The sequence below is a fragment of the Cavia porcellus genome, unplaced genomic scaffold (assembly GCF_034190915.1).
Source record: "Cavia porcellus strain 051 isolate PalLab524CR breed Dunkin Hartley unplaced genomic scaffold, mCavPor4.1 scaffold_21, whole genome shotgun sequence".
NCBI classification, from domain to species: domain Eukaryota; kingdom Metazoa; phylum Chordata; class Mammalia; order Rodentia; family Caviidae; genus Cavia; species Cavia porcellus.
This window is the reverse complement of record NW_026947504.1, coordinates 17869260-18013438: the sequence shown is the minus strand read 5'-3', so window position 1 is coordinate 18013438 and position 144179 is coordinate 17869260. Positions and strand designations below refer to the sequence as shown.

General features: G+C 37.8%; 1 protein-coding gene across 2 annotated transcripts; it reads right to left on the bottom strand.

Annotated features, from left to right (window-relative positions):
- Nucleotides 1–63003: 63003 nt before the first annotated feature.
- On the bottom strand, nt 63004–123866 carry LOC100712679 (interferon-inducible GTPase 1). Of its 2 annotated transcripts, XM_063232404.1 has the most exons (3): nt 123742–123866; nt 123400–123510; nt 63004–65009 (listed from the first exon to the last, which is right to left on the bottom strand). In XM_063232404.1, exon 3 carries the CDS (start codon nt 64986–64988, stop codon nt 63723–63725), a length of 1266 nt encoding a protein of 421 aa, XP_063088474.1. In that variant the 5' UTR covers nt 64989–65009; nt 123400–123510; nt 123742–123866; the 3' UTR covers nt 63004–63722. The 2 variants fall into 2 exon arrangements, with proteins under 2 accessions (XP_063088474.1, XP_003477262.1); XM_003477214.4 differs by lacking the exons at nt 123400–123510; nt 123742–123866 and adding an exon at nt 82637–82771.
- Nucleotides 123867–144179: the final 20313 nt, after the last annotated feature.

The window sequence follows — 144179 nt, the reverse complement described above, 5'->3', positions numbered from 1 at the left end:
CAAATGTCCCTAGAAATTGACGGAAAAACAAGATGCTTTCAGGATAAAGAGGAACTAGGGAAATTTGCAACCACCGATTCAACTCTACAGACAATACCACAGGACATTCTAAAACAAGAAAAATACCAAGATTCCAGAAACAGTGGCAGAGAGGCCACAATGAATGGAGCAGAAAGCAAAATGAAGAAGACAAACTGACAACTAATGACAGAAAAAGAGCTCAACAGAAATGAGGCAGAGAAGGTTGAATGGTAGGAACAGCTATTTTGGAGAAAACAAGACATCATAATAGCTAGTGCTGATTTAATATTATCTTGTTTTGAAGTCCCATCAAGCTTTTGTTCTTCTGTCTCCATTGGTCTTAACATGTTGTATCTTATTGGATTTTATTATATGTAATAATATAAACAAAAACTTTTATAGACAAGGAGATTATACAGAAACCACTGTTCATTTTCTGTTAGTTGATTCTAAATACCCTGTAATACTATCATTCTCTTGAATGATTTTACATTATCTTGATATGTTTGATGCTACAGTATATGAAGCTATACTCAAAGATTTCAAGGAAAGAGACACTATGGTAACTACTTTTATGTCAAGATATCTTGTGGTGAAATACTGTTTTGCTTAAATGGTTATGTTTTGACCTGTGCTGTTTTGTTGTTATGTGCTCTTTTATCTCAATCTCCTTTTTTTATTACTAATTTTTTATTTTTATCTTTTCAATTAAGAGAAAATAAATAAAAATAGCAGGATATATTATAGTAATCCACTTTGATTTCCTATTAACTTGATTTGAAACCCTGTATTGCTCTCACCATCTTGTTTGGACTGATTTTCCTCTATTCTGTTTTGCTTGATAGTACCAAGTTTGAGAGTATAGGCAACAACTGTGAAGACAATAAGATTCATTATGATGCCCATTCTGGTTTGACTATTATCTTCTTTTGAAGTCTTGTAATGTCTCCAAGGTTTTGGTTTTATTGGTTTTGTTCTTTACTGTTTTGTTCAATTTTATTATAACTGATGATATAGGCAATTCTTTTTAAGATAATAAGAGGCATTATAGTAACCATGGTTGATCACCTTGTATTTTGTTTTTACATTATGTATTATGTCCATCCTTTTGATTTGACTGACTCTGTTTTGTTATCTCACCTTTGGTTTTATTCTCTTCAAAAAAAGTAATAAGAACTGTGGGAGTAATAAAACCCAAAATGTGTAATTGTCATTGTACAAAATAAAGTGCTCTAAAGGTTATAACTGCATGTATATTTAAGTGTATAAGATAAATAACCACATTACTGAGTTTTGTTGGATCATTGAACAGAACTGTTTGCAATCTTACTGTTTGAATGTCCACTTTATATACTTTAATTTTTTAACTTGAACAACTATTTCTAAGATGACGATACGTAATCTATTAACTAGTGATTTCCTACTGTTTATTTTTTCTGAAATTCTGTATAACTTATACCCTTTTTCTGCTTTTTTTTCTTTTTCTCCTTAAATAAATTTTTTTAAAATAAAAAAAGAAAATTTGATAATGAAAGAGGAATTAGCTGTATGTTATAAGGCGGTCAACATGTATCTCTTTAAATTTTTCCTTCTGAGCCACTCTTCAGCAGTAATCTTGATTCCACAAATAGCAAGTTGGATTGATATAGATCTTTATGACAAGGGACTGAAGCTAACCCAAGCAGCAGCGAGAATAACAAAGCAGGTGACCCTATCCCATGACAAGATCACTCCCTAAGCAGTAATAAATTACTCCACAATAAGAATCAAAGTTGTCCTCATAAACAGGAGCTCCCATCTTATTTTGGGAACTGAATATCCCCTTCAAGTGATGTTGGCTAAGAATATCACAGAAACAATTTTGTGATAACAACCAGACCACAGCTTCATCTGGGTTACCTATCCTGACATATTTAAAATCTCAACCTTTGCCTTTGTTTCTCTCTTCTATAAAATGCTAAAGTTTCCATTAGTGCCTTGAAAATAGATCTTGAACCATTTTTTCCATGCTTCTCAGGATGGCCATACTGAATAGAGCTTCTTTCCTACCCCTCACCACCAGATCCTTGATTTGATCGTCTAGGATGGATAGCCAACTTGGTGTTTTAGGACCTCTTAAAACCAAGACTTCTACTCTATATTACTTCTAGTAAGTAACAGGTTTTTTTAAAACTTTAAGCAGACAAGAATTTTGAGTTGAAAATCATGGTACAGTATTAGTTTGGGCACTCTACACAAGCATTTATTATATATTTCATTTCATTACTGCTTGAAGCTGAACACAGCTACATTTCCTAAGTGAGAGGTTACAATTAAAAGGCATAAGCAGAAGAAATTTGTACCTCTTTGACTCTGTTGAGTGTGTGTGTTTACACCTGTAAGTAAGTTTTCTGGCTTAGGGTGTGGTTAATAGTGTCACAGGCAGTTGAGTTAATTAGAAATAGTGTAGGCAGTCAGACAGGGGTAGGCCTTTGAAGGAGCCAGGACAGAAGACCAAATATCTTACAACCTTGGAGAGGATAGACATCTCTGCTTTGGGCCAGATCTCAAGACAAAAGACAAAGCAAATGCAACCACACCCTAAATATAAACATCAGGAATATTCTAAATAGGTATCCATCACCTTAAGGAAGCCAGAAGGAGCCACTAACCCACCCCCATACCAGCAAAGACCTCCCTTCTTTCTGCCTCTATGTATTTCATTGAAGGAGACAGCCCAATCACCAGGGGTTGTTTGCTCCTTTCTATATCCTCAATAAACCTTTTCATTCTGTACTTTTTGCTTCTCTCTTGCACCAGAATACTCTAACACAAACTATAATAAGGCCTGCTTTATAAACTCCTTTAAAATATCTCACCACAAACAAAAATTCTAATATTCTAACTTATTTAACAACACAGTATCTGTCCTGTGTCCTCATTGAGCTCAAAGGGCTAGAGCCAAATTATTGGCTGTTCTCTTAGCCAATCTATCTCTCTGATCTCTAAACCTCAGTTTTTGAACATCGAGAAGAAAATATTGATAACAGTACAATGCAATAGAGGCTGTAAGCTTAACATTATTATCTAAGTATCAAGCATCTTAGAACATAAAATAGAACCATTATTTTTAACAACTATGGACATTTTAACATTTGAATACCTGTAGAATGTTAACAGACAGTTTTATATTTCAAAGAGAAAATGAGAAATCAAAACCATATACAACATTATGAAATGACAGTCATGATGACATTTTGTAAAATACTTGAATTTCCATTTTGACATAAAATTTCTCCTTTTAGTCATCATTCCTACCTAGTACATAAAACTTTTACCTAACTTGTTGACTTTAGTGGGATGTATATCTCATAAACATTTGTGGAAGGCAGAGGTCTGACTCTGAAGCAAATTGCTGTCACTATATACAATCCCTGTTTTGCATTTTGGAAAACCAGTACATCTGGAAGCATGAATACATTAATATGCCACAAGGTTAATATCAATCATTTGTCATAGCCATATGAAAACCTTTGTATGGGCATCTTTAAATCAAAAACTTTACTGCGTTATTTCTTTTGATGATGACCGATGTGAACACATTATAGTAATATATTTTTATAATTTTATTTGGGTTAAGACTATGGCAATCACTAGAGTCTCCGATCAATGAACAAGAATTGATTAAATGTTACCAGGCAGCTGCTTTCTTATTCATCAGTTGGAGTCCTGTCCAATAATCTTCTCCTACCCTCAAGGATTTTTATTTAATCATCTTAATAATTTTTATGATTAATGAAAAGCCCAATCTAACATTTGACACTTTATTTTTGAACAATGAAAGACTGTCAATAATAATCTCATTTACATAATCAATTTTAGCATTCTTTTGACCAACTAGCAACTGAAGTGGAAGCATGTTTTTTAAGTTTATGATCCAGATTAAACTTTGATTAAGTGATCCAAAAATACACAAGAAAAAAAAGAGAAAAACTTGTTAACCTCAAATAAAAAGAACAGCTGTTCACCAAATGGACAAATGGACAAACAAGGACAGATGATCTGTACAGATTTAAACAAACATAGAAACAAGTACACAGCTTGTCAGTATCCATGAGAAATCTCAGAGTTCCCAGGGAGTATTTACATACTTGTAACTTGCCCCTTTGCTGAACTACACTTCTTAAACCTCAGGTTCTCAGGGCTGAAACATTTTTTGCCTCCAGCACTCCATGCCCTCAGGGCATTTCTCAGGCACTCTGTGCCACTTCTGCACTCCTGTGTGGGCACATGTGCTTTTGGCTTTGCAGTTGTGAATGATACTTGCTCAGTGACTCCCAACAGAATTTTAACAGACTGGACAAACAGACAGATACACAGGGAGACTGACAAACATCTTTAAAAAGTAGAGTGCCCTCAAACATATTTCTTTAACTAAATTGAATTACAACAATTTTTTTAAAATTATAGAATTTGTAACTATAAATAGACTAGTTAAAATTGTTGTAGGTCAATTAGCAGAGCTCTCACGTGAAAAGAATTTGGAAAAGACAAAATTTTATCATTAACATGTATTTCTGTATTTTATCTTAAAAATACTACCAACTTTTGTGTCCCTCTCTTTCATTAAACTTTAAGTTTGGTTACCTCTATATACTCTTATCAACTATTTAGACCTTTGGCCCTGGGCATCCTGGGCCAATTAAGGTTGGTTCTAGCAACATCCTTTTCTATCAGTTGTGGCATAATCTCCAAAGCATCACTGTCATAGGACTGAGCATCAGCTTCTTGAGAGTTGGAACCAACTCCTTCTCTGGGTCTGGATCCCTAATACAGTCAGACAGACATTTTGGCACCCAGATAGTCTGTGTTATAGATTAAAAACTGGTGGTCAACTTAACACCAGTGGCATTAAATAACGATGGTGCTAAGTGCAGATGTTCCAACTGAAGAAAGTTGCCAGTATAGAGATGTGGATAAGGATAAGAGAGGCATTGAAGTGTTGTGGGTTTCACTAAGTGTTGCTGTTTGAGCCTTTGGTTTTCCTGGAGGAGCTCTGGTCCTTACATTACGCATCACTTTCTGGCTCTGGAGTGGAAGACATGTGCCACTTAATCTCCAGGATGAACTCATCATGCTGGCTTCCTGGCATACAATTGACTGTGCTTATTGTCAGAGGAGTTTGGGACCTCTGTGTTGCTGAGAATGGCTGTGGTGCTTTTCAGGACAGCCCTGAATCTTTGTTTTGTACATGACTTCTCAGCTCCAGTCTCCAGTGTAGAACCCTCAACCTATCAGCACAGTTCCTTCACCCCACTGGCGTAGACTTTCTAGCTTTCACCACTGACCTTTGGACCTTTCCATCACAGATCCATAAAAGAGGCTGGTGTGAGTCCTTCTTGTGGGCTCTAGACCTTCAGTTGGACTTGTGGGAGGCATTGTAATGAGCTCTGGGTCTTCATCTGGACTCACGCAAGACATTGCTGTGGGATTCAGGCCCTTGGCTGAGTATTCTATGTCTTTGGTGTTGTGGATAGATTTCCTGCAGTTTCTTGTGTTAACTCTGGGTGACCATCATAAAATAATACTATAAATTCCATGTCTTGATTTTAATTGTTCTCCTCACAACCCCTAACTACAACAGGCCATTTAATGTTTCCTGGAAAAACATAAGCATAACCTTGATCCCAAATTAGCAGTGGACTGGATGCTTTTATTGTCTAGTATGATCTCTCCAAAGGACCTTTTTTACCCTTTACTTGATTGCATTCTTTCTGCTGAGGTAGTTCCATCTTTATAAGAATTGAAAAAATTTTATTGATATATTTTGCCAAGTGAAATAAGGTGAACTCACCCTTTTGTTTCTGAAATTTAAATTGTGAGCAGGTTGAGTTTGGGATCCTCACTCAGACCTGGACAGGGAATTTCGCAGCTTCCTGTTGCACTGGACCAGCTCAGCTGGTCTTGAACCGGCCTGTACAGGTCTTGCCCCTCCCTGTCGGGCTTGGTGGACTCTGGAGTTCTGGGCCTTCCAGTGCCATCGGTTCCAGAGGTTGGGCAGGCTGAGGTGAGTGTCCCCGCACCATCCCCCAAGCCAAGCTAGTTTGGGTCCTCACTTGACCATGGGCTTCACAGCTTCCTGTTGCACTGCACCAACTCCATGTGACTTGAGCTGGCCTGCCCCACCACCAGTGACCCTCTCTCAATCTGGGGAACTGGGTGGCCAGACTCCCAGGAGCTGAGGGCTACAAGAGGATTTAAGATTGTTATCTTTTCCTCATAAGTTTTCCTCTAACCAGTACGTAAGGACCTTCTTTATCTCTTCTGATCATTGTTGGTTTGAAGTTCACATTATTTGCAAACAGAATAGCTATCTACACTTTTTTTTTTTGTTTCCTGTTTCATGAAATACTGTTCTCCATCCTTTGACTTTCAGTCCGTGAGTATCCTTTTGGGTTAAATGGGTTTCTTGTAGACAGCAGAAAATGACGTCTTAATAGGTAATACTGATTTAGTATCATCTTGTTTTGAAGTCTCATCAAACTTTTGTTCTTCTGTCTCTGTTGGTCTAAACAGGTTGTATCTTATTGGATTTTATTATGTACAATAGTATAAGCAAAAACTTTTAAAGACAAGGAGATTATACAGAAACCATTGTTCATTTTCTGTTAGTTGATTCTAAATACCCTGTAATACTATCATTCTCTTAAATGGTTTTACATTGTTTTGATATATTTAATGCTACAATATACGAAGATGTACTCAAGGATTTCAAGGAAAGAGACAATATGGTAACTACTTTTATGTCTGGATTATCTTGTGGTGAAACACTATTCTGCTTAAATGGTTATGTTTTGATCTGCGCTGATTTGCTGTTATGCCCTCTTTTATCTCAATCTCCACTCCATTATTTACTTTTTTATTTTTATCCTTTTAATTAAGGGAAAAATAAATAAAAATAGCAGGATATATTATAGCAACCCACTTTGACTTTCCATTATCTTGATTTAAAGCCCTGTATTACTCTCACCATCTTGTTTTTGACTGATGTCCCCTATTCTGTTTTGCTTGATAGTACCAGGTTCGAAAGTTTAGGCAACAGCTGTGAAGATAGTGAGATTCATTCTGACGCCCATTCTCGATGACTTTTATCTACTTTTGAAGACCTACAATGTCTCCAAAGTTTTGGTTTTGTTGGTTTTGTTCTTTACTGTTTTGTTCAATTTTATTATAACTGATGATATAGGCAATTCTATTAGAGATAGCAGGAGGCATTATGATAACCATTATTGATCACCTTGTATTATGCTTTTACATTATCTATTATGTCCACCCTTTTGATTTGATTGACTCTGTTCTGTTATGTCACATTTGGTTCTACTCCCTTCCAAAAAAGTAATAAGAACTGTGGGAGTAACAAAACCCAAAATGTGTAATTATCATTGTACAAAAGACAGGAAAAGAAAATGCTCTAAATGATATAACTGCATGTATGTTTAAGTGTATAAGATAGAAAATGATATCACTGAGTTTTGTTGGATCATTGAACAGAACTGTTTGCAGTCTCACTGTTGGAATGTCCACTTTACAGGCTTTAACTTTGTGACTTGAACAATTATTTCTAAGATGACAATATGTAATCCATTAACTAGTGATTTCCTACTGGTTTTTTTTCTGTAAATCTGTATAACTTGTACCCTTTCTCTGCTTTTTTTTTCTCCTTAAATAAAATTTAAAAAAAAAGAACACACATTCTTCTCAGCGGTATACAGGTCATTTACTAAAATAGACCATATATTTGCTCACAGAATATATTTAAATAAATGCAAAAGAGTTGAAATTATCCCTTGCATGTTATCGGATCATAACACCATGAAATTAGAAATTAATGATAAAAGATACTTCAAAAATCCCACAAACACATGGAAACTGAATAACACACTCTTGAGTAATCAGTGGGTCACAGAGGAAATTAAAGAAGAAATTAAACAATATCTACAAGCAAACAAAGATGCAAGTACAACTTACCAGAATCTACGGGATGTAATGAAAGCTGTCCTCAGAGGAAAATTTATTGCACTGAGTTCCCACATCATGAAAATGGAATGAATACAAATAAATAACCTGATGTTACCCCCTCAAACATCTAGAAAAAGAAGAGCAAGTCAAGCCCAAAGCCAAAAGAAGAGAGGAAATTATAAAAATCAGAGCAGAAACTAATGCAACAGAAACTAAGAAAACAATCCAAAGAATCAAAGAGTTGGTTCTTTGAAAGAACAGATAAAATTGATAAGCGCCTAGCCAAACTTATTTGAAAAAAGGGGAAAAAAGCTCAAATGCATGCAGTAAGAAATGAAAAAGGCAAAATCACTACAGACTCTAGAAATATAAAAGATCATAAACACCTATTTTGAAAACCTTTATTCTCATACGTTTGATAACACAGAAGAAATAGACTGACTCCTAGAAACATATGAAGCACCAAAGATAGATCAAGAGGATGTAAAACTGCTGAATAACCCAATTTCTATTAATGAAATTGAAAATGTAATTAAGTCCTTATCTACAAAGAAGAGCCCAGCCCCAGACGGATTCACTGCAGAATTCTACAAGAAATAAAAAGAAGATCTAATGCCGACACTCCTCAAACTCTTCAACGAAACTGAAGGGGAAGCAACTCTCCCTAAGTTATTCCTGGAAGCAAATATTACTCTAGTACCAAAACCTGAGAAAGACCCAACTAAAAAAAGAGAACTACAGACCAATCTTCCTAATAAACACAGATACAAAAATCCTCAAAAAATATTGGCAAACAGGATGCAGCAAATCATCAAGAAGATTATACATCATTACCAAGTGGGATTTATCCCAGGCATGCAGGGATGGTTCAACATACATAAATCAATAAATGTAATCCACCATATCAATAAAACCTAAAGTAAATATCACATGATCCTTTCTATAGATGCAGGAAAAGCTTTTGATAAGGTCCAACATTCATTCATGATAAGAACCTTACAGAAAATTGGAATAGATGGTCTTTACCTCAATATAATAATGGCCATCTATGACAAACCAACAGCCAGTGTCATACTAAATGGCCAAAAATTGAAGGCCTTTACTTTAAAATAAGGCACAACACAAGGATGTCCCTTATCACTGCTACTATTTAATATAGTACTGGAAATACTAGCCAGAGCAATTAGACAAGAGAGAGAAAAGGGGTAAGATAGGAAAAGAAGTTAAATTATTTTTATTTTCAGATGACATGACACTCTACATAGAAGACCACTAAAACTTCATTCAAAGACCCTTGGATATAATAAATAAATTCAAAAATGTAGCTGGATACAAAATCAATACTCAAAAATCCATAGCATTCTTATACACTAAGAACAAAATCACTGACAGAGAAATAAGAGAAACCACACTCTTCACACTAGCAATCAAAAAATGAAGTATTTAGGAATTACTCTAATGAAAGAAGTGAAAGACCTATACAAGGAAAATTATAATACACTGAAAAAGAAATTGAAGAGGATCTCAGAAAGTGGAAAGACACCCCTTGCTCATAGGTAGGAAGAATAAATATTGTGAAAATGGCCATTCTCACAAAACTCTTACACAGATTCAATGAAATCCCAATAAAAATACCATCAACATACCTCATAGATCTAGAGAAATCACTCCTAAAATTCATCTGGAGCAAGAAGAAATCTAGAATAGCAAAGACAGTTCTAAGCAGCAAAGGCAAGGCAGGAGGCATCACAATCCCTGACTTGAAGTTATACTACAAAGCAATCATAGTAAAATCAACATGGTACTGGTGGGGTTGGGGATTTAGCTCAGCGGCATAAGTGCCTACCTTGCAAGCAGGCAGTCGTGAGTTCGATCCCTGGTACCGATAAAAAAGAAAAATACAAAAAAACTTTAAAAAAATAAAAAAAACATGGTACTGGAATCAGAACAGACCTGTGAAGATCAATGGAACAGATTAAAAGATACAACCACAACTACAAACACACTCAACCACCTTGTCTTTAATAAAGGGGCCAATCATGTTCACTGGAAGAACAACAGTCTCTTTAATAAATGGTGTTGCAAAACTGACTCTCCATATGCGGAAAACTAAAACTAGACCCATGTCTATCACCATGTACAAAATGAAAATCTAAATGGATCAAAGATCTGAATATTAAAACAGAAACACTAAATCTATTGGAATACAAATTGGGTAAAAACCTTGAAGACATAGGGGTAGGTAGAAAATTCATGAACAGGAATCAGACCACACAGGAATTACTTCCCAGAATCAATAACTGAGATCACCTCTTATTAAAAAGTTTCTGCACGTCAAAAGAAATCTCCAGCATAGTGAAAACAAAACCCACAAACTGGGAAAAAATCTCAGTGAACTGTCCCTCAGACAAAGAACTGTCTAAAACATGTAAAGAATTAAAAAAATCAGACCTCCAAAATTCCAAGACCCAATCCAAAAATGGGCATCTGTGATGAATACACAATTCTCAGATGAAGAAATACAAGTGGCAAATAAATACATGAAAAAATGTTCATCATCATTACTCATTAGAGAAATGCAAATGAAAACCACACTGAGATTCCATCTCACTCCTGAAAGAATGGCCAGGATCAAGAAAACCACCAACAGCTAGTGCTGGAGAGGCTGTGGGGAAAAGGAACTCTCCTGCACTGTTGGTGGGAGTGTAGACTGGTGCAACCATTGTGGAGGTCAGTCTGGAGATTTCTCAAAAAGCTGGGATTGGAAGTCCCACTTGTTACAACTATTCCAGTTCTAGGCATATTCCAGAAGAACTGAAAACATCATACCACAGTGATATATGTGCACCCATGTTTATAGCAGCACAATTTGTAATAGCCAGATCTTGGAAACAACCTAAGTGTCTATCAGCTGAGGAATGGATAAAAAAGTTGTGGTATTTTTATACTCAACTATAAAGAATGATCACATTGAGATATTTATAAATAGATGGGCACAGCTTGAGACCTTATTCATAAGTGAAATAAATCAAACTCGCATGTATAAATACTGAATAGTTTCCCTAGTGCAAGAAATTATAAGAATATATAAAAGTATGTGGTAATCATGATTCCTCGTTATATTGCTTTGAAGTCTTATAATGTTTTCATTCACTAATTGGAATGGTTTTATTTTGGGTTGTTTGATTCTATTGTCTGTGATGATATGAACAGCTATTTTGAAGAAAACATCATAATAGCTAGTGCTGATTTAGTATCACTTTATTTTGAAGGCCCATCAAGGTTTTGTTTTTCTGCCTCCTTTGGTCTTATCATGTTGTATCTTATTGGATTTTATTATATGTGATAGTACAAACAAAAATTTTTATAGACAAGGAGATAATATAGAAACTATTGTTTATTTTCTGTTAGTTGGTTCTAAATACCCTGTAATACTTTCATTCTCTTGAATGGTTTTACACTGTCTTGATATGTTTGGTGCTATAGTATATGAAGTTATACTCAAATATTTCAAGGACAGAGACACTATGGTTATATCAGGTTATCTTGTGGTGAAACACTATGTTGCTTAAATTGTTCTGTTCTGACCTGTGCTCTTGTGTTGTTATGTCATGTTTTATCTCAATCTCCTTTTTTTAATTAAGGGAAAAAATAAATTAAAAAATAGCAGGATATTATAGTGACCATTTTGATTTCCTATTAACTTGATTTGAAGCTCTGTATTTCTCTTACCATCTTGTTTTGACTGAGTTTAGTCTATTCTGTTTTGTTTGATAGTATCAAGTTTGAGGGTATAGGCAAGTACTTTGAAGACAATAAGATTCACTATGATGCCCATTCTGGTTTGACTATTATCTTCTTTTGAAGTCTCTAATGTCTCCAATGTTTTGGTTTTATTGGTTTTGTTCAATTTTATTATGACTGATGATATAGGCAATTCTTTTTAAAGAAGCAAGAGGCATTATGGTAACCTTTGTTGACCACCTTGTATTCTGTTTTTACATCATGTACTATTTTCATCCTTTTGATTTGACTGGCTCTGTTTTGTTTTGTCACATCTGGTTTTATTCTCTTCAAAAAAAGTAATAAGAACTGTGGGAGTAATAAAACCCAAAATGTGTAATTGTTATTGTAAAAAAGAGAGGAAAAGAAAGTGCTCTAAAGGATATAACTGCATGTATATTTAAGTGTGTAAGATAGATAATCATATTACTAAGTTTTTGTTGGATCATTAAACAGAACTGTTTGCAGTCTCACTGTTTGAATGTCCACTTTATATGCTTTAATTTTGTAACTTGAACAACTATTTCTAAGATGACAGTATGTAATCTATTAACTAGTGATTTCTTACTGTTTATTTTTTTAAATTCTGTATTACTTGTACCCTTTTTCTGTTTTGTGTTTTTTTTCTCTTTAAATATTTTTTAAAAATTGTGAGCATGTTAAACATTTTTTGATCTGAGAATTGTAAGAAATATCTATGGTTAAGGTCTTGTATGTGGAGAAAAAAAATGCTGTATTTTGTATTTAGGCACATCATGCTCTCTCTTACCATTACAGCACACAGGTTGTGCTCCTACTTTGGCCTGGAGGCCACACCATTGTTGGGCATCCAAGCACTGGGTGTAGGGGTGGGAAAAATTGATGGCTGGGGAGCACCAGAGCCCCATCACATCTTCCCAGGGCCAAGTATTGTGTGCCATCACTGGTGGACCAGCCATTAAAAGTCTTGATAGGCCCTGGTGATTCATTCCACAACACACAGAAGGAAGGACCATTTGGCTCCCTCTGTATACCCACCACAGCCTGTAGTGGTAAGCAAACTCTGTGGCATGTGTGCTACCTCACCAAGCTAGGCTGAGCTAGACCATTGCAGGGAAATTTTCCGTGTCTTACACTATATATAATTTTTAAAGGAAAAATCCAGAAATAGTTTTAGACCTTAATGGCTAGAAATCAAATCCATCTCTCTCATCCACTGAAGGAAGTCTCCTCCTTATCCTTGTGGTTGCTATTCTAATTTGACTATAAATTTGTAACTCAAATGCAAGTTGATTACATGTGGCAGCAAAGGTCCTCTTTGTATCCCTCCAGATTAACTATTTAGCACTTTTACAAGGGTGAGAACATTGCTCACACCCCATAGATCTGTAGTTTCCACATCCAGAGGCAATGCCACAGGGCCAATGTCATTGGGCAATAACTGAAACATTTGTTCCTATGTCTAAAAGCCATTTAAATTTTTTCCTCTATCAATTTTTTTCTTGGGGAAATCTTGATTAATCTGTTGAACCCAATAAGTATCAAAAGACCCAAAGCCCTTAGATCCTCTTTCTTTATTTATAGATTTTCTAATTTTTGTCAAGGGAAGAGAATGAGAATCTGGGGTGATTTGAACAGTGTTTTGAGTGAATTGAACAATAACCTTGATTTCCCCTTGCAGCTGAAACAAGCAACATTGTTTCTGTCATCTGCCTTGTCTGGGCCAAGCTCCAGGCTCAAGGGAGCTCTCTGGTTCCCTCCTCTGCATGGGACCATATGAGAAGTAGTGAAAGGAGCAGGAAGCAGCAGTTTTTTCCTGTTAAGTGACATTTTTAAAGTCTGTAGAGGTCCAGATAGATTTGTGTTGGTTTACTTCCTAGTGTTGCTCTATGCTATTTTCTCATTTCCTCCAAATATGTAAATTTACATTTCTTTCTTCTGGAAACAAACAAACTCCAGAAATTTAGCAGGCTGTGTATTGTCAGTGTATTAAAAACTGAAATTTGATATAATAAAGCAAAAAAAAAAAAAACCTGAATGAACATAGGGTTACACTGATCATGAATTTGAAGCAAGTACCCCTGAAGCAAACAATTTTTTTAAAAAATGGAGCTCGAGAATTTACACTACTGGATATCAAAACTTACCACAAAGCAAGAGTAAGACAGTGATGTGCTGGAGCCAGCCTATTATCAGCTCTTGAAAACCAAATGTTGAATTTTTGAAAGTTTTACAGGTCAGTCATTCTCATATTATTTAAAATTGTCTTTTGCAAGAGTATCTTGCAAACAAAAATCAGCAAACCACAAATTAAGACAATATTACCCCCCAACCACTAAGAGCCTGCCATGCCAACAGGACCTTGCCATCCCAGGGAAGCTGAGTCATGGCACCACTACTCCTTGGTAGGGTTGTTGCAGGCCCCATTAGAAGTTTTTTTTTTAAAGGCCTTCCAGATCAGTTCTGAGTTTACATTTAGTGGCCCAATGATATCAATATCTACACTTTGGACAGACAGTAAAGGTTTTATTGAAGGGACAGATAATGGCTGTGTTGTTCTCCCAAGTGTAACAGCACAACTTTTGACAAAATGTCCCCTCTCCCTGCAATGAAAACAAGTAGTTTTGTTTTTCCTCTTTCCTTTAGGATGTAAACTGATGTCCTGGATGATTATAATTTGTCTTTGATTATTGGGATTCAAAGTTTAGAAAGAAGGTAGATATGCTGAAAACCCTCCATGTACTCCCCCACCTATCTTTTCTTTTTGCATCAGTTGCAAGGGAGACAAAGAAGACAGCTCTACTGCCTTACAGGCATAAGTTTTAACTTGTCTCACGCAAAATTTCTCTAAGCTAAAAAGGTGGAGATTGCCAACTGAGCCACTTGTGGCTCAGTTAAGGTTATCAGGGTGGCTGTCATTCTGCCTTCATTTTTCTGCTCAGGAAATAGTGTTTGGAACCAATTCCATTGTGGTTGTCTCAAGAAGTTTATTATTATTAAGACACTATCTAATCCCAATCCACAGAAGGAATGTAAATACTAGAATCAAGCATAAAACAGACAGTTCCATACACATTTGTGATCATTTAGAATTTTTTTGGTTCCCTAATTATACCACTAATGAAATCAGTACACCTCCTTCCCCCTGACTTGGGAAGGAGTTCCTCACAAGCTCATTTATAACTGGCCCTAGAGAATAAGGGCTTGCCCCAATCTTTACATCTGGTGAAGTCAATATTAATACATTCCAGTAATGAATATTGACCAACAGTAATGTACTGTTCTCACATCTCTCAGTAATGTAGTTGCACACAAATAAGAAGTGTCCCCTTGCCCTCAGTCTTTTATGCCATCCATGTTTAGGTATCATATGCCTCAACCTATGCAGCTCTTAAGGTTCCTGGAGTGAAGAACCATGAATAATAATAAAATACAGAAGAGACAAAGCTGGGGTCAGGTGGAGCCCTCACTCTCCTAATGGGAGGAAAGTAACTACTCAACCACTGCACTACATTTATTTATATACTCAGAAAGATGATATCAGTTTCAACCCTGCTGCCTACAACCTATTGTTTAGATTGTCTAGAGGCTTGGTACTTTTCTGGGCTGAACTTCTTCACATGGCTTGCCCTGGCACTCTTTGCGTTGGGGACCTCTGTGCCCCAGCTATGCCACAGCCCTCCACATGTTCAATTTCCAGCTTCAATATCTCCCAATTATCTTTTCATTGAATCTTTGTTTTGATGAGAAACAAATCATCTCTCTTATATCTCTTCTTTGGACACTAACCCCATTCATGGAGACTCTATACTCATGAGCTTATTTACTTCTAAAGACCTCCAATTCCTAATGCCATTGTATTGGAGGTAGGAGTTTCAACATTTGAATGTAGGAAGGACACTCAGTTTGTTGGGAGTTGTTGAAGCTGAAAATTGAGCACACATGCAGGGCTGTGGCATGGCCAGGGCACAGCTGACCCTGAGAACAGAGACACTTCAAAGGGCAAGGTAAGGTCACAGCTCAGGACACCTGGCCCCAATTCCAATTAACTAATAAAGCTGCAGGCATTTCACCCCTGTAGTGAAGTGCAACATGGAGATCTTCTCCTAAGATAGTTCTCCTAAATCAAACACAATCTGTCACTTGGAAAAGTCCTTGAATTACTCCCAAGGTCTGTTTAGTTTCTTGCATTTTCCACTGTAACCCCTTTCTTGTTCGAAAACTAAATAAATATGGACCACCTGGAGAAATTCCTTCTCTTAACCCTCAGAGCTGCAAACTCTGCAGAAGGTTTTGATCTTCTTAGAGCCCTAAAATCATAACACTTTTCTCATTTATTTAAACCTTTTGCATTCTCATTTGGGGATCTGAGGCAGGTCTCAATATCAGCTCATATACAACTCTTAGGATTTTGTTGGCTGTCTTCATATTGGATACATTTCTCAATTTTGCTCTTGTCATTTTTCCTTTCTTATCATTTTGGAACTACTCTGTTTGCAGTTAAATTTTTGTCTCCGTGATTGTTGTCTTAGGATAAATTTCTGAAAATAAAACTTTCATTGAATACAATTATTGGTTCAAAAAGGAACAGGAAGATTTTCATAGATCTACTTGCCTGCATTTATCCAAGTTAAAATCTAAGTTATCCACATCCTATGCAATCATATTATATTCACAGGAGTAAAGGTTTATTTCTCCTTTATATCATGCTTGATTATGCTTCTGAAAGGCTCACACATTTACCAACGGAATTACCTGTTACCCACCTAAAGTCTGGGGACAGTTATGTCTAGACTGGCAAATGTCTACTCCTGCCCGTGGACCATAGAGATATACAGATTGGATCTATCCAGATGAAACTCTGACAGAATGGAAACAAAGGTAGTTAAAATGTTATTGCTTTGTTTTTATTTTTGACTGGTGGTTGGGGTTTAGGTCACCAAGATTAATTCTCTTATTTTTCTTGTTCGTGTTCTGTCTTGCCCATGTGATGACCATGCAGTAGCCATTCAACAACTAATTAATAGTGAACCATATGCAGAAAATGTAAGTCTTATTGATCCATTCAGTAATATATCTTTCTGAAAGAAAGTTTCAGTAACATAGGTTGTACTTAAAGGAAAAGTCATGAAGATTCATAGCTATATAAAATTACATGTCAAATATAACTATGCTATAAATTTTGGGTGAAAATTATAGTCTACACTGAAGAATTGAAGAAAGCATTTTTATGATTATGTAGCAGCTGCTCTCAAGTTGTTTTGTTTTGTTTTGCTTTGCTTTGCTTTGCTTTGTTCTTCTAAAAATTGAACTCTGTTGGGGACCAAAGATTTACAATGGCTAACTTTGCATACTTTCCTAAAGGATAAGGGGAGGCTGGAGATTATTGGTATTATCCATTTGCGATTTCTCATTAACTCTTGAGGTATGGGCCATCCTGTCCCACCAAGACTAAAACTAAAGCCACTAAATTCAAAAAACGCTTCAGGACAATATCCTTCTTAGCATAAGACCATCTCTGACCTCTTGAGCCATCCCAAGACTATACTTGTCCATTGACTCATAAACCTCTGAGTCCTCTGCTAACTTTGAATCTTCCCCTAGCACCACCCATCACTGTGTACACTGAATACTTAGTGACGCTCTTGACTTGTTGCTTTCTTGGTCCATCTGGAGGCAATGCCTTCCCAGTCTCATGATGTATTACTACTGTTTTTTCTGTTATCCTCTTACTGTACCCTTGATAAAGGCAATTGGGGATCTTGTGCAGGTCCCTGAAGGAACCCAGGGTTTCGGGCATGTCAGGCAAGTGCTCTTTTCTCTAAACTACATCCCCAGCCTAAACCATTTCTTAAGTATGGAGTAGGCATAAGGAAAGGGAAAACAAACTGGAAGGAGAAGAATATATGCAAAATTCTTAGAAAATAGTACCTGTATGGACAAACACGATGGTGCATGACTGTATTCCCAGCACTTGCTAGGCTGAAGCAGGAAAACCATAGCAAGTCCATGGTCAGTCTCCAAAAAATTAAAAAGAAAAAAGTATGGTTTTTGTGGCAGAAATTTTCTAGGCTTTCTTGGCTACAATAAGAAATACTTAGTTTGGGATAGTGGACTATAGGGTTGGATACACTGTGTGGATTTAGATAGTCACTATTTCATTAAAGTATGCTGCAAATTTCTGTTATTTTTTTTAAATCTTTAAAGTATAATTCAATGCCATATAACTGAACTGTTAAAATAAGAGATGTAATGGTTTTTATTATATTTGGATATATGTAGTAAAATTTGGTACATTTTCATCATAACAAAAGAAACCCTGTATCCTTTAGCTATAACCTCTTCTATTTGCTTTCCCCCCAGCCTTAAATCACCATTATTATAAATTTTGGCTCTACTATTTCCTTATTCTGGACATTTCATATAAATAAAATCATAAAATATATAGGCTTTTTGTGACACAGCTTCTTTCATGTAACATAATATTTGCTAGATTCGTGTATAATATATAGCATGTACCAGTACAGCAGTCTTTTTTAACCCAAATTTTCACTGTATGGCTATACTCCGTTTTGTATATCTTTTCATCAATTAATGGATACTTGAGGTATTTCCACTTTTTTACTGTTGTGAATAAAACTATTACAACATGTATATATAAATTTTTGTATGGATCTATATTTTTCAACTTAGGAATGGAATCAAGATTGTATAGTAATTCAATATTTAACTATTTGAGGAATTGCCAGATGTTTTCCAAAGTGGATGTTCCACTTTATGTTCCTCTACAGCAGTATATGTAGATACTGATTTTCCTACCTCCTTGTCAACAGTTGATATGATTTGACTTTTTGGTCCCAGTAGTAGGTGTGAAGCAATATCTTATTGTGGTTTTAATTTACATTTCATTGATGACCAACAAAGTTGAACACTATTTAATATGCTTAATACCCTTTTATTTACCTTCTCTGGAGAAATGTCTGTTCAATTGCTTTGTACATTTTTCAATTGGGTCAATTGTCTTTTTATTATTAAATTGTAATATATATAATCTAGATGTACTTTATGTAATTACTTTCTTTCTGTGAGTCATCTTTTCAGGTTAATACTGTACTTCAAAGCAGAAGAGCTTATAATTTTTATAAAATCCAGGAAGATTTCTTGGGTACATTTGGTATCTTATCTAAGAAACTTTCCAATTTTGAGTCATGAAAATTTACTCTTATTTTTTCTAAGAGTTTTTCAGCTTCATTTCTCACATTTAGGTAATTGATCTCTTCTGAGTTAATTTTTGTGTGTGGAGCAAGATAAAGGCCTACATAATTTTTTTGCATGTGGTTATCTAGTTATTCCTTTATCATTTAGTGAAAGACTCTATTTTCACTCAATAGTTTTTGGCACTTACCAAAATCAATGGACCATAAGTTTAAAGTTCATTTCTGGACTCTCAATACTACATATCTATCCCTATGACAATACCATATTCTCTTGATTATGCTTCTATAGTAAGCTCTGAAGTTGAAAAGTGTCAGCCTTTTTTTCAAGACTCTTTTGGCTACTCAGGATCCCTTTCAATTCCATATGAATTTTGGAATCACCATATCAATATCTATAAATAAACTTCTTCAGACTCTGATAGGGATTGCTTTGCATGTGAAATAGTCTATATCATCTGTTTATTCTACCACTTCTATTACTACTTTTATACTTTTTCTCTTTACTATTTCAGACACAGAAGGTAAACTTGGTATCACTCAACTGGACATATTTAGAGATGTTTCTTTTAATAAGGAGATATGGAACATATCACGGGGGATCATGTACCATATTTCTGAAGTCTGGGAAGATGATGACAGGATAAAGAAAGAACAGGAAAATTAAGACAAACTTTTCAGGGAAGTTATAGTCATTAGTAGCAAAACAATTACTGAAGACTAAAGCTATCCATGTAATACCATTAGAAAAAATATTACATGACCATAGAAATTTAAGACAAAAATTATATAAATGTGATTTATTTGAAAAAATTGAGACCTAAAATGAATCTACCACCTTATAATAGGACTTATGAAAAAATAATTGGTGAGATTTTTGGGTGTGGGAAGACATCTAGCTACATTTCGTTCTATATGGAGTATGGGAAAATTCACAATAGAGTGAAAAACTTTGAAGGTTTTCATGTGAAGAAATTCTCAGCAATAAATAATGTTATTCATCATATAAATTCTTTGTATGTATGAATGGGACAATCTTTTCTCAAGAGGCTACAGCTCATAATACATTAAAGAATTTATACTAAAGAAAAATCATATAAATAGGATGCATGTGAAAAGCTCTTCAGTGAAAGTCACAAATCATTATACACCAGAGAAAAACACTAAAGAGAAATGTTATGGATGCTCTGAATGTGGAAAAACCTTGTCTCAGAAATCATCACTGATTATACATCAGGGAATTCATTTTGGAGAAAAACCACGTGAATATAGTAAATGTGGGAAGGCCTTCCTTCTTTCAGAAATCAACATTTATTACACATCAGCAAACACATACTGGAGGGAAACCTTAAGAATGTAATCAATGTGGGAAGGCCACATCATAGAGCTCATACTGGGAAAAAGCCGTATCACTGTACTGAAGGTGGGAAGGTCTTCTGAGAAAAGTCTCTCCTCATTATACATAAAAGAATTCACATTGAGCCATCAGTGTGCAGAGGAGGAGCTGGGTAGACCTGGGGTGCCTGCATCGGCCTCTCCAAGTGTCTGGAGGACTGTGGATATCTCTGCAAGCAGGGAGGGATCACACGTTCCTGAGGCACCGTGGCCTGTGGTGAGTACCCTAACCCGGCTGCGATTGAAGAACTGTGGAGCTTCCAAGGGGCAGGTGGGCACACAGTGTCCTTGAGGCCCAGCTTGTCTGGAACTGTGGAGTTCTGAGCAGGCAGAGGAGGGCCATTGGTTCTGCAGGCCCAATGGCTTGGGGTAGCGTGGTGCCAGAGTCTCAGTAGCTGCAAACATAGAAGGGGATTTTCAACAGATCCTGAGGAAGATTTCAAATAACACTTGAAACACAGAAATATAGGAAAATGACAAAACAAAAGACCAAATTACAACCTCAAACCTCCAGCCCATCTCAAGAAACCCTAGGAGAAATATATATAGAAGAAAATATATAACATCCACCTCAAATATTGGACAAAATAGCTACTGAAATTGACAAGCAACTCCAGGAAGCTTTAAAGAAATTCAAATTCAAAATAATCTCCCAGATATAAGAAGAAATGATAAAAGAAATGAAAGAGATTCTGAATATATCTAAAGAAAACACAGATAAAAAATTGGAGGAACTAAACAAAAAGATAGAATCAAACAGAATACATAATGCATATGCAGAGAGATATACAGGAAATAAAAAACTCCACTGAAAGTTGTAAAAACCACCTTAATGAAAGTGAAGATAGAATTTCAGACCTTGAAGAAGGATTGCAGCTAGTGAACAGGAAAGGAAAGATCTTTTAAAAATAACAAGGAATCAGGAAACAACAATTCAAGAACTAAAAGACGATGCAAAGAAGAATAACATAAGAATGATAGGGATTAATGAAAAAGAAGGAGACAACATAAAGGATGTCAAGAGGATATTTAGAGAAGTAATAGCTGAAAATCTTCCAAGCGTGAGATCAGAAACCGACATCAGGATCAGTGAAGCATATAGAACTCCAAATACTCATAACCAAAATAAAACTACACTCAGACATATAATAATCACCATCCCAGAAATCCAACACAAGAATAGATTATTAAAAGCTGTCAGAGAGAAAAGACAGATCATTTATAAAGGAAAACTTATCAGAATCACAGCAGAATTCTCAGCACAAACAATAAAGTCAAAGAGAGCATGGAGTGAAGTATTCCAGATCCTAAAGCAAAATGATTTCCAACCTAGACTGATGTATCCTGCAAAACTATCATTCAAAATTGATGGTGAAATCCAATACTTCCATGACAAAGAACAGCTGAAGAACTTCATGAACACCAAACCAACCCTGCAAAAAATATTGAAAGACAGTTTAGATACACAAAGGAAAAAACCACTAAGCAAAGCAAATAATTCAACAGAACAGAAAGATAAAGATGCAACAGCAGAGAGATAACATTCCAACAATAAACCAGCATTTAACAGTAATAACCATTAATGTAAATAGTCTCAAGGCACCAATCAAAAGAAACAGACTAGCAGAATGGATCAAGAAACAAAATCCAACCATATGCTGTTTACAGTAAACCCATCTAACCCAGAAGGATACTCACAGACTGAAAGTCAAAGGATGGAAAACAATTCTTCATGCAGCAGGAATCCAAAGAAAGGCAGGAGTAGCCATTCTGTTTGCAGACAACATGAACGTTAAACCAGCAATGACCATAAAGGACAAAGAAGGTCACTACATACTCGTAAGGGGAAAACTCCAAGAGGAAGAGATAACTATCTTAAATATATATGCACCAAAATCCAGAGCACCCAGTTATATAAAACAATTATTAACAGAAATGAAAACTCAAATTATCAGTAACACAATTGTAACAGGAGACTTTAATATGAAATTGACACCAAGGGACAGATCAACCAGACAGAAAATGAGCAAAGAAATAACAGAACTGAATCACACCTGTGAACAAATGGGTTTGATAGACATATACAGAATGTTCCACCCAACAACATCAGAATACACATTCTTCTCAGCAGTACATGGATCATTCTCTAAAATAGACCATATATTAGCTCACAGAACATATTTAAACAAATGCAAAAGAGTTGAAATCATCCCTTGCATGTTATCGGATCATAGTGCTCTGAAATTAGAAATTAATGATAAAAGAGACTGCAAAAATCTCGCAAACACATGGAAACTGAATAACACACTCTTGAGTAATCAGTGGGTCACAGAAGAAATTAAAGAAGAAATTAAACAATTCCTAAAGAAAATGAAAATGCAGATACAGCTTACCGGAATCTGTGGGATGCAATGAAAGCCATCCTCAGAAGAAAATTTATTGCACTGAGTTCCCACATCAGGAAAACAGAATGAATACAAATAAATAACTTGATGCTACACCTCAAACAGCTAGAAAAAGAAGAGCAAGTCAAGCCCAAAGCCAAAAGAAGAGAGGAAATTATAAAAATCAGAGCAGAAATCAATGCAATAGAGACTAAGAATACAATCCAAAGAATCAACGAATCAAAGAGTTGGTTCTTTGAAAGAATAAATAAAATTGATAAGCCCCTAGCCAACCTTATTTTAAAAAGGGAAGAAAAAGCTCAAATTCATGCAATAAGAAATGAAAAAGGAGAAATCACTACAGACCCAATAGAAATACAGAGGATCATCAACACCTATTTTGAAAACCTCTACTCTCAAAAGTTTGATAACACAGAAGAAATAGACAGATTCTTAGAAGCATATGAAGTACCAAAGCTAGATCAAGAGGATGTAAAACTGTTGAATAACCCAATCTCTGTTAATGAAATTGAAAATGTAATTAAGTCCTTACCCACCAAGAAGAGCCCAGGCCCAGATGGATTCACTGCACAATTCTACAAGAAATACAAAGAAGACCTAATGCCGACACTCCTCAAACTATTCAATGAAATTGAAAGGGAAGCAATCCTTTCTAAGTCATTCCTGGAAGCAAATATTACTCTAGTACCAAAACCTCAGAAAGACCCAACTAAAAAAGAAAACTATAGACCAATCTCCCTAATGAACACAGATGCAAAAATCCTCAATAAAATATTGGCAAATAGGATCCAGCAAATCATCAAGAAGATTATACACCATAACCAAGTGGAATTCATCCCAGGAATGCAAGGATGGTTCAACATACGCAAATCAATAAATGTAATCCACCATATCAATAAAGCCAAAAATAAGAATCACATGATCATTTCTATAGATGCAGAAAAAGCCTTCGATAAGGTCCAACATTTATTCATGATAAGAACTTTACAGAAAATTGGAATAGATGGTCTTTACCTCAATATAATAAAGGCCATTTATGACAAATAGCCGGCATCATACTAAATGGCCAAAAATTGAAAGCGTTTACTTTACAATCAGGCACAAGACAAGGATGTCCTTTATCACCACTCCTATTTAATATAGTACTGGAAGTACTAGCCAGAGCAATTAGGCAAGAAAGAGAAATAAAAGGGGTAAAGATAGGAAAAGAAGAAGTTAAATTATCATTGTTTGCAGATGACATGATACTCTACATAGAAGACCCCCTAAACTCCATTGAAAGACTCTTAGATACAATAAATAAATTCAGTAATGTGGCTGGATACAAAATCAATACTCAGAAATCAATACCATTCCTATACACAAATAACAAAATCACAGAGAGGGAAATAAGAGAAACTGGACTATTCACATTAGCAAGCAAAAAAATGAAATATTTAGGAATTACTCTTATGAAAGAAGTGAAAGACTTATACAGTGAAAATTATAATACACTGAAAAAGGAAATTGAGGATGATCTCAGAAAATGGAAAGACATCCCTTGCTCATGGAAAGGAAGAACAAACATTGTGAAGATGTCCATTCTCCCAAAACTCTTATACAGATTCAATGCAATCCCAATAGAAATACCATCAACATACCTTATAGATCTAGAGAAATCACTCCTAAATTTCATCTGGAACCAGAAGAGACCTAGAATAGCAAAGGCAATTCTAAGCAGCAAAGACAAAGCAGGAGGCATCACAATCCCTGACTTGAAGTTATACTACAAAGCAACAGTAGTAAAATCAACATGGTACTGGAATCAAAACCGAGCCAAAGATCAATGGAATAGAATGGAAGATACAACCACAACTACAAACACACTCAACCACCTTATCTTTGATAAAGGAGCCAAGCAGGTTCATTGGAAGAACGACAGTCTCTTTAATAAATGGTGCTGGAAAAACTGGCTCTCCATTTGCCGAAAATTAAGCTAGACCCATGTCTATCACCATGTACTAAATTAAAATCTAAATGGGTCAAAGATCTGAATATTAAAAGAGAAACACTAAATCTATTGGAAGACAAGTTGGGTAGAAACCTTGGAGACATAGGAGTAGGTAGAGAATTCATGAACAGGACTCAAACCGCACAGGAAATATTTCCCAGAATCAATAGCTGGGACCACTTCTTATTAAAAAGTTTCTGCATGTCAAAAGAAATCTCCAGCACAGTAAAAAGAAAACCCACAAACTGGGAAAATACTTTAGTGAACTCTCTCTCAGACAAGGGACTCTTGTCTAAAACATATAAAGAATTTAAAAAAACTCAGACCTCCAAAATTCGAAGATCCAATCCAAAAATGGGCATCTGAGATGAATAGGCAATTCTCAGATGAAGAAATGCAAATGGCAAATAAATACATAAAAAATGCTCATCATCATTGGTCATTAGAGAAATGCAAATTAAAACCACACTGAGATACCATCTCACTCCTGAAAGAATGGCCAGGATCAAGAAAACCAACAACAACAAATGCTGGAGAGGCTGTGGGGAAAAAGGAACTGTCCTGCACTGTTGGTGGGAGTGTAGACTGGTACAGCCCTTGTGGAGGTCTGTCTGGAGATTTCTCAAAAAGTTGGGATTGGAAATCCCATTTAATCCAGCTATTCCACTTCTAGGCATATTCCCAGAAGAACTGAAAGCATCATACCACAGTGATATATGTGCACCTATGTTTATAGCAGCACAATTTGTAATCGCCAGATCTTGGAAACAACCCAAGGGTCCATCAACTGAGGAATGGGATAAAAAAGTTTTGGTATTCCTATACAATGGAGTATTATTCAGCTATAAAGAAGGATCACATTGAGATATTTATCAATAAATGGGCGCAGCTTGAGACCATGCTCATAACTGAAATAAATCAATCTTGCATGTGTGAATACCAAATAGTTTCCCTAATGTAAGTAATGATTCAAATGTATAAAAATATGTGGTAATCAGGATTCCCCATTATGTGGCCTTGAAGCCTTATAAAGTTTTCACTTATTAATTAGAAAAGCTTTATTCTGGGTTTCTTCATATGGAAATATTTGAAGCTATAGTATATGAAGTTTTATCCAAATATTTCAAGGAAAAAGACAGACACTATGGTAACTATTATTAAGTCGGGTTATTTGGTGGTGAAGCACTAGGTTGCTGAAACAGTCATGCTTTGACCTGTATTGTTATATTGTTATGTCCTGTTTTATCTCAATCTCTCCCTTATTCTTTAAAAAAATTATTTAGTTATTTCTTATGTTTGTTTTAATTAAGGGGAAAAATTTTAAAAATTAGGATATATAATAGTAACTCTTTTTTATTTCCTATTAACTTGTTTTGAAGTCCTGTAATACTCCCATGATCTTGTTTTGACTGATTAGACTCTGTTCCATTCTGTATGATAGTATCAAGTTTGAGGGTATAAGCAACTACTTTGAAGGCAATAAGATTGACTAAGATGTGCATTCTGGTTTGACTATTGTCTCCTTTGGAAGTCTTGTAATGTTTACAATGCCTAAGTTTTATTGGTCTTGTTCTCTACTGTTTTGTCCAACTTTATAATATCTAATGAGATAGACAATTCTTTTTAAGGAAACAAGAGACAACGTTGATAACCATTGTTGATAACCTTGTACTCTGTTCTACATCATGTGCTATGTCTATCCTTGGTTTTGACTGACAGCTTTGTTTTGCCATATTTGACTTTATTCTCTCCCCCCCCCAAAAAAAGTAATAAGAACTAAGGAGTAATAAAATCCAAAATGTGTAAATTTTGTTGTAAAAAAGAGAGGGGGAAAAAAAGAGCTCTAATGGATATAACAGCAAGTGTGTTTAGGGGTGTTAAATAGCTGACTATATTAATGTTTTTGGATCATTGGACACAGCTGTCTGCAGTCTCTCTGTTTGAATGTCCACTTTGTATTCTTTGATACTGTGATTTGAGCAACTATTTCCACGATGATAATATGTAATCTATTAACAGGTGATTTCTTACTGTTATGTTTTTTTTTTTTTTGTAGTTCTGTATTACGTGTACCCTTACAAGGCTTTGTTTTGTTTTGTGTTTTTCTCTTTTTTCTCTTAAATAAAATTTTAAAAAGAAGAGGACATAACAACAAAACAGCGCAGGTTAAAACATAACCATTTAAGCAAAATAGTGTTTCACCACAAGACATCCCGACATAAAAGTAATTACCAATGTCTCTTTCCTTAAAACCTTTGAGTATAACTTCATACACTGTACCATTAAACATATCAAGACAATGTAAAACCATTCAAGAGAATGACAGTATTACAGGGTATTTAGAACTAACTATCAGAAAATGAACAATGGTTTCTGTATAATCTTGTCTATAAAAGCTTTTGTTTATATTATCACATATGATAAAATCCAATAAGATACAACCTGTTAAGACAGATGGAGACAGAAGAATAAAACCTTGATGGGACTTCAAAACAAGATGATACTAAATCAATCAGCACTAGCTATTATGATGTCTTGTTTTCTCCAAAATGGCTGTTCCTACCATCCAACCTTCTCTGCCTCATTTCTGTTGAGCTCTTTTTCTGTCATTTGTTGTCAGTTTGTCTTCTTCATTTCGCTTTCTGCTCCATTCATTGTGGCCTCTCTGCCACTGTTTCTGGAATCTTGGTATTTTTCTTTTTTAGAATACCCTACAGTATTCTCTGTAGAGTTGAATTGGTGGCTGCAAATTCCCCTAGTTCCTCTTTATCCTGGAAGCACCTTGTTTTTCTGGAATATCTAGGAACAGTTTGCAGGATATGTCAATCCTGGCTGGAGATAATTATCTTTCAAAGCTTGAATTATCCCCCCCCCTTCACTCTTTGTGATTTGATGGTTTGTGCCGAGAAGTCTGCTGTAATTCTGATGGGTGTTCCCTTGTAAGTGATTCTGTTTCTTGTCTCTGACAGCTTTTAATATTCTGTTCTTATATTGGATTTCTGGAATTTTAATTATTATATGGCTGGGTGTAGCTCTGTTTGGGTTGTAGGTGGCTGGGGTCCTGTATGCTTCATACATTTGTATCTTTACTTTTGCTAAATTAGGGAAATTCTCCTGGATTATTTCTGTGAATACCTTTGTAGTCCATTTGTTTGTGTCCATACTTCTTCTTTTATGTTCTTAATTCTTAAGTTATAGATCCTCTTATCATCTTCTTGCCTTTGTATTATTGCTGTTTTTTTCTTGTTATTTTTAAGAAGTTTTTCATTTCGTGCTCCCCCATTACAAATCTGCCCTCCAGTTCACATAACCTATCTTTAGTTTCTTTCAAGCTGTTATGCCAGCTTTTGATAGAGTTTTTAGTTTCCTGGTAATCTGTTTGAACCTGCTTCATGTATTCTATGTTGTCTCTATTTTCTCCATCAAACAACTCCCCTTTTTTTCTGTTCTTCCATTCCACCATTTGTTGTTTCTTGGGTGGTGCTTAGCATTTCTCTAACTATTCTACTTGTATCTTGCTTTATTTCATTAAATACTTCACTTTTGAACCTGTCTATGAGGCTCCAGGTATATCGCTTTTTATATCTATTGGTGCCATGTCTGATATTGCATGTTTTCTGTCCTCATTCTCCTTTGCATTTACCTTTCCTGGATCAGTGTTCTCAGGATTGGAGACTGAGGACTCTTTCTTGTTGCTTCCTCTTTCCATACTTTTTGTTCCTTCCATACAAGCATATATAGGAGGCCCAGTTTCTTTCTTTGTTGGTTACAGTTTGTTTGAATTGCGCTGGCTAGGTGTTCCCACCCACTGCAGTGTACTAGGGAGACACAGATCTGGCAGCCTCTGCTAGGCCCACCCTTCCAGGTCAACCTACTGAAGGCTTCACTGCTAGGGTGCACCGTCAGGTGCTGGGACCTGCTTTGGGCTAGCCTACTGGGACTTAGTGGCATCACCCGGGCCAAGCACTCCCACCAATCCCACAAGAGAGGGGAATATGCGACTAAAGTACTGCAGCGTCCTATTCCGGCTAGTCTGCCCAGTCCCAGAATGTCCTCTTTTGGAGCCTCCTAGTCTATGGAAGAGTCCCTGTTCCTCTCACTCACCATAAGTCAATGCAGAGTTCCCTGCCAGTCCTGGTCTCAACTCCATTCACCACTCTCCACTCTCAGAGGTTTTGTGTCTTTCTCCCAGCTGTGCCAATTTGGATGCAGCAGTGGCAGCAAGAAATTCAAATCATGGCTTCCAGAGGCACGGGTTCCAGCTTCCACGCTGAGATTTTATCTGTTCCAATTATAGCACCGGGATTGCATTTCCAGTTGGTTTCTCTCAGCTTAGTTTGTTCCTGGGTCAGCCAGGTATATCTCCCCTTGCTTAGGACTCCTGACACCACTCCATTCCTGGATTCTAAGCTGGGTATCTCAGAGAGCCTTCTTAGCTGCTGTTATCTATCTGCCATGTTCTCCTGGTAGTCAAGATGACCTTTTATATAAAAGATGTACATGAGTCCTGGGGCCCAGAGGTAAAATGTCATGGTTTATGTCAGTGTACCCCAGGCCTCATATGTTTACATTATGCATCGTGATTGGTTCATTGTATAGTGCTTAGATTGATGGTGTCAGTGCTACACCCACATAGGGGTAGAGCCAAGATATGACATAGTGGCAAAAAAAAAAAAGGCATGTCTCTCTCTCTTTCCAGCAAACAGCCTTACTGTTTGCAGCCACCATAAACTACAGCCCTGCCATGGCACGCTTCTTTACAGTCAACTAAATATAGACTGAAACCTCCATAAACTATAAAAAAAAACATTTATTTTCCCAACTTTGGTCATCAGGTATTTTGTCTCAGCAACAAATTTAAAGTAACTAAGACACTGAGGAATTTTATACATATGTATATATATATATATATATATATATATCTTTAAAGTCAAAGGACAAGTCTCCTTCAAACATAGTCCCTAGATCTTGTTGTCTCTTACTCTCTCATTTGTTTTATAGAGAATAATGCAAGATCATAATAATGGTAGTCTAATTTTAAGAAAAATTGCCACAAGCCTGATTATTAAATAATCTTTTATTGACTTCTAGGAGAACATGGGGGATACATAGCAGCAGCTACAGAGGCTCTCTGAGATACCCTGCTTAAAATCCAGGAAGGGTGCGGTACGAGGAGTCCTAAGTAAAGCAAGATACACCCTGCAGACCCAGGAATGAACTAAGCTAAGAGAAACCAACTGTAAATCCAATCCTGGTGCTATAACAGGAACAGATAAAATCTCAGCACGGGAAGTTAGAATCCGCACCACTGGAAGGCATGATTTGAATTTCCTGCTGCTGCTGCTGCAACCAAATCTGCAGGGCAGGGAGAGAGATGCACGAAAGCTCTGAGAGAGGGAATCTGCAAATGGAGTTGAGAGCAGGACTAGCAGGGAACCTTACATCAACTTGTGGTGAGTGAGCAGAATGGGGACCCTTTAATAGAGTAGGAGGCTCTAGCAAAAGATATACTGGGACCAGGCAAACTTTCTGGAACAGGGTGCTGCAGTGACATTAGCCACATATTCCCCTCTCAAGCAGGATTGGTGGGGAGTGCCTGGCCTGCGTGATGGTGCTGACTAAGGCCCAGTAGGTTAGCCCAAACCAGGTCCCAGCGTCTGGAGATGCACCCTAGCAGTGAAGCCTTTGGTAGATTGACCTGGAGGGGCAGGCCCAGCAGAGGCTGCCCAGGTCTGTGTCTCTCTAGTACACTGCAATGGGCAGGAATACCTAGCCAGCACAATTCAAACAAACTGTAACTGAAAAAGAGAAAAAAATTGGTCCTCCTACATTCACTTGCATGGAAGGAACAAAAAGTATGGGAAGAGGAAGCAACAAGAAAGGGTCCTCAGTCCCCAATCCTAAGAACACTGATCCAGGAAAGGGACATGCAAAGGAAGACAGAAAACATGCAATATCAGACATGGCACCTATAGACATAATGCTATATCTCCAGAGCCTCATAGATGAGTTCAAAAGTGAAGTATTTAAAAAATAAAGCAAGATATAAGTAGAATAGGTAGAGAAATGCTAAGCACCACCCAAGAAAATCAGATGGTGGAATGGAAGAACAGAAAAAAAGGGGAGAATTGTTTGATGAAGAAAATAGAGAAAACATAGAATACATGAAGCAGGTTCAAAGAGATTACTAGGAAACTAAAAACTCTATTGAAAGCTGGCATAACAGCTTAAAAGAAACTAAGGATAGATTATCTGAACTTGAGGGCAGATTTGTAATATGGGAGCATGAAATGAAAAACTTCTTAAAAATAACAAGAAGAAAAACAGCAATATACAAAGGCAAGAAGATGATAAGAGGATCTATAACTTAAGAATTAAGAACATAAAAGAAGAAGTCGGGACACAAACAAATGGACTACAAAGGTATTCACAGAAATAATCCAAGACAATTTCCCTAACTTATCAAAAGGTAAAGATACTCAGATGTATGAGGCATACAGGACCCCAGCCACCTACAACCCAAACAGAACTACACCCAGCCATATAATAATTAAAATTCCAGAAATCCAATATAAGAACAGAATAATAAAAGCTGTCAGAGACAAGAAACAGAATCACTTACAAGGGAACACCCATCAGAATTACAGCAGACTTCTCGGCACAAACCATCAAATCACGAAGAGCATGGGGGGGGGGAATAATTCAAGCTTTGAAAGATAATAAGCTCCAGCCAAGATTGATATATCCTGCACAACTGTCCCTAGAAATTGATGGAAAAACAAGGTGCTTCCAGGATAAAGAGGAACTAGGGGAATTTGCAGCCACCAATTCAACTCTACAGAGAATACTACAGGATATTCTACAAAAGAAAAATACCAAGACTTCAGAAACAGTGGCAGAGAGGCCACAATGAAGGGAGTAGAAATTGAAACGAAGTAGACAAACTGACAACAAATGACAGAAAAAGAGCTCAACAGAAATGAGGCAGAGAAGATTAGATGGTAGGAACCGCTATTTTGGAGAAAACAAGACATCATAATAGCTAATGCTGATTTAGTATCATCTTGCTTTGAAGTCCCATCAAGCTTTTATTCTTCTGTCTCCATCGGTCTTAACAGGTTGTATCTTATTGGATTTTATTATATGTGATAATGTAAGCAAAAGCTTTTATAGACAAGGAGATTATACAGAAACCATTGTTCATTTTCTGATAGTTGGTTCTAAATACCCTGTAATACTGTCATTCTCTTGAATGGTTTTACATTGTCTTGATATGTTTGGTGCTACAGTGTACGAAGTTATACTCAAAGATTTCAAGGAAAGAGACACTATGGTAATTACTTTTATGTCAGGGTATCTTGTAGTGAAACACTATTTTGCTTAAATGGTTATGCTTTGACCTGCACTGTTTTGTTGTTACGCCCTCTTTTATCTCAATCTCCTTTTTTTTATTTATTTCCTTTTTTATTTTTATCTTTTTAATTAAGGGAAAAATAAAAATAATAGCAGAATACATTACAGTAACCTACTTTGATTTCGTATTAACTTGATTTGAAACCCTGTATTGCCCTCACTATCTTGCTTTGACTGATTTTTCTCTATTCTGCTTTGCTTGATAGTACCAAGTTTGAAAGTATAAGCAAAACTGTGAAGACAATAAGGTTCATTATGACACCCATTCCGGTTGACTATTATCTTCTTTTAAAGTCCTATAATGTCTCCAATGTTTTGGTTTTGTTCTTTACTGTTTTGTTTAATTTTATTATAACTGATGATATAGGCAATTCTTTTTAAGATAGAAAGAGGCAATATGGTAACCATTGTTGATCACCTTGTATTTTGTTTTTAAATTATGTATTATGTCCATCCTTTTGATTTGACTGACTCTGTTCTGCTATGTCACATTTGGCTTTACTCTCTTCAAAAAAAAAAGGTAATAACAACTATGGGAGTAATAAAACCCAAAATATGTAATTGTCATTGTACAAAAGAAAGGAAAAGCAAGTTCTCTAAAAGATATAACTGCATATATATTTAAGTGTATAAGATAGATAACCATATTACTGAGTTTTGTTGGATCATTGCACAAAGCTGTTTGCAGTCTCACTACTTGAAAGTCCACTTTATATGCTTTAATTTTGTAATTTCAACAACTATTTCTAAGATAACAATATGTAATCTCTTAACTAGTGATTTCCTACTGTTTATGTTTTCTGAAATTCTGTATAACTTGTACCCTTTTTCTATTTTTTTCTTTTTCTCCTTAAATAAAAAAATCTTTTATTTTTAAAGGAAAAAATAAAAATGATAATACAGAATTTCAAAACATAATAATGATCAATATATTTTGTATCATTATCTTAAAAGTAGGTGCACATTTTATAATGACCAAACAATGGCAGTACAAACCATTCTTTTTGATGAGTTAATACAGATTACTAGTATAATTATCTATCACATATATAAGCCAATAGAGGTTACTAGTATAATTATATGTATGTCATATATGATCATATATATATATACATATATGTATATATATATACATATATGTTCTTTTCCCTTCTTTCTTTTCTTCTTTCCCCATCCCAGTTGTTCTTTCCTTTTGAGCAGTTTTTTCCCCTTTCACTTTCACAATATCTATTGTATATTTTGTATCTTATTTACTCTTTCAGTTTTTTTACACTACAGAGACAACCCAATGTTTATACATGGAAGTCTAATTTATTTCATTTATAAATATGGTCTCAAGTTGCATCCATTTACCTATAAAAGCCTTGAATTTGTCCTTATTTATAGCTGAGTAGTACTTTAAGCATGGTTTGTTTGTACTAAAACTCAAGTTTTTCAATCTTTCTAGTGTTTTTTGCTACTGATTTTCACTGTAAGTCTAGTCAAATAAACCAACAATACCCATACTAGTGCCAGAATGCTAGACTGCCTTGAAATTTCCCAGATTAGTCCACTACCTTTAAACTGGGTGTAACACAAAGACTAAGGGGATGGATAAAATGTTAACAATTTTTTTCCTAGAATATAATATGAATGTTCTCTACACTAATTCCCACCAGATTATTCATTTTCACCTGAAATCCCATGAACCTGGCCTTTATTCTTACATTCCTATCAGCATTCGGATCTTCTAAATTTTCACCAGACCTGCTCTTTGAGCTTGCTTATATCATTTTAGATTTTCTCTAGACCTCTTTAATTTTTCCAAATTCCTCCTGAAAACCACTTCAGAAGACTTCTGAAATAAATCCTCAGATATGGTAACACCAGTGACCCACATGGGGTACCAGTGTTCTATGTTAGTCAGTGTCTTGGTTGCTTTTCTCTAATTGCTAGAACAAAATACCTGATACCCAAAATGAAGGAAGGAAAGATTTATTTAGCTCACTGTTTGTGGACATTTCAGTCCATGGTAAGTTGGTTCCATTGTTTCTGGGTCTTTGGCAAGACAGTACATTATAACAACAAGCAAGTGGTTGAGCAAATTTGCTTACCTCACTGAAGCAAAGAAAGAGAGGAAGGGGTTGTAGTCCCAATGTCCTCTTTCAAAAGCACCCTTCCTATAACCTAACTTCCTTCCCTTAGACCCCACCTCCTATGATTTCACCACCTTCCAGTGGCCCCACAGGCTGTGAATCAAGACTTCAACACTTGAAACTTTGGAAAACATTTAAGACCTCAACTATATAAGTTTCTTTCTTTTTTTAGTGTTTTATCATTTAAATGTATTGAATCTTGTCAATTTTTGTTTCAAATTAGATATTTTCTCCTTTCAATCTGTTGTGGTATACCATATGAAATTTTTGCATGTTAAACTATCCTTGCATTTCAAGAATAAATCTCACTTCACAACAGTATATGGTATTTTCCACATGCTACCAAGTTCAGTTTGATGATATTTTGTTAAGAATTTTTGCATCAATATTCATCAGTACATTGCCATGTGATTTCATTTTCTTGAACTGCCATTGTTTGCTTTTTTGAATATGGATAATGCTAGTAATCCATAAAATGAGTCAAGGATTGTCCCCTCTTTAATTTTTTAGATGTTAAGAAGGTGTGGGGTTTATTCTTTAAATGCTTAATAGAATTTTCCAGTGAATCTGTGTGGTCCTGGACTTCACTTTATTGGCAAGTTATTTAGTATTGGTTCAACTTCCTTACTAGTTTTGGTCTATCATATTTTCTATTTATTCATGATCAAATGTTAGCAGCTGAATGAATTTGTCCATTTCCTCTAGGTTATATAATTTATTGACATGTAACTGTTTTTACTTCTCTCCTAATATTTCTCATCTGTCTAAAAATGCTACTCATGTCCCTGCTTCCATTACTGATTTTAGTGAGCCTTTATGTTAGTTAATTTAGGAAAAAGTCAATTTCATTAATCTTTTCAAAAAATCAATTTACAAATTTTTTCTCTTGTTTTTCTTCTGTCCCTTATTTTTGCTCTAATTTTATCATTCCTATTTTTATACTACATTTAAATTTAATCCATATGTCTTTTTGCAGATCTTTATAATGATCCACTTAATTGTTTTATAACTCCCTTAGGTTCCACTCATTTTCTTTCATTTTATTCTTTCTGTTTCTGAGACTTGGAAATTTCAAATGATCTGTCTTTAATGTTACTGATTCTTATATCTGCATACCCAAATCTGCTACTGAATTCCTCCAAGTGATTTTTTCAATTCATTTGTTATAATTTTAATCTCCAGAATTTTATTTCTATAAAAATTTCTAACTGTGCTGCAGGAGGAGGTGAGTTCCTGCACACCATCCTGAGCCCCAGGAGAGTTTAAGATCATCTCTCTCAGTGGTCAAGGACCCACCCAGCTTCTAGTCACACTAGGCTGGGCTCTGCAGGTTATGGGCCTGCGTGGGTCACATCTAGTGACCTTCTTTCAATCTGGGGAACTGGGATGCCTGTGGGTGTGAGTTTCTGTACACCATCCAAATCCCTGGGAGAGCTTAAGATCATTGCTCCCAGAGCTCAAGAACCTGTCCAGCTTCCAGCCACACCTGACTAGGCTTGGTAGACTTTGTGGCCTGACTAGATTACACCCAGTGACCTTCTTAATCAGGGGAGTTGAGAGCACGTGAAGTTCAAGGACATTGGTCCTTGCCTGGGGAGAACTTGGGACCATCATGCACAGTGGTTGGTGCCTGCCCAGCTTCGTGGAACACTGGAGGTCCTGTGGGCATGACTGGACCACACTCAGCAACCTCCATTCTCTCCCAGGAGCTGAGGGCATAAAAGACAATTTCCAACACTCCCCAAAAAGAGAACTATAGGCCAGTCTCCCTAATGAACACACATGCAAAAATCCTCAATAAAATATTGGCAAACAGGATGCATCAAATCATCGAGAAGATTATACACCATGACCAAGTGGGATTCATCCCAGGCATGCAGGGATGGTTCAACATACATAAATCAACCAGTGTAATGCACCATATCAATAATGCCAAAAGAAAGAATCACACAATCATTTCTACAGATGCAGAAAAAGCTTTTGAAAAGATCCAACATTCATTCATGATAAGAACCTTACAGAAAATTGGAATAGATTGTCTTTATCTCAATATATTAAAGGCCATCTATGACAAACCAAGAGCCAGCATCATATTAAATGGCCAAAAACTGAATGCCTTTACCTTAAAATCAGGCACAAGACAAGGATGTCACTTATCACCACTCCTATTCAATATGGTACTGTAAATACTAGCCAGAGCAGTTAGACAAGAGAGAAATAAAAGGGGTAAAGATAGGAAAAGAGGAAGTCAAATTATCATTATTTGCAATGGCATGATACTCTACATAGAAGACTCCCAAAATTCCATTGAAAATCTCCTAGATATAATAAATAAATTCAGTAATGTAGCTTGATACAAAATCAGTACTCAAAAATCAATAGCATTCTTATACACTAACAACAAAATCACTGACAGAGAAATAAGAGAAGCCATACCCCTCACACTAGCATCCAAAATAATAAAATACTTAGAAATGAATCTCACAAAAGATGTAAAAGATCTATGCAGGGAAATTATAATATCCTGTAAATGAAATGAAGAGGATCTCAGAAAATGGAAAGACATCCCTTATTCATGAATAGGAAGAATAAATATTATGAAAAAGGCCATTCTCCCAAAACTGTTATACAGATTCAATGCAATCCCAATCAAAATACCATCAACATATCTCATAGATCTAGAGAAATCACTCCTAAAATTCATAAGGCAGGAAGCATCACAATTCCTGACTTGACGTTATACTAAAAAGCTACTGTAGTAAAATCAACATGTTACTGGAATAAAAAGCATCACAATCCCTGACTTGACGTTATACTAAAAAGCTACTATAGTAAAATCAACATGGTACTGGAATAAAAACAGATCTAAAGATCAATGAAATAGATTAGAAGATACAACCACAACCAGAAACACACTCAACCACCTTATCATTGATAAAGGGGCCAAACAGTTTCACTGGAAGAATAACAGTCTCTTTAATAAATGGTGTTGGAAAAACTGACTTTCCATATGCCAAAAACTAAAACTAGACCCATGCGTATCACCATGTACTAAACTAAAATTTAAATGGATCAAAGATCTGAATATTAAAACAGAAACACTAAATTTGTTGGAAGACAAATTAGGTAAAAATCTTGAAGAAATAGGGGCAAGTAGAGAATCTATGAACAGGAAGCAAACCACACAGGAAATATTTCCCAAAATCAATAACTGGGACCACTTCTTATTAAAAAGTTTCTGCATGTCAAAAGAAACCTCCAGCATAGTGAAAAGAGAACCCACAAACTGGGAAAATACCTCCCTTCCAAGTACTAACCAGGCCCGACCCTGCTTAGCTTACAAGATCAGATGAGATTGGGCACGTTCAGGGTGGTACGGTCGTAGAAAAAGTGGGAAAGTATCTTAATGAACTGTCCCTCAGACAAACGACTTCTGTCTAAAACATATAAAGGCTTAAAAAAATCAGACCCCCAAAATTCAAATATCCAATCCAAAAATGGGCATCTGAGGTGAATACACAGTTCTCAGAAGAAGAAATACAAATGGCAAATAAATACATTTAAAAATGTTCATCATCATTACTCATTAGAAAAATGCAAATTAAAACCACACTGAGATTCCATCTCACTCCAGAAAGAATGGCCAGGATCAAGAAAACCAACAACAACAAATACTGGAGAGGCTGTGGGGAAAAAGGAACTCTCCTGCGTTGTTGGTGGGAGTGTAGACTGATGCAACCATTGTGGAGGTCAGTCTGGAGATTTCTCAAAAAGCTGGGATTGGAAGCCCCATTTGTTCCAGCTATTCCACTCCTAGGCATATTCCCAGAAGAACTAAAATCATCATACCACAGTGATATATGTGCACCCATGTTTATAGCAGCACAATTTGTGATAGCCAGATTTTGGAAGCAACCTAAGTGTCCAACAACTGATGAATGGATAAAAAAGATGTGGTATTTTTTTTTTTATTTAAGAGGAAAAAGAGAAAACACAAAACAGAACAAAGCAGTGTAAGATTACACATAATACATAACTACAAAAAAAAACATAACAGTAAGAAATCACCTGTTAATAGATTACATAATATCATCTTGGAAATAGTTGCTCAAATCACAGTATCAAAGAATACAAAGTAGACATTCAAACGGAGAGACTGCAAACAGCTGTGTTCAATGATCCAAAAACATTAATATAGTCAGCTATTTAACATCCCTAAACACACTTGTTGTTATATCCGTTAGAGCTCTTTTTTTTTCCCCTCCCTCTCTTTTTTATAACAAAATTTATACATTTTGGATTTTATTACTCCTCAGTTCTCATTACTCTCTTGGGGGGGAGAGAATAAAGTCAAATATGGCAAAACAAAGCTGTAAGTCCAAACCAAGGATAGACATAGCACATGATGTAGAACAGAGTACAAGGTCATCAACAATGGTTATCAACATTGTCTCTTGTTTCCTTAAAAGGAATTGTCCATCTCATTAGATATTATAAAGCCGGACAAAACAGTGGAGAACAAGACCAATAAAACTTAGGCATTGTGAACATTACAGGACTTCCAAAGGAGACAATAGTCAAACCAGAATGGGCATCTTTGTGAATCTTATTGCCTTCAAATTAGTTGCCTATACCTTCAAACTTGCTACTATCGCACAGAATGGAACAGAGTCTAATCAGTCAAAACAAGATCTTGGGAGTATTACAGGACTTCAAAACAAGTTAATAGGAGATCAAAAAGAGTTACTACTATATATCCTAATTTTTTAAGTTTTTCCCTTAATTAAAATAAACATAAGAAATAGCTAAATAATTTTTTTTAAAGAATAGTAGTTACCATAGTGTCTGTCTTTTTCCTTAAAATATTTGGATAAAACTTCATATACTATAGCTTCAAATATTTCCATATCAAAAAGCCCAGAGTAAAGCCTTTCTAATTAATAAGTGAAAATTTTATAAGGCTTCAAGGCCACATAATGGGGAATCATGATTATCACATATTTTTATATATTTGAATCATTACTTACATTAGGGAAACTATTCGGTATTCATACATGCGAGATTGATTTATTTCACTTATGAGTATGGTCTCAAGCTGCGCCCATTTATTGATAAATATCTCAATGCAATCCTTCTTTATAGCTGAATAATACTCCATTGTATAGAAATACCACAACTTTTTTATCCATTCCTCAGTTGATGGACACTTGGGTTGTTTCCAAGATCTGGCGATTACAAATTGTGCTGCTATAAACATAGGTGCACATATATCCCTGTGGTATGATGCTTTCAGTTCTTCTGGGAATATGCCTAGAAGTGGAATAGCTGGAATAAATGGGAGACCCCCTAAGCTCCATTGAAAGACTCTTAGATACAATAAATAAATTCAGTAATGTGGCTGGATACAAAATCAATACTCAGAAATCAATAGCATTCCTATACACAAACAACAAAACCACAGAGAGGGAAATAAGGGAAACTGGACTATTCACATTAGCAAGCAAAAAAATGAAATATTTAGGAATTACTCTTACGAAAGAAGTGAAAGACTTATACAGTGAAAACTATATTACACTGAAAAAGGAAATTGAAGATGATCTCAGAAAATGGAAAGACATCCCTTGCTCATGGATAGGAAGAACAAACATTGTGAAGATGGCCATTCTCCCAAAACTCTTATACAGATTCAATGCAATCCCAATAGAAATACCATCAACATACCTTATAGATCTAGAGAAATCACTCCTAAATTTCATCTGGAACCAGAAGAGACCTAGAATCGCAAAAGCAATTCTAAGCAGCAAAGACAAAGCAGGAGGCATCACAATCCCTGACTTGAAATTATACTACAAAGCAACAGTAGTAAAATCAACATGGTATTGGAATCAAAACAGAGCTGAAGATCAATGGAATAGATTAGAAGATACAACCACAACTACAAACACACTCAACCACCTTATCTTCGATAAAGGAGCCAAGCAGGTTCACTGGAAGAACGACAGTCTCTTTAATAAATGGTGCTGGAAAAACTGGCTCTCCATTTGCCAAAAACTAAAGCTAGACCCATGTCTATCACCATGTACTAAATTAAAATCTAAATGGGTCAAAGATCTGAATATTAAAACAGAAACGCTAAATCTATTGGAAGACAAATTGGGTAGAAACCTTGGAGACATAGGAGTAGGTAGAGAATTCATGAATAGGACTCAAACTGCACGGGAAATACTTCCCAGAATCAATAACTGGGACCACTTCTTATTAAAAAGTTTTTGCATGTCAAAAGAAATCTCCAGCATAGTGAAAAGAAAACCCACAAACTGGGAAAAGATTTTAGTGAACTCTCTCTCAGACAAGGGACTCTTGTCTAAAACATATAAAGAATTAAAAAAACTCAGACCTTCAAAATTCAAAGATCCAATCCAAAGATGTGGTATTTTTATACAATGGAGTACTACTCAGCTATAAAGAATGATCACATTGAGATATTTAAAAATAAATGGATGCAACTTGAGACCATACTCCTAAGTGAAATAAATCAAACTCACATATATAAATATCAAATAGTCTCCCTAGTGTACGAAATGGTAATAGTACATAAGTGTTTATGGTAATCATGATTCCCCATTACATTGCTTTGAAGCCTTATGATGTTTCCATTCATTAGTTGGAAGGGTTTTATTCTGGGTTGTTTGATTTTATTATTTGTGATGGTATGAACAGCTATTTTGAAGTAAACAAAACATTATAATAGCTAGTGCTGATTTAATATCATCTTGATTTGAAGTCCTACCATACTTTTGTTCTTCTGTTTCCATTGGTTCTATCATGTAGTGTCTTACTGGATTTTATCGTGTGTGGTAGTATAAACAAATTTTTTATGGACAATGAGATAATATAGTAACCATTGTTCATCTTCTGTTATTTGGTTCTGAATGTCCTGTAATACTTTCATTCTCTTGAATGAGTTTATACTATTTTGTTATTTTTGATACTATTGTGTATGAAGGTATGCTCAGCTATTTCAAGGAAAGAGACATTATGGTAACTACTGTTATATCGGGTTGTCCTGAGGTAAAATACTGTTGCTTAAATTGTTCTGTTCTGATCTGCTTTTTTATGTCCTCTTTTATCTTCATCTCTTTAAAATGAAAAATTTTGAAATTTTCCATTTGTTGAAGTTATTTCATAGATATGATTTTTTCTAGTTTTCTTTTATTCTGTATGTCTTTTCTTAGCTCTTTGAGCATATTTAAGGTAGTTTTCTTTGTCCATTTGGGCTGCTACAAAAACTACCATTCCCTATGTGGCTAATAAACAATACCAATTTATTTCTCACAGTTCTGGGAATGAAAGCCTACAAGAGGATTGCAGATGTAGATGACATATCCCTCTAGCCAACCACCCTCTCTCCTCACATGGGGCAAGTGTAATAAAGTAACTTTAAATTCTATTCATAAGGACTCCATGAACTAATCATCTATTAATACATCCATCTCCAAATACTATCATATTAGACATTAGGATTTAACAAATGAATTTGGAGTAAACATAAAACTTAGTCTATAATAGTTCATTTTAAATCTTTAGTGTATATGATGAATGAACTTCATGGGAATTTCTGTCAAATTATCTTTTTGAATGAAGCAAGTGTTCTTATGTCCTTTTATGCTTTATTTTTTGTTGAAAATAAAGTATTTGGCTATTGCAATGTGACTATCCTATTAGTCAAATTATCTTCCTCCCCCAGAGTTAAAGATGATAGCAGGTATTTTCTAATTCTTTTTACAAACTATTTTTATTGGCAAATAAAATCATTTTAAGATGTGCGTGACACAATATTAAATAACATTACTATGAAAAAGTTTCATTTTATATGATCAGAATATTTACATGACATTTACCTTGTCAACAAACTTTTAAGTCTATAATAATCACTATTTGTACAATATTATAAGTAGATTTCTAGGAATTATTTGTCTTAACTGAAACTCTGCCCATTGGTTAGTAACACCCCACTTCCTTCTCACTCTGGACACTGACAACCCCCATTCTTGATACCTTGTATATATGAACTAAGCTGTATGCATCTTTCTGTTACTGGTTTATTCCACTCAGGATAATGTCCTCAAAATTCACCCATGCTGTTGCACATGGCAGAACTTCCTTTTGTGTAAAGACTGAAACATCTATTATATTTAAATGCCATTTTAAATTAATTCATCTTTCTATGGATGATTAGGTTGTTTCCACATTTTGGCTATTGTGCACTACTGGGCTTTCATGAGCACAGTTCTTCTAAAATTTCTTGTAGATCCTAGTATCACGGTTTTTAGATAAATACCCAAAAGTGGAGATTCTGGATCATATATTCCATCCTTGTTCATGTTTAGAGTCATTTTCTTTTTAATTTTTCCTCAAAAATTATCCCATACTGTTTCTCATAAAGGCTATGTTAGTGTACAGTGTACAAGTGTTTAATTTTGTTCACATTATTGACAACATGGATTTTCTGTCCTCCTTTTGATAATACTGGTAGTCATTCTAATGAATTTGAAGTGATATCCCACTGCGTTTTTAATTTGCTTTTGCCTGATCATTAGCAGTGTTCAGCATTTTTATATCTAGTGGTTATTAACATGTCTTCTTTTGAGAAATGTCTGACCAGGTCTTTTGCCCAGTATTTATAAATACAGTTGTTTGGCTTGCTATTGATTTGCTGAGCTTGTTATGTATTTTTTATATTAGCCCCTAACCAGAGATGTGGTTTGCAAATCCATTACTTGTCTTTTCACTCCATTATTACCTTTGCTTTGCAAATGATTTTTAGCTTTATGTCATACTATTTGTCCATTTTTGCTTTAAAACTAAATTTGTCTTAACTTTAGTTTACCTATTATTTGTACTTTTTGGTCTTATTCAAGAAATCACTTCTATCATGAATATGATAATTATGTATATCTAAAACATACCAATAAGATCTAGTTTTAAAAAATCACTGCCCAGAACCATGTTGTGAAATTTTTCCCCTATGTTTTCTTTTAGTAATTTAAGTTTCAGGTCTTACGTTTAAATTTTTAACCAATTTTGAGTTCCTCAACGTGTACTGCCTAAGATAAGAGTTCAGTTTCAATTCTGTACAGATCAATACTGAATCCAGCTTTTCCAACATTTGTTTCCAACAAAAAAAATTGTTTTCCAACATTTTTTCCTTCTGTGAGGTCTTAGCACCTTTCTTGAATTCAATTGGCTATAAATATGTGGATTATTTCTGTGCTCTCTAATGCTGTTTTCTTGGTTGGTGAATCTATTTTTATCCCTGCAGTGTCTCCAACTTTGTTCCAATGTTAATTTTCATCATATTGTAGTTATAAAAGATATTAGCTATGATTTCAGTCTTCTTAAATTTGTTAAGATTGTACTATGGCCTAAGACATGATAAACCCTTAACAATGTTCCTTGTATGCTGAGGTATAATGTGTGTTTTGTATTGGGAGGTTCTGAATGGGTTGGGTTTTTTTTTTTCAGATCTATTAAGGCTAACCCATAGCCTAAATCCAGTGCTTACTAAATTTTTATCTGAATAGTCTGCTCGTTATTGAAATAGAGGCAGTAAAGTATCCTACTATTGTTATATGACAGTCTATCCCATAAAATTCATTAATATTTGCTTTGTATATTTATAAGTAACAATATGAAAATTATTATTTCATATTAAATTCAGCCTTTCTTCACTATTTTTTTCAGTTCTTGACTTACAATCTATTTTATGTTATACTAATACAGGTACCTTTGCTGGTTTTTGTTTGCCACTTACCTGAAATATATTTCCATCTTTCACACTTGGTCTTGGAAGGTCATTAGGCTAAAGTGAATCTCAGTTAGATAACATTTATTTTAGCCTGTTTTGTTTTGTGTTATGTTGTGTTGTGCTGTATATTTAAACCAGTCAGCCACTTTATATTTTGACTATGAAATTTGATTCATTTGCACTTCAAGTAATTATTTCTATTCAATAATTCACTACTGCATTTTGTTAGCTTTGACTGTTTTCTAGTTCTTCTGATTCAATTTTGTTTTCTTTTATTCTTTATTGTATTTTGGTAGTCAAATGCTTTGATTTGTTTCTCTTTGTATTTTTTTATTTAAAGGAGAAAAGACAAAACAGTATAAGGGTACAAGTAATACATAATTTCAAAACAACAATAACAAATCACTAGTTAATAGATTACATATTGTCATCTTAGAAACAGTTGTTCAAGTTACAGGACTAAAACATACAAAGTGGACATTCACACAATGAGACTGCAAACAGTTATGTTCAGTGATCCAACAAAAATTAGTAATATGGTCAATCTATCTTAACACACCTAAACACACTTACCATTGTATCCTTTAGAGCACTTCTTTTTACTCTCTTTTTTACAATAAGATTTACACATTTTGGGTGTTGTTACTCTCATAATTCTTATTACATCTTTTTTGGAAGAGAATAAAACCAAATATGACAAAACAAAGCAGTCAGTCAAAACAAAGGTTGGACATAGTACATGATGTAAAAACAGAATACAAGGTGATCAACAATGGTTACCATGCCTCCAGCTACTTTAAAAAGAATTGCCTATATCATTAGGTATAATAAAATTGAACAAAACAGTACCAAACAAGACCAATAAAACCTAAACATTGGAGACATTACAAGACTTCAATGTTTTTGGTAATCATGATTCCCCATTACATTGCTTTGAAGCCTTATAATGTTTCCATTCATTAGTTGGAATGGTTTTATTCTGGGTTGTTTGATTTTATTATTTGTGATGGTATGAACAGCTATTTTGAAGAAAACAAAACATTATAATAGCTAGTGCTGATTTAATATCATCTTGATTTGAAGTCCTACCATACTTTTGTTCTTCTGTTTCCATTGGTTCTATCATGTAGTATCTTACTGGATTTTATCATGTGTGGTAGTATAAACATAATGAATCTTATTGTCTTCACAGTTTTGCCTATACTTTCAAACTTGGTACTATCAAGCAAAGCAGAATAGAGGAAAATCAGTCAAAGCAAGATAGTGAGGGAAATACAGGGTTTCAAATCAAGTTAATAGGAAACCAAAGTAGGTTACTATAATGTATTCTGCTATTATTTTTATTTTTCCCTTAATTAAAAAGATAAAAATAAACAAGAAAATAATTTTTAAAAACGGAGATTGAGATAAAAGAGGGCATAACAACAAAACAGTGCAGGTCAAAGCATAACCATTTAAGTAAAATAGTGTTTCACTACAAGATACCCTGACATAAAAGTAATTACCATAGTGTCTCTTTCCTTGAAATCTTTGAGTATAACTTCGTACACTGTAGCACCAATCATATCAAGACAATGTAAAACCATTCAAGAGAATGATAGGATTACAGGGTATTTAGAACCAACTATCAGAAAATGAACAATGGTTTCTGTATAATCACCTTGTCTATAAAAGCTTTTGCTTATATTATCACATATAATAAAATCCAATAAGATACAACCTGTTAAGACCGATGGAGACAGAAGAATAAAAGCTTGATGGGACTTCAAAGCAAGATGATACTAAATCAGCACTAGCTATTATGATGTCTTGTTTTCTCCAAAAAGCGGTTCCTACCATCTAATCTTCTCTGCCTCATTTCGGTTGAGCTCTTTTTCTGTCATTTGTTGTCAGTTTGTCTTCTTCGTTTCACTTTCTGCTCCATTCATTGTGGCCTCTCTGCCACTGTTTCTGAAGTCTTGGTATTTTTCTTTTGTAGAATATCCTGTAGTATTCTCTGCAGAGTTGAATTGGTGGCTGCAAATTCCCCTAGTTCCTCTTTATCCTGGAAGTACCTTGTTTTTCCATCAATTTCTAGGGACAGTTGTGCAGGATATATCAATCTTGGCTGGAGCTTATTATCTTTCAAAGCTTGAATTATTTCTCCCCCATGCTCTTCGTGATTTGATGGTTTGTGCCAAGAAGTCTGCTGTGATGGGTGTTCCCTTGTAAGTGATTCTGTTTCTTGTCTCTGACAGCTTTTATTATTCTGTTCTTATATTGGATTTCTGGAATTTTAATTATTATATGGCTGGGTGTAGCTCTGTTTGGGTTGTAGGTGGCTGGGGTCCTGTATGCCTCATACATCTGAGTATCTTTACCTTTTGCTAAGTTAGGGAAATTGTCTTGGATTATTTCTGTGAATACCTTTGTAGTCCATCTGTTTGTGTCCCTACTTCTTCTTTTATGTTCTTAATTCTTAAGTTATAGATCCTCTTATCATCTTCTTGCCTTTGTATTATTGCTGTTTGTTTTCTTGTTATTTTTAAGAAGTTTTTCATTTCATGCTCCCATATTACAAATCTGCCCTCAAGTTCAGATAATCTATCCTTAGTTTCTTTTAAGCTGTTATGCCAGCTTTCGATAGGGTTTTTAGTTTCCTAGTAATCTCTTTGAACCTCCTTCATGTATTCTATGTGTTCTCTATTTTCTTCATCAATCAAATCTCCCCTTTTTTTCTGTTCTTCCATTCCACCATCTGTTTTTTCTTGGGTGGTGCTTAGCATTTCTCTAACTATTCCACTTATATCTTGCTTTATTTCGTTAAATACTTCACTTTTAAACTCGTCTATGAGGCTCTGGAGATATAGCATTATGTCTATTGGTGCCATGTCTGATATTGCATGTTTTCTGTCTTCCTTTGCATTTCCCTTTCCTGGATCAGTGTTCTCAGGATTGGGGACTGAGGACCCTTTCTTGTTGCTTCCTCTTCCCATACTTTTTGTTCCTTCTATACAAGCATATATAGGAGGCCCAGTTTCTTTCTTTGTTGGTTACAGTTTGTTTGAATTGTGCCAGCTAGGTATTCCTGCCCATTGCAGTGTACTAGAGAGACACAGACCTGGGCAGCCTCTGATGGGCCCACCCCTCCAGGTCAACCTACCAAAGGCTTCACTGCTAGGGTGCATCTCCAGGCGCTGAGACCTGGTTTGGGCTAACCTACTGGGCCTTAGTCAGCGCCATCACACAGGCCAGGCACTCCCCACCAATCCTGCTTGAGAGGGGAATATGTGGCTAATGTCACTGCAGCACCCTGTTCCAGCAACTTTGCCTGGTCCCAGTATATCTTTTGCTAGAGCCTCCTACTCTATAAAAGGGTCCCCATTCTGCTCACTCACCACAAGTTGATGTAAGGTTCCCTGCTAGTCCCGCTCTCAACTCCGTTTGCAGATTCCCTCTCTCAGAGCTTTCGTGCATCTCTCTCCCTGCCCTGCAGATTTGGTTGCAGCAGCAGCAGCAGCAGGAAATTCAAATCATGGCTTCCAGTGGTGCGTATTCTAACTTCCTGTGCTGAGATTTTATCTGTTCCTGTTATAGCACCAGTATTGGATTTACAGTTGGTTTCTCTTAGCTTAGTTCATTCCTGGGTCTGCAGGGTGTATCTTGCCTTACTTAGGACTCCTCGTACGGCACCATTCCTGGATTTTAAGCAGGGTATCTCAGAGAGCCTCTGTAGCTGCTGCTATATATCCACCATGTTCTCCTGGAAGTCAATAAAAGATTATTCAATAATCAGGCTTGTGGCAATATTTCTTAAAATTAGACTACCATTATTATGATCTTGCATTATTCTCTATAAAACAAATGAGAGAATAAGACACAACAAGATCTAGAGACTATGTTTGAAGGAGACTTGTCCTTTGACTTTAAAGATATATATAAATATATATATATATATATATATATATATATAATGCCTCAGGGTCTTAGTTACTTTTAATTTGTTGCTGAGACAAAATACCTGATGACCAAAGTCGGGAAAGTAAATGTTTATTTTTTTATAGTTTATGGAGGTTTCAGTCTATATTTAGTTGGCTGTAAAGCAGCATGACATGGCAGGGCTGTAGTTTATGGTGGCTGCAAACAGTAAGCTGTTTGCTGGAAAGAGAGAGAGACATGCCTTTTTTTTTGCCACTATGTTATATCTTGGCTCTAACCCTATGTGGGTGTAGCACTGACACCATCAATCTAAGCACTATACAATGAACCAATCATGATGCATAATGTAAACACATGAGGCCTGGGGGACACTGACATAAGCCATGACATTTTACCTCTGGGCGCCAGGACTCATGTACATCTTTTATATAAAATGCCATCTTGACTACTGGGAGAACATGGCAGATAGATAACAGCAGCTAAGAAGGCTCTCTGAGATACCCAGCTTAGAATCCAGGAATGGAGTGGTGTCAGGAGTCCTGAGCAAGGGGAGATATACCCGGCTGACCCAGGAACAAACTAAGCTGAGAGAAACCAACTGGAAATGCAATCCTGGTGCTATAATTGGAACAGATAAAATCTCAGCGTGGAAGCTGGAACCCGTGCCTTTGGAAGCCACGATTTGAATTTCCTGCTGCCACTGCTGCATCCAAATTGGCACAGCTGGGTGAAAGACGCAAAACCTCTGAGAGCAGAGAGTGGTGAATGGAGTTGAGACCAGGACTGGCGGGGAACCCTGCATTGACTTATGGTGAGTGAGAGGAACGGGGACTCTTCCATAGACTAGGAGGCTCCAAAAGAGGACATTCTGGGACTGGGCAGACTAGCTGGAATAGGATGCTGCAATACTTTAGTCACATATTCCCCTCTCTTGTGGGATTGGTGGGAGTGCTTGGCCGGGGTGATGCCACTAAGACCCAGTAGGCTAGCCCAAAGCAGGTCCCAGCACCTGACGGTGCACCCTAGCAGTGAAGCCTTCAGTAGGTTGACCTGGAAGGGTGGGCCTAGCAGAGGCTGCCAGATCTGTGTCTCCCTAGTACACTGCAGTGGGTGGGAACACCTAGCCAGTGCAATTCAAACAAACTGTAACCAACAAAAAAAGAAACTGGGCCTCCTATATATGCTTGTATAGAAGGAACAAAAAGTATGGAAAGAGGAAGCAACAAGAAAGAGTCCTCAGTCTCCAATCCTGAGAACACTGATCCAGGAAAGGTATAAATGCAAAGGAGAATGAGGACAGAAAACATGCAATATCAGACACGGCACCAATAGATATAAAAAGCGATATATCTGGAGCCTCATAGACAAGTTCAAAAGTGAAGTATTTAATGAAATAAAGCAAGATATAAGGAGAATACTTAGAGAAATGCTAAGTACCACCCAAGAAACAACAAATGGTGGAATGGAAGAACAGAAAAAAATGGGAGTTGTTTGATGGAGAAAATAGAGAAAACATAGAATACATGACAGAGGTTCAAAGAGATTACTAGGAAACTAAAAACTTTATCAAAAGCTGGCATAACAGCTTGAAAGAAACTAAGGATAGGTTATGTGAACTGGAGGGCAGATTTGTAATGGGGGAGTATGAAATGAAAAACTTCTTAAAAATAACAAGAAAACAAACAGCAATAATACAAAGGCAAGAAGATGATAAGAGGATCTATAACTTAAGAATTAAGAACATAAAAGAAGAAGTATGGACAAAAACAAATGGACTACAAGAGCTTTCAAAGAAATAATCCAGGAGAATTTCCCTAATTTAGCAAAAGTAAAGATAAAAATGTATGAAGCATAGAGGACCCTAGCCACCTACAACCCAAACAGAGCTACACCCAGCCATATAATAATTAAAATTCCAGAAATCCAATATAAGAACAGAATAATAAAAGCTGTTAGAGACAAGAAACAGAATCACTTACAAGGGAACACCCATCAGAATTACAGCAGACTTCTCGGCACAAACCATCAAATCACGAAGAGTGTCGGGGGGGGGGGTATAATTCAAGCTTTGAAAGATAATAATCTCCAGCCAAGATTGACATATCCTGCAAACTGTTCCTAGATATTGATGGAAAAACAAGGTGCTTCCAGGATAAAGAGGAACTAGGGGAATTTGCAGCCACCAATTCAACTCTACAGAGAATACTGTAGGGTATTCTAAAAAAGGAAAATACCAAGATTCCAGAAACAGTGGCAGAGAGGCCACAATGAATGGAGCAGAAAGCGAAATGAAGAATATAAACTGACAACAAATGACAGAAAAAGAGCTCAACAGAAATGAGGCAGAGAAGGTTGGATGGTAGGAACAGCCATTTTGGAGAAAACAAGACATCATAATAGCTAGTGCTGATTTAGTATCATATTGTTTTGAAGTCCCATCAAGGTTTTATTCTTCTGTCTCCATCGGTCTTAACAGGTTGTATCATATTGGATTTTATCATATGTGATAATATAAACAAAAGCTTTTATAGACAAGATTATACAGAAACCATTGTTCATTTTCTGATAGTTAGTTCTAAACACCCTGTAATACTGTCATTCTCTTGAATGGTTTTACATTGCCTTGATATGTTTAATGCTACAGTGTATGAAGTTATACTCAAAGGTTTTAAGGAAAGAGACACTGGTAATTACTTTTATGTTGGGATATCTTGTGGTGAAACACTATTTTGCTTAAATGGTTATGTTTTAACCTGTCCTGTTTTGTTGCTATGCCCTCTTTTTTAAAAAAATTTTATTTAAGGGGAAAAAGAGAAAAACACAAAACAAATAAAAGTGGTGTAAGGGTACACGTAATACAGAACTACAAAAAAAATAACAGTAATAAATCACCTGTTAATAGATTACATATTTTCATCTTGGAAATAGTTGCTCAAATCACAGTATCAAAGAATACAAAGTGGACATTCAAACAGAGAGACTGCACACAGCTGTATTCAGTGATCCAAAAACATTAATATAGTCAGCTATTTAACACCCCTAAACATACTTGCTGTTATATCCGTTAGAGCTCTTTTTTTCCCCTCTCTTTTTTACAACGAAATTTACACATTTTGGATTTTATTACTCCTTTGTTCTTATTACTTTTGGGGGGGGGAGAGAATAAAGTCAAATATGGCAAAACAAAGCTGTCAGTCAAAACCAAGGATAGACATAGCACATGATGTAGAACAGAGTACAAGGTTATCAACAATGGTTATCAACATTGTCTCTTGTTTCCTTAAAAAGAATTGTCTATCTCATTAGATATTATAAAGTTGGACAAAACAGTAGAGAACAAGACCAATAAAACTTAGGCATTGTAAACATTACAGGACTTCCAAAGGAGACAATAGTCAAACCAGAATGGGCATCTTAGTGAATCTTATTGTCTTCAAAGTAGTTGCCTATACACTCAAACTTGATACTATCATACAGAATGGAACAGAGTCTAATCAGTCAAAACAAGATTGTGGGAGTATTACAGGACTTCAAAACAAGTTAATAGGAAATCAAAAAGAGTTACTATTATATATCCTAATTTTTAAAATTTTTCCCCTGAATTAAAACAAACATAAGAAATAACTAAATAATTTTTTTAAAGAATAAGGGAGAGATTGAGATAAAACAGGACATAACAATATAACAATACAGGTCAAAGCATGACTGTTTCAGCAACCTAGTGCTTCACCACCAAATAACCCGACTTAATAGTAGTTACCATAGTGTCCGTCTTTTTCTTGAAATATTTGGATAAAACTTCATATACTATAGCTTCAAATATTTCCATATCAAGAAGCCCAGAATAAAGCCTTTCTAATTAATAAGTGAAAACGTCATAAGGCTTCAAGGCCACATAATGGGGAATCATGATTACCATATATTTTTATATATTTGAATCATTACTTACATTAGGGAAACTATTCGGTATTCACACATGCGAGATTGATTTATTTCACTTACGAGTATGGTCTCAAGCTGCGCCCATTTATTGATAAATATCTCAATGTGCTCCTTCTTTATAGCTGAATAATACTCCATTGTATAGAAATACCACAACTTTTTTTATCCATTCCTTAGTTGATGGACACTTGGGTTGTTTCCAAGATCTGGCGATTACAAATTGTGCTGCTATAAACATAGGTGCACATATATCACTGTGGTATGATGCTTTCAGTTCTTCTGGGAATATGCCTAGAAGTGGAATAGCTGGATTAAATGGGATTTCCAATCCCAACTTTTTGAGAAATCTCCAGACAGACCTCCACAAAGGCTGTACCAGTCTACACTCCCACCAACAGTGCAGGAGAGTTCCTTTTTCCCCACAGCCTCTCCAGCATTTGTTGTTGTAGGTTTTCTTGATCCTGGCCATTCTTTCAGGAGTGAGATGGTATCTCAGTGTTGTTTTAATTTGCATTTCTCTAATGACCAATGATGACGAGCATTTTTTCATGTATTTATTTGCCATTTGCATTTCTTCATCTGAGAATTGCGTATTCATCTCAGATGGCCATTTTTCGATTGGATCTTTGAATTTTGGAGGTCTGAGTTCTTGTAATTCTTTATATGTTTTAGACAAGAGTCCCTTGTCTGAGAGAGAGTTCACTAAAATCTTTTCCCAGTTTGTGGGTTTTCTTTTCACTATGCCGGAGATTTCTTTTGACATGCAGAAACTTTTTAATAAGAAGTGGTCCCAGTTATTGATTCTGGGAAGTATTTCCTGTGCGGTTTGAGTCCTGTTCATGAATTCTCTACCTACTCCTATGTCTCCAAGGTTTCTACCCAATTTGTCTTCCAATAGATTTAGTGTTTCTGTTTTAATATTCAGATCTTTGACCCATTTAAATTTTAATTTAGTACATGGTGATAGACATGGGTCTAACTATAGTTTTCAGCAAATGGAGAGCCAGTTTTTCCAGCACCATTTATTAAAGAGACTGTCGTTCTTCCAATGAACCTGCTTGGCTCCTTTATCAAAGATAAGGTGGTTGAGTGTGTTTGTAGTTGTGGTTGTATCTTCCAATCTATTCCATTGATCTTCGGCTCTGTTTTGATTCCAATACCATGTTGATTTTACTACTGTTGCTTTGTAGTATAACTTCAAGTCAGGGATTGTGATGCCTCCTGCTTTGTCTTTGCTGCTTAGAATTGCCTTTGCGATTCTAGGTCTCTTCTGGTTCCAGATGAAATTTAGGAGTGATTTCTCTTGATCTATAAGGTATGTTGATGGTATTTCTATTGGGATTGCATTGGATCTCTATAACAGTTTTGGGAGAATGGCCATCTTCACAATGTTTGTTCTTCCTATCCATGAGCAAAGGATGTCTTTCCATTTTCTGAAATCATCCTCAATTTCCTTTTTCAGTGTATTATAATTTTCACTGTATAAGTCTTTCACTTCTTTTGTAAGAGTAATTCCTAAATATTTCTTTTTTTTTTTTTTTTTTGCTTGCTAATGTGCATAGTCCAGTTTCTCTTATTTCCCTCTCTGTGATTTTGTTGTTTGTGTATAGGAATGCTATTGATTTCTGAGTATTGATTTTGTATCCAGCCACATTACTGAATTTATTTATTGTATCTAAGAGTCTTTCAATGGAGTTTAGGGGGTCTTCTATGTAGAGTATCATGTCATCTGCAAACAATGATAATTTAACTTCTTCTTTTCCTATCTTTACCCCTTTTATTTCTCTTTCTTGCCTAATTGCTCTGGCTAGTACTTCCAGTACTATATTAAATAGGATTGGTGATAAAGGACATCCTTGTCTTGTGCCTGATTTTAAAGTAAAGGCTTTCAATTTTTGGCCATTTAGTATGATGCTGGCTGTTGGTTTGTCATAAATGGCCTTTATTATATTGAGGTAAAGACCATCTATTCCAATTTTCTGTAAAGTTCTTATCATGAATAAATGTTGCATCTTATTGAAGGCTTTTTCTGCATCTATAGAAATGATCATGTGATTCTTATTTTTGGCTTTATTGATATGGTGGATTACATTTATTGATTTGCATATGTTGAACCATCCTTGCATTCCTGGGATGAATCCCACCTGGTCATGGTGTATAATCTTCTTGATGATTTGCTGGATCCTGTTTGCCAATATTTTATTGAGGATTTTTGCATCTGTGTTCATTAGGGAGATCGGTCTATAGTTCTCTTTTTTAGTTGGGTCTTTCTCAGGTTTTGGTACTAGAGTAATATTTGCTTCCAGGAATGACTTAGGAAGGATTGCTTCCCTTTCAATTTCATTGAATAGTTTGAGGAGTGTCGGCTTTAGGTCTTCTTTGTATTTCTTGTAGAATTCTGCAGTGAATCCATCTGGGCCTGGGCTCTTCTTGGTGGGTAAGGACTTAATTACATTTTCAATTTCATTAGCAGAGATTGGGTTATTCAACAGTTTTGCATCCTCTTGATCTAGCTTTGGTACTTCATATGCTTCTAAGAATCTGTCTATTTCTTCTGTGTTATCAAACTTTTGAGAGTAGAGGTTTTCGAAATAGGTGTTGATGATCTTCTGTATTTCTATTGGGTCTGTAGTGATTTCTCCTTTTTCATTTCTTATTGCATGAATTTGAGCTTTTTCTTCCCTTTTTTAAATAAGGTTGGCTAGGGGCTTATCGATTTTATTTATTCTTTCAAAGAACCAACTCTTTGATTCGTTGATTCTTTGGATTGTTTTCTTAGTCTCTATTGCATTGATTTCTGCTCTGATTTTTATAATTTCCTCTCTTCTTTTGGCTTTGGGCTTGACTTGCTCTTGTTTTTCTAGCTGTTTGAGGTGTAGCATCAAGTTATTTATTTGTATTCGTTCTGTTTTCCTGATGTGGGAACTCAGTGCAATAAATTTTCCTCTCAGAACGGCTTTCATTGCATCCCACAGATTCCGGTAAGTTGTATCTGCATTTTCATTTTCTTTTAGGTATTGTTTAATTTCTTCTTTAATTTCTTCTGTCACCCACTGATTACTCAAGAGTGTGTTATTAGTTTCCATGTGTTTGCGGAATTTTTGCAGTATCCTTTGTCATTAATTTCTAATTTCAGAGCGCTATGATCCAATAATATGCAAGGGATGATTTCAACTCTTTTGCATTTGCTTAAATATGTTCTGTGAGCTAATATATGGTCTATTTTAGAAAATGATCCATGTACTGCTGAGAAGAATGTGTATTCTGATGTTGTTGGGTGGAACATTCTGTATATGTCTATCAAACCCATTTGTTCACAGGTGTGATTCAGTTCTGTTATTTCTTTGCTCATTTTCTGTCTGGTTGATCTGTCCCTTGGTGTCAATGGCATATTAAGGTCTCCTGTTACAATTGTGTTACTGATAATTTGAGTTTTCATTTCTGTTAATAATTGTTTTATATAACTGGGTGCTCTGGAGTTTGGTGCGTATATATTTAAGATAGTTATCTCTTCCTCTTGGAGTTTTCCCCTTACGAGTATGTAGTGACCTTCTTTGTCCTTTATGGTCATTGTTGGTTTAAAGTTCACGTTGTCTGCAAACAGAATGGCTACACCTGCCTTTTTTTTTGGATTCCTGCTGCATGAAGAATTGTTTTCCATACTTTGACTTTCAGTCTGTGAGTATCCTTCTGGGTTAGATGGGTTTCCTGTAAACAGCATATGGTTGGATTTTGTTTCTTGATCCATTCTGCTAGTCTGTTTCTTTTGATTGGTGCATTGAGACCATTTACATTAATGGTTATTACTGTTAAATGCTGGTTAATTGTAGGAATGTTATCTCTCTGCTGTTGCATCTTTATCTTTCTGTTCTGTTTAATTATTTTCTTTGCTTAGTGGTTTTTTCCTTTGTGTATCTAAACTGTCTTTCAACATTTTTTGCAGGGTTGGTTTGGTGTTCATGAAGTTCTTCAGCTGTTCTTTGTCATGGAAGTATCGTATTTCAACATCTATTTTGAATGATAGTTTTGCAGGATATATCAGTCTTGTTGGAAATCATTTTGCTTTAGGATGTGGAATATTTCACTCCATGCTCTTCTTGACTTTATCGTTTGTGCTGAGAAGTCTGCTGTGATTCTGATAGGTTTTCCTTTATAAGTGATCTGTCTTTTCTCTCTGAAAGCTTTTAGTAATCTATTCTTGTGTTGGATTTCTGGGATGGTGATTATTATATGTCTGGGTGTAGTTTTATTTTGGCTATGACTATTTGGAGTTCTATATGCTTCACTGATCCTGATGTCAGTTTCTGATCTCATGCTTGGGAAATTTTCAGCTATTACTTCTCTAAATATCCTCCTGACATCCTTCATGTTGTCTGCCTCTCTTTCATTAATCCCTATCATTCTTATGTTATTCTTCTTTGCATCGTCTTGCAGTTGTTGAATTGTTGTTTCCTGATTCCTTGTTATTTTCAAAAGATCTTTCCTTTCCTGTTCACTAGCTGCAATCCTGTCTTCAAGGTCTGAAATTCTATCTTCACTTTCATTAAGGGGGTTTTTACAACTTTCAGTGGAGTTTTTTTTTTCCTGTATATCTCTGTGCATCTGCATTATGTATTCTGTTTGTTTCTTATACTGCTCGTCTAGGGATTCTATCTTTTTGTTTAGTTCCTCCAATTTTTTATCTGTGTTTTCTTTAGATATATTTAGAATCTCTTTCATTTCTTTTATCATTTCTTCTTTTATCTGGGAGATTATTTCGAGTTTCAATTTCTTTAAAGCTTCCTGGAGTTGCTTGTCAATTTCAGTGGCTATTGTGTCCGATATATGAGGTGGATGGGATATATTTTCTTCTATATACATCGCTCCTAGAGTTTCTTGAGATGGGCTGGAGGTTTGAGGTTGTAATTTGGTCTTTCGTTTTGTCATTTTCCTATATTTCTGTGTTTCAAGTGTTATTTGAAAGCTTCCTCAGGATCTGTTGAAAATCCCCTTCTATGTTTGGAGCTACTGAGACTGGCGCCACGCTACCCCAAGCCATTAGGCCTACAGAACCAGTGGTCCTCCTCTGCCTGCTCAGAACTCCGCAGTTCCAGACAAGCTGGTCCTCAGGGACAATGTGCGCCCACCTGCCCTTTGGAAGCTCCACAGTTCTTCAATTGCAGCCGGGTTAGGGTACTCACCACAGGCCTCGGTGCCTCAGGAACCTGTGGTCCCTCCCTGCTTGCCTAGATATCCACAGTCCTCCAGACACACAGAGAGGCTGATTCAGGCAGCCCAGATCCGCCCAGCTCCTCCTCTGTACACTGATGGCTAGGCGTGTCTGCAAAACAGGCTGGGCTCGGCTGATAGTGTGGGCCCGCCCACCCGCCGGGAGCTCAGCAGTTCTCCAAGTGCAACAGGAATGGGGAGGCTGATGTGGAAGCCTCAAACCCACCTCTCCCCTTCACTGCACCTGGAAGCCTGGGCGGACTCCAACAGTCTGGGCGGAGATATCCAGAGTCCTCCAGACATGCAGAGAGGCCGATGCAGGCACCCCTGATCTGCCCAGCTCCTCCTCTGCACACCGATGGCCAGGTGCGGCAGCCTATTTATCTTTTGGTACCAGGGATTGAACTCAGGACCTCAAGCTGGCCAGGCAGGTATTTATGCCACTGAGCTAAATCCCTGGCCCTAGTCTCAGATTTTTGGATCCCTTCAACCTGGGCCATCTATTCTGTGGGAAGACCCTTCTTTGTCCCCTACTCCTGCATTGCCATTTCCCCTGCCAGTTCACCATACTCAATCTCATGCATTCCAGCCACCTAGCAGTCCACATGGTCCTCAGCAGCCATCTTGCTGCAGTTCACATGGAGGACAGCCATGATCTTGTGGCACCCCCCCATGTCACAGTGTGCCACTATCTTGTAACAGGTCACATGGTAAATGGCCACCATCTTGCAGTCCCTCATCATGGGACTGGCATCAGGCATCTTGTTGGGGGATCTCATGGTGACCAGTCACCATCTTGTGCTTCCCTCTTGCATGGTGATGAGTGGTCTTTTTGTGGTGATTACCCAGTACCTGCACACAAATGCCTGCTGGGTGGTTGGCTGCCTAGTGGCCATCTACACCTCCCACTCTACAGTTTTCTGATATTCAATCCTTATTTGCTCTTTGGAAACAGGCTGATCCCAAGGGATCAGTTCATGCTCATTTTTCTCCTCACAGATCTATCTCAGTGTAACCATAGATTAGGTTCCTTTTCTGCTATTCTTATTTCAAGAGATTTCTGTTAATTAACCTACAAAAAGTTTCACACTAGTCTGTTTATTATGGGTTAAATTGGCCAAATACATTTGAGCACACTCTGATTTTGTAAGATGTTTGTCAGTCTATATATCTGTTGTCTGTTTGTCCAGTCTGTTTATCTTGTACAGATCATTTGTCCATGTAGGTCAAAACAGCAGGCAAATGTTTGAGGTCAACAATATTTTTTCTTTTTCAAATCATTTAATCAAGGTTTATTTGGGTTATAGATTTAAAAAGCATACTTCCACCTAAGATGCCAGGTGGTCAAAATGATGCTAAAATTGGTTAAACAAAATCCCTTGGGGTGAGGAGAGATTAGAAAAGACTTCAATTGATGAATAATAAAGTGGCCAAATGGTAACTTTAACCAGATCTTATTCATTAATCAGAGGCCCCAATAATCCCCATAGCCTTATGGGAGACACCCCAACTAAAGTTCATATGACTAAGAAAATTCATTGTTGCTGGTTTTATGGTATATTCATATCTTTAAATATAAAATTGGGATTGTTTATGATGGTAAACATTTTCTTTCAGATCCAAACATCTGCCTTTTTCTTGTGCTCTGGCCAGGATATTCAAGCCAAACCAATATGATGTCACCAGTCAAATGATAATTTTTAAACTAAAATTTATGTAATGCCCATCAACAAAGGACCTAAGAGCAATGAGTTACAATTGCTATAACCTACAAGCAGTTTCTAAACTTAACTGTCAGCCCTATTGCTCATGCTTTGATTATACATGATTTTGTATGTATACTTTGATTATACATGTTTTGATTAAAGTTCTTGCCAAAAAGTGTCATACCCAAAGGCATCATATAGATAAAAACAATAACAAATATACTAAATTCCCTTTATATTCCTTTTACTGGGATCAACCAGACCTTTTCCAGAAAAAGGTTATATGATGCATATTGAGGGATAGTAGACATTCTAATAGCACAGGAAGTGCTTATACAATCGTAAAACCTAAATGTGTGTATGACAAATGAATAATATGCCTATTTCTAAAATGCCCTGGACCTTCTCCTTATCCTGCTTATGGGAAGCCATTACTAAAGTTATACTCATAAATATCCTGTTGACTTTATTTTTTGGCCCCTACATACTTAATTGGTTGTTTGCCTTTTTCTCCTCTAGACTTAAAGCTGTATGCCTCCCCAAGATGAAAATGCCTGCAGTCTACTGAGGGCCACTAGTTTTTTTTTGTCTTTTTTGAGATGGGGTTTCACTATGCAGTTCAGGCTGGCCTTGAGCTCACTTTGTAGCCCAGGCCGGTCTCAAACTCACAATGATCCTCCCACCTCAGCCTCCTGAGTGCCGGGATTACAAGCATGAGCCACCATGCCCGGCCTGAGGGCCACTAGTTAAAAGCTCTGCAGAATATCCCTGAGTGCCATCCAACAACTTTAACCCCCTTTAGTCTGGAGAAGCCAGATTGGTCATCATTCATTACATCTCAGGGCAGTTTGAGTTACTTCTTCGAGGAAAAATGCTACCAGCAGCTAAGTCAGTTAAAAACATTTTAGGCAGTCAGACAGGGTATGGGCCTCAAAGGAGGTAGGACAGAGAACCAGATGGCTTGTGACCTTGGAGGAGACAGAAACCTCCTGCTGTGGGCCAGATCCAAGACAAAGGGCTAAACTTGGCCCTCAAACCCCACAGGGAGAGCTTCTTAATATGGCTTTTTATGTTTTTTGAACATCAGAGATAAAAACCAAAAGAAAAAAATAATCTGATTTTTTAGCAGTGACAGCTGGAGCTTTATGACAACTGAGAAAACTGAAAAAAAGGTGGAGCTGCCCAAACCTCTCCCAGACTATGCTTTGAGGGTGACAAAAAGGACTCTGGATGAGAGAATGTTCCCTTTGCAATTTCAAGGGCCATTGAAAGAGTGACTGTTCTTGCCACCAGAGAGCAGGTAAATCATCCATCCTGTAACTCCTTGTCCCCACAGGAGATCTCATCACCCCTGGATTTGTCACTGGCTGATCTACTTGCACTTGCTGCTGAAGGTTGATGGGGCTTGGGGCCCACAGGCTCCATTAAGGTATCCTTCTCAGAGGCTCAAGTCCCACTGGAGGTCTCAGGCAAGACATTATCTGTACTTGTAGACATGGAGGTCATGTATAGTGTTCTTCCTGAGTTTTTAGGCCATTATGTTAAATCCTCAGTCTCTGTAGTGGGTGTAGACAGCCAACCTTACACAGCCTTTTCAAACAGGGCCCGTTCCATTCAGGTTCCAAACTCTTTCATCTTCACCCATAGCTTTCTGGTAATTCCAACATGTCCCACATCCCTTTTAGGTAGGGATCTTTTTCAAAGGCTTAACTTCTCCTTTACCTTCCCCCTTCCCACAGCTCTCATTCTCCAAACACCCTTACAATGCACCGCAAAGCCATCCCCTCGTCCCCTGCTTTCCCTTGTTGTTCCCATAATTTGACACACTTCCTACCCCACCAGTGCTACCCATGTCATGCCTGTTTTAGTTCTTCTCAGGGATCCTTCAATTTTTCCTTGTGTTCCTCAATATCCTATAGCTCCCAAACATTTATTTTAGACAATGGTTTTCTTAAACTTATCCATTCATCCTATAATACTTCCATTCTCTTGATACTCAAGCCTAATGAGTTCTATCATCTAATAAAAGACCTTAGGGTAATCAATGATGATGTTGCCCCAATTCACCCAATGGTGCCAAACCCTATACCATGTTCTCTCATATTCCCCCTTCACCACTTGTTTCATAGTCCTAGACCTTAAAGATGCCTTTTTAACTATCCCCCTTCACTCTGTGGGGATCCCTTTGTGTTTATGTAGACTGACCCAGACACACTCAGGTCTCAACAACCTAACTTACTCACACCTGTCATATCTGTGTTTGAACCTCTCCTCAGGAATAGATACTACCCCCTCCCTTTCCTGCTCATCAATTTCATGGACACACCCCTGGTCAGGACACATGCCCCACTGCAAAACTATCAAATGTCTTCTTACCTTTGTTTGTACTTTTTCAGGATAGATAGAAGCCTTTCCCACAACCAGGGAGACTGCTGATGTAGTTACTAAGGTCCAATTACAACAAATCATTCTAAAGTCTGGTCTGCCTCAGAGTATCCATTCAGATAATTGTCCTGCCTTTATTTCAGGCTATGTCATGTTTTGTCATCCTGTTTCCTGATCCCTTACATTGCATTAGTTAATTTTTTCACTACAATGATCTTAGTTCTCTCCACCCTCACCTGTTTAAACATGAAACTGTAGACTGTAGGCCTAAGATCTTGTGTCACTTACAGTGATGCAGCCACAGCCCTCCCACCCTCAGTTTATAATTTCCCAAACATGATTCAACTGTGAGGCCCTACATTTCTCATGTTTCCCATTGTCTCCCTGAACCAAGGACAAGTCCTACCTCCATTTGTACCCTTTCAAAGGGGGAATAATTATCTCTTGTAACTCCACCCCTTCCAACTCCACACTTACTTTTCAGATTCTTCCTCACTAAGGCCCTGATGCAATGACACATTCAGATCAAAGGCACCTTTCCTTTTACCCCCCCTTGAGTCCTTTAACTATGATAGTGACCTGCCTCCTCATTGCACCTTATATTTATTTCTACACTCTAGGATGTAAGCACTGACCAATGATTAATTCCTTTTCCTGGCTGAAACACCTGGTACCAGCTTCTACACAGGCATCAACTGTCATTCTGTCAACTCCCTAGACTCCGACATGACACCCCTGTCCAGCATGAAATAGTGAGAGACAGTCTTCACCCTTTTCCTAATAATACCAAGAGAGGAATGAAAGGTTCTTGCCCTAGTATAAATTACTGTGCAATTATGGCAATGGTTTAATGTGGTGGAAGGCCAAAGCAGGAATGCTTACCAGCTCCTGCTTCTTCTTAATCCCTAACTGCAACTTACCTTATTGTTTGCATGCACAGAGAATTCCAATTGGTTCCTCACTTGTCCTCAGTATCCTCCCCACTTGCCTCTTCCTTGTGCCTCTATGTATCTGGTCGAAGGAGATAGCCCAACCACCATGAGTTGTTTGCTCCTTTCCATGTCTTCAATAAACGTTCATTTTGTACTTTTTGCTTCTCTATTACCCCAGAATATTTTAACAGAGGTTAAGAGCAAAAGAAAGCTTTTGTCTGAAAGAGAGCGATAGAAGGGGTCCTGAATGGGTTACCAAAGACTATCTTTTCTAGGGGTTCAGGTAATTGTTCAGGTAAAATGGACCAAATCATGGACAAATGGGGAAGCAAGTCTTGTAGCATGTTTAAAGAGCAGTGACTCTTCCTTTAGGAGATTGGGTTTGGATGTATTTGTTTGATCTTTTGTGTTGAAGTCTGGCCCATGGTTGGAGTTGTCTGTCTCTTCCAAGGTTACAAAATGTCTGGTCTTCTGCACTGGCTCCCTTGAGGGCCCAGCTCTGTCTGACTGCTTATAACATTTCTATCTAACTCAGCTGCCTATAACACTAGGGATGTAGCTCAATACTAAGGCTTTGGGCTCAATCCTCAGTATAAAACAGAATAGAAAAAAAAGCAAAATAAAACAGGGGGCTATAGACTGTAATAGCCACTCTGCAAGACAGGCTCAATGGGAATAACATAGGAAAAATATAATTTCTAACATGTTGGATGTCAAATGTGTCAAGTTTGTGGTCCCACAATCTAGAAATTAAGTCATTAACCAAAAGAATAAGTTAGGAGAATTTTATTGGAAATGAGGAAAGAAGAACTGAATTTCCAAGAAGGGTCACAAATATGGTAGCCACTGACGCCCTCTGTCAGGGGTAGTTTTACTACAAAGTCATAGTGTAGGTACAATGTGGGTCAAACTATAATCAATTATAGGATTACAGATATAGCTGCTTAGCTAGTATTGATCCAGTAATGAAATGAGTCATGAAGCAAGAGTGCATGGAAAGAACAAAGACATTTTGAGGACAGAATGGGGCCATATATTCTGGTCACCCACCTGGACAACTGATTCCTATCTGGAATTACTAGACTGAGTGGTATAATAAGTACAGGATATAAGTCAATATAATGTCTATCTCTTAGGGAGATATATACAACTGGTCATTAGAGGCCTAGCCTGTTTCAGATGCACCTCCAGTCACAATTCTGATGTCTTTATTTTTCACTGACTTTCTTTGAGAATCTAGTCTCTGTCTGACTGTATACTAATTTTTATCAGACTTAACTCCCTGAGATAGCATTTTTCCATAATTAAGGTGCAAGGACTTCTAAAGAAAATATATTAGAATGGGGAATTTACCTATGACTCTGGTGTTGAACATTAGGTTTTATTACAATCAGCAGCTTTAGGGTGGGGTAAGTTTGAATTTTGAATATGATTCTTTATTTTTTTGTACCGGGAATCAAACTCATGACTGCGTGCTTGCAAGGCAAGCCTTAATGCTGCTGAGCTAAACCCGTGGCACTGCATGTGATTGCTTCTTTAAGGATGATTTTAGCATCTTCAGCCACTGTGTCAAGGAAATGCAGTTTCAAGTAAGAAATTTTACTAAAGTAAAATCCTGTAGCAAGCAGACCTCCATTAACTGAACAGAATTTCTCCACATATTCCAAAAGTTTTTCCATTAGGTTTTTTTCATTATCCTTTTCCAACAAATTTGGAGATTTCATCATTGCCTTGAGTTTTTCCATCGGCACTTGCAAATCCTTAGCCAAACTCTTCAGTGATGAATCATCCACTCCAAACAGGACTTGAAAGTGGTTTAAACTTGCTTTCAGCTTCTTCATGTCTTCGGCACTCATCATGCCCACTGCAGGAAGGGTAGCCAATAGTCCACCCACCAAGGCTTCTAGCCAGATGTACTTCTTTTGAGACTCTCGCTTTTTTTCAATGGCTGCCTCAGTAATACTAGGCAAGGAGAGCATAAAAGCATGCTGCTTTTGAACAGGGATGTCCTTTATTAGGGCATTTATTAGGATTGGGAAATCATACTTAGATAAATCTTTGTTAGAGATCAAGAAGACTTGTGGTTCGATCATGCCATTCTTCTTCAAGTTGTCCAGACAGTTGTTTCGGATTTCCTGCAAGACTGCCTCTTTATTAAATGTGGATGGTTTACTTCTCTTTTCATTTGTTATGTGAAGGTCCACCTTGGTTCTCACAAAATACAAATTTTTTTTCATAAGTCTGATCACTTTGGCCAGTTCTATTTCACTTTCCTTGAAGTGTGTAGCAGAAGCAATAATAAAAAAGTCATATTCAGCAAACTGTACTTCCTGAAGATAATCTTTTTGTTTGAAATTGGTGGTTCCTACGCCAGGTAAGTCCCACAACGTGACATTGGGAATCTTTGGATGAGTGTATGGCTGTCTCTTCATGGTTGTTTCAGTTATCCCAGTGGGAGCTGCATCTTTGGAGTCATGCTTAACCTCTCTAAGTGCATTGATCAAGCTGGACTTTCCTGCTCCAGATTCCCCTGTCACAGCAATGTTGAGTTGTGTACTATTGATTTCTTTTAATGCAGTAGTGATCACAGCATTTGTTGCCCGAATGTCTCCTTTTTTCAAGTGTAACTCGATTGCAGTGATGGTTTCTTGAGGGATGAATTTGTTTTTCATATGTAAGTTCTTAAAATATTCAAAACTTGAGAAAAAATCCTGGTGTTCTTCATCATTAGGAGTCTTGGAGAGCTGCTGGCCCATGACAGTGAGTAAACAGAGGAGCTGGAAGAGAGGGGAGAGCAGAGTTGAAAGACATCACTATGCCAGAAAATTACCCTTGTGATTTGCTCACATCAAAACTGCTGCAGCCTCAGTGTTGTTTCCCTCAGTTACGCCTTGACCAAGATTAGTTTTCATGTCATTCTGCTTCCTCTCTCTATTAGTGTATGTTTGCTATATAGAACATTTTTTAGTTTGATTATATATCAATATATAATGCATATATAATCAATATTCTTGCTCATTTTTTGTTCCTCTGCTTTCCTCATCCCCTTCATCATCTTCAAACAGTCTGCCTTTTTGTTTCCTACCACCTCTCCTTTACTACAGTTTTACTTAGTTATTTATGTATTGTGGTACCGGGGATCAAACTCAGGACCACACATTTGCCAGGCAGGCGCTTATGCCACTGAGCTAAATCTCCAGCCCTATTTATTTATATTTTAGGTTTCTTCTATGAGAGAAAACATGTGGTATTTAACTTTTTGTGTTGGACTTATTTCACTTAACATTATGATCTCAAATCCATCCATTTGCCTGAAAACGACATCACTTCATCCTTTATTGTTGTTGAATATATATAAATGGAGATATATATATTATATATAAATGGATATATATATCCCATAATATATGTAAACAGTTGTCTGTTGACTGGCATCTAAGCTGTTTCCAGAGCTTAGCTGTTGTTGTGCTGCTATAAACGTGGATATACATGTAGCACAATCTTATGATATCTTTTATGAGTGTACGCAGGAGAGGAATAGCTGGGTGGAGTGGAATTTCTCTTTTTAGCTTTTTGAGAAATCTCCATACTGATTTCCACAGTTTACGTTCTTTCATCAGTTTACATTCTCACCAAGAATGTGGAAGCGTTTATTCTGCCCTTGCTTGCAGTCTGACCAGCATTTGTTGCTTTTTGTGATCTTTGTGATAGCCCTATTTCTTGCCATACTGCTAAGCAAGCTTGTTGGTTGCTTTAACAAAAGTGAAGCACCAAAGAATAAATCCTCAGTCTTTTATTGCATCTCTATACAGGCTTCATTAAGCTAGTTGTGGGTCCCTGGGCTATTATGTATATTGTTCAGATATAAATGCAGTAGGAAGTCATATGAGCAAGATGCAGGCTTTTTGTAACAATTTTAAAGGGAAGAGACAAATCTGAACCTCATAGTCAATAGTCCAAAGTCTCACCTTTTTCATTTTTGAAGGAATCAAGGTCATCTCACTGTCAAAACGGATTTGAACTTTGAATGAACCTTATATTTGTAATGAAGAGGTAATCACAAGGCTTGGATTCAGTTTCCCAGTGGTTTACTGAACAGAACTAGAACTCATTTTTTTGGCACAATGAGAATTGGGGTTCCTCCAGGAATACTGTTAGGAAATGGGATTATGGCCTTTGTGAGAAATCTTGTAGGGAATGAGATTAGAACTTTCCCTGTATTTACAAATTTCTTAACAAGGAGCATTATGTTCTTCAAGTTCTCCTTCCTTTATATATGCTTGGAAAGTAAAAGGAAAAGGGAGTCAAGATCCGTGAAAAGGAGGTAAGATTATATCCACATATAAAGTATATTACATTATATTATGTATGTTCTTTCATACATTAAATTGCATGAAACTTTATATAATTTAGGGTACAATGATCTTTTGAGATATGTACACGATGTGGTTTCTCAATCAGGATAAGCATACATATTTCCTCATTTCTTTGTGATGTAAATATTCAAAGTCCCTTTTTGTCCCTCTATCATATAGTAAGTATCCTTATCTGTCATCAACCAACTGTGCAGTAGAACACCATAAATTATTTCTTCAATCTGACTGTAACTTAGTTCTCACTTGCCAAGCCTTCTTTCCTTCTTCATTTTAGCCTTTGTTGAGACTACTTCCATGAGATCAATGTTTTAGATTTCACATGTGAGTGAAATCATGTGCTATTTGTCTCTTTTGTGCCACCAGTATTTCATTTAACATATTGTTCTCCTGGTTTCTACCTTGGGAAAATTAATAGGATTTCATCCTTTTAAATAGTTGTTAATATTCCACCATCTAAAGATATATTACATTTTCATTAGCCATTCATCAATTGATGAACACTTAAGTTGTTTCCATTTCTTGGTTATTGTGAGTAGTTCTTAATTAATATGGTTTTGTTCATGTTTCGTCAACAAATAATTTACTTGGTATATATGTTCAGGTGTGGGATTGCTATATCACCTGGTAACATTAATTTCTGGGAAACTTGTGTACTGTTTTCCCATAATAACTGTACTAATTTATATTCCCATGAATAACATGAAAGGGTCCCCTTTCCTGTACATACTGACAAGTACTTGTCATGTTTTATCTTTTTGGTTATAGATATTATAATTAAGTGAGGTGACATTTCATTTTGAGTTTGATTTGCATTTCTTGAATAAGTAGTGATGTTGAGTTTTTTTCATGTATATATTGATCATTTGCATGTCTTCTTTTAAGAAGTGTCTATTTAGGGGCGGGGGGTTTAGCTCAGCGGCATAAGCGCCTGCCTTGCTAGCAGGCAGTCGTGAGTTCAGAAAAAAAAAAAAAAAGAAGTGTCTATTTAGATCTACTACTCATTTTAATCAGGTTATTATTATTATTATTGTTATTTTTGGTACTGGGAATCAAACTCATAGCCTTGCATTTGCTAGGCAGGTACTTGTGCCCTGAGCTAAATGCCCGTCAGGTTATTATTATTATGACTGTTATTTTTGTTATTGAGTTAATATTCTGGATATTAAGTTGTAATATCCTATGAGTTGTAAATATTTTATTCCATTCAGCAGGTTATTTCTCTTCCATGCAAAGTTTTTTCACTTTGATATAAAATTTTGGTCTATTTTTTCTTCTGTTTGAGTTTTAGATTATTGTCTAAAAACACCATTGCCTATTTCAATGATCTGAAGCATTTCTTCTACTAGTAGTTTCTTGGCTTCAGGCCTTACTTTAATACATTCTGTGTTTTTATATATAGTGAGAAATCAGGAATTAAATTCAGCCTGCTATATGTGGATGTCCAATTTCCCTAGAACTGTTTGTTGAAGAGGCTCTCATTCCCCTAGTGCGTGTTCTTAGTGCTGTTGTGAATAACCTGTTGGCTTTCCAGGGGTGGATTAGTGTGCTTGCTTTGGCAGCACTTATACTAGATATGCGGGTTAAGCTCTCTTTTTACTCTGATAGCATGCTTTTCCCCCCTTTTTGTTTTTTTATTTTTTAAATTTTATTTTAAAAGGAAAAAAATCAGAAAAAGAAAAGCCAAAACAGATAACAATAGCAAACTCAAAACATAACAATATAGGTTTTCAAAACAGAATGAAAGAAATTTAATAATGGTTGTTATATTGCACATTGTTCCCTTTTTTCAGAAAGAAAAGAAAATTAGAGAAAATAGAAAAGCAGAAAAAAGGTACAATACCGAATTTAAAAAGCAACATCATAAAATTGCTGGTTGATATATTACTCATTGTCATCTTAAAAAATAGTTGCCAAAGTCACAAAATCAAGGCATAGTGGCTAGATTCTTAAACAATGACAGTGCAAATCATTCTGTTCACTGTTCCAACAGAAATTCAGTAGTATGGTCATCTATCTTGTATATTATACATACTGTTATACCCTTTAGAGCACTTTCCTTCCCTTTCATATTCACAATATCTATTATACTTTTTGGATCCCATTATCCTGTCAGTTTTTATTTTTTTTGCACTAGAGAGAAATGTGATATTTACTAATGTGAGTCTTGTTTATTTCACTAATGAGGATATTCTCAACCTGCCTCCATTTACCTATAAGAGCCTCAAGATCATCATTTTTTATGGCTTAGAAGTATTCTGTTGTATAAAAATATCACATGTTTTTCATCCACTCTGCAGTTGATGGGCATTTTTGTTGTTTCCAAGACTGAGCTATCACAAACTGGGCTGCTATGAACATGGGTGCACATTTATCACTGTGACATGACTTTTTCAGTTTTTCTGGGAAAATACCCAGGAGGGGAACAGCTGGGTTGAATAGAACTTCCAATTGTAGTTTTTTGAAGAATCTCCATACTGATTTCCACAGTGGTTGCAGCAGTTTGCACTCCCACCAACAGTGGAGAAGTGTTCCTCCCCACCCCATCTTTGCCAGAATTTGTTATCAGTTGTTTTCTTGATGGCAGCCATTCTTTCCTGGGTGAGATGAAGTCTCAATGCTATTTTAATTTGCATTTCTCAAATCACCAGTGATGGTGAACATTTCTTCATATATTTATTTGCCATTTGTATATCTTCATCTGAGAACTGTGTGTTCACCTCTGATGCCCATTTTTGGAGAGGGGCTTTGAATTTGAGGGAAGGTCGATGTTTGTCAGTTCTTTGTATGTTCTGGATATAAGTCCTTTGTCTGAGGGATTGTTGGCTAAAATTCTTTCCCATTCTGTGGGTTTTCTTTTGACTTTCTTGGTGATTTCTTTTGAAGTACAGAAACTTTTTAGTAATATGAGATCCCAGTTGTTAATTCTTTGAAGTATTTCCCATACAGTTTGTGTTTTGTTCATGAATTCTCTGCCTACCCCTACGTCTCCAAGATTTTTACCCACCTTTCCTTCAGTAGATTTAGTGTTTCTATTTTAATATTTAGATCCTTGATCCATTTTGACTTTAGTTTAATGCATGGTGATAGGCATGGGTCTGTTTTCAGTCTTTGGCATGTGGAAAACCAGTATTTTCAACACCATTTGTTAAAGTGGCTATCTTTTCCCCCGTGATCATGTTTAGCCCCTTTGTCAAATATAAGATGGCTGAATGTCTTTGTAGTAGTATTTGCATCTTCTAATCTATTCCACTGATCTTCAGGTCTATTTCTTTGCCAGTACCATGCTTGGCTTAATTACTGTGGCTTTGTAGTATTATTGCAAGTCAGGAATTGAGATGCCTCCTGTCTTGCCTTTGTTGCCCAGAATCGCCTTTGCTGTTCTCGATTTCTTCTGTTTCCAGATGAATTTTAGGAATGTTTTCTCTAAATCTGTAAGGTACGTTAATGGTATTTTGATTGGGATTGCATTGAATCTGTATAACAGTTTTGGGAGTATGGCCATTTTCACAGCATTGGTTCTTCCTAACCAAGAGCAAGGAATATCTTTCCATTTTCTATATCCTCTTCAATCTCTTAATCAGAGTAGTATAACTTTCAGCATATAGGTCTTTTACATTTTTGGTTAGGTTGACTCCTAAGTATTTGATTTTTTTTAGATGCTATGGTGAAAGGTGATATTTCCATAATTTCTCGTTCAGTGAGTTTTTTGTTTGTGTAGAGGAATGCTATTGATTTTTTTCGTGGTGACTTGGTATCAAGCTACGCTGCTGCATTTGTTTATTACCTCTACTAGTCTTTTAATGGAGTTTTGGGGTCTTCTATGTACAGTATTATATCATCTGCAAATAATGATAGCTTAATTCTTCCTTTCCTATCTTTATTCCTTTTATTTCTCCCTCTTGTCTGATTGCTCTGGCTAATATTTCCAGAACTATATTGAATAGGAGTGGTAATAGTAGACCTCCTTGTCTTGTTTCTAATTTTAGAGTGAAGGCTTTCAGTTTTTGTCCATTTAGTATAATGTTGGCTGTTGGACTGTCATAAATGGCCTTTATGAGATTGAGGTACATACCATCTATTCTGAGATTCTGTAGGGTTTTTATCATGAAAAGGTATTGAATTTTATTGAAGGCTTTTTCTGCATCTATTGAGATGATCATGTGATTTTTATTTTTGGCTCTGTTGATGTGGTGTATTACATTTATTGATTTGCATATGTTGAACCTTTCCTGCATTCCTGGAATAAATCCCACTTGGTCGTGGTGTATAATGTTGTTGATAATTTGCTGCATTCTGCTTGCCAGTATTTTATTGAGAATATTTGCATCAATGTTCATTAGTGAAATTTGTCTATAGTTCTCCTTTTTGGTTGGGTCTTTCTCTGGTTTTGGTATCAGAGTGATACTTGCCTCTAAGAATGAGTCTTAGAGAACTGATTTTCTTTCAATTTCATTGAAGATTTTAAGGAATATTGGCATTAAGTCTTCTCCAAATTTCTTATAGAATCTAGTTGTGAATCCATCAGAACCTGGGCTTTTCTTTGTTGGTAAGTTTTTAATCACATTTTTTAATTGCAGTAGCTGATAGTGGGTTATTCAAAACTGTTATATCTTCTTGATTGAGCTTTGGCAGTTTATATGTTTGTAGAAATCTGTGCATTTCCTCTGTGTTTTCCACCCTATGTGAGTAGAGATTTTCAAAGTAGGTATTCCTGATCTTTTGAATTTCCATGGCATCTATAGTAAGTTTCCTCTTTTCAGTCCTTATTGCATGGATTTGAGTTTTTTATTTCTTTTTCTTGAGAAGGTTGGCTAGAGGTTTATCAATCTTATTTTCTAAAAAAACCAGTTCTTTGATTCATTAATTCTTTGTGTTGTTTTTTATTTCAATTGCATTAATTTCTGCTCTAATCTTTACAATTTCCTCTCTTCTCTGAGCTTTGGGTTTGACTTGCTCTTCCTTTTCTAGAAGCTTGAGATGTAGCATTAGGTTATTTATTTGTGCTCATCCTGTTTTCTTGATGTGACTATTTATTACTATATATTTTCCTTTTAAGCTTGCTTTCATTGTGTCCCATAGGTTACAGTACGTTGTGTCTGCATTTTCATTGTATTGTAGGTATTGTTTTATTTCTTCTTTAATTTCATCTGTAACCCACTGGTTGCTCAGAAGGTTGGTATTTAATTTTCATGTATTTATAAAGGTTTTGCAGGGCTTTTACCATTGATTTTAGTGTGCTAAGGTCAGATATTATGCATGGGATAATTTCATTCCCTTTGCATTTACTTAAGAATATTTTATGAGTTAATTTATGGTCTATTTTGGAGAATGTCCCATATGCAGCTGAGAAAAATGTATATCCTGATGTGGTGGGGTGGAACACTCTGTAAACATCCACTATATCCATTTACTCACAGGTATGATTCAGTTCTGTTATTTCTTTGCTGACCCTGTTTTGTTGATCTATCTCTTTGTGACAGTGGGGTGTTAAGGTCTCCTATTACTCTTGTGTATTTGGTTTTTCAATTCCATTAGTATTTTGTATAGTTGGGTGCTCCTGTATTTGGTGCATATATATTTATAATTGTTAGTTCTTCCTCTGGTAGTTTTCCACTTACAAGTATGTAGTGGCCTTCTTTATCTCTTTTAATCATTTTAGGTTTGAAGCTCACTTTGTCTGCAAACAGAATAGCTACCCCTACTTTTTGATGCATTCCTGTTGCATGGAATACCGTTTTTCCATCCTTTGACTTTTAATCTATGAGTTTCTCTTTGAGTCCGATGTGTTTCTTGTATACAACATATTGTGAGGTCTTATTTTTTGATTCATTCTGTCAACCTGTTTCTTTTGTATCCATTTACATTTATGGATATCACTGATATGCACTGGCTTGACTTTGCCATTTTGTGTTCTTGTTGTTGGTTTCCTGTTTTCCTCCCTTGTTTAATTTCTTGTCCTGGCTGGTGGTTTCTTTCTGTGGTTGTTCTGGAGATTGTGTTCATTTTTATTCTATCTAGCATGTATTTTGATATTCTTTCTAGGGTTGGTTTGGTAGATGTAAATTTCTTCAGTTGTTCTTTGTCATGTTTCTCCATTATCTTGTTTCTCCATTAAATTTGAAGGATAGTTTTGCTGGGTATATCAGTCTGCATTGGAAGTCATTTTCTTTTAGAATTTTAAGTACTTCATGCTCTTCTTGAGTTTATTGTTTGTGTTGAGAAGTCTTCTGTGATTCTGATAGGGTTCCTTTATGGATGATCTGTCTCTTGTCTCTAATAGCTTTTAAGTATTCTGTCCTCATGTTGAATTTCTGTGATATTGATTGTTATATGTCTGGGTGTAGTATTTTTTTTTTTTTTTGCTTATGGCTATTTGGAGGTCTATATGCTTATCTGTATGTTAGTTTCCATTCTCATGTTTGGGAAATTTTCAGCTATTACTTCTGTAAATAGCCTCTTGATATCATTTGTGTCACCTTCTTTTTCATTTATACCTATCAATCTGATGTTGTTTTTCTTTGCATCATCTTGCCTTGTTGAATTATTATTTCCTGACTGCTTGTTATTTTTAAAAATTTTCCCTTTCCTGTTCAGTAGTTGCAATCTTGTCTTTGAGGTCTGAAAGTCTATCTTCACTTTCATTGAGGCAATTTTGCCAACTTTTAGTGGAATTTTTGGTTTCCTGGATATCTCTTTGAATCTGTTTTATGCATTCTGTTGTTTCTTATATTGGTCATTCAAGGTTTCCTTCTTTTTGCAGTGTTCCTTTGATTTTTTCTAACTTCTTTAGATACATCCAGCATTTCTTTCTTTACATTTATCATTTCTTTTTTAACCTAGGAGTTTATTTCTGAGTTCTTTTATAGCTTCCCAGAGTTGTTTCTTTAGTTCAGTCACAATCATTTCAGGAGTTCCAGGTGTATGGCTTACATTTTCTTGTATGTCTATGTCTCCTATGTTTGCTTGGGATGGGTTGGAGGTTTGAGATTGTATTTTGTTCTATGATTTTGTCATTTTCCTATATTTTCTTAAGGAAACTGAGAATATCTATCGTTACTGCAGTGGTTTCCCCTGTTGAGTGGAGGTCATTAGACAGGCCTTGCCAGGTGACTCCCAGCCACTCAGGGTCACTGGCAGGGGCCCAACTAGGCCAGGAGGGAACCTTCTGGAGTCCCTAGATGATGGGGGATGCTGGCTGGGCACTACCAGGCTCTGAGTGACGTGATGTGCCTGTAAGGCTGGGTGAAGATCACTGAGTGTGCTTTCAGCTCATGAGGCAGAGCAAAAGTGGCTAAAGGCCACTTGGAGTTTGCTGGGTAGGGCTCAAGTAGGCCAGGAGGGACCTTCCTATGAGTCCCCGGTGATGGTGGATGCTGGTTGTGGTTCCACCAAGCTCCGAGTGACACACCGAGGCTGCACCTTGGGATGGATCTCACTGCATGCACTTTTGGCTTGTGATGTGGAGTGCAGGCAGCTCTGGGCCTTTTTTCCCCCCAGTTACAGGGATCAAACTCATGTCCTCGCCCTTGTCAGGCAGGTGCTTATGCCACTGACCTAAATCCCTGGCCCTATCTTGTTTTAAAGTTCTGTATTGTTTTGTTTTGTTTGGTTTTATTCTGCTTTTGTTTTGTTTGATTTTATTATATCTAGTGGCATGGGCAACTATTTCAAAGATAACAAGATATACTATGGTAGCCACTTTGGATTTACTATCATCTTGTTTTAAAGTCCTATATTGCATTCATAGTTTTGTTTTTATTGGTTCTATTTTGTTCTGTTTCACTAGATTTTTAATATTTCTGAAGGTATGGGCAGCTATTTTAAGGCAACAAGAGGCATTATGGTAGCCATTGTTGATTTTTTTATTATCTTGTTTTAAAATTCTGTATCATTTTGGTTGGTTTTATTTTGTTTAAAATAAAAAAGTTATATTAAAAAAGAAATAACACCAAGAATCAACACAGGTAATCATATCAAATTAAAGTCTGCACAACAAAGGAAAGAAACAGAGTGAAGTGACAACTTGCAGAATGGTAACCAGACTAATGTTTAGAATATAGAAAGAGCTCAAATTTTTTTAAAAATGAGGACTAGAAGTTTCACTCGACTCAACTATTCTTATTCTTAGTATCATCTTGAAAGAAGTAAAAGCATCATACTACAGCAATATAGGTACACCCATATTTATAGTGGCACAGTGCATAATAGCCTAATCTTGGGAACAACTCAAATGTCCATCAACTGGTGAGTGGATAAAGAAGATGTGTTTTTTAATACAGTACGGTACTACTCTGCTACAAAGGATAACTTTGAGACATTTGTGGATGCACCTTGAGACCATACTACTAAGTGAAATAAATCAGACACACGTGTAAATACCAAATTGGTTTTCTGTTGTGAGAAACTTAAAGTTTAAATAAGAATCAAACTATATAGCACAATGTGAAATAGGAAGAAAACGTTCAAATGGGAAGGGAAACTAGGGAGGTAGAGGAGGAAAGGAAGGAATGGAAAGGAAAAAGTGAGAAAAGAAGGACAAAACCAAAACACAGTTTTGTCAATGAGGGAAAAGGGGTTGAAGGGAGGGGAGCGGCACAGGAAAAAGCCAAGTTATTTCATGTACAGGTAAACATTCCTTATGAATATGATCATTATGATTATTTAAAATGTACTGATAAACTCATTTAATAAAAAAAGAGCTAAAAAATCTGTTAACATTTTAATGTGGACATAATAGAAATTCAAATTAAAACAGAACTACCATTCCATTTGACTTCAGGAAAAATGGCTACCACCAAGAAATCAAATTATTCATGTGAATGGGAATGTGAACTAGTACAATGACTGTGAATCACTATGGACATTCCGCAAAAACTACATGCAGAAGTTCCATTGGAGTCATTTATTTCCCTGCTAAGTTTCTTCCCAAGAATTAAGGACACTATATGCTAGAGATACATGCATATTCATATTTATAGCAGCAGAACTAATAATAACTAAATCTCAGAAGTAGCCTAAATGTCTATGAACAGATAGATGAATGAATAAATAAAGTATGGTATTTATACAGTGGAGTATTCCTCTACCACAAAAAGAATTAACTTGAGTCACGTGTAGCAAACTGGTTGCACTTTCAGGCCACGTTAAGTGAAATAAATCAGACATACAAGCTTCAATATTGCATGGTTCTCTTACATGAGAAACACAAAATATAAATAAAAATAAAAAGAAAAGATAGGTAGTAGGAAGCAGGGTGGTTGATTCTTTGCAAAAAGGAGAGGCAGGAAGAGAGAGAGGGGTTGGGGGGTTAGGGAATGATAAAAGAATTAAGATGTGTTATGTGCATATACCTGCAGAGTATGTAATAATTATGTACTGCAAATGTGCATCACAAAAAATTAAAAGAGTGCTGCATAACAAAAAACTTAGTGGATTAAATGAACACAGTAATACAAAAGATAAATTGTAAATAATTATGTCAGTCAGTTTTGTATATTACCCCTCTGTCATGAATTATTTGTATTTAATCTACTCATAAGACACCTAGGACTTTTAGGAGAAAAATTATTTCTGATTCTTGAAGCCCAGTGATCTGCATGACTATATTTTAAGCCAGTGTATTTGAAAATCAGTGTTCAAGGGTTTCAAGTAGTCTACTCTTAATTTTTTCTGTGTGTTTGTGACACTTTCTCAATAAATGAGAGATATAATATTTCAAAAACTTGCAAGACAGTGTAACTACTGAAGGAAAAGAAGAAAAGATAATAAACCAAGCACAACAATTTGAAAGTAGGAATTAAGATGGAAATAAACCTTATCTATCAATAAAAAATCAACCAATCAATAAGCAACCAATCAATAAATAAAATCAATCAATAAAATAAGACAAGTTAAATACAAATCAATGTGATAAAACACACTTAAACAGGAATGAGACAGAAAACCTGAATTTGAGGAAAAAGTATGAAATTATAAATATCAAGAATGCCTGAGAACAAGACATGTTTATGCATTCATGGAGAAGCAGTCATGTGCTCTCTGCATGTCCCCTCTCATTGCATTGCCTGTATCAATACAGACTGGAAGACTGCCAATTCCCAGGCAAAATGGTTAATGAAGTAGAGGAGCTGCCTCTGAAGGGAATAAAATCTAAGGAAAAAATGAAAAGGAAAAAAAAAACACAAGTGGATATCTGTGTTAAGCAATCTTCTAAGACAGCCCACTGTAATCCCTGAGTCCTACACTCAGTTAATTGTGTAACTTCCCTCGCCCTAATGTTGGCAAGCCTGCATCTTGCTTCTCACAGAGACAATACAATGCAGTGGACTGAGTGTCTTTACCCTGATGCAGTCCAGTGAGTTTGTGGCTCTGTTTTGCCTGCAGACTGTTCCCTTGCTGAAGTAAATTGCCATTTCCAGAGTCCATGTAGCAATACCCTGAGGGCATCCATTATTCGTATACAGCAAGGAGCTGAATTTTTACTGCAATAGTTCTCAGGGACCTAAATCCTGTTTCCACCAATTAAATGAGTGTAGAAAAGACTGTGCCCTCATTTGAGCCCCCTGCTGACACACCAGTCCTGTCTGACTTCCGTGAGTGCAGACTTGTGAGAAAGGATGAAGTGAAGCATCCATTAATCCATGCTCAGACTCATGAGCTAGAGAAAGTATGAGATGGTAAATGTGTATAGGTTTAAACTGCTAGGTTTTGGGGAAATTTACAATTAGATGAAATGATCAAGTGAGAGAGAAGTGCAGTGAGAACAAGAGAGAGAGAGAGAGAGAGAGAGAGAGGAGAGAGAAAACATGAACATGCAGTGGATAATCCTACAAATGTAAGAAGAGAAAAAAGATGAAAGAGAATCACATTTGTGACCCAATACCACATCACTTAAAATCATAGATTTATAGACTCACTTGGTATATCTTGCAAACCTACACATATTAAACATATTAAAGTACCGAGATAGTTAATATGAATACTGGAGTTAAACAAGAGTAGCATTGTGCAAAAGGAATAACTGAAGGAGGAAGAGAGCCTTTGCTGGATCCATGAAGGGCAGCAACCATACAGTAAGCAATGGAATTTACTTCTACATTGCAACTGAAGATTCAAACAGCAAAAGAAGAAGAAAACTAGGGATCTAAGGAAGTTAGCCTAAATTAATGCAAAATGAACAGGAGTAAACCCAAAAGAACAAGAACATGAAGAAAATAATAGAAATTCCTTTAAGGGGCATTTTTTTTTTTTTTTTTGGTACCCGGGATGTTACTAATGACCACATGGCTACCAGGGTGCTTAAGCCACTGAGTTAAATCCCAAGCCTTTAAGGGGCATCCTTAAAATGTGAATAATTATCAAAATTAGAACTTAAAGAAGTGTCACTGAAACAAAAATAGTCTAACAAGACAGGAGCAAACGGAGATAGGCAAAAAATATATGAGAGTTTGAATGCCACACAAAACTTAAATGTGGTAATATGAATTTCAAGGGGCCATGACAAATTTGTCAATAAATATGAAACCAAATGAAATAAATGTATTTCTATAGAGCATAAGGTTGAAATTAGGGAGATGGTAAATGGAAAAATGCAGTAACCAGAAATCATGATAGAAATTGAGAAAAATATTTAAGCTTCCCTATTGCAAAATAAGAGATCAGATCTAAAAAGATTCAAAAGGTTCTACAAATTATCAAAGATTAGAGAATATACATTCATTGTAGATTTAAAGATGAAAATAAAAACTTTGCATTCATCCTTAATTCATTTTGGATGTGAAATGTCACTGATGGTTAATCTGAATAGTTAAACTAAGAGAAGAGAAAATGACAAATCAGTGTGAATTATAATCATAGCTACAAAATTATTCAAAGTAATAACACTAGCTACCTGAACACAGGTAACACAGGTAACACAGACATAAATACACTCCTCCCCACATATACACAAACACGAACTCAGGTAGCAATATATGAGTGTGACATTCTAGAAGTTGGAGGAAACAAGATGGTTGTTGAAATGGATTTTCATCTCACTTCAATACTTAGATTTGGTATTCTGACCTATTCTTCTCCCCAAACTACCTCTTCGCAGACATCTCATCCTTAACTAAGGGAATGCTGCAAAATCATTGCATTCATCCTTGATCCTTCCTTTCCATCTCATCCTGTCTTAAATTTGTCAGTGAATCCTTTTGGCTCTGTATGGTTTTCATGGTGAATGTCCCCCAAAGGCCTGTGGATATAGGTAGGCAGTGAAGGAGACTGGACCATGAGTGCTGCAGCTGACTCGCCAGAAGGAGGAAGCAGCTAGGTTCCTCCTAGGTCAGAAGAGATAGGTTGCTTGGTCTGCCTGGGATGGGGTATTTTCCTTCCCAGCTCCTGCCTTCCCTTTCTGCCTCCTGGCTGGCACGAAGTGAACTGCTTTTCCCCACTATGCCCTAGTGCCATGTTGTTAGTAGCCTGGAGCAGGCAGAACACTGCCCGTGACCATGTGCCAAAATAAACCTCTCATTGAGCTCCAGGCATCAGTTGCTGTGTCTCAGCGTTGGGGAAGAGTAACCAAGACAGGCTGCATCTCCAGGTTCATCCGTACTGACTCACTTGACATACATCAGCCAGTCTGCCTTCTCCAAGGCGCCATCATTTCCAGTTTGCATTATGTCAGCCCTTAGGTAACTGTGTGACCTTGCTCTTGCCAATCATATAAATTACAGAGCACAGCTAGAGTTGTCGTTTTTAATGAATAAGTTAGCTCATGTCACTCCTCTCCTTTAGGGGATTCTTGTTTCACTCTAAGTGAAATCCCTTCACATTCCCAGCACACTCACCACACAGAACACATCTTTGAACTCACTTACTACTTCTGGGTCCTCTGGTTTCTGCATCCCAACACCCTGTTATCCCTGAGCCATGTTCTTACTTCAAGAAGTTTGTACTTACTGTTCTCACATCCTTCATTGCTTTCCCCTTGATAGCCACAAGGTCCTTAACTCAATCACCTACCCTTAGGCTCTGTTTATGTCCCATGAGGGGAAGGGGTGGGAAGGTAAAGAAGATCAAAAAGAGAATCAAGATGTATTATGCATATATACCAACAAGGAATGTAAACATTATATTCTATAAACATGTACTAATAAAAAATTAAGTCACACTTTCTTTAAATTTTATATTTCATTAAGATAAAAAGCTGTACTTGTTGTTATCATTCATCTTCCTTATTTCTGTTTCTTTTGTGCTGTAGCACTAAGAGCTACATGTGGTTTTTATTTACTGTCAGAGTCCCACAGTACACTTGAGCCTCTGGGTGGCAGTATGAGTTTGGTTTTGTCCGCTGATCTACCATCAATGTGCACAAAAATGTGATAATTTACTTCTCAGGAACTGAGAAGTGAGAGAGGAAATCACGTGAGTGCTCTTGTGAACAGTGGTTCCAACTTGTCCAGAGGTCATCAAAGTCCTACTCCACTTATACAGAATGGGTTCAAAGATTTTAATACAGGTCAAAAAACTTCCTAATACAAAATAGAGGCCTCTCTAGAATGAGTAAATGTGCACATGAGCCCGCACAAGCACGTATAATTACATGTGCAGGCTGTCTACCTCTATCTAATCAGGAAAAAGCGGATAGAGCTGTGCAGAAAAGAAGAGCTCCAGAATGCTGTGTGCTCTGACTATAGATACAAGGTCCTTGCAGTGTGAAGAGAGAAATGTAACCCACATCCAACAATCAATCATGGCTGCTTGCTTAAAAACAAACAAAACAAAAAACAAAAGGCAAATGTATAAAATTCAAAACCTCTGCAGATTTCATGAATCACATTAATTAGAATTTTGCTAGTAGCATCCACATACTTATCAATCAGTCCGGGGAATCTTAAACAAACTGTTAAAGAAATTACACATGAATAAATTCATTTTCCAGTGGTTTAATGCCCACAAAGTGCATATAAATTAGAAGAAGAAAAACAAAACATAGGAAGTATACAGTATGCATTACCTTTAGCCTTAAGACAGGATGCAGTCTTGAGTATTGGAACATTAAAGGGGCTAAGTGGTTTCTGAGAACACAGATGCAGAATGACAGAACATATCTTCACGATATCAGGAAAACATGACAATGAACCAGTGATTAGGAAGATGATCAAGGTGCAGACATGCATGTGCCTCTGAAGTGGTTCAGGGTAACTGTGTTATGCTGAGGATGCTAGAAATCTCTAGAGGCATTTCTGGTGGCCACAGCTATTGGCTTACGGGGTGAGACTAAGGATGCTGCAGGACATCCAAAGTATACAAGACAAGAACACCTGCCCCCACCCTGGCCCTCATCCCCGTGCATTCACACATATGAACAGGCCCAAAATGTCAGTAATGTTAAGGCGGGGTGCTCTGGTTTCTGGGAAAGAGTGAGCAACCTAGTCTTTCCTCATTCAGGCACCTTATAGCACAGCATAGTTTTGGGGTGAATAGGACTGAGGGACAGTTTGGGAAGAAATTACTTCCATTTTTCAAGAACATCAGTAGGGGAGCTTGCAGATGGTTATGCTACTTGCTCCTCTTGAAATAAAGAAAAGCACATGGAAATGTAAAGAATTTTCATCCACTATGATATAATGCAGGGCAAGGGATATGATGCAGATAAATGGTGGGCATTGTGCTGACCCTTCAGGTGGCCAAATAAGCGTTTTCTTCTATTGCAGTCTTCAAAGGAGACTAGAAGTTGGGATGATGATAAAGAACACAAAGACCAAAAGAAGAATAAAGCAAGCAGCATGGCAATCTATCCTTGCCTGCGACTGCTTGTGAAAATGAATTAAAAGAATTCAGTGACAGCAGGGTGTGGTAGCTCACACCTGTAATCCTAGCACTCAGGAGGCTGAGGCAGAAGGATCTTTGCGAGTTAGAGAGCAGCCCAGGCCACAAAGTGAGCTCAAGGCCAGCCTGAACTGCATAGAAAGACCCTGTCTCAAAATGACCAAAAAAAAAAAAAAAGTCCAGTGAGCTGTGTGCCCCAGGGAAGATGGGCCCAGGGACACCTGGTAGAAGCAGCACCTGAGGTAGCTGGTGCTGGGAGAAATGGAGCCTGGAAACAGCACGCAAAGTCCAGTAGTGTCGAACAGGAAGACAGAGATCAAGAGAATATAAGAAGAGAAGTTAAACCTGCAAGTGACCACAGATACAAATACTGCATCAAGATTAACTGAGGAAGCAGACAGGGATCTCCAGGCATATACAGACCATCAGTGAAGAAGCACCTCCCGTTCCCAGCTGATTTCACCTACTTGGTTTTCCCTCTCTCTCTCATTCAGTCCAAATTCCTTGTTTTAATAATACATACTCAAAAATCTTTCTTGCTAGTCTTATCCACTGAGTATGTACACAAAAAGTGAGAAGGATTTCTGATATCAACAATTATAGCACATAATTGATACTATTGTATCAACATATCCTGGTAAGTCTTAAGTTTTTACACAAGTGTAAGAAAAGATTATTAGCAATCCTACTTTTCAGTAAAAGCAAAAAAGAACAACAAGAACATGAAAAGGACTCCTGAATTGTAGACATTCCAGAGTTTGTCTTAGAACAAATGGCAGGCAAAGAACTCTTTTCCAAGTCTAGCTTTCACTCAAGTATGAGAAATCAAAATGTTGAAGTGGATAGAGAAGATAAGAAATAACAGGCTTGAGACATAACAAACCTCATATATCCTATATTTGGTGATGTGTATTCAGATATATGCATTGTCAGCTATTCTAGGTGAAGGCACTAGAAACAGACAAAAACAAGTGGATAATTTTACCAAGTAAATACTATTCAGTATATTTGATAATTTGAGTAATGTGCGATGCGATACATAAGTCAATCCTGCCTCCCTCCTGTTCAGGATCTCTTGCTTGCAAACCTAGTGTCCCAGCTCTCCAGCTCATGCTTCTCAGTATCTTTTACCCATGAGTTCCATAGAGAAAAAGAGGTCCTTTAGGTCAGATATCAGCTTTGCATGCTCTTCCTGAATGACTAGAAATACCTACTGTTGGTTGATGTACTTCAGGGCACAGGGATTGTCCTCCACTGTGATCCAGTCTCTTCCTATGTCCTCTGCTCAGCCCCTGCAAGTGGCAAGTGCAAGGCAGCAGCTGGACTTGCAAAATCACCTTTTATCCCTCAGTGTGAACCAATCAAGGAGCAGTATGGCAAATCACCTGTCTTTTATCCTTCAGTGTGAACCAATCAAGGAGCAGTATGGCAAATCACCTGACTTTTATCCTCCAGCGTGAACCAATCAAGGAGCAGTATGGCTCTATGTGCATTCCAGAAACCATGGCATTTCCAAAAATAGGAAAGTGAAAGAACACATTTCCTGGCTTGTTTCACTTTCTTGTAACTCAGCTAATGAAGAGAAAAGAAATTGCACTGCTCTGAGATAAAGAAAATAAACAACAAAAAAAATGTGGCTTGGAAGCCACACCAGAGGCAAATAACTCGCTGACACAGTAGGAACATTTTCCATCATTTTGAGACACATATCCTGGCTGCTGACTTTGCAGATAATATCTTGAACTAAGATTTCCACACTATCAGCTGGGGAATAATAATCATTAACGCACACATCAATTTCCTTGCTAGAGTTTCTAAGCTGCACTTTTCTTTTTCTTCCAGGGGGAGTTTGGGCTATTAAATCTAGAAACTCAGTTAAACACTGAAAAAAAGAAGTCAAAGCATTATAATTTTTAAATAAAGTAAAAGTATTTTTATGTACATATTATAAAAGTGTAAGTGCTAAAACAAGACTGAATAGAACTTATACAACTCTTTTATTGGTGTAATATTAATTTAAAAACAAACATCTTTTAAGTTGTCCCTTTACAGACACAAACCAATCTTAACGTTCCAAAAAACTCCAAAATGACAACTAAGATAGTTTGTAGACCAATAATCTTAAGTAAATCCACTGACACAATTAATATGACAAATTAAAATCCCAAAAGTTACATGTGATAAACTAAAAAAACTGAATTTTCTATGAAATCTACTCTTTCCTATATAAGTAAGCTTTTGATTTATAGCAATAATTATATTAAAAATCAAGTACAAGCATCCTGAAAATCAGCGGGAGATTTCTCAAAAAAACTAAAAATAGAAATTCCATTTGCCCCAGCTGTACTTCTGTCCTAGTTAGCTTCCTGAAAAATCTAGAGCTGTAAGACCACAGTGATACATATGTACAGTGGCACAGCTCGTAACAGCAGTTTCTTGGAAGAGGCCCATATGCCTACATGACTGGAGAAACAAGGTGTGATATCTACACACAAAGAAATACTACTCAGCCATAAAGAAGGGCAATCTTGAGTCATTTGTAGGGAAATGGATGGATTCTGAGATCATAATTCTAGGTGAAATAAGTCAGTCACAAAAGGTTAAATATCACCTGGTTTTTCTATATTAAAAAATCTAAATATAAGTATTATCAAAGGCATGTAGAGAAACAGAGGGAGACTCTGTAGGGGTGGGATGCGGTGTGGGGAAAGAGGGAGGTGGGGCAGAGGAGGAGCTGGGCAGATCTGGGGTGCCCTCACTGGCCTCTCTGCATGTCTGGAGGACTCTGGATTTCTGCGCCCAGACTGCTGGAGTTCCCTCAGGCTTCCAGGTGCAGTGAAGGAGAGAGGTGGGTTTGAGGCTTCCACATCAGCCTCCCCATTCCCGGCTTCATTTGGAGACCTGCTGAGCTTCCGATAGGTGGGCTGGCCCACACTACCAGCCTAGCCCAGCCTGTTTAGCTGCCGTGCCTGGCCATAGGTCTGCAGAGGAGGAGCTGGGCAGATCTGGGGTGCCCTCACTGGCCTCTCTGCGTGTCTGGAGGACTCTGGATTTCTGCGCCCAGACTGCTGGAGTTCCCTCAGGCTTCCAGGTGCAGTGAAGGAGAGAGGTGGGTTTGAGGCTTCCACATCAGCCTCCCCATTCCCGGCTTCATTTGGAGACCTGCTGAGCTCCCGATAGGTGGGCTGGCCCACACTACCAGCCTAGCCCAGCCTGTTTAGCTGCCGTGCCTGGCCATAGGTCTGCAGAGGAGGAGCTGGGCAGATCTGGGGTGCCCTCACTGGCCTCTCTGCGTGTGTGGAGAACTCTGGATTTCTGTGCCCAGACTGCTGGAGCTCCCTCAGGCTTCCAGGTGCAGTGAAGGAGAGAGGTGGGTTTGAGGCTTCCACATCAGCCTCCCCATTCCCGGCTTCATTTGGAGACCTGCTGAGCGCCCGATAGGTGGGCTGGCCCACACTACCAGCCTAGCCCAGCCTGTTTAGCTGCTGCGCCTGGCCACAGGTCTGCAGAGGAGGAGCTGGGCAGATCTGCGGTGCCCTCACTGGCCTCTCTGCGTGTCTGGAGGACTGTGGATATCTCTGCAACCAGGGAGGGTCCACAGGTTCCTGAAGCACTGCGGCCTGTGGTGAGTACCCTAACCCGGCTGCGATTGAAGAACTGTGGAGCTTCCAAGGGGCAGGTGGGCGCACAGTGTCCCTGAGGACCAGCTTGTCTGGAACTGTGGAGTTCTAAGCAGGCAGAGGAGGGCCACTGGATCTGTAGGCCTAATGGCTTGGAGTAGCGCAGCGCCAGAGTCCCAGTAGCTCCAAACATAGAAGGGGATTTTCAACAGATCCTGAGGAAGCTTTCAAATAACACTTGAAACACAGAAATATAGGAAAATGACAAAACGAAAGACCAAATTACAACCTCAAACCTCCAGCCCTTCTCAAGAAACCCTAGGAGCGATGTATATAGAAGAAAATATATCCCATCCACCTCATATATCGGACACAATAGCCACTGAAATTGACAAGCAACTCCAGGAAGCTTTAAACAAATTCAAACTCGAAATAATCTCCCAGATAAAAGAAGAAATGATAAAAGAAATGAAAGAGATTCTAAAGATATCTAAAGAAAACAGATAAAAAATTGGAGGAACTAAACAAAAAGATAGAATCCCTAGACGAGCAATATAAGAAACAAACAGAATACATAATGCAGATGCACAGAGATATACAGGAAATAAAAAACTCCACTGAAAGTTGTAAAAACCGCCTTAATGAAAGTGAAGATAGAATTTCAGACCTTGAAGACAGGATTGCAGCTAGTGAACAGGAAAGGAAAGATCTTTTGAAAATAACAAGGAACCAGGAAACAACAATTCAACAACTGCAAGATGATGCAAAGAAGAATAACATAAGAATGATAGGGATTAATCAAAGAGAGGGAGACAACATGAAGGATGTCAGGAGGATATTTAGAGAAGTAATAGCTGAAAATTTCCCAAGCATGAGATCAGAAACTGACATCAGGATCAGTGAAGCATATAGAACTCCAAACAGTCATAACCAAAATAAAATTACACCCAGACATATAATAGTCACCATCCCAGAAATCCAACACAAGAATAGATTATTAAAAGCTGTCAGAGAGAAAAGACAAATCACTTATAAAGGAAAACCTATCAGAATCACAGCAGACTTCTCAGCACAAACGATAAAGTCAAGAAGAGCATGGAGTGAAGTATTCCAGATCCTAAAGCAAAATGATTTCCAACCAAGACTGATATATCCTGCAAAACTATCATTCAAAATAGATGGTGCAATACGATACTTCCATGACAAAGAACAGCTGAAGAACTTCATGAACACCAAACCAACCCTGCAAAAAATATTGAAAGACAGTTTAGATACACAAAGGAAAAAACCACTAAGCAAAGAAAATAATTAAACAGAACCGAAAGATAAAGATGCAACAGCAGAGAGATAACATTCCTACAATTAACCAGCATTTAACAGTAATAACCATTAATGTAAATGGTCTCAATGCACCAATCAAAAGAAACAGACTAGCAGAATGGATCAAGAAACAAAATCCAACCATATGCTGTTTACAGGAAACCCATCTAACCCAGAAAGATACTCACAGACTGAAAGTCAAAGGATGGAAAACAATTCTTCATGCAGCAGGAATCCAAAAAAAGGCAGGAGTAGCCATTCTGTTTGCAGACAACGTGAACTTTAAACCAACAATGACCATAAAGGACAAAGAAGGTCACTACATACTCGTAAGGGGAAAACTCCAAGAGGAACAGATGACTATCTTAAATATATACGCACCAAACTCCAGAGCACCCAGTTATATAAAACAATTATTAACAGAAATGAAAACTCAAATTATCAGTAACACAATTGTAACAGGAGACCTTAATACGCCATTGACACCAAGGGACAGATCAACCAGACAGAAAATGAGCAAAGAAATAACAGATCTGAATCACACCTGTGAACAAATGGGTTTGATAGACATATACAGAATGTTCCACCCAACAACATCAGAATACACATTCTTCTCAGCAGTACATGGATCATTTTCTAAAATAGACCATATATTAGCTCACAGAACATATTTAAGCAAATGCAAAAGAGTTGAAATCATCCCTTGCATATTATCGGATCATAGCGCTCTGAAATTAGAAATTAATGACAAAGGATACTGCAAAAATTCCGCAAACACATGGAAACTAAATAACACACTCTTGAGTAATCAGTGGGTGACAGAAGAAATTAAACAATACCTAAAAGAAAATGAAAATGCAGATACAACTTACCGGAATCTGTGGGATGCAATGAAAGCCGTTCTGAGAGGAAAATTTATTGCACTGAGTTCCCACATCAGGAAAACAGAACGAATACAAATAAATAACTTGATGCTACACCTCAAACAGCTAGAAAAACAAGAGCAAGTCAAGCCCAAAGCCAAAAGAAGAGAGGAAATTATAAAAATCAGAGCAGAAATCAATGCAATAGAGACTAAGAAAACAAGCCAAAGAATCAACGAATCAAAGAGTTGGTTCTTTGAAAGAATAAATAAAATTGATAAGCCCCTAGCCAACCTTATTTAAAAAAGGAAAGAAAAAGCTCAAATTCATGCAATAAGAAATGAAAAAGGAGAAATCACTACAGACCCAATAGAAATACAGAGGATCATCAACACCTATTTCGAAAACCTCTACTCTCAAAAGTTTGATAACACAGAAGAAATAGACAGATTCTTAGAAGCATATGAAGTACCAAAGCTAGATCAAGAGGATATAAATCTGTTGAATAACCCAATCTCTGCTAATGAAATTGAGAATGTAATTGGGTCCTTGCCCACCAAGAAGAGCCCAGATGGATTCACTGCAGAATTCTACAAGAAATATAAAGAAGACCTAATGCCAACACTCCTCAAACTATTCAATGAAATTGAAAGGGAAGCAATCCTTCCTAAGTCATTCCTGGAAGCAAATATTACTCTAGTACCAAAACCTGAGAAAGACCCAACTATAAAAGAGAACTATAGACCAATCTCCCTAATGAACACAGATGCAAAAATCCTCAATAAAATATTGGCAAATAGGATCCAGCAAATCATCAAGAAGATTATACACCATGACCAGGTGGGATTCATCCCAGGAATGCAAGGATGGTTCAACATACGCAAATCAATAAATGTAATCCACCATATCAATAAAGCCAAAAATAAGAATCACATGATCATCTCTATAGATGCAGAAAAAGCCTTCGATAAGGTCCAACACTTATTCATGATAAGAACTCTACAGAAAATTGGAATAAATGGTCTTTACCTCAATATAATAAAGGCCATTTATGACAAACCAACAGCCAGCATCATACTAAATGGCCAAAAATTGAAAGCCTTTACTTTAAAATCGGGTACAAGACAAGGATGACCTTTATCACCACTCCTATTTAATATAGTACTGGAAGTACTAGCCAGAGCAATTAGGCAAGAAAGAGAAATAAAAGGGGTAAAGATAGGAAAAGAAGAAGTTAAATTATCACTGTTTGCAGATGACATGATACTCTACATAGAAGACCCCCTAAACTCCATTGAAATACTCTTAGATACAATAAATAAATTCTGTAATGTGGCTGGATACAAAATCAGTACTCAGAAATCAATAGCATTCCTATACACGAACAACAAAATTACAGAGAGGGAAATAAGAGAAACTGGACTATTCACATTAGCAAGCAAAAAAATGAAATATTTAGGAATTACTCTTACGAAAGAAGTGAAAGACTTATACAGTGAAAATTATAATACACTGAAAAAGGAAATTGAAGATGATCTCAGAAAATGGAAAGACATCCCTTGCTCATGGATAGGAAGAACAAACATTGTGAAAATGGCCATTCTCCCAAAACTGTTATACAGATTCAATGCAATCCCAATAGAAATACCATCAACATACCTTATAGATCTAGAGAAATCACTCCTAAATTTCATCTGGAACCAGAAGAGACCTAGAATCGCAAAGGCAATTCTAAGCAGCAAAGACAAAGCAGGAGGCATCACAATCCCTGACTTGAAGTTATACTACAAAGCAACAGTAGTAAAATCAACATGGTATTGGAATCAAAACAGAGCTGAAGATCAGTGGAATAGATTAGAAGATACAACCACAACTACGAACACACTCAACCACCTTATTTTTGATAAAGGAGCCAAGCAGGTTCACTGGAAGAACGACAGTCTCTTTAATAAATGGTGCTGGGAAAACTGGCTCTCCATTTGCCGAAAACTAAAGCTAGACCCATGTCTATCACCATGTACTAAATTAAAATCTAAATGGGTCAAAGATCTGAATATTAAAACAGAAACACTAAATCTATTGGAAGACAAAATAGGTAGAAACCTTGGAGACATAGGAGTAGGTAAAGAATTCATGAACAGGACTCAAACCGCACGGGAAATACTTCCCAGAATCAATAACTGGGACCACTTCTTATTAAAAAGTTTCTGCATGTCAAAAGAAATCTCCAGCATAGTGAAAAGAAAACCCACAAACTGGGAAAAGATTTTAGTGAACTCTCTCTCAGACAAGGGCCTCTTGTCTAAAACATACAAAGAATTAAAGAAACTCAGACCTCCGAAATTCAAAGATCCAATCCAAAAATGGGCATCTGAGATGAATATGCAATTCTCAGATGAAGAAATGCAAATGGCAAATAAATACATGAAAAAATGCTCATCATCATTGGTGATTAGAGAAATGCAAATTAAAACCACACTGAGATACCATCTCACTCCTGAAAGAATGGCCAGGATCAAGAAAACCGACAACAAATGCTGGAGAGGCTGTGGGGAAAAAGGAACTCTCCTGCACTGCTGGTGGGAGTGTAGACTGGTACAGCCTTTGTGGAGATCTGTCTGGAGATTTCTCAAAAAGTTGGGACTGGAAATCCCATTTATTCCAGCTATTCCACTTCTAGGCATATTCCCAGAAGAACTGAAAGCATCATACCACAGTGATATATGTGCACCTATGTTTATAGCAGCACAATTTGTAATCGCCAGATCTTGGAAACAACCCAAGTGCCCATCAACTGAGGAATGGATAAAAAAGTTGTGGTATTTCTATACAATGGAGTATTATTCAGCTATAAAGAAGGATCACGTTGAGATATTTATCAATAAATGGGCGCAGCTTGAGACCATACTCATTAGTGAAATAAATCAATCTCGCATGAGTGAATACCGAATAGTTTCCCTAATGTAAATAATGATTCAAATAAATAAAAATATGTGGTAATCATGATTCCCCATTAGGTGGCCTTGAAGCCTTATAAAGTTTTCACTCATTAATTAGAAAAGCTTTATTCTGGGCTTCTTGATATGAAAATATTTGAAGCTAGAGTATATGAAGTTTTATCCAAATATTTCAAGGAAAAAGACACTATGGTAACTACTATTAAGTCAGGTTATAAGGTGGTGAAGTACTAGGTTGTTGAAACAGTCATGCTGTGACCTCTATTGTTATATTGTTATGTCCTGTTTTATCTCAATCTCCCCCTTATTGTTTCAAAAAAAATTATTTAGTCATTTCTTATGTTTGTCTTAATTAAAGAAAAAATTCAAAAAAATTAGGATATATAAATAGTAACTCTTTTCGATTTCCTATTAACTTGTTTTGAAGTCCTGTAGTACTCCCACGATCTTGTTTTGACTGATTAGACTCTGTTCCATTCTATATGATAGTATCAAGTTTGAAGACATAGGCAACTACTTTGAAGACAATAAGATTCACTAAGATACCCATTCTGGTTTGACTATTGTCTTCTTTGGAAGTCCTGTAATGTTTACAATGCCTAAGTTTTATTGGTCTTGTTCTCTACTGTTTTGTCCAACTTTATAATATCTAATAAGATAGACAATTCTTTTTAAGGAAACAAGGGACAACGTTGATAACCATTGTTGATAAACTTGTACTCTGTTCTACACCATGTGCTATGTCTATCCTTGGTATTGACTGACAGCTTTGTTTTGCCATATTTGACTGTATTCTCCCCCCCACCAAAGAAAGTAATAAGCACTAAGGAGTAATAAAATCCAAGATGTGTAAATTTTGTTGTAAAAAAGAGAGGGAAAAAAAAAAAGAAAAAGAGCTCTAACGGATATAACAGCAAGTGTGTTTGGGGGTGTTAAATAGCTGACTTTATCAATGTTTTTGGAACATTGAACACAGCTGTTTGCAGTCTCCCTGTTTGAATGTCCACCTTGTGTTCTTTGATACTGTGATTTGAGGAACTATTTTCAAGAAAATAGTGTGTAATCTACTAGCAGGTAATTTCTTACTGTTATGGTTTTTTGTTTTGTTTTGTTTTGTTTTGTTTTGTTTTGTTTTGTTTTGTAGTTCTGTATTGCGTGTACCCTTACGCCGCTTTGGTTTGTTTTGTGTTTTTCTCTTTTTCCTCTTAAATAAAAAAAAAAAAAAAGAAAGAGGGAGGTGGGTTATCTTTCTTTATGACTGAGTAGCTTTCCATTGTATAAAATGCCATATGTTTTGTACGCATTTTGCAGTTGATGGGCAAAGCTATCTCTACTTGTTTCTGTTCCCTGTCATATAGAACATTGTTTTCTTTCTTTTCATTTCCAGTCTATGAATTTTCTTTCAAGTTAAATGTGTTTCTTGTACAAAGCATGTTGGTGGATCCTGTCTCCTGACCCACTCTGTCTGTGTTTCTTTCTATTGGTGAATTGATCTATAGTAATGGTTATGGCCAATATGCACTGACTAACCTCTGCCATGCTATTTTCCTGCTACTTTCCTGCCTACTATCCCCCCTGTTCAATAGTCTGCCTCACTTGGTGATTCCCCTCCACTGCTATTTCTGGAAATGTGGTCACTTTTATCTCTCTCTAGAATGTCCTTCAGTATTCTTTGTACGGTTGGTTTGGCGGTCATGAGTTCCTTCAGGTGTTCTTTGTCATGGAGGTATTTTGTTTCTCGATTAATTTTGAAAGATAGTTTTGCAGGGCACATCAGTCTGGGTTGGAAGTTGTTTTGTTTCAGGACTTGAAATACTTTACTCCAGCCTCTTCTTGATTTGATGATTTGGTTAAGAAGTCTGTCATGCTTCTGATGGATTTTCCTTTATAGGTGATCTGTTTCTTCTCTCTAACAGCTTTTAATATTCTGTTCTTGTGCTGAATTTCTGGGCATAGAGCCTTCAATGTGGTATTAATGGATCAAAGTGTAAGTGTATGCTTACATTTTAAAGATAGTCCCCTCTCTATGGATTGTATCACTTTGTATTACTTCAAGAATACATGAAAGCAAGTATTTATTGGCACTTTCAAATTGTCACACTTTGCCATTTTCCACATTTCTCCTCTTAGTTAGGGAATAGTCATCTCTTTTTAGCCTAATGATATTTATATCACTTGTTTTTACACTATTTTAATACTACCCACTTTACTGCTATTCATTCTCAAATTCAGGTGTAGAATAATCTGGATCAGAGGCTGTCAGTGACCGAGGACTTGATACATGAAAAACTTTTGGACTGCAATTGTATTCTGATCACCTGATCTTCTCCAGAGATTTTTTGTTGTTGTTGTTGATTTTGTTTTTTGGTACTGAGGATAGAACTCAGATCCCTCACACTGGGCTCCATCCCCCGTTATTTTTTTTAATTTTGAGACATGGTCTTACCAAATTGCTAAGTTGTCCAGACTGGGTTCAAACTTTTGATCCTCCTACCTCAACCACCCATAATGATGTGATTAGAGAATTCCCCACTAGAACAAAGCTTCTAAGGTAAATAATATTTCTTCTTTATTCTGTGTTACAATGTTCAGCCCCCTTGCTCATCTTTACCTTATAAAATGATATGCTTAGAAAGGTATGGAGTGATGTCACTCAACATCCACCATCCTATAAATGTGTTGATCTCCTGACATATTCATAATACCACATACAGCATATCAGAAATGCCAAAACAGAGGTGTACATATATTCTAAAATTTTCTGGAATTTTTTGAGAACATACATGAAAGTCTCTTTCACATAACTGCTCACTCATGTGACATCATGTTGTGTGTGGCCCTCTGCTTGCCACAGAGTAAAAGGGGACCATCACATTGAATGTCTGAACTACCCTTCAGACACATGGCAGACTTGGATTCTCTGAATGGTATCCATGCCCTACACAAAGTTGAGCATAGTGCCCCTGCATTTTCTAGGAGAGAAAAGTGAAACCACTTCAAATAGTCATTTCCAGTAAGGCAAAGTGACTCCAGGTCTAGTGATCCTCTAGTTCTGATGTAAGAAAAGAGGATATGGCAGAGCAGGATTGCCAACAGATGAGGATTCTGAGAGGCTCCTGAGAACACATCCTACCTCGAAGTTGAACCAAAGAATGCAAGAGCTTATTGCTGGGCTGCTCACAGGGTTTTGGGTGAATTCAACTCAGCATTTATGGGTGTGATTTCATGTCCTGGCAGGCATTGAAAAAAACTTTCAATTTTTTCAATTATTTTTTTCTTGAATAGACTATATAGATATCAAAATTCCAAAGGTATAGAAGGGCAGCAAATAATACGTCCTTGAAGGACAATTTTATGAGCAATCTTGCACACACAATTTCATTATTTTATAGACATGATACCATTCCCTAAATGATGTCTGAAAAACTGCTTTTTCTTAGTACTATGATAGTTTTTCTATATATGCATTTTTTGCAATTATTTTAATCATTTGGAAATATTGAAGTAGTACATTAAAATCAATTTATAATTACCTATGGGCAAACATTTCTTTTATAGTCATATTTAGGAAAAAACTGATATGAATAGTCTGTCCATAAAGCAGTTATTAAAAGAAAAAAGAATAAAAAAATAGGACCTTCCACAACAGCTGGAAGGTGTTCCCTTCCTCAAAAGCTGTTCCTCCTCAAAAGCTGAAGTTTAACACTAACTTATTAGGATTCTTTCTCAGGTCTTAATGAATATTTTTGCCATTTAGGCCTCCCTGTACAATATTATTTAATGAATATTTAATCCTATAATGAATTTCTTGTTTTTTGGATCCTATTTTCTGCATCCTCATCTGAGCTAGGTCATATGGTGGCAAATTATAAATACAGCCTGACAATCTATTTTTAATTAAAGCAATTTGGTCAATGACAATGTAATTATGGATTTTTTTCAGCTTAGAAGTAATATGTTGTTTCTGTTGTGTTTTACTTTTGCTTTCCTTTGGATTCAGTGACTTTTATTGTACTATTATTTTTCCTGTCACTTGCAAGTAGTTTGCATAATTTTCACTCTTTATTTATTATCCACGATATTAGGTATAACTTATAAATCGTAGTTTGAATTTAATCAGCACTCTATCTTCCTCTCCTGGAAGGAACAAGAACTTGGAACTGACAGAACATATAGACAAAAATTAGTGTGGTTAGAAGATTTAGGCAATAATAGAACTAGGATTTATCCTGCATACTTATGGGGGCTGGGAAATCAAAGGTCAAGTAACCAGCAGATTTAGTTTCTGGGGTCAGAAATCTGTTGTGCTCCTAGATGGTCTTTTAAATGTCTTCAGAAGTAAAAGGAGCAGATACATTCTCCAGATACATTCTCTCTTTACAAGGGCAGTAATTCATTCATGAGAACATTGTCTTATCACTTAATTACTTGTTAAAGGGCCCACTTCTTGTACTTTTGCACTGGTGATAAGGCTTCAAATATAATAATCTTAAGAAACACAAATCTCAGTCCATCATCCTAGTCAAACAAGGCTCTCTGAGCACAGGGCCAAGAGTCAAGGCTACAGAGCAAATAAAAAGCTAGTATTTATGAGTTTGGAGCATAGACTTCTTAGGTTTATTTGTAACGCAAATGGTTGAAAACTCTGAGTGTGGGTTAGGTGGTCATTAACATGCAGAGTGAGATAGGCTGTGGGAGGTAATAGGGTAGTTGTCAGGATAGGGAGGCCTCATGGCCTCTTCACAGTCCAGGAGGAACTGGACATGTGTTGTATGCAGAGAGGTGCAAGGAGAAGAGTGGGATTAGGCTTACGCAGGGAAAATGCAATCCATGGAGACAATTTTTCAATGTTCTTGAATATATTTGTGGCCCCATGTCTCATTTAGGGGTGACACTGTAACTCACGCAGAACTCAGTGGCAACACCTAAGAAGACAAGCTTAGGACAAAGTCATGGGTGGGGGCCCTGTAAGAGGTCCCATGCCACCAGATAGCCTTTGTCTAGGCAGCAGAAATCTCAAGGATATATTCCTTGGCATCTGACCAAAGTACAATAGTATGCAACCCTCTGTACCCTGTGTAAGCACATAGCATATCAGAGGGACACAAAGAAGTACAGGCAATAGCTGAGGCAAAAAGTCGTGAGGGTGAGCAAGGCCTTGTGGAAATTGGAAAAATACATTACAAGCACTAAATCTTTGCTTAGTGAGAGAACTGTTTTATATCTTAGGTTGGAATTCTAAGTGAAAGTCTGTCCTCAGCTGTGGTGTTATCTTGCCTTCATAGATGTCACAATGTCACAGGCTATTTCAGGCCTCTACTACGACCAGTGGCATGGAGAGTTCTGTTTCTGCATGCCAGCCACTGGCTTATCCAGTGATTCATTCAGGCCTGGGACAGATTCAGAAGTTAATATAGGAAGCCAATATAGGAAGTTAAGATAGAGTCAGTTGATTGATTCTAAAGCCTGCTCCAATACCGTCTTATTGTGGTCTCCATCACTTGATCAATGAATAATTTAAGATGGGGACAGACAAGGAGCAGATTCTTGAGCAAAGGTGTATGTATGATGATAAGCTATTTATCTCTGATATAAAGCTAGAATAATAATGGTATAAATATTTCTAATTCAGATATATAGATATATAAATATATATTTTATATATATCTCTAAATATTTATCAAAGTGTAATGAAGTGGCAAAGCTCAAAATAAACTGAAGAATGTAATTAACTTATGTCATAAATATCCAGGTTTGCTCTTCAAATCAGTTATTCAATATTTGCTTTACTGGCATTTAATGGCATTGGAATATCCTGTACTTGTTTTGGAATTATTTCCAATTCATCCTTGTGATGATTGTCTTTCAGTCCCCATGAATCTGGCAAATGTTTCTGTTGTTGGGTTCTCTCCCTCTTGATTCTTTTGGATTGATTTAATGGACCTCACTGTCATGAATTTGTCAGGGGGGAAGTAAGGACAATTTTATTTTCTCCTTGTTAAGACTCTTGGTGGTAGGTTTCAAACCTACCATTTGCCAGTGATTTTGTAAGCTGGCTCTCTTTATACAGATACCACCTTCAGACTCAAGTCACCTGCTTCTCCATTTGACTATTCAAGTCTATAGGGGAATAATCTTATCCCTGTTTCATGGTCAAACGTATGTCTGAGTCTCCTTGAGGGCATGTCCAATCACTGCCTATAGCATTTTTCAGCAGCTAGTTCACTGCTAAGTTCATGAGGTCTCCACTGACATTTTAGCTTAACCCTTACAGTCTTATATATTTTCTTCTCAGGGGCACATTACTTGATCTTTGGTTTCTTCCTCTGATTTTTGGGTAGTAGCCTCTCTTACCCTACAACTGTTTCATTCTGCATGCATGTAATAGCAGCATCTGGTGCATAATGCCAAGATCTGTTGACAGCTTGAGCAGTAACCAGGCCCCATTGTGTCATGGCTGCAGAGACACTGTGAAATGGCACACATTGAATACCTGGATGGAAGAGCACTATGAAATGAATCCCAAAGAACCACTTCCCTAGGTGAACCTTGCGGAGCACAGGGCCCTGGTTTCTTTTGTACTGTCTTAGTTACTTTGTTTTCATTGTTGAGACAAAACACCTGATGTCCAAAGTGAAGCAAGGAAAGTTTATTTAGCTTACAGTTTTTGGAGATTTCAGTCCATATTCAGCTGTCTCCAAGGCACAGTGGCATGGTTGAGGGACCATTCATGGCCACTGAAAGCAACAAGAATAAAATGGGCAAAAAGAGGGGGAGGGAAGCACATATCCTTCTCTCCCTTATATTGCATTCCAGCTCCCCACTCCTGGGTGGGCAGGATACAGCACTCACACTGCCAGTCCCAGTGCTAGCTCATAAACACTAGATTCAGCCACTTCCATGACTGCATGAGGCTTGGGTGGGGGCATCGAACACAAACCATAACATGTACCCTTGACCCTGAGAAGCATCAGTTCTTGCTAGTTTCTTAGATGTTTTAAGGCATATTTTTTATTCTGCTGATGTGTGGTATGTGTCTTCTTTTTAATTCTAGTCTTTTAGCAAACACATTCTCCTTGCCTCTAAATTTTGTTTATGGATTTTGTTAGTTTGTTTCTTTTTTTTTTGTATTGGGTCTCAAATTCATGACCTCATGTTTGCCAGGCAGGTGCTGTGCTGCTGAGCTATATGCCTGGTCCTAGCATATTTTTTTTCTGATAAAACCAGAAGTTTAAAAAATCATTTCTTAAATGTGCCATTTGCTCCTGATTTTCATTGTGAATCTGGCTGAAAGTCATGGCGCAGCCCAAATGTTGGGCTGGTTTGAAATTTCTTCTAGTTTAGTTAGTTAGTCTGTCACTATTGATTTCAGTCTTCTGTAAAGTCTCAGGACATTGGGAAAATATAAACTAATTTTCTACCAAAATGTTTAGAAATGGGCCCCTGGTCCAATTGCCAGTGGATTCCTTTTTCTCAACTGAATAGGCATGAGCCTGGCCTTTACTGTCTTCATTCAGATTAACATTTTGGCCTTTTGGGTTCTGACAAGAATCACCCATCTCACTGTCTTACAACATTCTAGGTCTTTTCTAGCCAGCATCTCTGTAGTGGTTTGTTTAAATGTCCTTGCAAATCCTCACGTAGTCATGGAGGTAGTTGAGTCTAGCATTTGTGATTGGTTCATTGTCTAGTGATGGGACTGGCAGTGTCAGGGCTACACCTTCCACAAGGGGTCATAACTTGCATACAATATAAGAGCGGGAAGGAGGCATGATTTCCATATTTCTCCCTTTTACTCTTATCCTTTGAGATCCTTCAGTTTTGGAGACTGAAATCTCCAAAAACTGTAAGCTAAATTTCCTTGCTTCACTTTGGGCATCAGGTATTTTGTCTCAACAGTGAAGGAAAATTAACCAAATCTATCTCCAAATTTTCCAAATACCTTCCATGAACCACTACCAAATCTTTCTTTCTTTCTTTCTTTCTTTCTTTCTTTCTTTCTTTCTTTCCTTCTTTCATTTTTTTATTAAGGAGAAAAAGAAAAAAAAGCAGAAATAGGGTACAAGTTATACAGAATTTCAGAAAAAATAAACAATAGGAAATCACTAGTTAATAGATTACATATTGTTATCTTAGAAATAGTTATTCAAGTTACAAAATTAAAGCATAAAGTGGACTTTCAAACAGTGAGACTGGAAAGAGTTCTGTTCAATGATCCAACAAAACTCAGTAATATGGTTATCTATCTTATACACTTAAATATATATGCAGTTATAGGCTTTAGAGCACTTTCTTTTCCTTTCTTTTGTACAATGAAAATTACACATATTGGGTTTTATTACTCCCACAGTTCTTATTACCTTTTTTGAGGAGAGTAAAACCAAATGTGACATAACAAAACAGAGTCAGTCAAATCAAAAGGATGAACATAATAGATAATGTAAAAACAAAATAATTTGATCAACAATGGTTACCATACTGCCTCTTGCTATCTTAAAAGGAATTGCCTATATCATCAGTTATAATAAAATTGAACAAAACAGTAAAGAATAAAACCAAAACATTGGAGATATTACAGGGCTTTAAAAGAAGATAATAGTCAACAGGAATGGGCATCATAATGAATCTTATTGTCTTTACAGTTGTTGCCTATACTTTTGAACTTGGTACTATCAAGCAAAGCAGAATAGAGGAAAATCAGTCAAAGCAAGATGGTGAGGGCTATACAGGGTTTCAAATCAAGTTAATAGGAAATCAAAGTGTGTTACTATAATAATATATCCTTTTTTATTTTTCCCTTAATTAAAAAAAATAAAAGTAAATAATTTAAAAAAGGAGACTGAGATAAAAGAGGGCATAACAACAAAACAGCACAGGTCAAAGCATTACAATTTAAGCAAAATAGTGTTTCACCACAAGACATCCCGACATAAAAGTAGTTACTATAGTGTCTCTTTCCTTGAAATCTTTGAGTATAACTTCATATACTGTAGCACCAATCACATCAAGATAATGTAAAACCATTCAAGAGAATGACAATATTATAGGGTATTTAGAACCAACTATCAGAAAATGAACAACGGTTTCTGTATAATCTCCTTGTCTATAAAAGTTTTTGCTTATATTATCACATATAATAAAATCCAACAAGATACAACCTGTTAAGACCGATGGAGACAGAAGAATAAAAGCTTGATGGGACTTCAAAGCAAGATGATACTAAATCAGCACTAGCTATTAAGATGTCTTGTTTTCTCCAAAATAGTTGTTCCTACCATCCAATCTTCTCTGCCTCATTTCTGTTGAGCTCTTTTTTTGTCGTTTGTTGTCAGTTTGTCTTCATTTTGCTTTCTGCTCCATTCATTGTGGCCTCTCTGCCACTGTTTCTGAAGTGTTGGTATTTTCCTCTTTTTAGAATATCCTGTGGTATTCTCCATAGAGTTGAACTGGTGGTTGCAAATTCCCCTAGTTCCTCTTTATTCTGGAAGCACTTTGTTTTTCCATCAATTTCTAGGGACAGTTGTACAGGATATATCAATCTTGGCTGGAGGTTGTTACCTTTCAAAGCTTAAATTATTTCTCCCCATGCTCTTCATGATTTGATGGTTTGTGCCGAGAAGTCTGCTGTAATTCTGATGGGTGTTCCCTTGTAAGTGATCTGTTTCTTGTCTCTGATGGCTTTTAGTATTCCGTTCTTATATTGGATTTCTGAAATTTTGATTATTATATGCCTGGGTGTAGCTCTGTTTGGGTTGTAGGTGGCTGGGGTCCTATATGCCTCGTACATCTGAGTGTCTTTACCTTTTGCTAAATTAGGGAAATTCTCTTGGATTATTTCTTTGAATAGGTTTTGTAGTCCATTTGTTTGTGTCCCTACTTCTTCTTTTATGTTCTTAATTCTTAGGTTGTAGATCCTTTTATCATCTTCTAGTCTTTGTATTATTGCTGTTTGTTTTCTTGTTATTTTTAAGAAGTTTTTCATTTCATGTTCCCATATTACAATCCTGCCCTCCAATTCAGATAATCTATCCTTAGTTTCTTTCAAGCTCTTATGCCAGCTTTTGATAGAGTTTTTAGTTTCCTGGTAATCTCTTTGAACCTGCTTCATGTATTCTATGTTTTCTCTATTTTCTCCATCAAACAATTCCCCCCTTTTTTTCTGTTCTTCCATTCCACCATCTGTTTTTTGTTGGGCGATGCTTAGCGTTTCTCTAACTATTCTACTTATCTCTTGCTTTATTTCATTAAATACTTCATTTTTAAACTCGTCTATGAGGCTCTGGAGATATCACTTTATTTCTATTGGTGCCATGTCTGATATTGCATGTTTTCTGTCTTTCGTTGCATTTCCCTTTCCTGGATGAGTGTTCTCAGGATTGGGGAGTGAGGACCCTTTCTTGCTCCTTCCTCTTCCCATATTTTTGTTCCTTCCATACAAGTGAATGTAGGAGGCCCAATTTTTTTCTCTTTTTCGGTTATAGTTTGTTTGAATTGCGCCGGCTAGGTGTTCCTGCCCACTGCAGTATACTAGGGAGACACAGACCTGGGCAGCCTCTGCTGGGCCCACCCCTCCAGGTCAACCTACTGAAGGCTTCACTGCTAGGGTGCACCTCCAGGTGCTGGGACCTGTGTTGGGCTCGCCTACTGGGTCTAAGTCAGTGGCATCACACAGGCCAGGCACTCCCCAATAATCCCGCTTCAGAGGGGAATATGTGACTGAAGTCACTGCAGCACCCCATTCTGGCAAGTCTGCCTGGTCCCAAAATGTCCTTTGCTGGATCCTCCTACCCTATGAAAGGGTCCCTGTTCCCCTCACTCACTGCAAGTCGATGTAGGGCTCCCTGCTAGTCCTGCTCTCAACTCCGTATGCAGATTCCCGCTCTCAGAGTTTTCATGTGTCTCTCTCCCTGCCCTGCAGATTTGGACACAGCAGTGGTAGCAGGAAATTCAGATCGTGGCTTCCAGTGGCACGGGTTCTAGCTTCCACGCTGAGATTTTATCTGTTTCTGTTATAGCACCAGGATTGGATTTCCAGTTGGTTTCTCTTAGCTTAGTTCATTCCTGGGTCATCAGGGTGCATTTCCCCTTGCTTAGGACTCCTCATACCACAGCATTCCTGGATTCTAAGCAGGGTATCTCAGAGAGCCTCCATAGCTGCTGCTATCTATCCACTATGTTCTTCTGAAAGTGACTAACAAAGCTTTCTAAACCCCATTGTCAGGTATAGTCACAGCAACAGTCCAATTGCTGTACCAATATCTGCCTTCGTTACTTTTAGGTGTGTTGGGGTGATTGGATTAGGAGGGTAGTGCTTATAGCAGTGGGCTTTGCTCTTGTGAGGCTGGATCTGGTCAGAGGAAATGAATCATTGAGGGTTCGTCCTCAAAGAGTTTCTCTCTCTCTCTCTCCTCAGTTCCTCTCTTTATATTCTGCTTATTGTTTTCTAATGTGGTAAGCATCTTTCCTCCACCCAGGCACTTCTACCATGACACTGACTGTGTAAAAACTAACACTTTAAAAACATGAACCAAAATAAACCTCATTTCTTTTAAATTGTAGGTGGCAGCTATGAGGAAAATGATTAAGATAGATTTTGGTGCCAGAAGTGGAATTGTTCTCTAACTGATCATGTGGTTCAGAGACATTTGGAACTGGCTTGCTGTAGAAGTTTGGAATAGATGTACCTTGGGAACATACATGGATATGCCTTGAGAAGCATCAGCACATACTCATTAGTGAAATAAGTAAGACACACATGGGTAAACATCATATTGTTTCATTAATGTGACAAGCTGAAAGAAAAAACATATGTATATGTGTATGCATATGTATATGTATATGTATATGTATATAAAAATAGCTAAGATATTTATACTACTTTCTCTGAGTTTGCTGAAAAGAAATATTTGTACTGGTATTGTTCAGACAATTGAAAGCAAATGTCTTGTGCTCCGGGTGAATGATTTGGGGATGACAATGTGCAATGCATGTGCCATTGTTATCCCCTGATTGATATGCTTTGTAATTTTATTGGTTTTTCTTCTTTTTATCTATGAATAAAATGGATTTATAAAAGAAGCTTGGAAACGTTTGCAGGAACCAACTAGAAAAGATGTAGGATGCTGTGAGATTTCTGTCAGAGCTTAGATGGTCAGATAAAAGGCAGATGGTGTTTTAGTTACTTTTCTTGTTGCTGAGACAAAATACCCAACACCCACATGTTAAGGGAGGAAAGGTAGCTTAAGTTTGTAGATATTTCAGTTCCTAGTTGGCTGGCTCCAAGGCAGGGTAGCATAGTAGACAGGCATTGCAGAGGAGCAGCAGTTCATGGCATCAGAAGGTAGCAAAGCAACAGGAGATGATCACAGCTTTTTCTACCCCTTATATTTTACCCAGACTACTCAGGAAGGGTAGCACTCAAACCCTTAGTTCTAGAGCACTTGATCCTAATGTTGCACCATGAATTAATCCCAGTGTCACACAGTGTAGATCAAGTCACTTGTAAAGAAGCCCCACTTATGACTGCATGACAGATAGTAAAGGCCAGGCTTATGAAGTTTCAGTTAGGAACAAGGATTCCATTGGCAGTTGGATTTAAAGCCATGTGTGTTATTGTTGGGGACCAGTTAAGTGATAGATTATCTGGGGCCCAAATACATCACTCAGCCTGTGAAGTCCTGAGGTCAGTGTTGACTTGCTTTGGGAATGGAAAAGTATTTAAAAGCTTCCTGCTCTCTGGATGCGTGGGGGAAAGCTTGTAAACACAATGCTTCTTGGTAAGATAACATCTGCTGAGGACAATGTAAAGAATATCAGTTTCCTATTAACTTCTGCAGGCATCTGTGCATAGAGAAGGGTCTGTCCCTTTTGTGCTTCATCGCTCTTATAAAGTTTAACCTGTTCCCTATTTTTCAAATTATCTTTCAACCATTACTGTTACATGAATGATGTATGATTTTCTCTCTTCATGCTTCTCCTTTGCTAATAAAAATGGCAACATTATGAATACTACTGAGCTAGTCCCCTAGAAGTGAGCTCCTCCCCGTTCCCTTGTACCTTGAAATTTGTCTTTTGTCTATCTTCCCTGTCACTGCCCATTAGGTATCTGAAGGTCTGATCAGTCTCCAGCAACCGGCACCCAAATAGGGACTTGAGACTTGGAGGGGAGGCCCGATCAGAGTTGAAAGAAGCAACACAGGTGTCAGAGAACTCTGCAAAAATGATTTTGGAGTCTACTAAACAGAAGTGATAATAAGTAGTGGTGTCATGAAAAAGCTTTTCTAATAGGGGTAATGGGTCAGAATTTGTCAGTGGAAAAGTAAAGATATATGAAATTGTTGTGTGTGGTGGCACTGGAGTAGTTCAGAGCCCACACTAGAACCCAGTCTCTCTCAAAACTGCTGCAAGATATTACTAAATATAATCTGTGGTTCCTGAAGGTAGGAATTTTGGACACAGAAAATTGGTATACTGTGGGTGAAAACTGAAAGAGAGCTCATATCAGGGAAGAGTGATCTCTCTGTATAACTCTGGTATGAAGTCTACTTTTGGTGTTAGTACTTCTATGCACTTCAATGGTCACTACTGCTGGTACTGCCCCCTCTAAATAGGAAAGGGAAAGAATCCGGAAAGAGGAAAAGGAAATTCTATTAAAGACTGTGTCTCTGGAGTCCCAAGAGGATAGCAAGGTCCAACCTTGTTTGTTTCTTGTTCAACAGGCTACAGTGACTGGGAACTCTATCAGCTTCTGCTGTTTTCCCATTATGCTCAGGCAAGTCTCCAATATCTCCTCAGTAGGATACATGAGCATCAGGAACTTGAGTAAAAGTCTTAAAAGAGCCTAATCAGAGTAATGGGTAATGGAGTGTAGGGACCTTTTACACAAGGACTTTAGCAGTCCGTACTGGGAATTTTGCATGTGACTCTGCAGTATATCAACCATTTTGTCTATTCATGCTTATCATCAGTCTGGTATCTCCATTTTAATGTACAACTATCAGAGCTCACTGCCAGACCAGGCCAGTAGAAAAGCAGCTGGAAGGTTAAGTGTTATAGAGGATACACTGAGAATAGGACCTCATGCAAATGTTACACAGCAACTGCAATAGCCTAATGGGCATACACCTTACTATATGAAATGGGCTACAGTATCTGAAGACTACAGTATCTGAAGAGGGTACTCTGGTTCAGTCCTTTTTACATATCTTACAGAGCTTTTGAGAACTTCATGCTCAGTTTCTTGCCCTGTTATAGGAGACCAACTATAGAGAGATTCCCTATGTGTATGCAGCTGAAATTATAGTCCTACAACTGGCTTTTGGAAAATGTAAATGAATATTGCAAACAAGCCCTTGCTGCAGTTATGGCTATCAGAGACTTTGAAAATTACATTAGAGCTTGTTAAAATATAGGAGCAGAGTCCTACAAGAGCTTAGTGCTGGCCCAGGCCATGCTTTCACAAAAAAAAACCCCAAAAAATGCCAATATCTGATGATTTAATTGTGGAAAATGGGGCATATTTGCAAACAATGTACTTCTTTCACAAGTCCCTCTGCCCACAGAGAGATGAGGGAAGTAATCCAGTCCTAGCTACTGGAGTTTGCCTCTGATGTAAAAAGGGAAACACTGGACAAAAAACTATCATTCCAAATTCCATAAAATTGGCACTCCCCTTGTAGGAAATGGGAATTGAGATCAGACTTGGGCCTTTTAAACAACAGAGATCTTCCCAGCACAGACATTGAAGAGCAGTTGTGCTTCGGTTCCTGGTGAGATGTTACTTCTCTTATTCTCCAGACCCTGAAAGTGCAGGATTAGACCTACTTACTGTTCAAAGAATGATGCCTGTTGGAGGACATAAACCTATAAAATACTTACTGAAATCTGGAAACCACTATCTTAATGTACTGTTGGATTAACTCTGGGCAAAAGTAGCTTAAATCTACAAGATATAACTACAGTGCCTGTGATAACTGATTCAGATTATGAAGGAGATATTCAAGTTGTGGCTCATTCTATGGAAATTGGTGTTTTTGCACCAGGTGATTACATTTCCCAAATAATCTTTCTCCCTAAAGTAGGGCTTCCTTCAGTAGAATATAGAAAACAACAGAGAAAGGAAGGGGGCTTCAGTAGCATCCCAAGTAAGTTTATTTGATACAAGACCTGAATGAAGGAAGATCCATATGTAGCATAAAGATAAAAAACTTGTTTCCAGAGTTTGCTGAACATTAGAATGAGTCTGTCATTAAGCAATGGACTCCCCTTTGGCCTAACAAAGCTTCAGCCATTTCATTAGTGGGACTAATTTCACCTTAACAAGTGTTACAAAGTACAACTTCCAAACCATATTCAAGTCCAGAAAATGAGGTTAGGGTTTCTCAACTTTATGTGGTCCCTATACCTTTCAACATAGGAGGGAGAGATCTTTTAAAGGAATGGAGAATTATGCTACACAATGAACTTGTTACTATAGCAGAATAAATTATGAGAAAAATGGGATACCAGTCAGATTTAGGACTGGGAAAAGACTTGTAGGGTGGTCCCAAGCCACCATCCATCACTCCTAAATTGGACCATGCCTGAATAGGTTATCATCTTCTTTCTGATAGGGGTCACTGATGCTTCTCCCTGCAATGTGGTTCTGCTACTTTGATGGGAGCCCACTCACCTGGGTGGATCAGTGACCCCTAAATAAAGAGATGCTAGCACACTTACATAAATTAGTACAAGAACAGATTCAACGGGGACATTTAGAACCCTCTATCAGTCTTTGGAACACTTCTGTGTTCCGAATTCCAAAGCAATTTGGGAATTGGAGATTATTGCAATACCTAAGAGCTGTAAATGCCAGTTTTAAGCTTACAACTGACATTCCATCTCCTGAGGCCATCCTTTGAGAATGACATTAATGATTTAAATTTTTTTTCACAATCTATCTATATCCCTCTGATTACTAATGTTTTGCTTTCTCTGCCCTTAACATTCATTTTAGATATCAGTTTACAGTTCTGCCTCAGGGAATGATGCACAGCCCCACAGTATGCCAACATTTTATAAGTAGAGCCTTACAACCAGTTCAACAGGCTTAGCCTCCGGTTTATATAACACATTACTTGGATGGAATTTAAGAAAGAATCTTAAGCAAATACGCTTTGTGTAGCTCTCTGATAAAGTACAGACATTTAGCCTGAATCCATATCTGGGGATACTACTTACAGAATAGGTTGAGACCCCAAGAGATAAAAATAAGACAAGATTTTTTGCTAAGCTAGAATGATTTTCAGAAATTATTTGGAGACATTAATTGGATTTGGCCTACATTAGGTTTTGCTACATACCAATTAAAACACCTTGTTATACGTTGTGTTTGGGTGCCCCCCTTCAGCCTCATGCAGTCATGGAGGTGGCTGAGTCTAGCACTTGTGATAGGTTCGTTGTCTACTTCTGCTATTGGTGGTGTTAATGCTGCATCCACCCAGGGGTTGTGTACTAGGCATACAACATAAAGTAGGGAAGCATGCTTTCCCTCTTTTTGTCCTTTTTGCTCTTGCTGCTTGTGGCCACCATGAATGGCTGCCCCTTAGCCACACCACTCTGCTTGTAGCCAGATGAGTATGGATTGAAATCAACCTTCTCTTCCTTCACTTTAGGGATCAGATATTTTGCCTCACCAATGAGAAAAAAGTCACCAAAATATACCTGTGCAATACCTTATAGGCATCTTCTTAGGGGAATCCCCTAGTTAATTCCCAAGGCACAGAAAGATCACACTTGTTAAAAAATGTTACAGGAGGGACAAATGTATCAGGTTAATTATCAGAAACACTTTAACCTATACTTTTTGAATATTTTTCATTTCCCAATTAGACTTATAGGACAATTTTATAATTCTCAATTATTTTCTATTGAATGTCTATACCTCCCCAATCAGATAGTAAAACTCTTACAGGTATACACAAATTGCAAAAGTTACAGTGGCTGGTAGGACTCACTGCAACCAGTTGTTTGGTTAGACTCTTCTTTGATTATGTTACATTTGGAATTGTTCCAATGTTCTATTCTTTTGCATCAGGCTATTTTCACTGATTTTTTTGGGGCAAATAGATAATCACTTTACTAATGACCCCATATTTCAGTGTTTTATAAAACATTCACACATAATTCCTCAGTTTACATGGTTAGGTCCTATTTTTTTTTAAATTTTATTTAAGGAGAAAAAGAAAAAAAGCAGAAAAAGGGTACAAGTTATACAGAATTTCAGAAAAAAAATAAACAGTAGGAAATCACTAGTTTATGGATTACATATTGTGATTTTAGAAATATTTGTTCAAGTTACAAAATAAAAGCTCATAAAGTGGACATTCAAACAATGAGACTGCAAACAGTTCTGTTCAATGATCCAACAAAACTCAGTAATATCATTTTCCATCTTATACACTTAAATACACATGCAGTTATTTCACCTAGAGTACTTTCTTTTCCTCTTTTTTGTACAATGACTATTACACATTTTGTGTTTTATTGCTCCCACAGTTCTTATTACTTTTTTTGGAAGAGAGTAAAACCAAATGTGATGTAACAGAACAGAGTCAGTCAAATCAAAAGGGTGGACATAACAGATAATGTAAAAGCACAACACAAGGTGATCAACAGCGGTTACCATAATGCCTCCCGCTATCTCTAATAGATTTGCTTATATCATCAGTTATAATAAAATTGAACAAAACAGTAAAGAACAAAACCAACAAAACCAAAACATTGGAGACATTACAGGTCTTCAAAAGTAGACAATAGTCAACCAGAATGGGCATCATAATGAATCCCACTATCTTCACAGCTCTTGCCTAAACTTTCGAACCTGGTACTATCAAGCAAAACAGAATAGAGGAACATCAGTCAAAACAAGATGGTGAGAGCAATACAGGGCTTCAAATCAAGTCAATAGAAAATCAAAGTGGGTTACTATAATATATCCTGCTTTATTTATTTTTCCCTTAATTAAAAGGATAAAAATAGAAAAGTAAATAATAAAATGGAGATTGAGATAGAAGAGGGCATAACAACAAAAGAGTGCAGATCAAAACATAATCATTTAAACAAAATAGTGCTTCACCACAATATAATCCCAACATAAAAGTAGTTACCATATTGTCTCTTTCCTTGAAATCTTTGAATATAACTTTGTATACTGCACTATCAAATATATCAAAACAATGTAAAACCATTTAAGAGAATGACAGTATTACAGGGTATTTAGAATCAACTAACAGAAAATGTACAATGGTTTCTGCATAATCTCCTTGTCTATAAAAGTTTTTGTTTATACTATCACATATAATAAAATCCAATAAGATACAACATGTTAAGACCAATGGAGACAGAAGAACAAAAGCTTGATGAGACTTCAAAACAAGATGATACTAAATCAGCATTATCTTTTATGATGTTTTCTCCAAAATAGCTGTTCCTATCATCTAATTATCTTCTCTGCCTCATTTCTGTTGAGCTCTTTTTCTGTCATTAGTTGTCAGTTTGTCTTCTTCATTTTGTTTTCTGTTCCATTCATTGTGGCTTCTCTGCCTCTATTTCTGGATTCTTTGTATTTTTTTTAGAATATTCTGCAGTATTCTTTGTAGAGTTGAACTGGTGGTTGCATATTACCCTAGTTCCTCTTTATCCTGGAAGCACCTTGTTTTTCCATCAATTTCTAGAGAGAGTTGTGCAGGATATATTAATCTTGGTTGGAGGATATTTTCTTTCAAAGCTTGAATTATTTCCCCCCATGCTCTTCATGATTTGATGGTTTGTGCTGAGAAGTCTGCTGTAATTCTGATGGGTGTTCCCTTGTAAGTGATCTGTTTCTTGTCTCTGGTGGCTTTTAATATTCTGTTCTTACATTGGATTTCTGGTATTTTGATTATTATATGGCTGGGTGTAGCTCTGTTTGGGTTGTAGGTGGCTGGGGTCCTGTATGCCTCGTACATCTGAGTATCTTTACCTTTTGTTAAATTAGGCAAATTCTCCTGGATTATTTCTGTGAGTAGATTTTGTAGTTCATTTGTGTCCCTCCTTCTTCTTTTTATGTTCTTAATTCTTAAGTAATAGATCCTCTTATCATCTTCCAGTGTTTGTATTATTGCTGTTTGTTTCTTTGTTATTTTTAAGAAGTTTTTCATTTCATGCTCCCATATTACAAATCTGGCCTCCAGTTCAGATAATCTGTCCTTATTTTCTTGCAAGCTCTTATGCCAGTTTTTGATAGAGTTTTAGTTTCCTGGTAATCTCTTTGAACCTGTTTCACGTTTTCTATGCTTTCTCTATTTTCTCCATCAAACAATTCTCCCCTCTTTTTCTGTTCTTCCATTCCACCATTTGTTTTTTCTTGGGTGGTGCTTAGCATTTCTCTAAATATTCTGCTTATGTCTAGCTTCAGGTCATTAATAACTTCATTCCTGAATTCGTCTATGAGGCTCTGGAGATAGTGCTTTATATCTATTGATGCCTTGTCTGCTATTGCCTGTTTCTCAGGATTGGGGGCTGAGGAGCCTTTCTTGTGCTCCATCTTCCCATATTCTTTGTTCCTTATATATGCAAGCATATATAGGAGGCCCAGCTTCCTTCCCTGTCAGCCACAGTCTGATTGAATTGCACCAGCTAGGTGTTCCTGCCCACTGCAGCACACCAGGGAGTTCTGGACCGGGCAGCCCCTCCAGGTCAACCTATTGGAGGCTTCATGCTAGTGTGCACCTTCAGGCACTGGGACCTGGGTTGTGCTAGCCTACTGGGTCTCAGCCAGCAGCATCACGTAGGCTAGGCACTGCTCACCAATCCTGCTTCAGAGGGGGATATGTGACTGAAGTCACTACAGTGCCCTGTTCTGGCAAGTCTGCCCGGGCCGAGAATGTCCTCTGTTGGAGCCTCCTAGACCATGGAAGAGTCCCAGTTTCTCTCACTCACTGCAGGTTGATGCATGGCTCCCCGCCCATCCTGCTCTCAAATCCATTTATTGATTCCCGTTCTCAGAGCTTTGGCACGTCTCTCTCCCTGCCGAGCTGATTCAGATGCAGCAGCCACGGCAGGAAACCCAAATCGTGGCTTCCAATGGCACAGGCTCCAGCTTCCACACTGAGGCTTTATCTGTTTCTGTTATAGCACCAGGATTGCATTCCCAATTGGTTTCTCTCAGCCCAGTTCATTCTTGGGTGAGAAGGGCATATCTCCTCTTGCTTAGGTTTCCTCACTCCACACCATTCCTGGATTCTAACCTGGATTCTCTTTCAGAGAGCCTCCATAGCTGCTGCTATCTGTCTGCCATGTTCTCCAATTCTCTGGTTAGGTCCTATTTCTAATGCACAAATTTATTTCACAGATGGCTCCTCTAAAAGAAAAGCAGCCAATTCAAGTGAGAAATTTCAATGTTATCTTGATCCCAGGGATTTCGGCCCAATGATAAGAAATAACTACTATTTTATATATCATGGCACTTAATGAACTGACCCCAATAAACATCATTAGGGATTCAGCTTATGCAGTGTTTCTTATCCAACATCTAGAAAGTACTATAACAAATGTGTCTAGAGTAGAAGTACTACAGAAGGATATCCAAACAGGGATATCAAGCAGCCTGGTGCCATTAATTACATGGGGCTGAGGCTATGCTTGTATACTGACATCATAGAATGCCTCTGTGAGTGCCATCCCAGAATATTAAATCATGGGGAGACAGGATTCCCAGACTTGTGGTGGTACCTGCTGCCACCTGGTCCATTACTGACCTTGGAAGAGATCCTGATGGTGACCCAACCACTGACAGTGACACAATGTTTGTGGCAATGATGGCCATCATTGCCTGTACTGTCTGCATATGCCTAATGTCTGAGAAAGCACACTGGGCTTATGTGCCTAATCATCCTTTACTATGACCTCTTAGATGGGCACATTTCCTCCAGAAATTTATCATGACCACTTAGATTGGCTGTTAGGGTCTTTTGTGGCCCCAGGGTTTACAGATTCCAATATCACAGAGTACTATAAATTGCATTTCTTGTACCTTCCTTTGTGTATTGAACATTAGTCCTTAAAATCCAACTACTGCTTGCTTCCACATTTCCAGACCTGGATGTCTCATTATGATAAACAATTAATATTTTTAGGAATGGGGTCCATTAATATTTCCAGGGAATGAACTAACTTTTTTGTACCCAATGTCCTTCTTTGTACAACACACACCTCTGGGAGTGACACAAAGGAGCATGCTCTCCCATAATGGACCTCCATTTTAGAATGAAAAATGTATTTAAATTATGTTGAGTTCATAGGTTGGGGCACTCATGGGAAACTGGAAGGGAGAGACAACAACCAGTCAGTCTGACATAAGTCCTACTAAATGTCATTATAGTAACTATTATGGAAGAAACACTTCCATTACATATACCATAGGTGAGGGACAATTTATATGAACCTGTGTAGTCATCAAGGCACAGAGAAGGGTCTGTCCATTTTCTGCTTCATTCTGTTGTAAAGTTTAACCTGTTATTTATTTTCCAAAATATCATTGTGCTGTTACTGTTACATGAGTGATGCATAGCCTCTTCCCTCCACAATTCTCCTTTGCTAATAAAAGTGGGCAACACAATGGACACTATTGAGCCAGTCCCTTAAGGTGAGCTCTTCCTAGTTGCCTTCTATCTCAAAATTTGTCTTTCTTTATATCCCATCATCCCATCCCCCAGGGGCTTGATTAGCCTGTGGCATGCTATGCTCTGGCCAAAAATTAGTCTACATTTTACCCATGTACTGAGTCTTTGTGAGAGACTAGAATTAAAGGTAGTAAATTAATTTATCTGGCAAAAGAAATGTCAAGGCAGCATAGGATGTGGTGTGATTACTTTTGAAAGATTTTAGTCAAGTTTATACTGAAACTCAATAGCAAATGACACAGATAAATTATTTTAAAAGGTTTGAATTTGGCCAGAAAAGAAGAGCTCGTAAAGATTGCGTCTGCAAAGTTGGAGCAAAAAAGAGCTTGGTTGTTGAAAAGATTAGCATAAAAAGCCAAGTGTTTTACAACAGGAGAGTTAGAAGGATATTGTGAAAACAAGTGAAGAACCAGCAAGGCCCTATCTTTTTTGGGATTAATATTACAAAGGGAAAGTTTTTGCTTTGAAAGGAGTCTCCGGGCACCATGCTCCTGTGATCCAGCCTGTGGATCAATCTGTGGGGTGTACCTTGAGGGGAACAGGGATGAAATAAAACAGGGGGAGACAAAGAGAGATTGAAGCAAGTTGAGAGAATCTGATCAAGCCTCTTTTATTCAGGAAGTGATCACATCTTTTATAGGCCAAGGGCGGGCTGGTGGGACAGGAAGAGGCTATGGGGATGAATATAACAGGGTCATCGTCACATCTGAGTATGTGATGTAAGCAGGAGAGGATTATGGTTAATGTAGGCAGACACATTATGTGCCCATAGGAGAGAGAGGTGGGGAGGCAGCAATGGGGCTGTTTGCCACTCCCTACATGTCCTCTCTTTTTCTATCATTTAATCAGGAATATGACAGGCCCTGCGAGGACAGGGCCTGTTTTATGTCAAGGAACCTCATTACATGAACCCAACTGGGCCTTGCCCGTCATGGGCTTGCAGGACAGCAGTTGGTCCTGTGCTTGTCTTACACAGCTGATGGAGTAACACGTTTGTCCTAGTTGCCCGTCTCTGGCTGCCTGTCCATTGTCCCAGGGCAGTTAGGCCACATCATCATATGGGCCACTCATGGGAATTCCTTCCCGGTGGGTTTGTTGATCTGCCATCTCCAGCTGGTGATAGTATACCTGAATGGGCTTTGCCATAGATGCATCTATCTGGTTATTAATAAGCATCATAATCCTCTGAAAAATACAAGGACCCACAGAGAGGAGAATCAACAGGGCAGCCAGGTGACCCAAAAGGGGCACTAGGTAAGGGAAAAGTCCCCCCTACATCACGGAGAAGTGGTTAGCAGCCATTTGTTGTCATCACTGTTTAAGTCGTTTTTCTATTTCTTGGAGCTTGCCTTGCATAACACCGGACTGAATGACATAGAAGCAACATTTTTCCTGTAAGGCAAGACAGATTCCCCCCTGCTCTGCCATGAGCAGGTCTAGCCCTCATCTGTTTTGTAAGATGACTTCTGCCAGTGAGTCTAATTTGCTTTTGAGAGTTTTTATCATAAAGGATATCATATCATAAAGGATAAGGCTTGAACATCTTTAGACAACTGGTTGGACAGGTTGTATTTATCTAAGGCAACAGTGAGGCCAGCAGTACCCGTGGCTACAGCGCCAGTGATGCCCATTCCCACGAAAAGCAGGATCAGTGTTACTGCTCATTTTTGGCGGCCAGCAATGTAATCAAATGTTGGCACCGGGACAGGTTGGTCACCTGAGACAATACCTATGTCAGGCAGGAGGGAAGCAGTTATGCATTTACCTGTCCAGTTGGTTGGCATATAGGTATAGGCCCTATTATTACCACAGATAAAAATGTGTCCTGTTGGGGGGCACAGGGGGCCTGTATGATTGACAAATTGAACACAGGCAGTGGACAGGAGATGGCCTTAGGGAGCGACTCAAAATGGCAGCTGCTGTCCTACACCTCCGACCTGAGGGCATTTTTGTGTCAGCCTACATTTCCCATGATCCTCCTCTGCCTACGACATACATCTCCTAAGCACTCTTTTGCTTCAGCCTACATCTCCTATAACCCTCTCCTGCTTACATACTTCTTCTTACCTAGTTGCCTACGCATGGTTTCCTGCTAATCTGATAGGTCCACGTCATATGAGGAGATCTAAACTGACCTATCCTATAAAGCCACATTCCCTCGAAATTTATATAAGCCATGTACACTTCCTGAATAAACGAGACTTGATTGGAACCCTTCATCTTGTCTCTGTGTCTCTTTCCTCTTGCCCTGACCCCATCCCCGTTCCCTCTCCAGGGGAGACCCACGGACTGATCCACGGGCCAGATCAATTGGTGCCCAAATGTGGGGCCTGGCACGAGGGGTATCAATGCGGGGCTGTTTATGGGAGTAAATCGCTGCGCAGTGTGACTGATTCAAGGGCTTCGTCCCTGTGATCCATGCAGATGGCCACCTTATGTCTCGCCTGAATCATGGTAGGTGAATGGATCTAATTTCTCTACTGGCATGGGGCAAGTACTTAGTGAGCACGAATTGTTTGTGAATGGCCTCAGGGAGGCACTCAAGGTTAGAGGGATTAAGGTTAAAACAAAGGATTTATTACAGTACTTTCAGTTTGTGCATTCTGTGTGCCGCTGGTTCCCTCTAGAAGGTACCATTGACTCACAAAGATGGCAAAGAGTAGGAGATGCTCTCAAAGACTATTATAGAGTTTTTGGACCAGAAAAGGTTCCAATAACTGCTTTTGCATACTGGACTTTAAGTTCTGAGCTGCTGACGCAACGTCACACAGATCCCCAGATTGCAGAGACACTGGCTCAGGGTGAGGCTGCATTATCTGCCTCCCACAGTTGTACCCCACACCCACCAGACTTATCTAAAGCATCCAGCCCTCCCGGCTCTGTGGTTCTTGATATTCTAGAGCCCCCTCAAGATGGCAGCTTCTCCCCCTCTGGGGACTCCCAAAATGGCGTCTTGCCATCACTTCCCCTTTCTAGAGCACATGGGGATGCTCAAAATGGCGCTGCTACTCAGAATGGCTTCCAGCGCTCCTTAAAGCTTGGCACCACCACACCCTCTCTGTTATATAAACCTATATATCCTGATCTTTCTGATCTCCCAAAGGTTAATCGGTCACAACTAGCGGAAGAAGCTATTCAGTATCAGGATGAAAAACCCCCTTTTGCAGCCCCTGTGCTATCTGTTGATCTTAAATCAATGACAAAAGGCATAATAAAAAAATAGATAATCCTCTGTTCGACTTTCAAAAGCCGCCCGGTCCATGTCCTGATCTCCTTTATCTAGAGACAGAGATCCATTATTTACAACAGTGGCTTCAATTAAAACAAGAGACAGAGACTCATTTTGCAACTCCAGTCATTAAATGTAGGTTCCCATCCCTTCTCAGATGCACCAGCAATGATATTCCTGGTAACAGAGACAACTCACCCTCCAAAAATGAGTGCCTTAAGAATGGCACATCACGGACTTCCGGGAGAACATGGTGGACAGATAGCAGCAGCTACGGAGGCTCTCTGAAAGACTCAGCTTAGAATTCAGGAATGGTGCGGAATAAGGAGTCATAAGCAGGTGGAGATATGTTCTGCTGACCCAGGAATGAACTGGGCTGAGAGAAACCAACTTGGAATGCAGTCCTGGTGCTAGAACAGGAACAGAGGGGCCTCAGTGTGGAGGCTGGAGCCCGCGCCATTGGAAGCCGCGATTTGGGTTTCCTGCCGCATGGCGGCTGCATCTACATCGGCTTGGCAGAGAGAGAGACCTGAGAATGGGAATCGGCAAACGGAGTTGAAAACAGGATGGGCGGGGAGCTGTGCATTGACTTGCAGTAAGGTGAGTGAGAGAAACTGACACTCTTCCACAGTTTAATGAGACCCCAGCGGAAGACATTCTGGGACTGGGCAGACTTGCGGGAGCGGGGCGCTGCAGCGACTTCAGCCACGTATCCCCCTCTCAAGCAGGATTGGTGAGAGGTGCCTAGCCTATGTGACACTGCTGGAGGAGACCCAGTAGGCTAGCACAACCCAGATCCCAGAGCCTGAGGGTGGCCTGGAGGGGTGAGCCCCGCGTAGGCTGCCTGGTCCGTAACTCCCTGGTGCGCTGCAGTGGGCAGGAACACCTAGCCAGCATAATTCGATCAGGCTGGGGCTGACAGTGAGGGAAGCTGGGCCTCCTATATAAGCTTGCATATATAAGGAACAAAGAATATGGGAAGAGGCAGCAACAAGAAAGGCTCCTTGGCCCCCAATCCCGAGAAACAGGCAATAGCAGACACCGCACCAATAGCCATAAAGCGCCATTTAGAGAGCCTCATAGATCAGTTCAGGAATGAAGTTATTAATGACCTGAAGCTAGAAATAAGCAGAATAGTTAGAGAAATGCTAAGCACCACCTAAGAAAAAACAGATGGTGGAATGGAAGAACAGAAAAAGAAGGGAGAATTGTTTGATGGAGAAAACAGAGAAAGCATAGAATACGTGAAGCAGGTTCAAAGAGTCTACCAGGAAACTAAAACTCTATCGAAAACTGGCATAACAGCTTGAAAGAAACTAAGGACAGACTATTTGAACTGGAGGGCAGATTTGTAATATGGGAGAATGAAATGAAAAACTTCTTAAAAGTAACAAAGAAACAAACAGCAATAATACAAAGACTAGAAGATGATAAGATGATCCATAACTTAAGAATTAAGAACATAAAAGAAGAAGTAGGGACACAAACAAATGAGCTACAAAAGCTACTCACAGAAATAATCCAGGAGAATTTTCCTAAGTTAGCAAAAGATAAAGATACTCAGATGTATGAGGCATACAGGACCCCAGCCACCTACAACCCAAACAGAGCAACACCCAGGCATATAATAATAAAAATTCCAGAAATTCAATACAAGAACAGAATATTAAAAGCTGTCAGAGACAAGAAACAGACCATTTACAAGAGAACACCCATCAGAATTACAGCAGATTTCTCGGCACAAACCATCAAATCACGAAGAGCATGGGGGGGGAAATAATTCAAGCTTTGAAAGATAATAATCTCCAGCCAAGATTGATATATCCTGCACAACTATCCCTGGAAATTGATGGAAAAACAAGGTGCTTCCAGGATAAAGAGGAACTAGGAGAATTTGCAACCACCAATTCAACTCTACAGAGAATACTGCAGGATATTCTAAAAAAGAAAAATACAAAGAATCCAGAAATAGTGGCAGAGAGGCCACAATGAATGGAGGAGAAAACAAAATGAAGAAGACAAACTGACAACTAACGACAGAAAAGTAGCTCAACAGAAATGAGGCAGAGAAGATTGGATGATAGGAACAGCTATTTTGGAGAAAATTACTTCTTAATGGGTAATACTGATTTAGTATCATCTTGTTTTGAAGTCTCATCAACCTTTTGTTTTTCTGTCTCCATTGGTCTAAACAGGTTGTATCTGATTGGATTTTATTATATGTGAAAATATAAGCAAAAGATTTTATAGACAAGGAGAATATACAGTAACCATTGTTCATTTTCTGTTAGTTGATTCTAAATACCCTGTAATGCTGTCATTCTCTTAAATGCTTTTACATTGTTTTGATATATTTGATGCTATAGTATACGAAGTTATACTCAAGATTTCAAGGAAAGAGACAATATGGTAACTACTTTTATGTCAGGATTATCTTGTGGTGAAACACTATTCTGCTTAAATGGTTATGTTTTGATCTGCGCTGTTTTGCTGTTATGCCCTCTTTTATCTCAATCTCCACTTCATTATTTACTTTTTTATTTTTATCCTTTTAATTAAAGGAAAAATAAATAAAAAATAGCAGGATATATTATAGTAACCCACTTTGACTTTCCATTATCTTGATTTAAAGTCCTGTATTACTCTCACCATCTTGTTTTTGATTGATGCCCCCCTATTCTGTTTTGCTTGATAGTACCAGGTTCGAAAGTTTAGGCAACAGCTGTGAAGATAGTGAGATTCATTATGATGCCCATTCTCGTTGACTTTTATCTACGTTTGAAGACCTACATTGTCTCCAATGTTTTGGTTTTGTCAGTTTTGTTCTTTACTGTTTTGTTCAATTTTATTGTGACTGATGATATAGGCAATTCTATTAGAGATGGGAGGCATTATGGTACCCATTATTGATCACCTGGTATTATGCTTTTACATTATCTATTATGTCCACCCTTTTGATTTGGCTGACTCTGTTCTGTTACATCACATTTGGTTCTACTCCCTTCCAAAAAAGTAATAAGAACTGTGGGAGCAAGAACACCCAAAATGTGTAATTGTCATTGTACAAAAGAGAGGAAAAGAAAGTGCTCTAAATGATATAAATGCATGTATATTTAAGTGTATAAGATAGAAAATGATATCACTGAGTTTTATTTGATCATTGAATGGAACTGTTTGCAGTCTCACTGTTGGAATGTCCACTTTACAAGCTTTAATTTGTGACTTGAACAATTATTTCTAGGATGACAATATGTAATCCATTAACTAGTGATTTCCTACTGTTTATTTTTTTCTGTAAATCTGTATAACTTGTATCCTTCCTATGCTTTTTTTTCTCCTTAAATAAAATTTAAAAAAAAAGAATGGCATGTCATTTAATGTTTCCAGTAACAGAAATTGCCCAAACTGCCACAGAGGGTGTCAGCCCACGAGATGGTGGAGAGACAACTCGACCCATGCAAGATGGCATTGGTCCACAAGATGGCAAGAACAAGACAATTAGAGAAAGAGGGAGACAAAAATGATGAACTAGACGTGAGGATCAATCCCCAAGTCAGGAAAGCAGGAGGGACAAAATACGGGCTACTACAACAACTAAGGAGAGATAGCCACCATGTCTGCAGAGGTCAGAAATACAAATTGATGATAGCAAGGAAAAAAATGACTTGTCCCCCAGCAACAAAGCAATCCAACACAAAACAATCCATTTCAGACCTCCTCCGCCCCACACCAGGAAGCACAGGACTGGACCTCTGATCTGCCTCCAACACAGTATTAGCTCCTGACATGGGTATATAAGCCATCCCTACTGGGTTTTTCAGCCCCCTTCCCAAGGAAACCTGTGGGTTAGTCCTTTGATGCAGCAGCACAATATTAAAAGGATTACAAGTTGTCCCAGGAATCATAGATAATGACTATACTGGTGAAATTACTGTTATGGCATCCTCTATCAATGGTCTGGTTTCCATTAGTCAACATATTGCTCAATTGGTGCTATTGCCTTTAGTTCAAACTCCTAATGCAGCTGTGGCTTCCTATAGAGGAAATTCTTCTCTTGAGTCTTCAGATCTATATTGGGCTCAATTCATTTCCAAAGATAAACCCCTTATGGCTTTCTTGCTCAATGGGAAAAGTTTCTCAGGGCCCATAGATACAGGTGCTGATGTGACTATCATTAGAAAAGAGGACTGGCCTCCCACATGGCCCTTAGAGACCACTATAACTCATCTACAAGGGATTGGACAGTCTAAAAACCCACAGTGTGGTGCCAATCTACTTACCTGGAAAGATAAAGAAAACAATCAAGGACACATACAGCCCTATATTGTGGAAGGGCTACTTAACTTGTGGGCAGAGATTTACCAACCCAAATGGGGATGATGATGGGCAGCCCTAACACCATATTCACCAAACAAATGCTCACTCAGGGATTCCTTCCTAATCAAGGCCTAGGTAAACAGAGTTCAGGTATTAAAGTCCCTATTTCCCCAACCCCAAACTCTTCAAGAGCAGGCTTAGGCCATTTTCAATAGGGGTCATTGACATTCCTGCGACCCATGCCAAAGAAATTACGTGGTTATCAGATGCCCCTGTTTGGGTCCATCAGTGGCCACTTACATCTGAAAAGCTTGCAGTTGCCCGACAGCTTGTTGAGGACCAGCTAAATGCAGGCCACATTATACCAAGTGATTCCCCCTGGAATACACCCATTTTTGTAATTAAAAAGAAGTCAGGCAAGCGGAGGTTGTTACAGGACCTCAGAGCGATAAACGAAACCATGGTTATAATGGGACCATTACAGCCAGGACTCCCTTCGCCCAGTGCCATCCCCCTAGGATTTTTCAAAATTGTCATAGATCTCAAACACTGTTTCTTCTCAATTCCCCTACATCCACAAGAACAAAAATGTTTTGCCTTTAGTCTCCCATCCACTAATTTTCAGGCTCCTATGCAGACATTTCAATGGCATGTTCTCCCTCAAGGAATGGCCAACTCTCCTACTTTATGTCAGGCTTTCATGGCCACTGTCATACAGCCAGTTAGAGATCATTGGCCAAATACATACATCCTTCATTATATGGATGATATCCTCTTGGTAGGGAAAAATAAACCCCAGACCTTACAGTGCTATCAGGTGCTGCAGATCACCTTACAAGAGCCTGGACTCCAAATAGCGCCAGATAAAGTCCAGCTTACAGACCCATACATATATTTGGGTTTCCAACTACAGGGAACTCAAATATATTCACCAAAGCCCCGACTAAGACTTGATAACCTTAAGACACTTAATGATTTTCAAAAGCTTCTAGGTGATATTAATTGGCTTTTACCCTATTGGAAATTCACCAAATATGATCTCCAACCCCTTTATGAGATCCTCTGAGGAGACGTTGACCCAACTTCTCCCGGAGAGCTCACACCCAATGCTAGAAAAACACTCCATACAGTAGAAAAGGCTATTGCTCAACAAACCGTCTCCTTCATAGATTATAATAAGCCACTACAATATCTCATTTTTAACACAAAACTCTCTCCCACAGCAGTTTTCTGGCAGCAAGCTCCTCTTATGTGGCTTCATCTGCCAGTCTCCCCAAAGAGAATATTACTGCCTTACTACCAAGGAGTCTCTGACCTGATAATTCAAGGCAGAAAGTTAGGAAAATGTTATTTTGGAAAAGAACCAGATGTTATCATTCAACCCTTCACCAAAGATCAAGTGGACTGGCTACTCCAGACCACTGAGGCATGGCCTATTGCTATAGCCCCCTTCTCAGGGACCATTGACAATCATCACCCCCCAAACAAGTTGACTGATTTTGCCAACTGCCACCCATTCGTATTCCCCAAGGTTACAGCCTTACAACCTCTTCCCCATGCCCCAGTGTTACTCACTGATGGTTCTTCTTCTGGCAGGGCTGCTTATGTAGCACAAAATAGTATTTTTACCCTACAGACAGATACATCATCCACACAGCTGGCAGAACTACAGGCTATTCTTGCAGTTTTTACTGCTTATCCTGACCAACCCTTCAATTTGTTTACTGATAGTGCCTACCTTGCTCAATCTGTTCCATTATTAGAGACTGTTGCCACCATAAATCATGTCTCCCCAGCTGCAAACCTATTCAAGCAATTGCAAGACATGATTCAGCTTCACAGTCGTAAGTTTTTCATTGGCCATTTGCGAGCTCATTCTGGCCTCCCGGGTCCCCTTGCTCAGGGAAATCATTTGGCTGATATCACCACATGAGCACAGGTCTTCGTGATCCATTCGGAGCCCACAGAAGACACTAAGACATCCGAGGCCCAACGGACTCATCGGTTGCACCATCTCAATGCCCAAACCCTTTGCCTCCTCCACAAAATTACCCAAGAACAAGCCAGACAAATTGTAAAAATTGCCCCTCTTGTGCTGTTCATTTGCCTGTTCAACACCTAGGAGCTAACCCAAGAAGCCTAATCCCCAGAGCCTTGTGGCAGACAGATGTCACTCTTTTTAATGAATTTGGCAACTTAAAATATATACATGTGGTCATTGATACCTATAGTGGCTTCATCTTTGCCACATCCCAGACTGGAGGGGCTACCAAACATATTATAGCTCATATGCTATCAGCCCTCTCAGTTCTGGGATGCCCCCAACAGCTCAAAACCGACAATGGCCCAGGGTATACTAGTTCCTCCTTCGCCCGATTTTGCAAGTGTCTTGGTATTATACACACCACGGGTATATCTTACAATCCTCAAGGACAAGGTATTGTTGAACGCGCACATCACTCCCTCAAATTTACTATAGATAAAATAAAAGGAGAAACCTGGTACCCAACCAGAGGGTCTCCTAGAAATGTTCTTTCACATGCTCTCTTTATTTTCAATTTTCTATCCCTGGATGCCTCAGTCTCCTCAGTGGCATCTCGTTTCTGGCACATGCGAACAACACTGCTTTGCTGTATAAGTACCACACGCTAATCAATTGTACCACTGGAGCATCAAATACTGCTTTGCTACTGGTAAATGTAAATGGCTTGAAAAGTTTGTCTTGATTTTCCTGACATGTCTGCAGCTGTCCATCATTATGGTAGATTTTTATAATGGGTGCCACTCCTTTCAGTATTTTATTATGGAATGAAACAGTTCCCAAAATACATGACTGTGAGTTATGAAGGTTATTTTTCCTTCCTAAAAGAAGGGGAGGTAAAATAAAAAAGGCCTAAAGGACAATTAAGAGTACTAAAAGAGGAAGAATGGCTGGTCCATCATGTATATGAACTCAAAGACTGTACCTTGGAAGACAGTACATCCTAAAATATGACCGGTAGAATATGTGATCATGTTAAAGAGAAGTTATCTGTATAAAATTTAGACTTAAACGAGATGGAAAAGTGTCCAGGTCATTATTACTTTAATCGTAAATTATGCTTTTAGAATCTTCCCATTTTTATTGCTTTCTTAGTAAAAAAGACTCTTTACATTGTCTGAATTCCTTTGTCTCAGAAACCATTTGCTATACATACAAACCATTTGCTACCACTCCAAAAAACAAGATATCCTCTGTACTCAAAATACTTTTAACACTCTTCTATTTTCCTAACAAGTATAACAAAAGAAACTCAAGATACTTCTAAAGATTCAATATCAGATTCACACCAAGGATGCCCACCTAAATGTCACTATTCATGACAATACTTTATATGTGTATCAAGTAAAACTACCTAAACACAGAAAAGTTGTAACTTCCTAATATCAATGTTTTTCATATACTTTCTTTTCCAAACCATTCTAGCCTTCCATTATCTTCTGCAGCATCACCAGAACTTATGTAATATAAAGGAGCTACATCTGCATGTTCTGAAAAACACATTCTCAAATTTTGCTGTATCTGTTTAAATTCCAAATTTATTTCAAGTTTTAAAATAGTTATTTAACATTTAATTGTGTACATTATGTATCAGGAAATTTTACCCTCTAAAGTACAACCCATATTCTTGGAAGGATTTTGTCTTCTATTACCTTTAAAGCCCTTTCATACCATAGAAAAACTTACTATCTATCCATCTATCTACCTATTCAGTAAATGAATCAGAAATAGTTCTCCACTTAAAGGATCATAATTACCTTAATTAATTCTTGATTGCTTACTCAATGTCTAAAAAGAATATTTCTTAAAGGCCTATTAAATTCTCAGCATAAGAATAAAGAATAGGAGATTTAAATAAGGATAAACATTAAGCTTTAGATACCAATCAAAAATCAATCAAACAGATATTTCACTTTCTTTGTCTTTTACCTGCGTGATCTGCACCTGGGTAGATCCAGTTTGGCATGCCTGTGTCTATGATCCATGGATCTTCTCCTTGTTCCAATTTGGAAATGACATCTGGTTTGGAAACAGGATACCCTATTAATTGGAAATCATGAAGAAACTGGATTAACTATATGGGAGGGAGAAAAGAAGATGATTTACTATGAAATTTTCCAGTTAGCCTTTAACAAAATAATGTTCCCCATTTGGGGAGGTATCAAGATCATAAAAATAATTATGTATGTCTAAACAACTTCAATACAGTAACTGATAAAGAAAAGCACTTGACTGTAGAACTCATAAGCGATGTGGGCAAAGTAGCCTTACCCATTGAGACCATGTGACTATATATCTCCAGCATTACATCCCTGTACAAGGTCCTCTGAACAGGGTCCAATTGCTGCCACTCTTCCTGAGTAAAATCCACAGCCATATCCTTGAATGACACCAACCTGTAAGAGTACATTCTGTAAGAGTACATTCCTGTTCAGTTTGAAGGGCTCATTCTTACCATTTCTGCTATGGTACCTCTCTTAGTCACTTTTCTCTTTGTTGAGACAAAATACCCAACAGTCAAAATTTACGGAAGGAATGGTTTATTTAGCTTACAGTTTGCAGTGGTTTCAGTCCCTCATTGGCTGGCTTCAAGGCACGATGGCTTCACAAGGGAGAAATAGTCCATGGCTGGCAGAGAGTAGCAAAGCAACAAGGGATGACCACAGCTCTTTCTGTCCCTTGTATCTTATCCAGGCCACCCGTTCTTAGAGAAGGTAGCACTCATATCCTTAATCCTAGTGTCACTGATTTTAGCATTGCACCATGAATCAATCCCTGCATCACACACTCTAGACTAGCTATGTGAAAAAGCCTCACCTATGACTGCATGAAGTTTTTGGGGGACATCTACACACAAGCCATGAGAGTACCCAAAATATATTCATACCTAGTTTTGCACTATAGTGTTTTGTTTCTCAAAAACAATGTAAGGCCTTGCCTCAAGCAAAAAGAGCTCAGTATAACAGGAAAATGGAGAAGCAAATCTACCAAGTATACACGGCAATTTAATAACTGTAAAGTACTGTGAGGTGTTCCTCTCAAAACATCCTGTGTTTTGAAAGTGACTGGATCATGAGGGTACTATATTCATCAGTGGATTAGAACACAGATGAGTTTATAGCTGACTTGCTGTTAGGAGGTAGGACCTGGTATGAGGCAGATCACTGGCTGTGGGACCTGGAAGGGTATATGCCTCTCTCCGTGGTTCCTTCCTCCTCTCTTCGCTTCCTGGCCACAGTGATTTGAGTATCTTTTCATCTACCACGACCCTCTTCCATGCTGTACTGCAAACACTGTGAACATAATCTTTAATATTTTATCACTTTAGTACCACACCTTAGTCAATCTTTCTATGAAGCAATCTCTACTTCAATTTTTCTCAGATTCACATTTTAGCCTTCCTAAAATTGCGCTGTATCTTCTGCTTCTACAAATGCTCCTTCCATCTTCATCACATTTCCTTCCTGACTCAAAGTTTGATAACTGAACATATAAAATCGGTTGCTCCTTCCTTCTGTGATAATATCACACTGCTCCTCTACCTGTAATAGTTTTTTTGAATTCTCATACCTCTCTACCTCATTTTTCTCTTCAGTATTCTTAGGGAAGAAATCTTCTTGAGACAGTCAACTGCTAGCCAATACGTAAGACACAATTACAGTACTTAAGAAATGTTTGCTAAAAATGAATGAAGATTATAGAAATTAAAATAAGTGAATACTTCTGTTTACTTAAAAAGTTTTTGTAAATTAATGAATTACATTCATTTGATCCAAAAAGTAATAATATGAGAAAAATAATAAATGTGGAATATAGAGGAAATACATTCTGATGGACAATTAATGTTATTTTACCATTTTATTAATGATATTCAGAAGCTTCTGTATATTAGGTAGGTATAAATCTTGTTAATTTTGAGAAAAAATATAGTGCATAATCAATGGAACGTGGTTATTTCCAAACAACTTTTTTTGGGGGGGTACTGGGGATCGAACTTATGATCTCTCACTTGCCAGGCAGCTGCTTATGCCACTGAGCTAAATCCCTGGCCCACACACAACTTTAATAGTGTGGGAGGCTTGGAGAATGGAAGCAGCATTTGAAGATGAAATAAATTGAAGAGGGGTAGCTATTAGAGGAAAAAAAGGCTATGTGAAAAGTGATGACTTTACTTCCCAATGGTACAGAAAAATATAATGCCCTCTTCTTTTTTTATTTATTTAAGGAGAAAAAGGAAAAAAAACAGAAAAAGGGTACAAGTAATATAAAACTTAAAAAATAAACAGTAAGAAATCACTAGTTAATAGATTACATATTCTCATCTTAGAAATAGTTGTTCAAGTTACAAAATTGAAGCACATAAAGTGGACTTTCAAACAGTGAGAGTGCAAACAGTTTTGTTCAATGATCCAAAAAACACTCAGTAATATGGTTATCTATCTTATACACTTAAACATATATGCAGTTATAACCTTTAGAGTATTTTCTTTTCTTTTTTTTTTGTAGAATGACAATTACACATTTTGAGTTTTATTTCTCCCACAGTTCTTATTGCTTTTTTTGAAGAGAGTAAAACCAAATGCAACATATCAGAACAGAGTCAGTCAAATCAAAAGGATAGACATAATAGATAATGTAAAAACAAAATATAAGGTGATCAACAATGGTTACTATACTGCGTCTTGCTATTTTAAGAATTGGCAGTTATAATAAAATTGAACTAAACAGGAAAGAATAAAACCAAAGTATTGGAGACATTACAGGATTTTAAAAGAAAATAATAGTCAATCGGAATGGGCGTCATAATGATTCTTATTGTCTTCACAGGTATGCCTATACTTTCGATCTTGGTACTATCAAGCAAAGCAGAATAGAGGAAAATCAGTCGAAACACGATGGTGAGGGCAATACAGGATTTCAAATCAAGTTAATAGGAAATCAAAGTAGGTTACTATAACATATCCTATTTTTTATTTATTTTTCCCTCGATTAAAAAAAAGAAAAAAGTAAACAATTAAAAAAGGGAGATTGAGATAAAAGAGGAAAGCCCTCTTCTTAAGGAGAAAACTTTTAATCAGCTGTTGACTTATGGTAGTTGAGCCTATTGGGCAAGCCAGCAAACAAACAAGTCCTATTTATTCTCTAATGTAGTGTTATCTGGCTTGTGTTTAGACAACAGTTCTCATGTAGTCAGAGGTGGGGCTTTTTCAGAGGTGGCTGGATCTAGAGTGTGTGATGCTGGGACTGAACTGTGGTTCAATGCTAAGATTAAAAGTGTGGCCAGAAAAGAAGCTCCTGTAAAGTTTTAGTGTTCAAAGTTGGAAGAGAGGAGAAGCTGGTATCACTGAAAAGACTAGCAAGAAAAAGACAAGTATTCACAAGGAGACAATAGAAAAGATGGCCTGAGAACATCACAGGAACCAGTAGACTCCACCCTTTGCAGCTTCAAAATTGCAAAAGTGAAAGACTTTGGTTTGAGAAGATGGACCTAGCATGTCATGTTCCAGGTGGCAGCCTAAGCTTTTCCTTGGGATTTGGTTCATTAGCACTGGACTTCTTCAGCTAAGAGACAAGAAAGCCTGACTAAATTGGTATCTGACCTTGGCATTATCTATGTGGCGCTGGTTTTAGGTTGATGCACAATGCAAGAATTGTAGCGTAAGGAAGGCTGCCATCCAGATTTTAGAGGAAGGCCTTTCAATATGTTATCTTTAAGAACTGTTAGCCTTTCTTTTCTTTTCTTTCTTTTTTGTATCAGGAATTGAACTTAGGAGTTCACACTTGCCAGGCAAGTGCTGTGCTGCTGAGCTAAGTCCCTGGTCCTATTAGTGAGCTTTTAAAAACCACATTTTCAAATTCTTATATACCACACTTCAAACATTTTAACTCAGACTAATCAACATTAGATACTCAATATCACATATTTCTGGTAGCCACAATATTGGAGAATATCGCTCTAAAGATACTGATAGCCAAAAAGAAAAACAAATGCATCTTTTCTCAATAGAAATGTGTTGTTAAATTCTGTAGGACTACTAATATGAAAGCATATTTTAAGATTAGAGAGTGAGGATGATGATGCAATAAAAGCTAACACATACAGTAAAAGCCACATCCTAGTTATGCTTTTTTACTCCCTAAATTTCACAACAATCCTAAGAAGATTATAGTCTTTGTTTTCACATATGAGGAAACAACCCCAGGTGACCAGGTCACAATATCATACATCTGCAAAAATAACAAAGGAAAATTCTATGTATTGCATGGGAATTTAAATAAAACATATACAAAAACATATATAAAAATCAGGTTGCAGGAAAAAAAATCTATTATTTTTCCAAAAGAGAAATAAAAGAAAATAAGAGACATTTCCTATTTGTAAATTCACACATTCATACTGAATTGCAGTTATATAAAAAAAAGATTTGGAAGGTTCAAAACAAATAATTAAAATTGATCATCTCAGGGAAGAGGAGTGTAAGTTAAAAGATCTCTTTGCTTTTAATTTTCTTGTGTAGTTTTAAATTTTATACCATGCATTTAACGAATGCTGACACAGAGAAAATAAAATTAATATGGATTTTAAAAAACAGATAATTAGTAAAAAATTTTGGAAGGTAAACCTATGAATTCTGAAAGCACAGCAAAGGACAGAGCATTAGGGAACTCTGTCCTCCAAATATTTATCAGATATATATAATTTGATAACTGCTTCTTGGGAAAAATGTATTTTTGAGCAGCATCCAAATTGTGTCTATCTAAAATTTGTAGACTTTTATCTCTGGATAAAAGTAGACTGTAGGAAAACTTTATAACAAATTTATTATTTTAAGGAATGGGTCAACAAGGCTTTTAGGTGAAGTATATATTTCTAGCATTGCAAAGCCATATGGCTCTGGTGTAATACTTTACTCTGCCATTATAAGTCAAAAACAGCCACTGACAATATGTACACAAATGGCATAGTTGTGCCTCTATAAATCACTGCAAAGATGGAGAATTGGATTTGGCCCATGAGTAATAATGTACCAATCCTTGCTCAAAAACCTTTCACTAAGGTTAATATATATCACATTTATATTTTCTATAAAAATAAATAACTTTAAAATACAAGTTATAAGACAACTACTGTTGCTTTAGTGTTTGGTGAAACCAGTGTGTATTCTATGACATGGTGAAAGATGCAAAAGGAAATTTTGTCTTACATGGCAAGAAATATTTTCTTCCCATGGGAAATTTGTCTGATTAGGTTTAAGGAACTCGCTGCTAATGTCTATAAGGACGGATATGAAAATTGACATAAATTATAAAAATGGTATAAATCAGATTTTCCACATACTGCTTAGCACCTCCTTCTAAGCCTTGATTTTTATTCTTGTTTCTTTTTCCATAATCTAAAATTTAGCTACTAATACTTTACACTTGACTGTATGGAAAACAAAGGAGGTTAATTTTTAAAAAGCAACTCACCTGGGACTTCATTTTTTGTACTCTTCCAAAAGGGCAGATGCCTGAAAAAGCAAAATTCGATGATCAGAATTAAGTTTTTGCAGGCCAGACCCATTTGTGGCTTCCATATTTGTGAAACAATGATCATCAGAAATCAAGTGGATAATGATCACTGTGAGGGAGAGAGTTGTTTGAGCCTTACAGAAACATCAGTAAGCACCATTTGAGAAACTACTGATCAACAAATGTTTTCTCCTCTTGTGTTTATGACATGTGTTGTAGGGAGCCGAGTGACAGGCATTGCTGCCTCGATGTCTCTCTCTCTCTCCCCTACGGGCACTGCATCTGCCTATATTAACCATAATCCTCTTCTGCTTATGTCACTTATCCGGATGTGATGGTAACCCTGTTGTATTCATCTGTTTAACCTCTTCCTGTCCCAGCTCCCGCCCTTAGCCTATAAAAGGTGTGATTATTTTCTCAATAAACCGGAGGCTTGATTGGGTCACATCAACTTGCCTTCGTCTCTTTTTGTCTCCCCCATGTCTTTTATTTAATCCCCGTTTCCCCTCCAGGAGCTCTGAACTTGTTGATCTGCAGGCCGGATCAAGTGGCGCCCAACGTGGGGCTCCTGGCACGGAGAAGTTAACGAGGGAGCCGTTCGAGAGACAGCCGGCTTAAACCAAAAGTGAAAGCAAATTGAACCAGAGACCTCGGCCAAGGAATGAGTAAACTGAATCAAGGATTAAAGCTTAAAGCAACAGGACATTAAATCAAGTGCCGAGACCTGCGCAGACGACTACCCGACGTCCTGCCCGAGTCACGGTGAGTGAACGGCAACCCCATTTCCCTTTTCCGACATGGGTCAAGTATTGAGCGAACACGAAGTGTTCGTCGGAGGCCTTATAAAGGCATTAAAGACAAGAGAGATAAGGGTTAAAAAAAAAGAATTATTACAGTATTTTCAATTTATTCATAAGGTTTGCCCTAGAGGGTTCTATAGATACCAAGAGGTGGAATAGAGTAAGAGATACTTTAAAAGATTATTATAGAGTTTTTGGTCCAAAAAAGGTTCCTGTGACCACCTTTACATATTGGAATTTAATTTCTGAGCTGCTTGCCCAGAGGCATGCACCCTCAGGTTGAGGAGACAGTTGCACTGGGTGAGGCTGCCTTGCGCGACTCCCTTAAATCTACCTCAAAACGGTCCTCAGAAAAATCTGAAGCCACTGATTTCTCAGATGCAGAAAATGATGGCCTGTTAGAGGTCCTCATACATGGTGATCTGCCACCACTTCCACCTGTTGACATGATCAGCAGGTCCCAAGATGGCAGCCCGCCACTCCCTGTGCCTCCATGGCCAATTGGGGATTCATATAAGCCTTTAGAAACAACCTTAACTCTGAAAAGCTTGCAGCCGCACGGCAGCTGGTGCAAGACCAGTTAGATGCAGGCCATATTGTTTCTAGTAATTCCCCTTGGAACACACCTATCTTTGTTATCCGGAAAAGGTCAGGGAAATGGAGGCTGCTACAAGACCTTAGGGCGATAAATAAGACAATGGTCTTAATGGGGCCCCTACAGCCAGGCCTCCCCTCACCCAGTGCCATTCCTTTAGGATTTTTTAAAATTGTCATAGATCTTAAAGATTGCTTTTTCTTTATTCCTTTGCACTTCATGACTTCCAAAAACTATTGGGAGATATTAATTGGCTCATACCATTTTTAAAACTAACTAAACATGATTTACAGCCCCTTTATGCGCTGCTTCGGGGAGACATAGATCCAACTTCCCCCCGAGAGCTTACACCTGATGCCAGGAGAGCGCTCAGTAAAGTAGAAGAGGCTATTGCTCAACAAACTGTTTCCTTTATGGACTACAATGAGCCTTTACAGTTTCTCATTTTTAATACAAAGCTTTGCCCTACAGCAGTGTTCTGGCAACAAGCTCCCCTCATGTGGGTCCATTTACCAGTCTCTCCAAAAAGAACACTTTTGCCTTACCCAAGCTGTCTCAGACCTAATAATCCAGGGTAGAAAGCAGGGAAAATGTTACTTTGGCAAAGAACCAGACATTATCATTCAACCTTTTACAAAAGACCAAATAGATTGGCTACTTCAGAGTACAAAAGTATGGCCTATTGCCTTAGCTTCCTATTCAGGGACTATTGACAATCATTACCCTCCAAATAAGCTAGTTGACTTTGCTAATCGTCACTCATTTATATTCCCTAAAGTCACAGCTTCACAACCCCTTCCGGGTGCCCTGGTTTTATTCACTGATGGCCCATCCTCCGGAAGGGCTGCTTATGTATCTCAAGACAATGTTTCTATCCTCCAGGCAGATGCTTCCTCTGCACAATTAGCAGAGTTAGAAGCTATTCTTGCAGCCTTTGCTGCTTACTCTGACCAACCATTTAATTTGTATACTGACAGTGCTTATCTTGCCCAGTCTGTTCCATTATTAGAGACTGTTGCTACTATATGTCATGCTTCCCCAGCTGCAAATCTGTTCAATTACAATGCTTCATACGGCTTTGCCGTCATAAGTTCTTTATCGGTCATCTGCGAGCTCATTCCAACCTCCCAGGGCCTCTTGCCCAAGGAAATCATTTGGCTGATGTTGCTGTACGAGCACAGGTTTTTATGGCTCAGGACTCCAAGGTGTCTGAGGCCCAACAAGCCCACCAGCTACATCACCTCAATGCTCACACCCTCCGCCTTCTCTACAAAATTACCCGTGAGCAAGCCAGACAAATTGTAAAAAATTGTCCATCTTGTGCTATCCACTCACCTGTTCAACACCTAGGAGTCAACCCTAGAGGTTTAATTCCTAACGCCTTATGGCAAATGGATGTTACCCATTTCAATGAGTTTGACAATCTAAAATATGTACATGTCATTACTGACACTTATAGTGGCTTCATTTTTGCCACTCTCCAGACTGGAAAAGCTGCTAAACACATTATAGCCCATATGCTGTCAGCCTTCTCAGTTCTGGGATGTCCTCAACAGCTCAAGACCGATAATGGCCCTGGCTATACCAGCACCTCCTTTGCTCAATTTTGTAAAAGCCTTAATATCCTCCACACTACAGGTATACCTTATAATCCTCAGGGACAAGGCATTGTTAAACGTGCGCATCATTCTCTTAAATTCACCATAGATAAAATAAAAAGGGAGACATGGTACCCCACCCAGGGGTCCCCTAGAAATGCCCTTTCACATGCTCTTTTTATTTTAAATTTTCTGACCCTGGATGCTTCAGGCTGCTCCGCAGCATCTCGGTTTTGGCATACTCAGACTCAAACACGGTTTGCATCTGTTTTATGGAGAGATCCACTAACCAATATGTGGAATGGCCCTGATCCAGTCCTTATCTGGGGACGAGGTTCAGTGTGTGTTTACTCTCAACAAGATAGAAAAGCTAGATGGCTACCTAAACGCCTCATAAAGCAAGTAGACAGTTCTTCAAAGACCCCATATAACGCCCAGGAATAATGTTATTTCCTGCGGCACAATCCCCTGTGTTCTCTTACAGGTGACACATCTCCCTGGAGCCTTATGCTGCTTAACCAGCCTTCTTGAGCCACACCACACCCATGGTGGATTTTGACCCCTGCCAAACAGACTACAACTGCTGACAGCCATGCACAAAACCCCATGACTGCGGAAGAGGCTCTTCTCGGTCTGGAAAAACATACACCAGCCAAATAGACTGCATCCAGTGTTATACAAGGCATGCTCCAAGACACAGGAGAATGACTTCATACAGAGACACCAACAAATGGCTGTCAACCCCTTCTCCTTGATTTTTGGGGGGGGGGGAGTTTTTCCCTTACCTAGTCCCCCTTTTGGGTCCCCTAGCTGACCTATTGTTTCTCATTTCTGTGAGTCTTGTATTTTTCAGAGGATTATGATGTTCATTAATAACCGGATAGACGCATTTATGGCAAAGCCCATTCAGGTACACTATCATCAGCTAAAGTTGACAGATCAACAAACCTACAGGGAAGGAATTCCCACGAGTGGCCCATATGATGATGCGGCCTGACTGCCCTGGGGCAATGGACAGGCAGTCAGAGACGGGCAACTAGGACATGCATGTTAATTCCAACGGCCACCTAAGACAGGCACAAGACCAACTGCTGTTCTGCAAGCCCATGACGGGTAAGGCCTGGTTGGGTTCATGCAATGAGGTCCTTGACCTAAGACAGACGCTGTCCTCACAGGGCCTGCCATACTCTTAATTAAATAATATAAAAAGGGAGGAGATGTAGGGAGCCGAGTGACAGGCATTGCTGCCTCGATGTCTCTCTCTCTCTCTCCTATGGGCACTGCATCTGCCTACATTAACCATAATCCTCTTCTGCTTACGTCACTTATCCGGATGTGATGGTAACCCTGTTGTATTCATCTGTTTAACCTCTTCCTGTCCCAGCTCCCGCCCTTAGCCTATAAAAGGTGTGATTATTTTCTCAATAAACCGGAGGCTTGATTGGGTCACATCAACTTGCCTTCGTCTCTTTTTGTCTCCCCCATGTCTTTTATTTAATCCCCGTTTCCCCTCCAGGAGCTCTGAACTTGTTGATCTGCAGGCCGGATCAATGTGTATTATGATTACTCACAGAACATGAAAGAGTGTTTTTTCATTGATGTAGAGACACATTTCCAGTTAATTTACTAATAACTTATTGTGCCTTCTGGGAACCAGCAATTTTGTTGTGGAACATTATCACAAGACAATAATCATGGATATATTCATAAAGATATAACTGCAGATAGAGTTCGCTGGTAGTAAGGAGTGACTAACCCTTTCCCTAAAAAGAACCAGCAGCTCAAATTCTAATCCCAAGAGTTCTCATATTTTCCCCTACCATAGCAAACTCTTTTCTCAAATCAATATTCATTAAATAAAATGTTAATTTTAATATATTTTGTTCAAATTTTTACTGCTGATGGTCTTAGTTACCTTTTACTCGTTGCTGAGACAAAATACCTGAAGCCCAAAGTTGGGAAAGAAAAGGTTTATTGCTTACAGTTTTTGGAGGTTTCAGTCCATACTCAGTTGGCCCCAAGGCAGGCTGGCATGGCAGGGCCGCAGTTCATGCAGGCTGCAAACAGCAAGGCAGAAACTGGCAAAAGAGCAAGACACACCTTCTTCCTGACACTACCTTACATCCTCGCTCCCCCATAGGCCAATGTAGCACTGACATCCCCAATCCAAGCTAGACAATGAACCAATCACAAATGCACAATGCAAATGCATGAGGCCTGGGGGCCACCAACATACACCATGACACTGATTTTCAATAATGCAACTGGCTGCATTTAAAATTGCTAAATCATAATCATTCATAAAAGCAAATATACCATGATATAGGAAGGTACAAACTTGGTAAGTATTTCTCATTTCCCTAGAAGGAGTCATGAGGAGAAGGTTGAATTTGTTCAGAGGAAAGGGGGATGCTGTGACAAGGAGACAGATTCATACTTTATATGGGATATTCCAGGTCTTATTACAATAAACATGGAAGAAAAATTAAGAGAAATAGTTATACAAATGTTCATACACCCATTAGATGCTAAATAAACGTTTCTTGTGTAAAATATAAAACTATTTCAATGAAAGAGGAGGACTGAAACCAACTTTTTACAGTTCTATTCCCTTTGATTTGTTTGGTCTTGTTTAAAGTGAACATTATTGAGCGGGCACTAGGCTAAAGGGACCATGATAGTCTGAGGAAAGATGTCAAGACGGACTTGAACTTTTAAGTAGTCAAAAGTTGCTTGTGACCTGTCAAACTTAACACAAGTTAAAGGGTTCTTTAGAAAACTGATAATGACTACCATGATGGTCTGACTCTGTAAATGTACCTCCAGATGCGGGAATCTTTGGGTCTGACACCTATATAACCCATATGGATGCCCTCATCATTTAGTCCATATTGTCCTACCACAGTATTTCACAGCAGCCTAACCCACTGTACCCAGTTACCCATAACAGTTCACCCTGGTACGCGCAATGCCTGGGCCCACAGACACCGGTTATGTCATCATTCTACAACTGTTAATCAGATAGCTCACATTCCTTCCCTGACTCCCGAATAAGTCTATTACTAATTCTACATCCCTTACCTGTGAATATAAATCTCCTGGCACAGACCCTCACTGACCCCTCCTTTCCCAACGCCAAGCCCACTGACTCACTCATCACAGGACATGTACCTCTTCTGACCATCAGCTCGGTCAGGCCCCGAGACGCCCATCACAGCTTAAAAGTGACAGCTATCACAGCCATATTGGTAAGCTCTCTCTTGCTTCCTGTGGGACCGCGGGGTGCTGGGCTCTGGGCCCCTGCTCTTCTGTGCTGGGGACTTTGTTCTGGAGGCAATATGGCTGTTCCCAGGCAGCTTCGGCAAGGGAGTCGCCATCTTGAACCCAGTCGGTTCCGTACAAGCCTTGTGGTAACCACCATTGGAGATCACAGAAAAGACTAAGGCGGAGTCAGTTAGCAAACCGCGAACGTTTAAAGAGAGATTTTGCTGGGTCAGGGGTGGGGAAGCTGGTGTAGTGGTCCCGTTGTTTACGGGAAGAATGCTTTGGTGAAAAAGGAATCTTTGGAATGGTAAAATATTTTTTGTCAGTGATTCCGCGTAAACCTGTTTCTCAATGGTGCGTGAGATTCCATCACAGGCCAAAACCTGGGGGCGGAGTAGGGATGCGTAACCATGACTACCGTGATTATGCTAATAAGGACGGGAAGGAATTCCGGAGGAGTGCAACTTCAGTAATAGGTTTCGGGGGTGGAGAGTGGGGGGACGAGCAGATCAGAGGAAAACAGAAGCAAAAACTTCAGAGTCAGGGAAGAGGAAGGAAACTCAGGAACAGAGATGGCACTGTGTGGAGCAGAGGAAGAGAAGACCTGGAGGAGCGGCAGCAGGGAGAGCGGACATGCAGGGAAAGCCGGAGGTGGGAGCTGAGGGCGGCGCCAGAGACAGACCACAGATACTGCGAGACCTAGACACAGAAAAGAGACCACAAAATGGGGGAGGAACGAGAAAGACTGAGAAAGAGTTGAAGGAATTTCTTCTAAACTCACAAAATTTAAAAGAAATAATTTAAAAATGCTACAGAAAGTGAGTACTAAAATTGTCACCTTAAATTTAACACCTTACATCGAGTTTTTGTAGTTTTTTAAAATGCACTTTACACTGTTGTTTCGTGTGTATAAATGGGTATGATTTTGAATCATAATTTCCCACATAGGTTGTGATTTGGGCCATATAATTAAATAAGCAGCGAGTTTTATACTAGTAATTCTAATTCTCATGGACTTAGCAGGAGAGGCTTCCTTCAGAATTGCTACTATGGGAATGTAGCTCTGTGGTTAGAATTTTTAAACTTGAAAGTGAGCTCAAGGCTAGAGGCCCGTTGGGAGCACAAGAGCACTTTGATTAAAGTTTAGTGAAGGCACAGCAGAGGGTAAGCAATGGCTGTCACAAAAGTGGGTCGTTAAAGTGTGGTCCTGTGCTTAGTCCCCTTCTGAATGTGGTATTTCCCTTTCGTCTTGTCTGTGATGTGATATTGCCACATACCATTGCTGTGCTGGTCGGGCCTTCCACCAACCACAATTGTAAGCTAGATAAGCCTGTATTTTTATTAAAGTATCCAGGCTCAGTACTTTGATATAGCAATATAGCAGAGACTAAGGCAGGTTTTCGCATAGTAATAGTGCAGGCTTGCCCTTTGTGGTTACACTGTCATAAACACATATCAGTCAGTAAATATTTATGTAACTATAGAACTTTGAGTTGAGGTGATGCCCCTTTATAGAGGGTTTGATAACTAGCAGAACTACAGATTATTACTTTTATTATTTCATAGTTTTTGTCAGTCAAGAGTATGGAAACAGCTTAGCTGGGTGATTTGGGTTTAGTCCCTAAGGTTGCAGTAAAACCACAGATCTGGGCAGAAATTACTTCAGGACACACTTGGAGCAGTATATGCTTCCAAACTCAGCAAGTGACTATTGGCAAGCTTCAGAATAATAGTTTTGAAACTCACTTACATGGCTGCTTAAAGGCCTCAGTTATCTACCATGTGGGCCTTTCCACAGGCTCTCTCTTTGTCCTCATAACAGGATGTCATCCTCCTCAAGGCTGCTTTATGATGAGGTAGCTGATTTCTGCACAGACCAAGTGAATCGGAAGAAAGCATACACAACATAAACTGCTGTCTTTTTAAATAACTTAAATTGGAAGAGATCTCTCCTACTTCTATATTATGTTTACTAAAAGAGTCACTAAAGGCAGTTGACAGTCAAATAAATGGGAATTTAGTGGTACTTCCAAGGGAATGATTTTCAAAGAATTATGACATAGTTCTAAAAATACAACACTGCATACCTTTAACCTTATGATTCAGAGCCCTGCTTGAGGAAGATGTCTCAAAGATTTATCAGCAAAAAAGTAAAAATTTTATTCTCCATAAGACTTTTTTAATACTCAACACAGCCAACAACCAACATATCTAACAGATTTGCTTGCATAAATTATGGTATGCACATAACAAAAGTATCTGGGGAGGGATACACTAATGTGGAGTGAATTTCAGAATGCTATTTTAAAGTGCTAGACCACAAAATGGAAAGAAAGTCATGACCATTTAGCTATGTAAAATATAAAAATTAATGAATGCATGTATAACACATTTTCCTTATTAACATTTCTTCTGTGAAGTTGTAACAGGGAATTAGCACTTATTGAACCATTTTTCATAGGGGACCACATCACAGAAATTGTAATCTTAAGTCTTTAAAAATGTCTTACACTGTTAAATTTTATTTAACAGCTGATATAACAAGATTTAGAAATATTAAATGAATTATCTAAAAGATGCCAGAAAAAGAAATTTCCTCCCTCTGATCTGGGGATGTGGCTGAGTGGTAGAACCCTTGTACCTACAAGGTCTCGGGTTAGATTCCCAGCACCACACACACACACACACACACACACACACAGCATTAATCAAAAATTTAAATATTGGGCCTGGAGATTTAGCTCAGCGCCATAAGCGCCTGCCTTGCAAGCAGGCAGTCGTGAGTTCGATCCCTGGTACTGATAAAAATGAAAAAGACTAAAAAAAAACCCAAAAATTTAAATATTAAAACAGAAACACTAAATCTACTGGAAGAAAAAGTAGGTAGAACTCTTGAAGATATAGGTGTAGGTAGAGAGTTCACGAACAAATCCCAAACTGCACAGGAAATACTTCAAAGAATCAACAACTGGGGCCTCATCTTGTTACAAAGCTTTTACATATCAAAAGAAATCACCAACAGAGAGAAAAGACAACCACAAATTGGAGTAAATTTTAGTCAGTTTTCCCTCAGACAGAGAATTTTATCTAGAATTTATAAAGAATTTAAAAAATCAGATCCCCTCAAATTCAAAGACCCAGTCCAAAATGGGCATCTGAGATGAATGCACACTTTTCAGATGAAGAAATACAAATAACAAGTATAAGAAAATGTCCAACGTCATTGGTCATTTGAGGTATGCAAATTAAAACAACAGTGAGATTTCTTCTCACTCCAGAAAGAATGACTGTCATTAAGCCAACCAATAACAAATGCTGGAGGAACTGTGGGGAAAAAGGAGTCCCTGTTTCTTCCCTGTTGTGGGAGTATATACTGGTTTAACCACTGGAAATCAGTGTGGAGATTCCTCAAAGCACTAGGATTGGAGGTCCTATTGGAGCCAGTTATTCCCCTTCTTGGTATCTTCCCAGAAGAATTGAAAGCATCATACCACAGTGCTATATACGCACCATGTTTATAGCAGCACAAATTTGTAATAGCTAAATTTTGGAAAAAACCCCAAATGCCCATCAAATGAAGAATGGATAAAAATGATGTGACATTTTTATACAATGGAGTACTACTTAACCATATAGAAGTATAATCGAGACGTATAGGTAAATGGATGCCACCTGAGACCATACTCATAAGTGAAGTAAATGAAACTCACATGTCTAAACATTGTACGGTCTCCACAGTGTGAGAAATTAATACAGTAAATAAGGTCTAAGATATACAATAGTGTGAAATGGGAAGAAATTGTTTAAAAGGAAAAAGGAACTAGGATGGGAGAAAGGGGAAAGGAAGAAAGGGAAAAAAGAAAAATGCAAGTTATACTATTACTGTCTTTGTTCATCAGAAAGGAAGGTTTGTGCTAATACTTATTGGAGAATTTTTTCTGCTCGAATCTTGTACTCTGAGTAACTACTTTGAAGATAATGTGCAAAGTATTAACTATTGTTGTTCTATTATTTTGTTATGAAATTCTTTTACTTTTTTTCAATTAAGAAGAAAACTTCCATCTGACCATTGAGCTGAAGCTTCTTACGCTTCATTGCAGTGCTCTTTGTTTTTATAATCTGGTTATCTCTGTTTCAGAGCTGAAACAAGTCAGCAGAACACCACCTTGTTCTGTCTCAGCTAGAAATGTGCATACGAAGCATCAAAATTATCATCACTTTGCATATGTTGGCAAATGATTGAGAAAACATCATAAATATTGATTTTGAGGTTACAGATAAGTTTTAGCAAGTAAGCAAATTTGCAGATATGAAATCTATGAATAATAAGTCAACTACACACATATATAGAGATACAGATACACACATTATATATGTATATTTCCTGAAAGATAAAAGATAATGGAAGAGTTAACCATCAAATAAAATACTATGTATAAATGATATCATTAGTTATCTATTGAAATGTAAGTTACCTCAAAATGTAGTAGTTTCAAATAATACACACTGAATCAGATGCCAGTATAGGAGATATTCTTCTCATTTCTCCCCACAACAAGGTGCACAGAAGTCTTCGTGGGAGCCTTGGGATTCAAATAAGGGGACATGAAACTCCAGTTGAACCCAACATTTTAGCGTGATTGTTTTGAAAGTGCAGACCCAAGCCCAGGCAGCAGATCCATCATCACGATCCCAGGTTCAAGTCTGAAAATGATATTGTTCCTTGAAAAGGTTAGCTACAGTCACATTTGGCCTTGAACTTGCTACCAAAATCATCCAGCAAAATGTCTTAGTATAATCATGCACACTAGTGTCTCAGCAGCCAGGCCTGCTAGTATCGATTATGGAAATGGACCCAAATTTATCTTTTAACTTAGCTTCAGTTCCCTTTAGTTGTGTTAGGTTAATCTTGTTCACACAGAACCTAGAGAAAAATTTGCCTATTTGTCTCACAGCTGATATCCAATACCAGATTCTAAAGGAATCCTGTCTCAGTTCCAGTCCCTCCCTTTCTGCCACAGCAAGAGTCATCTTACCTGGTCAGGGAACTGCTAAGGTGCCTGCGCCACTGAAATGGATTTCTGAGATCAGTAAACAATAGACCCTTAAAGGACCCTGAATCTTGACTCTAGCCCCTCTCAGTTATGGTCTGGGAGCAATATTGACTACCTATGTAGCTATGTGGAGTCTTATGTGCCAGAGCTTCTAGGTTAGGCTTGTCAACATTAGTCCTACAGTAGATTCTGCAGTATCACAGAGGCCTGGTTTGAGCTGTGGTTTGGGAGCAGTTCTACGCACTGAGGATCCTTGCAACAGATATGCCATCTAAGTTTCTGTGCCAGGCTTGACAAAATGTGTTCCACAGTAGATCTTCAAATAACCCTGAATCCCATACCCAGCCCCTCCTGGCTACAAACTAAAAACAGTTACGTCTGCCTGTGGAATGAAGAAAGGCACATTTAGTAGTACCAGTACTATAGGCTGACAGCAGAGTTGAAGTCATTTACATTTATCAGTCTTGGAATAGTCCTATAAATTGACTTGCCCTTCTTATTCAAAGTCTAAGACTAGCCTTATTTCCCAGGGAACCCACCAGGAGACGTGCCTATGCATAATATTAAATGAAGATAAGCCTGAAGATTTCAGTCTCACCTCTGAACTCTGAAATAATCATGTCTTAGTCATATCCCCTCTTAGTTACCAAATGAAACAGTATGGACAAGTCAAGGATTCACCAAATAATCCAACATAAACCCTCCCAGAGGACCCGAGGTAGCCACATGTGTCAAGGTACATGGTAATAGGCCAGTCTGCCAACCTGAACCCTATGTAGCAGAAGATGCCCTACCCTCCAGCCAGTACACTTCGGCTTATTATTTGCCCAGGTAATAGTTCTGGTTATTGTTCCTGTTACAGTTTCTATTATATTTATTTCTTGAAAACAGTTGGTCCCGGTGATGCATGGCTGGTCACCATGATGCATAGTGTAAGAACTAATCCCCAGTTGACAAGCCATTTTGCCTCTGTACTTCCCGCTTGCTTGCTTATCCCATATAAGCCATAGATTACAAGAGATCAGGGCCTGATAATTTGGGAATGATCCCAATTTAAGTGTCCATCTACATAAATAAATCTGCCTCCAAATCCTGCATGTCATTTTGGTGTTTCTGGTTGCCATTGTACCTGAAGTGGAGCCTCATCCCTGCACCAGCACCATAGACCAAGTTCTTGGAAACAGAACAGTCCACGTAAATACTAAATAGGGTGTATGTCTAGTAGAGCCCTTAGCAAGAGGCTCACTAACTATGATCTGCACTGCATATCCTGCTTTAGCTACAAGTTCTTTATACAACCTTGGTTAACTGTATTCCTGGAGAGAACCCCAGAACAGGAGAAGGCAAATATGATACCAATAAAATTCTAATAAGCCACACCAAAGAAATGGTGCTATACAAATGGCCTGAAAGGGAATTAAAAATGACTGTTCTAAAGTGGCATAACAATGTGGAAAAAATAGAAATATAAAACTAAATAAAATTATCAATAGATGAACAAATGGAGCTTAGTTAGAGAAATACAAATTGTGGAAAAGAACCAAAGAGAATTCTACAACTGAAAAATTCAATAATTGAACTGAAAAAATATAAGGGTTTTATCATGTAGATAAAAGAATTAATGTACTCAAGGACAGGACATTTGATTTTTTTTTTTTTTTTTTGGTTACTGGGACTTAAACTCTGGGCCTTGTGCTTGCCAGACATGTACTGTACCATTGAGCTGTGTCACTGGCCCCAAGACAGGATGCTTGACACAGCTGATTAAAAGAATGACAAAGAAAAAAGAATGAAGACAATGTAAGGGACCCACTGGATAACATAGAATGTGTAAAAAATGAATTGTGATGGCCCCTGGAAAAGGGAAAAAATGTACAGAAGTTTAGTAGGAGAAATAATATCCAAAAACGATCTAAATTTCAGGGGAACATAGACATCCAAGTCCAAGAAGGTTAAAAAGACTACAAGCAAGGTTGGTTAAAAAAATTTCTGAGACATTAATTAATCAAATTGTCAAAAGTCAAAAACAAAGAATTTTGAAAGCAGGAAGAGAGAAGAAACTCATTATATACAATGAATCTACCATAAGTCTATCAGTCTACCAGTAGAAAATGAGAGAACATATTACAAATGGTAACAGAAAAAAACTAAACAACAAAAAACAACAAAGCATGCAAGCAATAACAACAAAATAAGCAAAAACTAACTGGCGACTAAAAATATGATACTCATCAAAGATATCTTCGAGAAAAGGAGAGACAAAGACATTTGAAGACAAAAACTAAGGAAGTTGTAGCTATAAAAATTGGTTAACAGAGCCAAAAGCAACCACCTTGAGGAACAGCCAAACCAAAAAGCCAAACCATGGCTTCCCATGATCCAGTCGGTGTGCAGGCTAGGAGACAAGAACAGTCACTCCTCCCAACTGCTCCTCAGCAATGGGCTGATTTAGAGGAAGATGATAGAAACTGAAGTAAAAAAAAAAATGTTTATATTGTTTGATGATTGACTTTGCAGGCCTAAAGTTGATAATCTGAGCATGTATTTGGAGGATAATAATATGCATTATAGCAACTGTGGGAGATTTCCTCTGTCTTGTTTTTGAAATCTAATGTTTTGTTCCATTTTACTATTTTATTTTATTTCTGTATCTGGTAACCTGGGAAACTAAATGAAGATAACAGTATGCTATCTAACAACCATTGTTAAACTCCTATCATCTTGTTTTGGAAACCTCTATAACTATTGTTGTTCTTTGTTGTTGCCATTATTGTCATCATTTTGCTTTTGTTGCTTCTTTGGTTTGTCTCTTAATTTTTCTTTTTTTTTCTTTAAGATAAAAAATATACACAATGAGTATATATCAGTTAAAAAAATTGGTTAACAGTTACACATTGTGAACGAGTGTAAAATGTAACAATAGTATAAAATGTGGAACAAATACAAGTGAACACATGGAGTTTTATATATAATTTTAGTTAATGCATTATCTGATTTAATTTAGATATCATTGCTATAAAATATTTCATATAAGATTCACAGTAATAACAGCAAAAACTTCTGCTAGTTACATAAAACACAAAGGGAAGTTTGGCTCGTGGCTTTGAGTGCACTGGAACAGCTCTGTGGGTCCAGGGCGGCAGCATCCGCATCCCCGATCCCGGCAGTGCTTGGAGGACGGTGGAGTTCTAAACAAGCAGGGAGGCGCCACCAGTTCTAGAGGCCCGGCAGCCTGGGGTATGTGCCCCTCGCACTTTCCTGCAAGCCCAGTTTGTTTGGGACCTTCACAGCTTTTGGGTGCACTGGAACAGCTCCGAGGGTCCAGGGCAGCAGCATCTGCCTCCCCGTTTCCTGCTGTCCTTAGCGGACTGTGGAGTTCTAAGTAAGTAGGCGGGGGCCATCGGTTCTAGAGGCCCAGTGGCCTGGTGTAAGTGCCTCGTGCACTTTCCCCCAAGTCCAGCTAGTTTGGGACCCTCTCTTGGTCCTGGCCAGGGAACCTCATGGCTTCCAGGTGCACTGGAGCAGCACAGCAGGGCTCAGGAGCAGGGATCAGCCTCCCCTCTCCCAGCTGTGCTTGGTGGACTGTGGAGTGCTAAGCTAGCAGGTGAGTGCCAATGGTTCCAGAGGTTCAGCTGTAGCCGGCCTGCTCCAGCCCCAGTGACCTTCTATCAATCCAGGGAACTGGGTGCCAGAGTCCTAGGAGCTGAGCGCATAGAAGAGGATTTCCAACAGACCCTGAGGAAGCCTTAGAATAATACTTCTAACACTTGAAACACAGAAATTTGGGAAAAGGACAAAATGAAAGACCAAATTACAATCTTAAACCTCCAGCCCATCCCAAGAAACCTTAGGAGTGAGGTATACAGAAGAAAATACATGCCATACA

Bases quoted from the DNA above. Each gene is read 5' to 3' on its own strand.
- LOC100712679 (XM_063232404.1), bottom strand. From the start codon at position 64,988: ATGGGCCAGCAGCTCTCCAAGACTCCTAATGATGAAGAACACCAGGAT.